This window comes from Periplaneta americana, chromosome 1 (genome assembly GCF_040183065.1).
Source record: "Periplaneta americana isolate PAMFEO1 chromosome 1, P.americana_PAMFEO1_priV1, whole genome shotgun sequence".
NCBI lineage: Eukaryota > Metazoa > Arthropoda > Insecta > Blattodea > Blattidae > Periplaneta > Periplaneta americana.
Window position 1 is genome coordinate 45,452,639 of NC_091117.1, and position 144,179 is coordinate 45,596,817.

The window sequence follows — 144,179 nt, forward strand, 5'->3', positions numbered from 1 at the left end:
TCGAAAAGTACTGGGGATAATAAATTTGAATAAGGAACGAAAAAAAGTTTCCTTTCCATGCAGGATTCCAATCACGAAAATCTTAGTTACCAGTCTATTGTGCTCTGGAGTGAACAAGGCTCTGAAATCAGCTACAAGGGTCAATTCGTTTTTTTTGCCACTACTGTACACATACAGAATATTTTGATAGATGATTCAATATTGTAATGCGGAATCGCTCTATATAAACGGTCAAAGGAGAAAAGTCATTAATATAAGAAGGATAGGTCAACATAAATTTAAAAAGTCTAGAAATGAAAATTTAAACTACAGTGACATCAAAAATGGCAAAATTACAAGAAACGCTAATGCCTATAGTGCAATGTAATACTAAAAATCGCGAATTCGATCTTTTACTGTGAAAAATTTCCGCCATATCGCCCTTTGCGTAAAATTTTCGTTTTGTGGGATTTTTCTTTCCGCCTGAAAAGATTCTTCTAATGTCACTATAGGCCTACATACATTTTCAACAGATGACAATAGCAGCTCACTAGAAATTAAAAAATCAAAGGCAATAAATATGGTGTATTACGTTGAAGAACATAATATGTTTTTTGTACGTTGTTACTGGATAACACTATCTTTTCTTAAAACCAAACGACAGTTCAGGACGAAGTTTGGAATGCGACAATATGGAATAGGCCTACATAAACCCCAATTACACCCTGTGACAGTTGGAGTACGGTGCTTTATATCTGGTACAAGATTATCGATTACTTTTTTTTTTTTTTTTTTTGGGGCGGTACATTTGACAATAATGCAAATAAGAAAATATTTAAAGAGTTTGTAGAGAACTTCATGTGAACTAACGCAAGGATAATTTTCATATGATGGGATGAAACATCGGAAGAGTAGAAGAAAATAATATCTAGTTACTTCAACAAACGAAGAATCACGCCTTGCTGTGGCCACCATGTTCGCCCGATCTTACTAGACTTGATTTATTTCTTTTGAGGTTATCTTAAAGATAAAGTTTTCCATGACAGATCGCAATCTCTGGAACAGTTGGAGGATAAGACTTCTAAGGAAAATCAAGAACATTATTGGTATGGGTGTAGAAGAAATCTCGAAGCACCGCGTCGAAATGTGCCTAGCGGAGAACGGCGGTCACTTCCAGCAGCTGGTGTGACGTGCAACTACAACATAAACCAAGATACTAGTATTTCTCCTGTAAATTTCGATTCTTTGTCTTCAAATGTTTGTGAACTATAGGGAAGGTATTGCGTTCGGTTTTTTTTTTTAAGAATAAATTACTCATTACATAAAATTATGTTATAGAACGCAAAATTTTAAACCAATTTTTTTAATATAAAGTAAAAACATTAGAGTATGCCATTAGGAAAGTCCAGGATAACAGAGGGGGTTTGGAATTGAACGGGTTACATCAGCTGCTTGGCTATGCGGATGACGTGAATATGTTAGGAGGAAATCCACAAACGATTAGGGAAAACATGGGAATTTTACTGGAAGCAAGTAAAAAGATAGGTTTGGAAGTAAATCCCGAAAACACAAAGCATATGATTATATCTCGTGGTCCACACCTGTGGAGTAACGGTTAGCGCGTCTAGCAGCGAAACCAAGTGGCCCGGGTTCGATTCCCGGTCGGGACAAGTTACCTGGTTGAGGTTTTTTCCGGGGTTTTCCCTCAACCAAATATGAGCAAATGCTGGGTAACTTTCGGTGTTGGACCTTGGACTCACTTCATCGGCGTTATCACCTTCATCTCATTCAGACACTAAATAGCCTAAGATGTTGATAAAGCGTCGTAAAATAACCTACTAAAGTAAAAAAAAGTATGTCTCGTGACCAGAATATTGCACGTAATGGAAATATAAATTTGGAAATTTATCTTTTGAAGAGGTGGAGAAGTTCAAATATCTGAGAGCAACATTAACAAATATAAATTATACTTGGGAGGAAATTAAACGCAGAATAAATATGGGAAATGCCTGTTATTATTCGGTTGAGAAACTTTTATCATCCAGTCTGCTGTCGAAAAATCTGAAAGTTAGAATTTATAAAACAGTTATATTACCGGTTGTTCTTTATGGTTGTGAAACTTGGAGTCTCATTTTGAGAGAGGAACATAGGTTAAGGGTGTTTGAGAATAAGGTGCTTAGGAAAATATTTGGGGCTAAGAGGGGTGAAGTTACAGGAGAATGGAGAAAGTTACACAACACAGAACTGTATGTATTGTATTCTTCACCTGACATAATTAGGAACATTAAATCTAGACGTTTGAGATGGGCAGGGCATGTAGCACGTATGGGCGAATCCAGAAATGCACATAGAGTGTTAGTTGGGAGGCCGGAGGGAAAAAGACCTTTAGGGAGGCCGAGACATAAATAGGAAGATAATATTAGAATGGATTTGAGTGAGGTGAGATACGATGATAGAGAATGGATTAATTTTGCTCAGGATAGGGACCAATGGCGGGCTTATGTGAGGGCGGCAATGAACCTGCGGGTTCCTTAAAAGCCAGTAAGTAAGTAATAAAGTAAAAACACAAGGAAAATCAGAAAGTAATATGATTTTGCAATTCGAGACGTCATAAAGAGATTATGCCGAAACGGGCGGTAGATACGATAATTCAATTCAATTTATTGAGGCCTTAAACATACAGTGATAGACTTCGTCACAAATACTGAAGGAAAGAAAAAACATCCATTTGAAAAGATACATACAAGTTGTATCTATATATATATGTGTCCATAAATGTGGGGGCGTATTCCTGACAGCAAACCATAACAAAATGTTCATATGAACATGGGTCGGCAAACCCTTCGTTAGAGAGTTATGGGTTTATTGGTAATGGTACATGTGATACATTTCACAACAAACATTCACAAAAATTGTTCAAAGTGACCTCTTCCTGCTTTGCTGCATGCCCTGAGCCTGCGTTCCATGCGTTGCCTTACTTTGTGCAAATGTCCTGGAGTGTTACGAATTTGATCAAATTTGCTACCGTATTCCCATCTGCTGGGCCATAAATGTAGTGCTTATCCGTCATCTCTCTCACTGAATACATCTTGTGATGTGATGAATGTTACTGTGAATAACACAAAACAGAACAAAAGGCAATCAGACAAAACAAATGCCATGACCAACTGTAATGAAGAAAGTGAGGAAAAATGCAAGTTTGAGGTGAATTACATACTCAGGGGTCACTACAGGAAATTCCTTTCATAACTCCCTAACGAAGGGTTTGCGGACCCATGTTCATATGAACTTTTTGTTATGTTTTGGTGTTATGAATACGCCCCCACATTTATGGACAAATATACAGAGTGTTTCCGAGGTGGTGTAACAAACTTTCAGGGATGATGGCGAAGGGCACTTGTATCAATTTGAAATAAGGAACCCTTTTCCGGAAATGACCGAGTCGAAAGTTACAAGCAAAAATAGTTCTGTAGAAATGAAATAATTTTATTCCTCTGTACACATTATTTGTGTGAATTTATCCCTACATCTTACACATACTGTATTCATCTGACGTTGTTTACTTACAGTATTCCATTCAATGCGCTGTCTAAGGGATAGGGACAGGAAACTACACTAAAGCAATGCAGATAGCACAATGTGTAACGGACATGGTCGGTCCTAACATACACGTCTGTAGACAGCAGTGTATGTGTACAAGTTGCAGTGTCCAGTCGATCAGTCCTAGTGAAATGGAGGAGTAGCCTACACGAGAGCGGACAAAGCAGACCTGATTTTCGAATACGGATGAGCCAATGGGAACAGTACACAAGCTCAAAGATTGTATCGGTCACAAGTACCCACGTAGGAGACATCCGGCCCATATCATTTTTCCACGACTGTTCCAAATGTTAAGGGAAGAAGGGCACGTAGTACCAAATTACAATTCCATTTCCACACAACTATTTTTTCTTATAAATTTCGACTCAGTCATTTCCGGACCATGGTTCTTTATCTCAAATTGATAAATGTGCCCTTCGCCATCATCCCTGAAAGTTTGTAACACCACTTCCGAAACACTCTGTGTAACTGAAAACAGTAAATTTTAATTAGAATGAAAACACAAATCATTTTGAAACTCTAAATATTAAGGAAACTCTTCACTCTTAATGCACTATTTATAACTAAATGTAAATAACTTTATTTATTAAAAAACAATTTCATATGAATTTATGTTGAGAAAATCATTTACGGAGTAGAAAGGATTAATTAAAAGCCAATTATAAAATTTAGTTTTCAAACTATTGGTTGGTAACTTATAATATTGACTGGGAAGCTTATTATATAATTTCATCCCCATGACAGAAAAATTTGTACTAGTTTTATGTAATCTACAGTATGGAATATTAATTTGTTCACTATTTCTAATTTCATGATCATGTATATTGGCTACTAAAGAATACTTGTCAATATTATGTCGAGTGTATAGGACTAGTCGTATATAGTTTTGTGTTACCTGAATTACGTAATTCTTATACTTAGAATCTGTCTTTGGACGTGACAGCGTGATTATCAGGTTGTGTGACATTCGATAGTAATTATTCATTCGCTTTCATACTTCAAAAACAGCATATCGTTTCCTTGCGAAAGGTTGTTATTAAATGATACTTCAAAGTAGTACACAGAATAATTTCTGAACAAGGTAACCTAAGTATAGTTTGAAATATGTAGGTTGCAGATAAAACTTGTTTTTACGTAATGGTCCCGTTAATGCTTTTGTTAGAAAAGTATCATACGAGTCACTGTAAGTAATGTTCTAACAATAACATACATGGAATGGAATGGCATTTTTGGAGGCGGTACTACGAGCCAGCACTGCAATCTTTCACGATCTGTCGTGGCCAACTCTCAAGCTAGGCGCATTCCCAAACCCATACCAGCTGATCAGGGGCGGATGCAAGGGGGGGGGATTAAGGGGATATATCCCCTCCCGAAATTTTGAGAAACATACGAAACAAGAAACAAAAATAATATTAATTTTAATTCGTGAATGTACATAGGAATTAGAGAGTTTTCCACGTAAATTCTCTTTGCTAAAGTGTTAAATTCCAAGAACTGCAGGGAGACAAACACAACCTTCTTACTTCAAGACAGAGAGTTATGAAGAGTATTTGAGGCTTTTAATTTTCCTTCCCTTCTTAGACTATTCCATTAATCAGCTCAAGGACAGGTTTTTAAATCATAAGTGAATCCTAAAGTCCATACAAACTTTGCTGCCTAAAAACATAGTGCGAGCATCAGATGAAGATTTAGAAACTGCTGTTGAGGCTGTCAGTGGCCCAATGATGTTGATGCATCACCAGAGTCTTTCTTCAATGAATTTAAGATGTGGAGAAGAAATTTCCTTGATCAGAAAAATCTTCACCTAATAACTACTGATTTTATACCATCTTAGAACAGGTGCAATGAAATTGCTTTTCCCTGCACTCACAAGGCGCTGAAACTTTTATGCACATTGCCTGAAACTACAGCAACACCACAACGGTCGTTCTCAACATTGCGGTATTTGAAGACTTACTTGAGGAGCACGATGGGAGCAGACAGAATAAATGGACTGGCCTTGATGTATATATATATATATATATATATGTATATATATATATAAATGTAGAAGTAAAAGCTCATGAAGTACCGGATGAAATGTCTAAGAAGACTCGTCGCCTTCTTCTGTAAATGTCATTCTTTTTATATTGCAGTCATTGTAAATGTTAAAATTAAAAAATTATGGTTTATTTAACAACGCTCGCAATTACCGTGGTTATATCAGTGTCGCCGGTGTGCCGCAATTTTTTTCCCTCGGGACTTCTTTTACATGCCAGTAAATCGACTGATATGAGGCCTGTCGCATTTAAACACACTTAAATGCCATCGAGCTGGGTTGGGGTAGAACCCGCAACTTCGAACATAGAAGGCTGTACAGACTACGCTACTCAGGCCAACTTCTAAATGTTTGTGACTCGGAAACAGATTGTGAATATATAAACTTATTTCTTATTACTCCATTTTTACTATCTCCTCAAATCCCTCCCCGAAAAAAATTCTGCGTCCGCCCCTGCAGCTGACTACCCTAATGTTCGCTGCGTATCCAAGTATCGAGCAGGCAACTCCCCTCGCGTTTAGGCCATTCTTCTCAGTGCGTCGCCAGCCGGGGAATGCTATGGAATGATGACGTTATGGAGAAATGGTGACGAATTGATGTGGTTGTTTAATATAGGGAAAAGAGAGCGCCCCGACAAAATCACCTTCGATCTTGTCCGGCACAAGTATCGCTATAGATTTCAATGAAAAATTCCAGGTCTGAGTTTCAACTACTCTGTTATTTAGTGTCGATGGAATTGGTGACAGAGAGATGGTATTTCCCTAGATAAGGTCACAAATGGCCATAGATTACCTGGCATTCACGTTACAGTTAGGGAAAAACAACAAGATAAACAGTCCAATCGGGAATTGAACTCACACCCTAGCACAATGATGTCAACTGATGCCTTAGGAGCAAGCGCGCGCTTTGGAGCCTAGGAGAGCCTGAGCGCTTTACAGCGGAAAGGAAAGAGACAGACGAAAGAGGTAGTATATGCCGCTTGGTCGAGCTATATACAGGGATTGCCAGCACTGATTCAATGGATAAAGGGAAGAGAACTTATTAAAACTGTAGCCTATCCATGTTAATTTTTAGATTTGTCTGAGAAGTATAAGTGTATTATAAGAATGTAAGTTTTAATTTTAACTTCATTTTTCACAAGTTTGCTTTTTTATTCAAACGGAATATTCTCTCAACTCTTTTACAGAAAAGTTAAATTTTCAGATGTTTGTTTAGTAGCCTTACAGGTACTGAAACAATGTTTTGTAAATCTAATACATCGTAAATACGTATTACTGAAGATAATGTACCGGTATTAAAATGTTTGAAAATATTCACATGGAAAATGTTTGTAAGGAAATGAATTAACAAAGCAATCAATACTGTTACATCACAAACAAAACATATGTGCCTATGTGTTGGTACAACATCAGGTCTATAGCTGCAGCAGATTTCCAGATAATTTAATATTCTGATAACAGAAAGTTGCGTACCAATATCACCTAAAAGCATAATACGATAAGAGTTTTATTAAGTAACATTAGTTACAGTTAAAACATATACCTAGACAACTTTGCTTTGTACTATAATATTGTTTTAATTACTTTTATAAGGCAAAAGATACCATCAACATCAATTTAAACTTATCATGTCATACTCAGTGTCTTTCTTTGGGATAACATTTTCTTTATGAATGGTGTGTTTAATTCACTTAGTACAGTATAGTTGTAGGTATTATGGAATTTGTGTGAATATTCCTTCTTTATTCTTTGTTATGTTATTAACGTTTAAAACACAACTGCAATATTAGGCTAAGAAATAGGTGTTAGTACTTTTGTTTTACAGACAATATAGAAAATAACAAACAGAAAGAAGCCATATAAAAATAACGACATAAAATTTCACGTTCCGTTTGAAGTTTGTGCACCACTGTTTTCTTAATCCAACAGGCTGCTTATTTCTCGTTCCACACTTAGCGCTTAATGCCCGCGCACGACTTCAAGGTCAGAAAAATGCGCTTGCTTTGACATCACTGTCCTAGCACAATCCGAATCAGGTACTGCATTCTGAGCTACACCGCCCAGTAACTATTTAGGAGTTCTGAAAAAAATCACCTTCGCACGGACATTTGTACAGAAAAACAGACAGCTTTCCGAAACTGTTCTTTTTCGATATATAGAGCTGGAAACAGCCATTTACATGACATGACAATCTTAAGAAAAAAGTAGATGTATAATCAAAAACTTCGACTGTAAAAACGATGTAAAAAGAAAATTACATTAAATTATCAGCTTTGTTTAACAGCATTACTGAATGAGGAGAATTCAAATAATTGAAAGTAATTGCGATATTGGTCCCGCGCCGTGGCGTTATGGTATGAGGCGTCTTGCCTAGGACTCGCGTTACGGAATGCACGCTGGTTTGAGTCCTCATGGGGGAATAAATTCTCTCATGAAATTTCGGCCATGTATAGAACCGGTGTACTTGGGGAGCTACGATAGGTAGCGAAATCCGATTGCGAAAGCAAGCTATAACGGCTGGGGAGGATCATTGTGCTAACAACACGATACTTCCATTCTGGTTGGATGTTCGTCCACCTCTGCTTCGGCATTTGAACGTGTGACCAGCAGCTGGCTGGTCAGTCTGGGCCCTTCATGGGCTGTGACGCCACGGATTATTATTAATTGCTATATTGTAACAGATTACACCAGCGGTGGCAAAAATGTAATCGTGCGCCGAGCCACTGTATAACCTGCAACGTGCATAGCACCTATGGAGGGAGGCGGACACCCGAAGGGGAAGTGAAGCAACTGCCTGACTAATTAACGGATTTTCATTTTCCTTATGTCAAGCACTTAAATATAATTTTATACAATACAAGGCTACAAAGTAATGTTTAGTACGTGTAACGAAGAAAGAAATGAACAATAAATGAACAATATCACGACCTAAAATTAACTGTCTTCAGAATGTCTCTGCGACAAAGTTTCAAAATCAGGAATTATGTCACTTACTGCCGGTCGTAGTTGATCACGAAGGTATTCTGTCAGTCGTGATCTAAATGTGGTTTTTACTATTTTAATTGTTCAAAATAATTTTTTCACAACGTAAGTTGTAGCGAACATGGGTTCAACAGAGCAAGCGAAAGAACGATATTTATTTTTTGGCAAAGATTTGAAAGTTCAAAATTTGTCAAGTCCTTACATCTAGCTTTCATTTGACATCACATAGTAAATCAGTGACTTCAAATTGAAGATCTAACAGCATTATTCGTACATCTGCTGAAAAAGGGTCGACGTACAGAGATGATGATGATGATGATGATGATGATGATAATGATAACAACAACAATAACACTTAACCTTTTAATATTTCATCAGTAACATGTAGTATAATGCCGTTTTATGTCATGCAACCGTTTTCCTCGTAATACTTGCGAGCAAATCTTACATTTAATATTCTCATCATATTGACAGCAAAAAAATGCGTCCTCCCGTCCTACTTGGAACTTTCGTACATGGTTTCGAGAGAGACATATGCCACTCGCAGGTCAGAGACAAATACAAATGGAACGGAGTTTGACTCCAGTGAGTGAGAGGGTGGGGGTTGGCGGAGGTTAGAAGCAAGCGAAATGCACAGCTATCACTGCAAGCCACAATGTCTCGCGAGTCACGTTCTCGCAACGGCTGGATTATAGATCACATCAATCCATTGAAGTAAATATTCTCTATCTCGCTTGCGGTGTCTGAGTGAGCAGTTCTTCAGCCTGTCACGCTGGCGGTCAGCTTCGTAAAATAACTAGCTAAAAAAAATTTACGCTAATTTTGTTGTTATTCAGTATCTAAAAGTCAATTTATTCGAAAATTGTCCACCGAAAATATAATAATTTTTGTAAAAATCATTAGATTGAAATCAACAAAAGTAAAGAAAGATTTTGTCCTGAGTGGAACTTGGTAAATTTCTCGTGATTTTTATTAAATTATGTTGAGTAACTTGACAAATGATGTGATACGTCTCCCAACAAAAGAACATATTTTCTGGATAGCAATTAATTATTTTGTGTAATGTAATTATTTATACTGTTTTACCACATCCCGGAGAATATAATTGTCACTAAATCCTCTTAGCTTCAGTTAGGACTACAAAAATGATAGGCTGCTCTTTCCGAAAGGATTAGGTGCCACTAGTCTTAACCACCCATTGCTGTAGTCCGGGTCAGCTTACTTCACATCCTAAAGGCGAAACCTGACCATTTTTCCCCATTAATACATATATTAATGGATTGTGGTGAATTTCTACTTTGCAGGTTGAATTTTCTTTTGCCAACTTCGTTTCGAATTTCGATACTGACAAATACTACAAATGGTAGTGATTTTGTAACTAGTATGTTGGCAGCTGAGACAAATATCGACAATAATCGTCGGTACTGGAGTTTCATGAAATTGAAATTGTACTAGATTTCTGAGCCTGTTACTGAAAGCTAGTGAAATTTGAACATGCAAATAATTAATTAATATCAGTATTGATATTAATACATAATACTTACTTACTTACTGGCTCTTAAGGAACCCGAAAGTTCATTGCCGCCCTCACATAAGCTCGCCATTGGTCCCTATCCTGAGCAAGATTAATCCAGTCGCTATCATCATATCTCACCTCCCTCAAATACACTTTAATATTATCTTTCCATCTATGTCTCGACCTCCCTCAAGGTCTTCTTCCCTCCGGCCTCTAAACTAACACTCTATATGCATTTCTGGATTCGCCCATACGTGCTACATGCCCTGCCCATCTCAAACGTCTGGATTTAATGTTCCTAATTGTCAGGTGAAGAATACAATGCGTGCAGTTCTGTGTTGTGTAACTTTCTCCATTCTCTTGTAACTTCATCCCTCTTAGCCCCAAATATTTTCCTATGCACCTTATTCTCAAACACCCTTAACCTATGTTCTCCTCTCAAAGTGAGAGTCCAAGATTCACAACGTAAAGAACAACCGGTAATATAACTGCTTTATAAATTCAAACATTCAGATTTTTTGACAACAGACTGGATGATAAAATTAATATGTAGTTATTTTATGTGTTGCGTTGTGGTTATAATTCAAGACTATAGTCAGGGAAGTTTTCGGAGTTAGTACTAATAATTACATGTGTTCAAACAAAATACATTTTTAGGTTAGGTCTCGTGAGTCAGTTGTTTAGTCAAACCAAACCAATGAATTTCGTATTGCCAGACAAAATACTTGACATGTTGATGCCATTCTCATATAGGTTGCCTACGAAAATATGTTACAAATTATTGAATTATTTAGAATAATCTTCCAACAAAGTACGGTAAGTAAATAAGTCATTTAGTAGGAAGGATTGTGTGATATCTGGTAACAGTTGGCAACACTGACAAGACGGCAATATTTGCTGGTGAGGAACTTTTCTTATGTGACCCTCACTATGTAAAACATATCACTTCTTTCCTCTCTAATCGTTGGCTTTAGCTTTTGAACCGAGCGACAGTAACGTGTCTGCGTTTTGTACTATCACCTACAGAGGTGATTGTACAAGAGGTTTCCAAGAACTCTGTTTTCATGGTTCTTTATGCCTAACACGAAAACCGCTGCACGACATCCGTCAAGGCCCATCTTTATCTGATAAGTGAAGGTCAGAAGATACGACTAGACATATAATTATGGAGGCGTGGAATGGAGAAACAAGTTACTGAAGGATTTTTTCTGTTCCATTCAAGTACTTCCAAGAACTCCTGTAAAAGCCCAAAAAGCAGCATCAGCCTTTTTGATGCTGTCTACAATGTGAATTTTCCGTTTCAGATGAGCATCTAGAATTACTTCCAATCGCTTAACTCAGCGTTCCTCAAACTATGATCCGCGGACCACCTGTGGTCCCCGAGGTCTGCTCTTGTGGTCCTTCAAAAAGTACAGAAGAAAAAAATAAAATTCGAACGAATTGCGTATCACACTATAGCTGAAAATCTCAGAGTTAAGAAATGACACATGGCAACCACCTTTCACTTTTTCTCCCAGTACTGACATTTTATGAAATTTATTACCCAATCGACTTCCCACTCTACTCTCAGCAACAAAAGAGGTATTTAAAGCACTATGAACGTGGTGTTTCTCGCCATTTTTTTCCTGCACATCAGCTGCTGACATGTGGCTAAGTACATTGGCATATCTTCGAAATGTATTCTAAAAAATAAACGAACTAAATCTCTCTGTACAAGGTAATTCTTTGACTATTCTCAATGCCCATGAGAAAATAGTGTTCCAGAGGAAACTTGGTTTGTGGGTCAGTTCCGTAAAACAGAGGATTTGTTCACTATTTCCAACCCTAGAGTCTTTTTGGTTGAAAATTATTTCATTTTTGGAAAAGAATTATGCATTGACTTATGTTCGCATCTCGAAACTCTAAGGTCATAATTTGAAACTTATCTTCCAAGTAAATATGACGAATTTTCATGGGTTCGTGACCCTTTCCATTGCGATATTGAAAATAACAAACTTTCATTGAGTGAAAGAGAACAGTTAATTGAACTGTCGAATGACACCGGACTTAAAACGAAATTCCAAGCTGAATGTAAGGTTAATTTCTGGACCTTATAACAAGTGAAAAGAGAATATAGTGAACTGTACAATTTATTTATTTATTTATGTATGTATTTATTTATTTATTTATTTATTCTGGTGTAGATAAGGCCATCAGACGTTCTCTTCCACAACACCAGGAATACAAATACAATAATATAGAAAAACAGTGAAAAAAACACTATATACAAAATAAAGCTACACAAAAAATAAAGAGATGGAACAAAAAAAAACACTATAAACAAAGTAAAGCCACACAATAGTAATATGCGTTACAAGAGCGGTATGTTGACGTTTTCATGTTCGAGGAAAAGATTGAAAAAGCGAAATGTAGTTGAGCTTTTTTAATTTCCGAGAACATGAAAACAAACATACCGCTCGTGTATCGTACATTATTTTGTGCGAAGATCGTTTATTACATACCTGAAAGAGGAATTTCTAATTAGTTGCAATGAAATCTCCATCTTGGTTTCTGTTCAATGACGGCAACTTTGGAAAACAAATATATCTATCTTCAACATTGTTCCTATAAAATGTTTTCTGTGTTTACTATACTGCAGCAGGCCGTGATATACGTCTGTCTTTTTTTCCCCCCAGTCTATGATAAGTCTGGAATCTTGTTGATTTTTTCACGGCTTCCTTAATGTTACTTGCATTACAAATGCAGTAACTTTTGTGGTGTTGTAGAGTTTAGTTAATTTTTGCAAATATTTAAAAACAATAATTAACAGTGCAATTTAGGTGAAATTGCAGTGGTAAGTTTCCAATTTATAATTATTACTATATTGAACGTCTTTAAAAATAATATGTTAAAAGCCTAAAGCAGTAAAATGAATATGACGCTTAAGCGGTAAGAATAGGAAAATTGTTATGTGTGTTACGTTGGGAATACTAAATGTGGTATTTCACACTTACCCCGTATTGGTTTTGTGCGGAAAGCAAGCAAATACGCACGATCTCGCACAAAAAATACACAGGTTGCAGTCACACGAACTTTAAATGAGTGATTAAGTATCATAATTAATTGTATCCTAACTAATTAACTAACATAAACAAGAAACTTGCAATTATAATCTAGATTAAAAAAGAAAAAGAAAAAAAAACCACAAATCAATACTTCTAGCAATACCTCAAAACATTAACTAAGACAAAATTTTCCAATTTAATTTTGAATTGTGATAAAGTCCGGCAGTCCCTGACGTCTTTGAATTGTGATAAAGTCCGGCAGTCCTTGACGTCATTAGGTAACGAATTCCAGAGGCGAGGTATTTCTACAGTATAGGAAGTTGAGTATAAAGACGTTCTATGATGAGGGATAGAAAGAAGTGCTTGATGTCGGTTTCGAAGAGTTGTAAGAAATTGAAAGCGCGATAACAGATAATTCGGAGTAGAAGTATGCATGATTCTAAACAGAAGAGACAGTGAATGTATTGTTATTCGTTCCTTCAGACGCACCCATGAAAATAACTGGAGGGAAGGTGTTATATGGTCAAATTTACGAGCATTGCAGATGAATCGTATGCACACATTATGAACACGTTGTAGTCTCTCAGCTAAGAGTGAACTTACATTAGTTAGCAAGGAATCGCAATAATCAAAATGGGGCATTACAAGCGTCTGAATAAGATTCTTTTTTTGACTAAGTGGTAGAAATGCTTTCATATGGTACAATGGTGCTTTACAGATTGTAATTCAGTTTGATTTTACGTATCTGTGTGAGAAAGGGTTTTAATCATTAACTCTAATAAAAACTAAGTACCGAAATCGACTCGATGTATGTGACGATCTCCGATTTAAGCTTACCAGCATACATCCAAATATAGAACAACTGTGCAAGAATCGGCAGGCTCATCCATCTCATTAATGTGAGTACCAACATTTATTTATTTTGTTTAGTGAATAAGTTAAGGATTATCCAATCTCTAATAGCCTTGATTTATTAAAAAGGAAAATGAATTTTTTCTATTAACATTAATTTAATTAGTTAATACTAATATAAAATTAAATGAATTGAATTAATTTTAATTAATTAATTTTGTTTTAAAATATAAATATACTGGTATTAAAATATAGGCCTACTACAAAAATGGTAAATTTGCTTTCGAAGGGAACAAGAGTAAGGTGGTCCGCGGAACTGTTCTGACTGAAAAAAGTGCTCCCCACTTCAAAAAAGTTTGAGAAACTCTGGCTTTACTGATTTGTTTAATAATAGCCCTTACTAATGAGAGAAACTCGAGGTGTATTTCTAAGTTTTCTTTTCTTCGTAACAAGACTATTTCAGTTTCACTCTAGCATATGCTTAATCGTTTTCTTACACAAGATGTTCGAAGTTTGCCCAAGGTTACATTCCGTAGCTAAAACAGCGCGCTGACTTGACGCGTAAGAATTAATAAGTCGATGCATCCTGAATACATTAACCAAACTTAAAATAGGATTGAGTTTTTATAAAAAATTCGTCAAAAAATCAATTTTCTGTCTTTTATACAAAAATATCCCTTATGCACTTAGGAAGTTGATAGTGGTAGGTTTCTTGCCTCTACGTCTTCTTTGAGGTCCAGGAGAAATTTTCATACAGGCCTGCTCCATAAATCAGTATTTTATCTCTTTTCACAAATTTTCCTTTCTCTCGAGAACTAACTGTTTTATTTAATAAAGATTATTATTTTCATTTGTCCTGCAGAATATATCTATTATGGTAACAATTAATATTAGAGTAGAAAAATTCGCTCCGTCGCCGGGAATCGAACCCGGGTGGTTGGTTCTACGTATCAAGCTCTCTCACCATCGAGCTACGCCAAGTCCAATCCACAGCACCGGATCGAACTCCCCTCCTCCAGTGTTTTTCCCTTTGTGGCCTGACTCCAAGTTGGGCACGTATGTTGACATTTTATTAAGTCAACTGCCATTAAACAAGGAGCGCACTCAGTTGAGTGACTTGGTGGCCGGGGTTCCACAGTAATGTGCACAGTAATCTGTACAGAAATATGCACTGTTGCTAGAGGAACTTACAAAAGATTATTATTTTTATTGGTCTTACAGAATATATCTCTTATGGTAACAATTCTGTAGTGCTCGGGAAAAGTGACACAAGTCAGTTTCCACAAAACTTTTTTGATAATTTATTGACAACTTACGGGACATCTGTTCCCTTGGAAAGAAATACATAGGTATTCCTCCCATTACAATAATTCATACAGAAAAAAATCAAATCGACATAAACCAGTTTAAGTTGTCAATAAATTATCAAAAATGGTTTGTGTAAACTGACTTATGTCACTTTTCCCAAGCACTGCAGAATTAATATTAGAGGAAGTTTTCTCCTCTAATATTAATAATTTTTTTATGTTCAAAATGTTCAATACGCATGCAGTTTTAAAGAAATTGAATTAAAATATTGGTACGTGTCCATGTATATATTATCTGAGATCAAACGATGAGAAATGTTAAATATGCTGATAATTAAGAGCTACAAATGATTATATACATATATAAATAAATAAGTTATGAATAAAATAATTGTCTGACTTTTTTAATTTATTGTGCGTAAACTACTCTAGATATCATGAACTTTTCAACGTTAAAAATTGCCCGTAAATAATTTTTTTCATACGGATCCTGATTTACGGGCAATAGTTTAACATTGAGGAATCCATTATATCTAGGCTAGTTTACGCATAATAAATTAAAAGAGAACCATATTTTGTATTTACTTAATGATTCCCAGACGTAATGTCCATACGATAGATTGTCCATAAAATTTAGTTCACACCAGAAATATCCCTGTTGAAATGTCTGTAATCATAATGTTTATTTGTTACAATGTCTGTTATGAAATCTGTAGAATAATACATACAACATTTTATGCTATATGAATCCTATAGTTACGCTTTGTTGTGAATGTTCTTTTTGGGAATATGTTTCAATATGTAATTTTGTTAAAAGTTTTAAATTGAGTGTAGGATGGCAGAACAGCCAGAAGTTATGCTGTCGCAAAAGGCTAAATCCCTTCTTTCTTATTTGGTTTTTTAGCACCACTATGGCTTCAATAAGGATAGAACTAAAATTTAATGAATATGCATCCAGCTCAGGATTTGTAATGCTTGACCACCAACATTAACCTCGACCATGTTGAAATCATAAGACATGATAAGAACAAACGTTTGCATGGCCCTGATAGAGCCGGAATACGACTTAAACGCATATTAAATCGTGTTAAAATATACAATAACAAGAACTGAAGTCAACGAATCTCCTTAATTGCTATTAGCTATAAATAATACAGGGACATCATTTTATTTTTACTTCAATTTTTATTGTACCTGAGTTTTTAATGTACTTCACTCCCACCCCTTCAATTGTCTTCCACACAGATCCAAGACCGCATATACAGTCATAGTAGCCACAGTACGTTCCAAAAATATGTTCGCATTTTCCAGTGACGAAAGAGCTTTCAATATTGAATCATTTTCGCACAGGTACTGTCGTCCATTTGCCTACGTCGTATCCCGGTTTCCCCAACCAGCTTTTATTCGCCAGCTAGTGGCTGGGCTGTCTTAGCTCTTTTCTGAGAACATTAATTTCTGTTAGGAATTGGACGTCTACGTAATATTATACAACTGTTTAAAATAACTTAAATAAAAGGGCCTCGTTAAGTAATTAACTGTCACGTGAGTTCCCTCCTTTCTACGACCCTACGACATAACCACTTGGACGGATAGTAGATAGCATGTCTGAGTAATTTTATCTTTTCGGGCAGAAGTGAAGATTGAATTTACAGTACGTAAGAGACTCTTTTATAGAGTAGGTACAGAATATTATTTCAACATGAGTTACTAGTACGAAGAACTGGTAATTGGAATTAAGTACAATATGCTATAGTGCGATAATATGCACATTAGAACTGAAGCCTGTATCGAAATGTGTTTAATATCCATATTATGATTATTTTTCAATTTAACTTCATTCTCTATATTGTACGCTAATGTGTTGTAGACAGTGTAATATACACTGCATAATGAATACGTCCACATGGACAGCTCAGTTCGTGAGTAAAAACACTCATTGTTAATACTGTACTGTATTTTGATTAAACAAAAACCTAATGAAAATGATTAAACTCAAAAGCGCAATATTTCCTAGTTTACATAAATGGATGAACTACTTTTCTTCCCTCCTATACCTAGTAAAGTGATTTGTTTGTATATTACGTCAGTATCATCGAACTCCAGTCGTGGAAGGGGATAGCAAACGGCGTTGATCCAGAGGTATAGGCAAGTTAATATTAAAAATGTTAGTAAAAATAAAATGATGTCCCTGTATTATTTTCCATTTTATTAATTTTTGTATCCATGACATTTTGGTGCTAAAATTATTTGCATTTTTGGACCTTTTAGAATTCTAAATTTCCAGTCTCTAATGGCTTTTGTGCAGTCACTGAGCACGGCCGCTCCTTCGCAGTGTAACAGCTCACCGGAAAGATACGTCGGAATGACGTAGGCCAGGTATAGATAGAGGATAGTACACGCAGCTATCTGGTGTAGTGTCTATTATCAGTAGCTATTTAACTTTGCATATATACGGCTTACATAATGGAGGAATCTAAAAGGCTTATTTTTTCACAGCAGCTGGAGTCAATACTTATCTGCCACAAAAGTTTGAAAAAAAGAGGAAAACATGATATAATGCGTCATTATTAGTCCACACATACAGATACGATGGTTTTGTTGGTGAAGATCGAAGTAAAAAGTTTCAGGAGTTCAAAGTTGCATTATTACATGAGGTAGGGTACGTTAGAATGTATTAATCTTCAACAATTTAAATATCTCTCTTCAGGGAAAAGGCCAGATCATTGTTGATATGTTGAATAAATTACGAGGTTTCAGTCATAAACTTACCCTTTTCGTAAGTCAGTTTCGGGAAGGTAATATGGCTCACTTTCCAACGATAGAAACTCCTCGTGATGAAGCCATGTTAAACGATTATGTACAAATACTAATTGAAATTCAAAATGAATTTAATTCTAGGTTCCAAGATCTTATCCCAATTGGAAAGAATTTTAAATTTAACATAATAAATTCAACACCAGGTGAAACAGTTTCGTAAGATTTACAGCTTGAATTTACTGATCTTCAATGTGGCCTAAGAGCTAAAGACCGTTTGAATAATACTACTAGTCTGGTTGAGTTTTAAAAGACTAAACCTCAGCAATAATATCCAAGACTTCACAAGCTGGCTGTAAAAATGATTGCTATTTTTGGCTCAACATTCATATTTGTGAGCAACTGTTTTCTATTATCAACTTTAATAAAGGCAGACATCGAACATCTGTAACTGATGTTTCATTACGATCAGTACTGTTTCTTTCAGCTGCCAACAGCGAAAAACCGCGTTTTGATGTACTGATAAATAAGAATATAACAAAATAATATTTTATATTTAAGTAGCTATAGAGTTTCTTTTATTTCTGTAAAATAAATATTTCTTTATTAATTAATAATAGTCCAAGATAGTTTTGTAAACACTGAACGGGAATTCATTTCATGAACACTCGCACTAGTATTTTTGTATACATTTTGTACGAGATCATCCCTTCTTCCAGTCCACCCTTATACAGAGCGCGCCAATATCTGTATCCCGCTCTCGAGCTGTGAACCGACTCGGAGAGCGCAAACCTTGTTCAAGCCTCTATGTTGTCATCTAATAAAATTGTAATTTTATATTAAAGGAGCTGATTTCTTGTTAGCACTTTCCAAACGGTGTCCGTACAGTTCATTAAAAATATGGCCGGTTGAACGAAGCCCGTGTACCTTACGTGCCGGCAATTGTGATCTATTGTAATAAAACAGAACTTAACCGACACGTACTTCGTTCATGTCTCACATTTAGTTCGCCTTCTTTCCACAACAGTGTGTTCTCACCAGTCGGTATTAAACGTAACACTAGTTTCCGCCTCTAGGTGGTCTAAGGTGTCATGCATCATAGAAACAACAGAAATAGCGTGTTCTTTTTATCACTTAGAATTTTTGCGGCAACTTTACTTACTAATTGCAATAGATTGTGACCAAGAAAGTCAGTTTAAAAATTTATTAAACAAACTTTAGCATTCCTCGTATCAAAACAGTGTTCTTTCTGTGCGATACATTGTTTCATTCTACGCAAAACAATGTTTTCTTGCAATCAGTATCTATTAATATACTGTATTCTTTCGTAAAATTTATCGCGAAATTTAAGCAATTTATACTGGTGGGATTGATTTAAAAGATATTATGATATTCGAACGTACTTTCATATAATCATTTTATGAATTATAAAAAGGAAGTTATTGCAATAATTTAAAAATAATTCGGTTTCGAGATTTTTGCGGAAAAATACGCTTTCAACAACACGGATACTCAAGCAAATGTTTTATGCTTTCTAGCTGTGGGCAGCATTTTTCTCGTAAATATATTTTGTTCTTATTCATTACGCCAGTCAGTTTATTCGGAAATAATACAGTGTACCTACCATATTAATGTTAATATGAAATTAATCCTTCTTCATGTGTGTCATTTTTAAATTGGAGTAATAAATGTAGAAAATATTGTAATGTGAGCGCATTTGTTTTGCTTATACAGGTAAAAAAATTAGATCACTTGAAAATGTTCTATTTTTTTTTACTACTTATAAAATATTTATCTAGTGCAATGAAATTACTACATAATTATATACACTACGTTGTAAAACGTACATTTTAATAATTTATTTATGTATTAATTTATTGTTTCCTCAACACGATTGATTAGTAATTAACAAATCTGCCTTATATTCCGGATGTCCGGGGTTCGATGCAAGGGATCGGTTATCCTTATCTGGGTTTTTCGTGGTTTTTCATGTCTTTCTAGGCAAGTACTGGGATAGTACTTATCTATTACAAGAATCCACAAATCACATCCCTCTCAAACTTAAAATCCTTCACTATATAATTTTGTAGGTCTATGCCATGTTCTCATCCACATTTTCCAATGTTACACACACGCTTAAAGGACAAAACTAAAATTATTTCAATCATATACTGGGTGTTCATTTCAAAGTGAGTCATGACGTCACTGTTGTGAATCAACGATTTGAAGCGAGTTTCAGCTTTTATGTCAGAGAAGTTTTCTATTAATCAAGGCGTTCAATCTGAACTTGGGAACGTGTACGGTATAACTTGAACGTCGTAGCAACAGATGGCGGTCTGTACTGTCTGTCTCTTTCGAACTGCGTTTTGTGCGGCCAAGTCATACGCAGGGTATTTGTTATCATCGGTTGCGTAGAGCAACATTCCACAATACAAATCCATGTTGACCGTCGAAGTTAATGTCAACAAATACGTAAGAAATCGTCTTAACCCTTTCCCCATATCCCGACAGTAAGAAAAAAAAATCATCTCAGTACATGTTTCCAAACAGTTCACATTCCTGCCACTACCGGCGTAACCGTACATAGGCTATCAGTAAGAACTCTTCAGAATGAACGCCGTACTTGCTGTGCAACTTCTCTAACACATAGGTAATACACCTCTGCGGAAGTGTAGGAAGATTGAATTCTCTAGGCTCATCGACTAGCCATATGACGGCATACAGCGAGCCATGACACACTTTGAACTGAACACCCAGTATTATTATAATATAGTGATCTCTTAAATTGACTGAGAACATTGGGAATTAGATCATTCGCTTTCCCAATGAAATGTTTCATATAAAACAATTTTTATCCCGAAACGAGCAAATTTGTATTAATATTTTTTGTTTGAAATATCTTAAAGAATAACCTCCGGAAATTAATGATATTACTTATGTTTTACTTTGTATATTCAGCCATTTAATGCAATAATTTATTGTTATAAATAAATTAACATTTTTAATTACTTTTGCCACCAACGTCACACGTTTCAAGAATTTGATGTTGCATCCTTTTTCCGACCTGGTGATAGGTGGAGATGGACGAAATATAAAGTTGCCCCAAGGAATAATTAAAATAGTGAAGGGGTTTAAATATTTGGGGTCGGTTTTGCATGAAACTGGAAATTGTAAAGCGGATATAGATTATAGGATAATGCAGGGTAGAGGAGCAATAAAGATGTTGAATGGAGTGCTATGGAGCAGGACAATAACAATGCAAACAAAAAAGAGAATTCTTGAGGTTATAGTGGAAAGTATATTGACATATGGGGCTGAAGGTTGGAGTCTATCGGAAGGCCAAAAAAGTAAGATACAGGCTGTTGAAATGGACGGCATAAGGAGAGGTGCTAGAATATCCAGGCTGGAAAAGAGAAGAAACGAGGATGTTAGAAGGATAATGAACATGGAAGAATCGGTGATTGCAAGAATTGAGAGTAGACAACTTCAGTGGTATGGTCATGTAAGGAGGATGGATGAAGGGAGATGGCCAACCGTGCTACTTCAGTGGTCTCCAGCTGGTAGAAAGAAACGAGGAAGGCCTAGAAATTCATGGAGGGCTGGAATATTGAGAATGATGAATGATAAGGGACTAAATGAGCAGGATTGGAATGACAGACGCAGATGGAAAATGGGAATAAAGGGTAACCACTGAAAAGTGGAGAGGCCCTAAAAAGTAAGTAATCCTTTTTCCGAGTATGGTATTATACAGCAATTTGTTGAATATTTCTCCTGAAGGAACATTTACGACAGTCACTGATTGATAATGCATCCTATTTTAGATAGTTGCGTTCAAATCGCCGACTAAAAATTTTGCAACCTTTTATTTATGCAAAATAAGTTTCTCGCCTACAATTGCCATCAAAACAAAATAAATATCCTTGAAATTGAAAATGATACCACTGGGCATCGAAATTTAGTTCAGATTTCAGAAAAATTAAGGGCTTCTTTAACAAGATCGAGGCATTATTTTGATACAAAACTCGTCTAAGTTCCACGAAAAAAGGTTTAGTTTCAACATTACATCAGCTCCATATTTCAATCAGTTTGAGAAAACCGATACCAGTAATAGAAGAAGAAGGGGAATTTGTCTGTCTGTATGTGCTGTGACAATGGTTGAACTGCCGGGGCAGAGAACACAGCATAAATTCGCTTGTTTGATGCTCACTTACACATTCACATCTGACACTGATATATTTCGCTGAATGGCTGAATTCGAAAGTACAGTACTGTGCGAAAACTCGCTGAATTCCCAGAAAAGAGAAACAGACGTATTTCTCATATTAATTATTTCATTACTTTAGCCTCGGTACTGAAACTTTTCTTTATTGTTATGTTAAACGTTGTTATGAATATGTCTCTAAATACAAAATAAATGTATGTTCATATGACGTCATTTGTTTTATTTTGTAAATCATCTCTCGATCCTCTCAGCTCTTTACACGACTCCCCAGCGGGTCGCGACCTCCAGTTTGGAAACCACAACTGCAAAATAATATTTCGCTATTGTCATTTTCAATATTAGTCAAGTTATTGTATAGATAAACCATATTATAACACACAACAATACATATACATATAATAATATTGCAGTTAAAATAGGAACTGAATGTCCTTTTATTTGCATCATTAATATGAACAATGAAAACATGTGTGTTTGTTTTTAATTTACAGATAATTGGCTAGAAGGTGCTAAGTTGTAGCGCAGACTTGGCCAATTTCGTGATATTAAAGTTTTGGTGCAAAAATAAGGTTCAGATTTTTAAAAAAGTAGTATTTTTAATGTATGTACATTTTTAGGTTACAGCAAGTTACATGTCAGCATTTTTACCTCAAAAAAATTATAGAATATTTACAAACAAGCAATACAAATAAATAAAAAAATGGGTACTCTAGAATGGTTGGTATAATTTCGTGATACTGTAAGGGTATTTTCGTGTTAGTCCTTAAATTAAAAATATTTACCCATATTAAGTAAAATTTTAAATTCCTTAGTCAGATTCATATCTACAACCCAAACAGTTGACGTTCTTTCGGTATTTTAAAAGGCCTTGACACATTTCATGAAACCGCTGATCACAATTGACTCATCTTTCACCATGTTTGGCTTCCTCGAAATTTCCTCAGAAAGATCCGCTCAAATCGTTAGGTTTATCATTAAGGTTTTCTTTAAGCACAGACCTTCTTTGTTAGGCTCCTGAAGATGATGCTGTTACGTTGTCTACGTCTTGTAGAGGTTGAAAATGTCATTCTCACTGACTGCTACTTTGATCCCTTCTGGTGGTTCTTGTCGAACTTGCCAAGAAAAGACGAGCTTTCTCTGCGAAGTTTTTATTTTTTTAAGGGGAGAGGATGGTATTGTTTAAAACTTTTTTCCTATTTGGTGTAAAATATTAATTTTTTTGTATGTAGAGCGTTGCTTACGAGATTATACAAGCTGGCGCATAGCACGATCGAGAGTAGGTCTCTGAGAGTCATGACAATTTCTGCCGCTAGGTTCGCCTCGCTGCACTAAGAAATAATGAATAGTTCCATTACTAAGCATTGTGTATCGTGAAAATAATTTGATTAATTGTGAATTATTGATCGAGTACGAAAATTATAAATATGCCAAGCATATTACAGTCCTATTTGAGATTTATTGATGACTTGTTAAATATCAGTATGCAGATTTTGAGCGTCATTTAATGGAATTTACAATTTTGATTCCCGAAAGTCTAACTTTGTTGAATTAAAATTTTGCTTCTAAACTACATTGTTCATATGGTTCATTTACTTTGGCAAGTTGATTGTTTTCAGTTCCGTGTTTTTCCTTCAGATTTCGTTCCCTCTAATTTGTTATAATTGCTGAAAGTGAACTACCAGTTTCTGCTACTTTCAGACATTATTATTATTATTATTATTATTATTATTATTATTATTATTATCATCATCATCATCATCATCATCAAAATCAAATTAATATAGTTCTTAGCTTGTCTTGCCTTACGGCAATTAATAGCGTAATTCCAGGAAAAGAGTATGATTTACCATTATCATTTATAGTGGCGAAATATTCCACGACAATGGTTAATTATTATTACTGCTGAATATTGACACATATACGATTTGCATTATTTAGGATACAACATACGCAGCAATGCGATTTTAATGTTGAGAATGCAGAGTTTAGTGTAACATACTCCCCTCATCCTTCAAGCCAAATCAAATATTATTACGACATTACGAGTAATAAAAAATAAATAAATAAATAATAATTACTAAAATTATTCGTTGTCATAAAGTACAATTATCACTGCATGGTGTACCGAAAATTTTACTTTATGTTTTCATTAAATTGACATGTCATGAGTGACGACAGAAAACAGCTCAGGGGAGCGAGATTCAGACATTGCTAAAAATGAAATGGGGATTAGGGATAGCAGATGCGCATGTGCCTATGATCGGCAAGTTCTAAAAAAATATTGTCCCTGAGATTCCTGAGATATTTGTTTATGTTTTGGGAAATGGCCAAATTCGAAAACCATTTCTAATCACATATATTGCAATCTAACTTCCTAATTAATTTAATTCTAACTCCTGATTTAAAAACTGTTTACACACACTAAAGGTCCCGCGCCGTGGCGTCGTGGTCTGAGGCATCCTGCCTAGGACTCGCGTTACGGAATGCGTACTGGTTCGAGTCCTCATGGGTGAAGAAATTTTCTCATGAAATTTCGGCCAGTGCCAACCCAGCCTCGTGATGCACTTGGGGAGCTACGATAGGTAGTGAAATCCGGTTGCGAATGCCAGCTATAACGGCTGGGAGGATCATCGTGCTAACCACACGATACCACCATTCTGGTTGGATGATCGTCCACCTCTGCTTCGTCATGTGGGCGTGAGGCCAGCAGCCGCCTGGTCGGTCTAGGCCCTCCACGGACTGTAGCGCCACGGATTATTATTATTATTATTACACACACTAAAATATCATAGCATTTGCTATTACTACCCACTACTGGATTAATCTTGCACAGGATAGGGACCGATGGTGGCGGGCTTATGTGAGGGCGGCAATGAACCTGCGGGTTCCTTAAAAGCCATTTGTATGTATCAGGTTAATCAGCAGGCCTATTAGATATTTATTTCACCGCTGCAAGTTGTGTAAGAAAAATCGCACATTTGTACTAATCATGTATTGTGACTGCTGTTTGCTTTAGTAAAAATCATAACACTTCAACGTCAATATATATTTTTAAAAAGAAAGGGATAAGTTAGGCCTACTTACAAATGATTAAATCATGGAGTCAGGGAAATGGAAGATAATACAGTATCTTAATTCATTGGAATAATACTTACTTACTTACTTACAAATGGCTTTTAAGGAACCCGAAGGTTCATTGCCGCCCTCACATAAGCCCGCCAGCGGTCCCTATCCTGTGCAAGATTAATCCAGTCTCTATCATCATACCCCACCTCCCTCAAATCCATTTTAATATTATCCTCCCATCTACGTCTCGGCCTCCCTAAAGGTCTTTTTCCCTCCGGTCTCCCAACTAACACTCTATATACATTTCTGGATTCGCCCATACGTGCTACATGCCCTGCCCATCTCAAACGTCTGGATTTCAAGTTCCTAATTATGTCAGGTGAAGAATACAATGCGTGCAGTTCTGTGTTGTGTAACTTTCTCCATTCTCCTGTAACTTCATCTACCTCATTCAGTTTTTCCTTCAAGTAACCTCTCTTTTTATTCCTAAGTGTACGACTTGCTTCCCGTCTTTCATTGAAATAATTATCTCTATTCTCCTCAACTGGATCCTGTAAGAATTTCAATTTTGCCTGTTTCCTTCTTTCTACTACCATGCAACAATCTTCATCAAACCACGGTTTCTTTTTCTTAGTTTCATAATAACCTATGCTCTGCTCAGCTGCAATTTTGATACTATCTCTGATATTTTCCCACACGCTATTAACATCTAATTCTTTCTCAACTTCGTCGGAACTTTCTAAAGTGGCAAACCTATTCGAAATTTCGACCTGATAATTTTGCTTAGCTTCCTCGTCCTTTAATTTCAAAATATTGAATTTAGTAATATTAACTTGTTGCTCTACTCGCTTGGCTACTGATAATCTTTCTCTTAATTCTCCAATCACCAAATAATGGTCAGAATTACAGTCTGCACCTCTGAAAGTTCGAATATCTACTATACTAGTATGTCTCCGTTTTTCATTGGAATAATATTAATAATAATAATAATAATAATAATAATAATAATAATAATAATAATAATAATAAATGAATATTTGAAAAGGGTAGACAACAGTGTTTATGTAAAATATATTAATTTTTTTTTTCATTATTTCCGAAAAGGTACGGTGTATGAATTGAACAACAGAAAGGTAGTACCTTAGTTTATAATATGTAATATCTTTTAATATCAAGACTGACAGCCTTTTATTGTAATATAATTGAGTCGTAGAAGTTTGGAAATTACGCCTATTGTCCATAAATATTGTACGAAGCATTTAATAAGCAATGGTGAGTCCTTTAAATGCCCCAAATGTCAATGTCATTTAAGTGTTCTGCTATGAATATTTAGTCTAGAACAGCGCTCCGAGCGGCGGAATTGGTATTACGAGGGAACCACTTCAGACTCGTATTTCAAGCGCTATGCGCCAGCTTGTATATTCTCGTAAGCAACGATGTAGAGAGCTCATAGCTGTGGCAACTTAACCAAAAAAAGAATATTTTGAAAAAAAAAATTATTTGAGGGCCCAAATTTGAAATATATATATATATATATATATATATATATATATATATATTGTATATACCCAATGCAGGATTGTACTAAAACCGATATATCTAAACCGTTTTTAAAGATAGATTCAAACCGTTTTTTGCAATGTATTTGCAAACGCATGTTCTACAAACTGCCTGTAACAGAATTTTGATATTCGTCCCTACGTTTGTAAAATAAACAATTAAAATTTAATAACAACTTTCTGATTTCCTTTCTTGCAAACAAATGGACGTATTTTTTAAATTAAATCAATTAACAAAATTCTGTTACAGAGAAAAGTTTCCTATTAGTCTAAAGAATGTGTGTTCTAAATTTCATTCATGTAACTTTAATAGTTCAGAAATTATATCCATTTTTATCTGGCAATGTAGCAAAAAAATGAAGTTCCTAAAAACCGATAAAAGCGGGCGTGTGATTTAGAAATCCATAGCGCAGGAAGTTTAAAAATGGCGACTCAACATCCGATAAGGGCACAAATAAACACAAAATGTTATGCAATGCATTCCACACATATCAAAGGGTGTTGTAAAGAAAATTTTTTTTTTTTTTTTGAAAATTTAATTTACAGGAAACAACAATAAAAGTGGGCGAGTGATTTAAAAATCCATAACGCAGGAAGTTTAAAAATGGCGACTCAACATCCGATAAGGGCACAAATACCCACCAAATGTTATGATATGCATTCCACACATATCACAGAGTATTTTAAATATTTTTTTTTTTGGAAATTTACTCTTTTTTCACCAAAAAATACCATTCTTTTCATATTTGATTATCTGCATCTGCAACATTCTCGAGATGCACAATGTATCAGGGATACTATAAACAGACACACAAATGTTTTACATTGCATGCATTTCTTATTTCTTCCACTATAGAGTGTTGTTTCAGCATAGGAAAAATTAAAGAGAAAAATGGCCTCGTGGAATGAGATAAACGCTAACAAAATAACCTCCCAAGATAAGGCTATGTTACATAATCAGTGCATTTCTAGGCATATATATTTTACCAAGAAGTATACAATGTTAGTACTTACCATTGAAAACAATTTGGTTACAAAACACAGCAAAGAAACTCTCCTTTTAACAAAGGAAATCGCATGATGTATTCACTCACAAATTCAAATCTATAGATCTCTCAACTCTTCAAGCAATTCCCAATCCGCTCACGACACTGCAAGATCGCAGAGAACAAAATCTATGTTATAGTACATCTTCTACCCTTTATACCATACCATCAATGTTAGATTTGTCGCTGGTACAATTTTCTGGTGAATTTAAGAACAAATATCACGAAATTAGCCATGTTTGCCTGACATTTTATTGCACACAGGCTTTTGGTTCGTTCCGTATTCTACTTGAGAAATCAGAGCGCATTATAGGAGAAATTCGTGTTTATTGTGGCATCAGAAAGTTGAGTTATGCGTCAAAGTGAGCAAATTTGATTTTTACACTTAATGAACATGAAACGTTTGTCGAGCATGAAACTTCTTTCTACAATGTTTAAATGAATAATGAACACTATTCCAAATTCTTGTATGTATCGTAAATATTTTCTTTTTACAACCCCTCAAGAGGTTTAAAATCTCCACATTTTGGGAATCCTGCCGGTACAGGCGGGTATTGCTGAGGATCTCCTACTTGTAGAATGAAAGCCATGCCCACCACATGATGGTCCAGGTAATGGCAGTGGAATAGCCAGAATCCTGAAACACAAACAAGTTGATTCGTGGACTGTTGAGTGTTACAGTAGTGCTGAGATGTATCCTTCTTTTGTTAAAAAAGATTAAGAACTTTAGAATTTTTATCAACAGTAATCTCATTAGAGGTTTTGATTTATCTAGAGAAAATCAAAACTCGAGTGGGATTTAATTGACTATTACACAATTAGAAGAAAGTATATAAAGATTAGAAGTAACGATTTGCTCCAATACAATAAAATATTAATTGACTTACGAAAATACAAAACTGTCTTCAAATTTGTACCATCTTAACATTATACATATTACGCTAGTAGATGGCAGTAGTGTTTTATGATAATGTTTTCTTGTTATCAATTATTCAGTTGTGCCAACTATGGAATCTTCATTGAACTCTGTGGACGGTTACTGGTCAAGAAGGCTTGTTGATTCAGTTTCATTTTTATTAAAGCATTTGCATTCCTCTTCATTTATCCCGATCCCAGTAATCAACGTCACTTGACAGATGATTTTCTATAAATTTTAGTATTAAACAATCTCTGATACGTGACTATTCATGATATCATATAGCAAAAGCTATGACATAACCTAAATATTATGAAAAAGTGTTAGAAAAGTTTTAATTAGGGATGATGAAATAAACAAGAAACGTTTTAGTTAACGGTGATGAAATAAAAAATAAACATGAATAATTTTAAAAGAAACAATTATTGAAAGTACAATTTTCAAATTTGAATGTTTTAGTGATTGGTGGTTCAGTTGATGTTATATTGGACGTGTGCGTAAAAGAAGTGAACTCGTTGATGTACATGGTGTATCCCTCAATTTATTCAGGATTTCCGAATGGTTTCTTCATTTATTTGTAAATAGGGTTTCAGGGAAGATGCATAGCTATGACCAGTGATCTTTATTAATTCTTGTTCTTGAATGCCAATGCGAGTCATATTTGAAAGTGCTGTGCATCGACTGGAGTGGTTTGTAATTTTCTGTTTTTTGACGTCCAGACCAGTGCAGTTTGAAATGTTGGCAAACAAAGAAACAAATGCTAGGGTAGTGATAAAAATAAACAAATGCTAGGGACGCGATAAAATTAGACAAATGCTAGGGACGCGATAAAATTGTGCGATAACCATCCATGATTGGTTGAAAGACGTCCTTTCGTACCGTTTTATTGGTCGAAAGTAGTGTGACGTAGTAAAAGTGTAATAGTCAGAAATAAATATCATGCAGCCATTATTCTGAACGCAGTAACCGAGATTCGAAATATATAGGGTAAAGGTTGGTAATACTGTGATACCAGTTTTCTGCAGCATCTTCTCCACAAACATTCCCTCAATACGTTGAGGCAAAAAAAAAACCGATCTTCCTCTCGCTTAGTAAAATTGTAATAAATTCTCAGAAATAACTATCACAATATTATTCATATCACAATATTACCAACTTTACCCTACAGAAAGTACATCTACTAAAACGGATAGCTTTTTTTTTACAAACACTGTTAATCTGAACACAAGAAAAGTATAATTAAACAACACACGGTTACAAAGTAAATAAAATTTTACACAGACAGTATTTTTCTTATGAGGAAAAAGAAGAAATTAAAAACCGAAAAATAATTACAGAAGAAAAATTCTGTCCACAACGAGTGTTACCTTTGACATAATAAAATAAAATTTGGACATCTGAGAACGGTTGAGTAAATTAAATTATTATCTTCAGCCAGTGTTCCTATTCATAGGAATAATTTGAAATATGGACAAGTTTTGGATATTTTGGTAGTTCTTTTTGAGAATTTATTGCAATTGTACTGAGCGAGAGAAGAACCAGTTTTGTACAGCAACTTCTCCACAAACATTCCCTTAATACGTTGGCGCAAAAACGCAAAAAAACCGATCTCCCTTTCACTCAGTAAAATTGAGGACCGTTTTTGCAAAACTTGCTAACTGAAAGAAACTAAATTTTACAGGAGAGACAAAAAACTGAATGAAGACTTAATAGGTTATAGGAGCAACCATTACACTTTGAAACACTATAATGAAGAGAAATAATTCAACTTTACTATGGTAATTTTAACATCATGTAGAGGACTGCTTTATGTTAACGAATCCACCAAAATCTCAATTTTGCAAATTTTCAGTTAGCAAGTTTTGCAAAAACGGTCCTCAATTGTAATAAATTCTCAAATTAACTTTCACAATATTACTCATATCACAATATTACCAACTTTTACCCTACAGATCATACATCTACTCAAACGATAGCTTCTTTTACGAACAGTATTAATCTGAACAAAGGAAAAGTATAACTAAACAACACGCTGTTATAAAATAAATAACATTTTTCACAGAGAGCATTTTTCTTATGAAGAAAAGGAAGAAATTAAACACCGACAAATAATTACAGAATGAAAACTCTGTCCACAACCAGTGTTATTTTTGACATAGTAAAATAAAATTTCAACATCTGAGCACGGTTGAGTAAATTAAATTATTTTTTTTGAGTCATTGTTTCTGTTCATAGGAAAAAAATTGAAATATCGACAAATGTTTGAAAAAACATAAATTTCCCAGCCACGTTATTTTTAATACAGGAAGAGAGAAATTAAGTTCCAGCACTAGTTTACACAATCTAAAACATTCTATACATTTACTACTATACTTAACAGAAGAAAGGACAAATGAATTCTCAGTACGTATTTTATAAAAAAGAGACTTGTTTTACAAACTGTTGATCATATTTTATGAATTATATATCAGTACATGGTTACAAAAACTAAAATGCTTTTTATAGCACTTAATTTTAATAGACGTAAAATAAAATATCAACTTAAAACAATTTCAAAACGAACTTTGTCATAACCCATGATAACTTTAACAAAACAAAGAGAAAATAAATATGTAAAAATGGGAGCAAAACAAAATCCATTTCACATGCACCGATAACCTTACAAGCAAACATTCTGATGGGGAAGATAAAAAAGTTAATTTTTTTTCTTCCACCATGTTAATAATGTCAAAATATGGGTTCGGGCGCGGGCTCGATTCCCGCTTGAGCTGATTACCCAGTTGGGTTTTCTTCCGAGGTTTTCCCGAGTTTAAGGCAAATGTCAGGTAATCTTTGGCGAATCCTCGGCCTCATCTTGCCAAATATCATCTCGCTATCACCAATCTCATCGACGCTAAATAATCTCGTAGTTGATATAGCGTCGTAAAAAATAAAACTCCTTTATCCAAACACCATCGAATTATTTGTTTATTTTCCAGTGTTTGACATATTTTAGATTTAACCTCTATATTTTAGGCATATCTTATTATCCGTCAGTATTCTTAGAAATGCATAATTACTCCCTTATGATAATAGTTACACTGAATTTCAGAGCTGATGCCGAGAACTGACACATTCATTTCTTAAGTTCAGTGTGTTGTCAGATTTTGAGGTATAAAAGGTGCTTGTCTTTCATTCTTACTTGGATTATGAACTAACGTACAGAGTGTCCCAAAAGTCTCGCACCTTAGGCTGGATTGCAATATTCGTTCAATACAATGGCCACGAATGTCAAAACACATTGTACGCGTTCACCCATGTCTCGCAGAACGCGGATCACAAACTCTGATCAAAATTCATGGGATTGAGAAGAAATTTTATCACTCTGATGCTGTTTGTTTCTAATTTTCACACTGTATATTTTGCTTTTACGTAGCCCAACACATCAAAATGCATTGGGTTCAATTCCGGGGATCGGGGAACCAATTCCAAATGTGGACTTCTGCCATTGAATTGAAGGAAGTTCGCATTCACCCATTGACGTACTGCCTATGGTGCGGGATTTTTGGGTCATTCTGTACCTAGAACCGAATATTTCATTGACGGAAGAGCTATAGGTCTGTCAAAGTTTCTGCCAAAGATTCGAATATCCATTTCTTAATTTTTGAGAATTCATGAGAATTCGGATGTAATCTCTAATTATATTTTACTTTACCTGGATTATCAGCCAATATTCTTAGAACTGCATATCCGCTTGATGGAACAGCTATAGTGTCTTTCAAAGCTGGTGCTGAGGATTCCTGAAGTTTATTGGATTTCAGGAGAATGGCAATGTTGTCAGCGTTCATTTCTGTGTCCTCCAAGTAGCCCATCGCCATCACATTGAAGGCGTATCCGTGCAGATGAAAAGGATGGTTCATGCCCGCTCTAGAAGCTGAAACAAAATATTGAGTCCATCATAACTTCAAACTCTGTTTTTCTAAGTTATGCTAGGTGAGATGGAGCTTATTTTTACCTAGACACCAGAGGAGTGTTTCCCAAATTTCGACACTTCGCGTACCACTATATCCCCGATACCATCTCTGATAGTCTACGAAATGTAATATTTTCAAACACGTTTGAAGAGCTGTTTTGAAGAGATAATGTTATAGAAGTATTATGAAATTCAAGAATTCGTAGCCTCTAAACATATTAATTGTATAGGAAGTACTTATATTTGCAAAATATTGATTTCGATATGACAGCGTAAGGAAGAAATTTGTCTTCAATTATTGAGGATCAGAAGTCGTAAACCCTATTTGTTAATTATTCGTGACTTTGAGCGCGATGATATTACTCGTATTACAAGGCTTTGAATCTGACAGCGTAAGTGAGGAAGAATTTGTTATATTATTAGTGAGGGTCAGTAGATGTAAACCCTATTTGTTATGTATTGCGACTTTGACCGCGATGATATTATTACAAGGCTTTGAATCTGACAGCGTAAGTGAGGAAGAATTTTTTATATTATTAGTGAGGGTCAGTAGATGTAAACCCTATTTGTTATGTATTACGACTTTGAGCGCGATGATATTATTACAAGGCTTTGAATCTGATAGCGTAAGTGAGGAAGAATTTTTTATATTATTAGTGAGGGTCAGTAGATGTAAACCCTATTTGTTATGTATTACGACTTTGAGCGCGATGATATTATTACAAGGCTTTGAATCTGACAGCGTAAGTGAGGAAGAATTTTTTATATTATTAGTGAGGGTCAGTAGATGTAAACCCTATTTGTTATGTATTACGACTTTGAGCGCGATGATATTATTACAAGGCTTTGAATCTGACAGCGTAAGTGAGGAAGAATTTTTTATATTATTATTGAGGGTCAGTAGATGTAAACCCTATTTGTTAAGTATTACGACTTTGAGCGCGATGATATTATTACAAGGCTTTGAATCTGACAGCGTAAGTGAGGAAGAATTTTTTATATTATTATTGAGGGTCAGTAGATCTAAACCCTATTTGTTATGTATTACGACTTTGAGCGCGATGATATTATTACAAGGCTTTGAATCTGACAGCGTAAGTAAGGAAGATTTTTTTTATTAAGGCTTTGAATCTGATAGCGTAGGTAAGGAAGAAATTTGTTTATTATTATTGAGGGTCAGTAGATGTAAACCCTGTTTGTTATGTATTACGACTTTGAGTGCGATGATATTACGAGTATTACAAGGCTTTGAATCTGGCAGCGTAAGTAAGGAAGATTTTTTTTATTAAGGCTTTGAATCTGATAGCGTAAGTAAGGAAGAAATTTGTTTATTATTATTGAGGGTCAGTAGATGTAAACCCTGTTTGTTATGTATTATGACTTTGAGCGCTATGATATTACGAGTATTACAAGGCTTTGAATCTGGCAGCGTAAGTAAGGAAGATTTTTTTTATTAAGGCTTTGAATCTGATAGCGTAAGTAAGAAAGAAATTTGTTTATTATTATTGAGGGTCAGTAGATGTAAACCCTGTTTGTTATGTATTACGACTTTGAGCGCTATGATATTATTACAAGGCTTTGAATCTGACAGCGTAAGTAAGGAAGATTTTTTTTTATTAATAAGGCTTTGTATCTGATAGCGTAAGGAAGGAAGACATTTTTTTATTATTATTATTGAGGGTCAGTAGCCTAATTATAAACCCTGTTTGTTATGTATTGCGACTTTGAGTGCGATGATAGTTATTATTACAAGGCTTTGAATCTGATAGAGTAAGTAAGGAAGAAATTATTTCTTGTAATCATAGAGGATCAGTAGTTGTAAACCCTATTTGTTATAATTCGTGACTTTGAGCGCGACGATATTATTACAAGACTTTGAATCTGACAGCGTAAGGAACAATTTTTTTTATTGAGGACCAGTAGATGTAAACCCTATTTGTTAATGTATTCATGATTTTGAGCGCGAGGACATTATTACAAGACTTTAAATCTAACACCGTAAGTAAGGAAAATTTTTTTTTCATTATTGAGGACCAGTAGTTGTAAACCCTATTTGTTAATGTATTCGTGACTTTGAGCGTGAGGATATTAATACAAGGCTTTGAATCTGACAGCGTAAGTAAGGAAGAAATTATTATTATTATTATTATTATTGTTATTATTATTTTTTTTAATTATTGAGGATCAGTTGTTGTAAACACTATTTTTATGTATTCGTGAATTTGAGCGAGAGAATATTATTACAAGGCTTTGAATCTGACAGCGTATGTAAGAAAGATTTATTTTTAATTATTGAGGATCATTAGTTGTAAACCCTATTTGTTATGTATTCGTGACTTTGAGCGCAAGGATATTATTACAAGACTTTGTATCTGAACTAAAATAAATATCATTTTCGACGACTAGTAAATTTAAATTTGTAACTCTTTTGGAAAGCATTTAAAGTCAATAGAAAAATATGAAAACTGACTAAACTGTTATTTTTGTTTATACTAATGCTTAGCATTTAGCGATATCCCCATTAGCTTCCCTGCAATCCAATATTTTTTCTATTAATATCGTGCATGACTATTGCTGTGTCTCTGTTGAGATTGTCCAAACCCATTATTTGTACTTTATTTGAATTAAAAGAATATAGTCGGCCTAGATGGCGCATTATGTAGAGTGCTGGCCTTCTGTATCCGAGGTTGCGGCATTTAAGTGTGCTCAAATGTCACAGGCTCGTGTCAGTGGATTCACTTGTTTATAAAATAACTCCTGCAGAACAAGATTTCGGCACACCGGGAACTTTGATATAACCACGAAAGTTTCGAGCGTCGTTGAATTAACAATATAAAAAACGAATACAATTTGTTGTGTTGTAAATTCCTATCCTGTGATGGAGAGAATATTATAATCATCATCATCTTCATGGAAAAGTTCTGATCCGATGAAGTCATCTGTCCATTTTATACGTAGGCGTCCTACGTCCCGGTGTTCAGAAGTTCTATAGTCTTTAATTTGTGTTGTTATTCTATTTGGGTTCATCATTTGTATATGTGCGTACCAGTTTTGTTTTCTTTCTATTATTTTTTCTCCCATGTTAAATATTTCGAGTTCTTCTCTAATTGCTTCCCTACGTTTTTCATCTCTTACTGTATATCCGGCTCTTCTTAAAAATTTCATTTCGGCTGTTTCTATTTTTCGCTTTCCACTTCTATTAGTTTCTATTCTTCGTTTTCCACTTCCTTTCAAGGCCCAATTCTCACACCCATACACCGGAACAGCCATCACATTGTAAAGCCCAATCGCAAACTCGTGGCACCAACCTGCGCGAGCTTCATTCTGAGACTTCGGATTGAGGGGTTCTGTATGTGCGACCGTTTCCAAGCGACTACTTACTCGTAATTATACGATCCTACTGTTTAAACACCCATCCAGCGAAACTCTTGGGCGAGTCCATGTAAGTGGATACCAATATTCGTCCTTCGGGCGGGTCTCACAAATTTGCGATCGGGCTCTATCTTTTCTGGTTTTGTTTTCTAATATTCGTTAAATCGTTTCACACATTTGTAGAAATTTATATGGGGTAGTTTGTTTTGTAGATGTCCATACAACCTTAAATTATGGATATTATCCTTCAATAAATAGGCTGGCGGACTTATGTTTTGATATTAAAGAAAAGAAAATTAATTTTTAAAATTGTTATTCAATTAATTTTAGAAATAATATTGTGACTCAAAGTTAAATTAACAATATACAGTTACATGTATCATTGCTGTGTCATTATGCATGCTACACTTTTAAGTATAAAATTAATTAATATACTTACAAATTAGTAATAAACAATTCCGTACAAATAAAAACTACGTCTTTATAGTCACTAGCTATGGGGGAATTAGCTTGGAAATTGACCATTACATAAAAATGCAAACACCTCTCCTCGTTTTCCCCCTATTCTTATATTTTCCTTCTTGTGCTTGTATTACCCTTGTTGTCCGATTTTTTTTTTCATTTATTCTCATTGTATTCCCCTTGCTTTCTCCTTCTTGTCCCTATCTATCTCTTGTTCTCATTTTATTGTCATTTTAATCCTTGTCTTTTCCCTTGTTCTCCTTGGATTCATATTGTTTAGATGTGGAACTACGTCTTTCTCCTAACTACACATGGACTAACTTGGGAATTAAATTCATCCACTCACATTGTTCTCCTTCTTTTCCCATTCTTTTACTTCTATTCCTTTTCCCTCTTTTATTCCCTTGTTCTCCTTGTATTCACATTTCTCTCTGCTTGCAGATCTATTCCCTTGTTCTTCTTGTCTTCCCTTTCTTCTCCCTGTATTCCCGCTTTTTCCCTTGTCTTTTCTTTCTTCTTCGTATATTCCCCTTCTTCACCTTGTATTTCCTTGATCTACATTTATTTCTATTTTCCTCCTAGTATTCCGCTTATGTAAACGCTCCCAGACGTAGTTCTATGTAAAGCTATGCACCCGTCCAATTTACTCTTTGTGACTTCAGATAATTCGTAGGCTACAGGTGATAATATTTATTACTAGGGGTCGGGAGGTAATAATAATAATAATAATAATAATAATAATAATAATAATAATAATAATAATAATAATAATAATCCGTGGCATCACAACCTTTGAAGAGCCCAGACCGACCAGCCGGCTGCTGGCCTCACGTTCACATGCCGAAGCAGAGGTGGACGATCATCGAACCAAATTGGAGGTATCGTGTGGTTAGCACGATGATCCCCCAGCCGTTATAGCTGGCTTTCGCAAATTACCTAAAAATCATAGAAAATTAACCTTTGAAAATGACGTATTTCTGAAAATATTATATTAAATTTAAAAAATACCACGATATTAATAATAATAATAATAATAATAATAATAATAATAATAATAATAATAATGGTATAGGTAAAGGTATCCCCGTAAATGCCATGAAGGCGCTTGGGGGGCATGGAGGTAGAGCCCCATGCTTTCCATGACCTCGGCACTAGAATGAGGCGGTGTGGTCGGCACGACACTCTGACCGCCTTTTACCGCCGGGAAAGACCCTGTACTCAATTTTATAGAAGGCTGAGTGACCTTGGGGCCGTTCTGAAAGTTTGGCAATAATAATAATAATAATAATAATAATCCGTGGCATCACAGCCTTTGAAGAGCCCAGACCGACCAGCCGGCTGCTGGCCTCACGTTCACATGCCAAAGCAGCGGTGGACGATCATCGAACCAAATTGGAGGTATCGTGTGGTTAGCACGATGATCCCCCAGCCGTTATAGCTGGCTTTCGCAAACTACCTAAAAATCATAGAAAATTAACCTTTGAAAATGACACATTTCTGAAAATATTATATTAAATTTAAAAAAAATACCACGCTTTAATAATAATAATAATAATAATAATAATAATAATAATAATAATAATAATAATCCGTGCATCACAGCCCTTGAAGGGCCCAGACCGACCAGCCAGCTGCTTGCCTCACGTTCATATGCCAAAGCAGAGGTGGACGATCATCGAACCAGATTGGAGGTATCGTGTAGTTAGCACGATGATCCCCCAGCCGTCATAGCTGCCTTTCGCAAATTACTTAAAAATCATAGAAAATTAACCTTTGAAAAGACGTATTTCTGAAAATATTATATTCAATTTAAAAAATACCACCATTGTAATAATAATAATAATAATAATAACAATAATAATAATAATAGGTATAATAATAATAATAATCCGTGGCAACACAGCCTTTGAAGAGCCCAGACCGACCAGCCGGCTGCTGGCCTCACGTTCACATGCCAAAGCAGAGGTGGACGATCATCGAACCAAATTGGAGGTATCGTGTGGTTAGCACAATGATCCCCCAGCCGTTATAGCTGGCATTCGCAAATTACCTAAAAATCATAGAAAATTTACCTTTGAAAATGACGTATTTCTGAAAATATTATATTAAAATTAAAAAATAGCACGATTTTAATAATAATAATAATAATAATAATAATAATAATAATAATAAAGGTATAGGTAAAGGTATCCCCGTAACATGCCGTGAAGGAACTTGGGGGCATGGAGGTAGAGCCCCATGCTTTCCATGAACTCGGCACTAGAATGAGGTGGTGTGGTCGGCACCACACTCTGACCGCCTTTTACCCCCTGGAAAGACCCGGTTCTCAATTTCATAGAAGGCTGAGTGAACCTTGGGGCCGTTCTGAAAGTTTGGCAATAATAATAATAATAATAATAATAATAATAATAATAATAATAATAATAATAATAATAATAATAATAATAATCCGTGGCATCACAGCCTTTGAAGAGCCCAGACCGACCAGCCGGCTGCTGGCCTCACGTTCACATGCCAAAGCAGAGGTGGACGATCATCGAACCAAATTGGAGGTATCGTGTGGTTAGAACGATGATCCCCCAGCCGTTATAGTTGGCTTTCGCAAATTACCTAAAAATCATAGAAAATTAACCTTTGAAAATGACGCATTTCTGAAAATATTATATCAAATTAAAAAAAAAAAATACCACGATTAATAATAATAATAATAATAATAATAATAATAATAATAATAATAATAATCCGTGCATCACAGCCCTTGAAAGGCCCAGACCGACCACCCGGCTGCTTGCCTCACGTTCACATGCCGAAGCAGAGGTGGACGATCATCGAACCAGATTGGAGGTATCGTGTGGTTACCACGATGATCCCCCAGCCGTTATAGCTGGCTTTCGTAAATTACCTAAAAATCACAGAAAATTAACCTTTGAAAGTGACATATTTCTGAAAATATTATATTAAACTAAAAAAAAAAAATACCACGACTTTAATAATAATAATAATAATAATAATAATAATAATGTTGATGATGATGATGATGATGATGATGATGATGAACGTCTTCGAAATCACACCAATGTACATTTAAATAGTAAGAAGAACGGGAATTCCCAGACATACTCCTTTATTCACCTTTGCAGCATAGGGCTAGAGTCATTCCTAGGTCCTCTGGTTTGACGGATCGCAGGTTGCTTTATTTTATTTCTTTTCCTGGTTGTTTAACGAAGCTGTAAATGTTATGTTTTATTTAACGACGCTCGTAACTGCAGAGGTTATATCAGCGTCGCCGGATGTGCCGGAATTTTGTCCCGCAGGAGTTCTTTTACATGCCATTGAATCTACTGTTATGAGCCTGTCGCATTTGAGCACACTTAAATGCCATCGACCTGGCCCGGGATGGAACCAGAAACCTTGGGTATAGAAGGCCAGCGCCCTCGCCAACCAGGTCGACTACGAAGCTATATCAATTACGAGGTTGTTTAGCGTCGATGAGATTGGTGATAGCGAGATGAGGCTGAGGATTCGCCATACATTACCTGACACTTGCCTTATAGTTGGGGAAAACCTGGGAAAAAAACCCAACCAGGTAATCAACCTAAGGCGGAATCGGACCCGCGCCCGAGCGCAACTCCAGATCGACAAACATGCTCCTTTACCAAGCTACGCCGGTGGCTCACAGGTTGCTTTACTTTTTGCATTTTTACGTGTTCACGTGTGAGATCAATATGTCGACTGCGGGCACTGCGACTGCAGTCTTTGTTGTGTTGCGTTGAATTGGAGGAAGTACGTAACACCATTGATCAGGAGTCAAGGTTAAAGCAAGCATAAGCTAAATTCCAGTATGACGCAGATGAATTGCGTATGCAATCTGCAGTAGGTACTCGAACATAGACTACGACTGGACCGAAAAAAAAGTCCGTCCAAGAGCAGAAAATGAAAAAAATGCATGAAAAAGTAAAATATTTTCTAAAAAAATAAGATCAGTAGATGATATAAGACCGAACAACGCAAAGTAAAAGTAGGTTACATTTGTTTCGTGTTGCATCCTGTATTTTCTGTAATGTCTCAGAAAAAATGATATTTCATTAACTTCCGATCCATATTTACAACACTACAAACAGTGACTGGAGCACAAATTCCAAGCCAAAATGGTAAAGCATCTTGAATGACACGGTTTTACTTACATCCGTCGATGAGTATGAACTGCACCACATCGCCAAGAGGAACTTTAATGATATGTGAGCAGGTGCAGAGAGTCGTGTTGCAATAGGGTCTGCCGTCGACTCCTGTTGGACATATTTGACCTGGAGGTATGTCATCTAGCTGGGTTAAGAGTGGCGAAGACGTGTCTTCATTCGTGATGTTATTCAACGTGTATATCAGATCTAAGTCGTCAGGATCTGAAAAATGTTAGTAATGTTGATATGTGTGAAATTTCAATATTACATCCTAGCTTATCTGAACTAATTTTCTGTCTTGGTATTTTCATTGGATGGGATGATGTAAAGAAGCATTCATGTATATTTCCGAGAGACATTTATATCGTTTTTCGAAAACTTCAGGGAATGTGTTGGGCTACAGAGGTCTTCTACAGAGATTAAATCTTTAAAAAATCTAAATACGTCTTCATTTGTTTACATTATTTCAGTTGATTTTAAGGTACCCTATAATTTATTTAAAAATATTAATACAAATAGGACAATAAAATATTACATTCACTGCGCAGTACATGACATTATTATCCATGGATGTTTCCGTTATCACAATCTATATATGAGAGGTCTAGAAACAGAAGGTACCAAATGAAATTTTTCACAACTTGAATTGAAATTGTTTCGTAAATGTGGACGAAAACACTACTGAATGATACAGCTATGAGTTTCTTTCTTACTCACTTGCGTGCAGTATTCATTGTGTAAAAAGTGATCCGATTACAAAATGTACCACATGCATTGAAAATCTCTCTTAATGTAAAAACAAAATGTAACATTTTCATTTGCATTATGCAAGGTTTACACGTTAAAAATCTGAACGGGTTCTTCCTAAGTTGACTTTATCGTGTCCATCTTTTGTTTAGTAGGTTGCTGAGCTAGCTAGTAATTGTGTTCATCCTTCAAAATGTGAAACGAATGCTGTTATGGCGGAGGACTCTACTTCGTTAGACAATGTCTGACGGGAGAAATAAACATTGCCGACAGACAAAGAGAGAAGTATATTTGCTATTCAACCAATGGCAGAGGTCTCATTCCACGCTTGGGCGGGTGTAGAACGCTTCAGATCGCCCAACTTCAAGTCAAGCGTGGAATGAGATATCTCCTATTGGTTGATTAGCAATTATACTTCTCTCCTCCTTTGCCGGCAGTGTTTACTTCTCCTGTCAGACATTATGGAACGAAGTATATGCGTTCCAGACCTTGATATGTGTCAGGTGTAATTTTTTTCTTAGTTCAAGCAATATTCCAAGTTATTTTGACTGCTTGTCCTATGTAGTAGAGAGACAAATTATTCGGAGTTTTTGTTGTTCTTTGTGCAATGTTCTGTACAGCAAAATCGAATAAATTATAGTTGCAAAGTATGCAATTTCAATGTTTTGGCATCAAAACATACCAAATGCAAAAATAAATTTAAAGTTTGAATATTTGTGTAAACAATTTATTTTAAAAATAACTGCACTTAATTTACGAGTGTATCATTCAAATCTATTAACATGGAACAGAAAGAAAATTAAAAACATTTAAACACGAAGTCTTAGAACGTTTTTGCATTTTCCCAAAAATCACAACTTTGTACGTGGTACGTCCTGTTTCTAGAGCACTTATATAGTTCTCACAATTAATTGGACGGCATTTTCTTTCGATTCGTTCAAAGACCACATTTTTTCTACAATGCCTTCACGCGTCATCTCAGTCGTATAAGATATGTTATTTTATATAATTTTAGCGACAACTGTGTGTGTTCGTTATGTTCAAAAAGGTGTGAACGATACCATAGCCTTCGATGTGAGAAAAGGAAGAAGACTTTGACACAATATAGCAAAGACTAAATAACTAAATACCCATTGGGTGCTCTTTCTCTTTATTATTATTCATCCATTGATAGTACAGGGACATCATTTTATTTTTACTAACATTTTTAATGTTAATTTGCCTATACCTCTGGATCAATGTCGTTTCCTATCCCCTTCCCCGACTGGAGTTCGATGATACTGGCGTAATATACAAACAAATCACTTTACTAGGTATAGGAGACATGGGAAGTAGTTCATCCATTTACGTAAACTAGGAAATATTACGCTTTTGAGTTTGATCATTTTCATTAGGTTTTTGTTTAATCAAAATACAGTACAGTATTAACAATGAGTGTTTTTACTCACGAACTGAGCTGTCCATGTGGACGTATTCATTATGCAGTGTATATTATAAGTCTATATCATATTAACGTACAATATAGAGAATGAAGTTAAATTGAAAAATAACCATAATATGGATATTTAAACATATTTTTGAAAATGGTGGCCGTTCATTTCGATACAGGCTTCAGTTCTAATGTGCATATTATCGCACTATAGACTATTGTACCTAATCCCAATTACCAGTTTCGTTCTTCGTACTAGTAACTCATGTTGAAATAATTCTGTACCTACTCTATAAAAGAGTACCTTACGTACTGTAAATTCAATCTTCACTTCTGCCCGATCCGAAAAGATAAAATTACTCAGACACACTATCTACTCTCCGTCCAAGTGGTTATGTCGCAGGATCGTAGGAAGGGAGGAAATCACGTGACAGTTAATTACTTAACGGGGCCTGTTATTTAAGTTATTTTAAACAGTTGTATAATATTACGTAGACGTCCAATTCCTAACAGAAATTAATGTTTTCAGAAAAGAGGTAAGACAGCCCAGCAACTAGCCTTTACAGAGGAGCGAACAGAAGCGGGGAGGAAACCGAGATGCGACGTAGGCAAACGGACGACAGTACCTGTGCGAAAATATGTTTCAATATTGAAAGCTCTTTCGTCACTGTAAAACGCGAACATATTTCTGGAACGTACTATACTCACTAACTTAGTACTGTTCGTGTTTACTATGACCGTAAGGCGACTTTGACTGTATACGCTTGATTCTGTGTAAAGAACGGTTGGAAGTTGACTAGTAGAGAGGGTGGGAGTGAATTACATTCAAAAACTCTGGTACAATAAAAATTGAAGTAAAAATAAAATGGTGTCCCTGTATTTATTGAAACCGTAGACAAACTAACTCAATGCTATTATTATTACAGACAATATTAGGATTTACAATGCCTTCTATATATATCCAAATGACTTTTGTTACCTAACCGAAGTATTTGTAAGACGCAAGTCTGTATCGATTTCGACCGGGAATTTTAATGAACGCTTCTGTACTCCCATTCAACATATACACGTCCTTCTATAACTTTTGCTACATAGTAAAACTTTATTTTTAATTTACTCCCATGGTTCTGCAAAAAAAAATTGCTTGGTATCAAACTACGCAATTTATAAAGCTGATTTAGGTATATACAGTAAAAATTATAGGTAGTCGCTTCAATAAGTTAGCTCTCGAGCTCACTTTTGACTCACGGCTTGTTGACTAGTTATTCCCTGGACGGCGGATTGGATGAGGGGGAACTAGGCCTCCCCTGTCTCCCGACGTCTCTCTAAATTACTTATTTTTGTGGGAGTGAATTAAAGAAATCACCTACCAAGAATAAGTGAAGATACGAAATATTATAGAATGAGAGCACCCTGTGGGTCCTCCGAGTAACGTAGGACGTAATAAACAGGTCACAGTGTTGTTTGGCATAGAATGGTGAACAATTGAGTACTTGTGAAAAATGTGTGGAAATGAGTGTTCCCAATAGGCTATCTCACGAACTGAGATACTGCACTAAAAATGTTCTGTTTCCTTTGATTGTAGATTATTAATGAAAGCTAGGAAAAGTTGTAGTAAGAGTTAATTATCTTCAAAAGTCCCATACAAAGATACGTTACACGAGCTAGATTCACATTTCAAAATTCAAAGTTGGCCCCTTTTATTCCTACTTTCAGTTTGTCCCGGAAAATGGAAATACCACCAAATGATTCTTTATATAGGTTTTGGTACCGAATTTTTTTCTCGAAAACCTAGTGCCATGTAGTTTCGGAGTGCTTTGAAGCATTCTGTATACATTCAACACATCTTGTCGTGAGCTTACCGAACCTAACATGTTACATTATGTACACAACTCGTCCGCTTATGAAGCCATATGTCAGCTATATACGTAAAAAATGGTAAACATAATAGGCCTGGACCGTTGTACTTTGTTTCAGAGATCATAAAAATTGAAATATGGAAAAAAATTAATTAACTAAATGAATTAATTCATTTTAAAGTTGCCTTTCAATTGGGGAAAATAATATTATTTTGAAATTGCAAATTAGGACTGCAATAAAGAGAATAAGGGACATGTACCAGGACAAAGATCAGGATAATGGCTACGATAAGAATCTTGAACAAGGACTACGACTACGACAACGACCGCGATAAGGAAATGACAAAGGCAAGAACTACGATAAGGACTACAAAAGAACGACAAGAACTGGGATAAGAATCACAATAAGGACCACGACCACAACAACTTCCAAAATTAAAGCTATGGAAAATACGCATAAAGATAAGAACCATGACAAATATCACGACAAGGACCTCGATAAGGACCACGACAAGGACCAAGATAGGGAATACGACAAGAAAACAACACAACCACTACTACAAGCACCACGACAAGTTCCATCTCAAGGACCGCGACAAAGACATCGACAAGGATCACGACAGGGATCATGGTGCCTGTCGTGGCCCATGTCGTGATCTTTATCGTGATCCTTGTGGTTTATGTCGCGGTCCTTAAAGTGATCCTTGTCGCTGTTATAGTTCGTCCTTGTCATTGACATTGTCATGATCCTTATCATGGTTCTCATTATCTTTTTTATGGCCGCTATTACGATCTTTGTTTTCTCTGTCATGGTCCTTATTGTAGCCCTTGTCTTTATCACGGTCCTAATGTTGGTCTTCATCCTTGTTGTAATCGTTGTCGAAGTGTTTGTTGTATTTCATATCGTAGTTCATATTGTGAGATTTTTTAGTTGTATGTTGTGGTCCATATCTTGGTTCTTATCATGATCCTTTCGTGGTCCGTGTCGTGATCTTTATGGGGTTCCATTTTGTCTTTGCCATGGTCTTACATTTGTTATTCAAAATAATATTGTTTTCCCCATCTGTCAAGTGACTTCTATGTTACATGACACCTTCCACATTTTCATGAGAGGTAAAAGATAACAGAGCATGCATATAAACCGAGACATGTGTTACAAATAGATGATTTATGGCATTTTACACTGATGTGTATAATGTGGGCCTCAACTTACAGCTCTGGCCAGAGGGGAACATCACAGGGAAGTTGGGAGTGGGGATGTAGTGAACTGATAAGAGGTGGTGACAGGTTAAAGGACTGAACATTGAGCTATCTCAGGACTTAATATACTGTCGGCCTTTCTAATAAAAACTCTGTATACAGACGTTTAACTGTCTTATACTTATACAATGTGTAGCTCGTTTATAAGTCGTGTGTAAATTCCTTACTAATAATCACTACATACGTCGTGTATAACAGTATAACTGTTACACAGCTACGTCATAGTTTCGTCATTACTTCGTTACGAAAGATAATAGAATATCTGAGGTTCTCTATTGCATCCGGTAGAGCGCTCTAGTGTGGCGTGTTAAGTATCGATAGTACAACTGGCTCTAATCGATTACCATACTATATTTTGGTCAAAGAGTACAAGCTACAGTAATATTATTCTAATTATTCTGTGCTCTTTGGTTTGTTCCTCTTTGGTTACTAAGCAACCATCATCATAAAATGACAGTCGATACGAACAGCTGTTAGAGGGGCGGCCATTTTTTCTCTATATACAACGCTTAAACTAGGGGTTTCGTTTATATGTATGTATGTATGTATGTATGTATTTATTCACACTGCAATGGGTATATACCCGGTGGCAGTGGTAACTAATTACACTCAATGATGACAATAATAAACTTATTAATTAAAAATACAATTAATAATACTAATAATTAATACTAATACTAATTATAATAATAATAATAATAATAATAATAATAATAATAATAACAACAGGGCATATACTAAATTAAATGAAACGATCACTTAAAAAAACATTTGAAATATAACTACTCCCATTGTATAGTTACAGGCTGTTTTTACGTCCATCGCTTCTGCATGGTTTATTAGTAAAGTTGTCTCAACTCTGCATAAGTCTAGTATAAAAACTATACACTGTTTATTAGTAAGACTGTGTAGGTATAGTGATTCGTTAAAGATTATTTTTAAACTTATACTCTAGACGTTATCAGTTCGGAAGCTGGCGAATAGGGGCGTGGTTTCAAGTAGCTTTGGGGTGAGTAACAGATGATGTATTGCTTTTGCATTCTTCACAGACCCGATGAGGTGAGTCCCGTACAATAATTTGGCGTAGGATTGAGACAAGAATGGGAATTGAGTAAAAATATGCATGCCCGACCAGATATTTTCCTGCATGGCTACATCTATACTCACGGTCGAATCGATTAAACGATCCTGAGTAGAATAGATCTTTCTTCTTCGGAAATACGTAATCAGATAGGATTGTAATGTTCACATCCGGTTCAGGCTTCAAAATATTTTCGTCAATGGGTTCTGCAGCCTCCAGTTGTGACACACATACTCCATGTTCGCCGTGGCTACACGTCGCATTCTGAGGGTTCATAATCTGCAAATAAATTAATTCATAATATATATTACCTAGTGTATCGATTTGTTTCTGATTGTCGGGATTATTTTTTATCTGCGATATTCCATTGTAACTCTCAAAATAAAGTGCATGTGAATTTAAAAATACTTATCTATGTCTATAATGTCTTGGTAACGCATTTTAAGCGTAAGTAGTTCTAATTTTATATTCTAAACGCGCTATAAGCGATTAAACAGTGCCTGTGATTGTATGAATAATGCCAGTTTACTGAAGTTTGCTACAAAAACAGTGCTTAGGTTCATGACGGCTGTATTTGAATTTCCTTGATATTTTAACTGCTACCCATTAGACTTATTTCTCGTTTCAGTTCAAGCCTGAGTCCACACAAAGCTTGAAGCTACTTCCATACCAACTGAAGACTTGAGACGCATCTAGACAGTCACGCCAAGCTTCAGTCGTTCGTTAGCTCTGTAGTTCCGCCAGCATGAGTTATTTCAAATTAATTTAAGGGAAGAGGATGGTATTTTTTGGTGAAAAATGAGTAAATGTTCGAAAAATAAGATTTTTTCCTTAAAATACTCTGTGATATGTGTGGAATATATTGTGTGATATTTTGTGGGTATTTGTGCCCTTATCGGATGTTGAAACGCCATTTTTAAACTTCCTGCGCTCTGGATTTTTAAATCAAATCTCCCTTTGTTTGTTGTGTCCGGAACTTCATTTTTTTTTCAAAACCAAATTTTTCTTTAAAATACTCTGTGATGTGTGTGGAATACGTACATTGTATAACATTTTGTGGATATCTGTGCTCTTATTGCATGTTGAGACGCCATTTTTAAAGTTTCTGCGCTCTGGATTATTAAATCACACTCCCTTTGATTGCTGTTTCTGGAACTTTATTTTTTTGCTACATTGCCAGACAAAAATCGATATAATTTTTGAAGTATTAAATATATATGTATGAAATTTGGAATACACATTCTCTAGACTACTAGGAGACTTTTCTCTGTAACAGAATTTTCCTAATTGATTTCATTTTAAAAATAAGTCTGTCTGTTTGCAAGAAAGAAAATAAAAAAAAATGTTATCAAAATATAATTGTTTATTTTACAAATGTAGGAACTAATATCAAAATTCTGTTATAGACAGTTTGTAGAGAATGCTTTTACAAATAAATTGTAACAAAGTGTTTGAATTTATCTTTAAAAATTGCTTAGATATATCGAGTTTAGTAAAATCCTGCACTGGGTACATTTTTGTTTTCAAATCTGGCTCCCAAATTTTTTTTCAAAATATTTATATTTGGTTGAGTTGCTATAGCCATGAGCTCCCTACATACAAAAAATTAATATTTTACACCAAATAGGAAAAAACTTTTAAAAAATACCATCCTCTCCCCTTAAATAGGTTTCGCTCTTTCCTTCAAAAAGAATGGATTAAGGTAAGAGGATGGTATTTTTGATGAAAAATGACTAAGTTTAAAAAAAAAAAAGTATTCTTTAAAATACTCTGTGATATGTGTGGATCGCCATTTTTACACTTCCTGCATTATTGATTTTTAAATCACTCGCCCACTTTTTTTGTTGTTTCCGGTAAATTAAATTGAAAAAAAAGTCTTTAAAATACCCTTTGAGATGTGTGGAATGCATTGCATAACATTTTGTGGGTATTTGTTCCCTTATCGGATGTCGAGATGTCATTTTTAAACTTCCTGCGCTATGGATTTTTAAATCACACTCCCGCTTTTATCGGTTTCCAGTAACTTCATTTTTTTTGCCACATTGCGAGATAAAAATGAATATAATTTCTTAACTATTAAAGATACATGCATGAAATTTAGAACACACATTCTTCAGATCATTAGGAAACTTTTCTCTGTAACAGAATTTTGTTAATTGATTTCATTTCAAATATACGTCCGTTAGTTTGCAAGAAAGGAAATCAGAAAATTGTTACTAAATTTTAATTGTTTATTTTACAAACGTAGGGACTAATATCAAAATTTTGTTACAGGCAGTTTGTAGAACATACTTTTGCAAATACATTGCAAAACTTTTTGAATCTATCTTTCAAAACTATTTACATATATCGGTTTTAGTACAATCCTCCATTGGGTATATTTTTTTCAAATTTGGGCCCCCAAATAATTTTTTTCAAAATATTTTTAATAGGTTCAGTTGCAACAGCTATGAACTCTCTACATACAAAAATTAATAATTTACACCAAATAGGAAAAAAGTTTTAAAAAAATACCATCCTCTCCCCTTAAGGCGACTGGGTAGTCTAAGTGTGTTTCTGTTATGTATGAGTGAAGAAATTTCGCTATTACTCTTCAAATTTCCAATCTATCAATTTACAATTTTTACAGGATACACAAAATATTTGAAGGTATATTTTGAGTTTTAGGCTATCTGAGCCATTTATACCCGAACTCACACTTTCAGAAATCGAAATTGGCATAGAAAATCTGAAAAAGTACAAATCTCCAGATATCGATCAAATTCCAGCACAATTAATACAAGAGGGTGGAAGCGCATTATCTAGCGAAATTTATAAGTTTGTGCATGCTATTTGGAAAAAGGAAATTGTACCAGAACAATGGAAGGAGTCCATAATTGAAGGAGGACAAGACTAACTTTAGTAACTTTCGAGGAATATCACTTTCGTTGACGTCGTACAAAATTTTTGCAATATTCTTTTGAGAAGATTAACTCCATATGTAGATGAAATTATTGGGGATCATCAATGCGGTTTTAGGCGTAATAGATCGACTATTGATTAGATGATTTGTATTCCACAGATATTAGAGAAAAAATGAGAGTATACGGGTACAGTACATCAGTTATTCATAGATTTAAAAAAGGCACATGACTCAGTTAAGAGAGAAGTTTTATATAATATTCTCATTGACTTTGGTAGCCTATTCCTAAGAAACAACTTCGGTTAATTAAAATGTGCCTCAGTGAAACGTACAGCAGAGTCCACATAGGCTACTTTTTGTCTGTTGCTTTTCCAATTCACTGCGGGTTAAACAAGGAGATGTACTATCTCCTTTACCTTTAACTTTTGCTCTAGAATACGCCATTAGGAAAGTTCAGGATAACACAGATGAATTAGTATTGAACGGGTTGCGACAGCTTTTTGTCTATTTGGATGGCGTTAATATGTACGGAGAAAATTCACCAACTATCAGGGAACACACGGAAATTTTACTTGAGCAAGTAAAGCGATAGATATGGAAGTAAATTCTGTAAAGGCAAAGTATATGATTATGTCTCGTGACCAGAATATTGTACGAAATAGAATATAAAAATTGCAGATTTATCCTTCAGGGAGGTGGAAAAATTAAATTATCTTGGAGCAACAGTAACAAATATAAATGACACTCGGGAGGAAATTAAACGCAAAAGAAATAAGGGAAATGCCTGCTACTATTCGACTGAGAAGCTTTTGTCATCTAGTCTGCTGTCAAAAAACTGAAAGTTAGAATTTATGAAGCGGTTATATTACCGGTTGTTCTGTATGATTATGAAATTTGGACTCTCACTTTGAGAGAGGAACATAGGTTAAGGGTGTTTGAGAATAAGGTTCTTAGGAAAATATTTGGGCTAAGAGAGATGAATTTACAGGAGAATGGAGAAAGTTACACAACGTAGAACTGCACTCATTTTTTTCTTCACCTGACACAATTAGGAACATTAAATCCAGAAGTATGAGATGGGCAGGGCATGTAGCGCGTATGGACGAATCCAGAAATGCATATAGAGTATTAGTTGGGAGACCGGAGGGAAAAGACGTTTGGAGAGGCCGAGACGTAGGTGAGAGGACAATATCAAAATGGATTTGAGAGAGATAGGATATGATGATAGAGACTGGATTAATATTGCACAGGATAGGGACCGATGGCGAGCTTATGTGAGGGCGGCAATGAACCTCCGGGTTCCTTAAAAGCCATTTGTAAGTAAGTAAACTACCACCACCGTCGCCGCCAACGCCTCCACCACCACCACCACCACCACCACCACCACCACCACCACCACCACCACCACCACCACAATGTACACAAAATATTAGCAAGTAACCTATATTTTGGTTTCTAGGTTTTCTTTCTACATCATACACTTTATTTTATAAAAATGTTTAAACCTGAAATATATTAATTAAATTTAAGTTGTAAACATAGGGTATTTTAGAAATATTTTTCTCAGAAACCCTTAGCACTATAAGGTTCATAAAAATTCAAGCATATTCCCAATGCAACTGAATGTACTCGTATCTCCTATAATTTCCGTCACTTTATGAACATTCGTTCAATAGAAAAAAATATTTTTCATCCTGAAAATATATTTTAAAACATTTGATATTTTTTCATACTTTCTTGGCTGGAAAGTCCATAACAATTTTGATAACTATGTGAAATGAGCACGTTTACTCACTTTCATATAAAAGAGGACTATTCAAAATTTTAGCCTCTTAGCCCCAGTAATTGCTGAGAAAAATGTTCCAAAATAACCAGTGTTTAGCTTAGATTTAATTAATATTTTTTTCCGGTTTAATATATATATATATATATTTTTTTTTTTAATATTTTGTTTATAAAATTCAGAATATGAGGTAGATGGATAACCTAAAGAACCGAAAATATTGTGTGTATGCTGTAAAAATAGAAAATTTAAAAGCAATAGCACACTTTTATTAGCTTATTTCACTTATACAGAAGAGCCATATGTTCAGAATGCCCAGTACCGTTAAAGAAAAAGAAACCATGGTGCAAATCATGTTTGCAATGGAAACACATTTTTTCCCCATATTGATTTGTGACAAGAGCTCAGATGTAATCCTCCAATCATCAGATTTACTCAAAATTAGTATATACCGCTCAAAGAACGACCAAAATAGAAAGATATAATGCAACAATGACGTGAAATGTTACATGAAGATCATTTTAGTACCCTACCTTGCTGATACATTCGAACACTTAAACATTTCGAATAGCAGTTTGCAAGGCCTAGATGTTAACATAATAACATCCAGGAGAAAAATCAAATGATTTATAAAGAAACTTGATTTCTGGTCTACATCACTTGGGTCACGTTTCACACATAATCACTCATTAGAACCCCACTCTTTAGTCCTGGACACTTTGTATATTAAGTTCTGACGTTCAACATCTACTTGGAGGATTTGGTGAAGAACTGTTTCCAGAACATGGGAGGGGTCAAAGTAGGTGAAAGAAGAATAAAGTGCATAAGATTGCTGATGATATGGCGGTGTTTGTAGAAGAGGAGACGATACTAAGTGATATACTATTGGAGCTAAATGACACTTGTGAACAGTATGGGATGAAGATAAATGCAAACAAGGCGAAGACTATGGTTGTCGGAAGAAAAATAAAGAAAGTAAATTTCGAATTGCAAATTAGGCAGTAGAGCAAGTAGACAAGTTCAAATACTTGGGATGTACTATAAGCAGTAACATGAGCTGCAGCCAGGAAGTCAAAAGCAATGTCAAAGGAAGCTTTTAATAAAAAAAAAAAGGAGCATCTGCGGACCTCTGAAAAAAGAACTAAGGAAGAGACAAGTGATGTGCTTTGTGTGGGGTGTGACATTTTACGGGGCAGAAACATGGACATTACGACGAAGCGAATCGAATAGAATCATTTTAAATGTGAATATGGAGAAGAATGGAGCGTGTGAAATGGACAGACGAAATAAGAAATGAAGCTGTGTTGGAAAGATTGGGTGAAGAAAGAAAGATGCTGAAACTTATCAGAAAGGAAAAAAGGAATTGGTTGGGTCACTGGCTGAGAATAAACTGCTTACTGAAGGATACACTGGAAGGAATGGTGAACGGGAGACGAGTTCGGGGTATAAAAAGATATTAGATGATAGACGATATTAAGATATATGGATCATATGTAGAGACTAAGATCAAGGCAGAAAATAGGAAAGACTGTAGAAAGCTGGGTTTGCAGTGAAAGACTTGTCCTTGGGCATAATACTTTATATATTTATGTATGTATGTATGTAGATTTTTTTTTCTTACCTTGACATCTGGCGATAGTTTCTCATCCTCATCCTTGAACTCATGTTCGCGGGGTTCAGTATCCTCCGCTCCTTGGTACTGCAGCACAGCCCTTTGTTGAGCAGTCTCGTCAGGGGCACACTTGCCCATGCCCTTAACTCGTATCCAGTATGAGTTCACCTCATTTGTAGCATTCAGGACGAAGTCATATCGTTCACCTACGGATTAATTCAGTTTTTAAAATGTATAATAAGTAATACATTACTTAATGTTAGGGAACTCATGTTGAAACCAATGGCGGCTCTCGTTAAGGGACATATGGGCACAAATCCCCCTTTCAATTTCATTTCTCCACTAAACGTCGAGGTAGGCTGTATTGGAAACTCAACAGCAAATTTTATGCGTTAATACGTTCTTCGCTTATGCAATTGCTATTAAGATAATCGTCAGCATTGATAATCAACATCTCTTCTCTTCAGATACCCTGAATCTTCTCTGTGCTAGGACTCTTTAGAGTAGGCACATTATATGAATTGTGATCCCGCCTTTTCGCCACACTTTTTTCGTCATAGGTATGTTTTGTCACACTTTACATTTTCGTCACAGTATGTATATATAAATTCATAACGGCCATATTTTGTCACTTATTAGTTTTGTACTTAAACAATAGTTGTTCATTCATTATTGGCTAATTTCCATTGACAGACAAAGATTCTTCATTTATTGTTTGGTTAAGACTGTTCATTATTATTGTTTGGTTATTTCCATAGATAGACAAAGGTTGTTCATTTATTGTTTGATTATTTTAATAGACAAAATTTGTTCATTTATTGTTGACTTATTTTTATAGATAGACAAGATTTTTCATTACTGTTTGGATATGTGCATAGATAGACAAAGGCTGTTGATTTATTGTTTAGTTATTTTCGTATTAGACAAAGGTTGTTTATTTATTGTTTGGTTATTTTCGTATTAGAAAAAGTTTGTTTATTTATTGTTTGGTTATTTTCGTATTAGACAAAGGTTGTTTATTTATTGTTTGGTTATTTTCGTGTTAGACAAAGGTTGTTTATTTATTGTTTGGTTATTTTCGTATTAGACAAAGGTTGTTTATTTATTGTTTGGTTATTTTCGTATTAGACAAAGGTTGTTTATTTATTGTTTGGTTATTTTCGTATTAGACAAATGTTGTTTATGTATTGTTTTGTTATTTTCGTATTAGACAAAGGTTGTTTATTTATTGTTTAGTTATTTTCGTATTAGACAAAGGTTGTTTATTTATTGTTTGGTTATTTTCGTATTAGACAAAGGTTGTTTATTTATTGTTTGGTTATTTTCGTATTAGACAAAGGTTGTTTATGTATTGTTTGGTTATTTTCGTATTAGACAAATGTTGTTTATGTATTCTTTTGTTATTTTCGTATTAGACAAAGGTTGTTTATTTATTGTTTGGTTATTTTCGTATTAGACAAAGGTTGTTTATTTATTGTTTGGTTATTTTCGTATTAGACAAAGGTTGTTTATTTATTGTTTGGTTATTTTCGTATTAGACAAAGGTTGTTTATTTATTGTTTGGTTATTTTCATAGATAGACGAAAATTGTACATTTATTGTTTGATTTCCATAGACAGACAAATGATAATTTATTGTTAGCTTATTTCTATAGATAGACAAAATTCTTCATTTATTGTTTGGTTATTTTCCTAGCTAGGCAACGGTTCTTCATTTATTGTTTCGTTACTTTCATAGATAGTCAAAGTTTGTTAATTTATTGTTTCGTTATTTTCATAGACAAAGGTTGTTCATTAATTGTTTGGTTATTTTCATAGATAGAAAAAGGTTGTTTATTTATTTCTTGATTATTTTCATTGATAAAAAAAAGATTGTTCATTTATGTTTTGTTTATTGTCATAGATAGACAAAGGTTCCTCATTTGTTGTATGGTTATTTTCACATATAGACAAATGTTGTCCATTTATTGTTTGGTTATTTACATAGATAGACCAAGGTTGTTCATTTATTGTTTGGTTACTTTCATGGATAGACAAATGTTGTTCATTTATTGTTTTGTTAATTTCATATTTAGACAAAGATTGTTAATTTCTTGTTTAGTTATTTTCATAGATATTATCGCCGACTCATTCCCGTTCCATCGTGAAACTGTTATGTCAGACAACATGCTTTCCTCAAAGTCTAAACTGGGAAAGGAAAAATTAACCCATGAAGTTACACGTTTAAGCAGTTGGTGTTGTATGGTATGACCAGTGGGACTTTGCAACTCTGCAATAACAGTACTGCATCTGAAGACAGAAGTTGCATTATCAAGGGTTCCAGAGAGTACACAGGTCATGCACCAGACTAGGTTAGGATCCATATTGACGAATGCGTTCAGTCGATGAAGCAGGCAGCTGAAACTTCGATGGAGCCTGCTTCAGCCTTTGTGTAGCGCCATGCACAGCATATTAACAGTGAAAACAATTTCAAGCTGATTTTAATATACAACTACTTGAAGCTGCAAAAGCTGGAAACAATGGAAAAAAAAAACAGTACATGGTGCAGAGTGAGTGAAGCTGCATATTTACACCAGGACATGAAAACATTGGACTGTGGGCAATCACCACTGCGTAAAAAGAAGAAACACATTGCTGTCGATTCATGGAAAGGTACCAAGAATACAAAGACGAGAATAATATTCTCACATTCTTGATAACCATGGATACGGTTTGGCTGGGAACTTCTCGTAAAGTTCGGTGATATATTCTGATGCACAACAGTTGTGGTATATACAAATTTACTGATTTCCATGTTATGTTTCACTGCAAATTCTTTGAAATCCCGTGAAACGAGACTATGACGGAATGCGTTTTGTCACAAGAAAGTGTGACGAAATATACTTTGTGATAAAACATGGCATTTTTACAAAACCTACCGTGGTCAAAACATACTGGTGACGAATTTTATCTCACTAGAGGTTTTGATTTATCTAGAGAAAATCAAGCTCGAGTGGGATTTAATTGACTATTACACTATTAGAAGAAAGTATATAAATATTAGAAGTAACAAAGCCACCGGCGTGGCTCAGTCGGTTAATGCGCTTGCCTGCCGGTCTGAAGTTGCGCTCGGGCGCGGGTTCGATCCCCGCTTGGGCTGATTACCTGGTTGGGTTTTTTCCGAGGTTTTCCCCAACCGAAAGGCGAATGCCAAGTATTCTATGGCGAATCCTCGGCCTCATTTCGCCAAATACCATCTCACGATCACCAATCTCATCGACGCTAAATAACCTCGTAGTTGATACAGGGACGTTAAATAACCAACTAAAAAAAATAAGTAACAAAGTACTCCAATACAATAAAACATTAATTGACTTACGAAAATACAACTGTCTTCAAGTGGATTATTGTACCATTATGCTAGATGGCAGTTATGCCAACTATGGAATTTTCATTGAACTCTGTGGACGGTTACTAGTCAAGAAGGCTGTGTTGATTCAGTTTCGTTTTTTTAAAACGTTGCATTCCACTTCAATCATCCGTATCCCAGTAATCAACGTCACTTGACAGATGATTTTCAATAAATCTTGGTATTAAATAATCTCTGATACGTGACTATCCATAATATCATATAGCAGAAGCTATAACATAACCTAAATAATATACTGTAAATATGTGTTGGAAACGTTTTAATTATGGATGATGAAATAAACAAGAAACGTTTTAATTAACGATGATGAAATAAAAAATAAACATGAATAATTTTAAAAGAAACAATTATTGAAAGTACAATTTTCAAATTTGAGTGTTTTAGTGGTTGGTGGTTCAGTTGATGTTATATTGGACGTGTGCGTAAAAGAAGTGAAACTCGTTGATGTACATGGTGTATCCCTCAACTTATTCAGGATTTCTGAATGGTGCTTTTCATTTATTGTAAATTGGGTTTCAGGGAAGATGCATAGCTATGACCAGTGATGTTTATTAATTCTTGTTATTGAATGATAATACGAGTCATATTTGAAACTACTGTGCATCGACTGGAGTGGTTTGTATTTTTCTGTTTTTTTTTTTTTTTTTGACGTCTAGACCAGTGCAGTTTAAAATGTTGGCAAAGAAAGAAACAAATGCTAGGGTAGTGATAAAAATAAACAAATGCTAGGGAAGCGAAAAAATTAAACAAATGCTAGGGACGCGATAAAATTGTGCGATAAGCAGCCATGATTGGTTGAAAGACGTCCTCTCGTACCGTTTTATTGGTGAAAAGTAGTGTGACGTAGTAAAAGTGTAATAGTCATTACAAAAGGACCAAACCCTGTATGAATTGAGAGTAAACATGGCAGTTGGTATAGCAACCACAGTGTTCTATTGTTTGCTATCCATTGTTTTTACGCCCATCCCCATTTGCGCTATATAGTATGTCCCAAAGTCATGTTGAGGTTACAGAGGATTATATATTTTTTTTATTGAATTGAGGTAGAAATGTGATATTGGTGCCAGCTGAGAGTAAAGCTCATAAAGTTTTTCGTCTGTAAGTTTGAAATACTGAAAGAAACGAAAGACGATAACAATCCAAAGAATGCAATAATTTTCATTGCTACAGTTGATTATGCGATACGGATGTCCAAAGAAACGTGAAATGTGTTTTGTGGCTGGCAAAATTTGAATCTGTGACTATTGTTGAACGTGAATTTCGTCGGGAGAATGCTGGGTTTGCAATGAAAGACCTGCCCTTGGGCAGAGTAGTATAAATGAATAAATACATTTAATGGAAATCAAAATTCTGGATCTGGCAATTATTCTGAAACAATGTGAAAAAAAAATTAGGGTTTAAAGAGACCGACGCGAATCATTTCAAAATTGATATAAACCTTGCCGTTTATAAGATAGAGCAAGAATAATTGATGTAAATGCGTGCATATCATTACTTACCTGAGTGTAAGTGCAACGCCTGCACTTCAACCGGCTTGACGGCATTGCCGTCGGTATCGATTATGGTGAGGTTGTGGCCGTCGATGCTCAACAAGGCGGGACAGTGAATGCAGATGGCGCCGATCACTCGAAATCTGTACCTCTTCCCTGGATGCACGCGGAAAACGGAGTACGGAGTAGTGATGTTGCCCTCAACGGGATCCTTAAACAAATATTTTACACATAAAAGTGAAATGGTAATAGCTAACGCAGAAGAAAACTTACAGCGAATCATTTTTAAACTACGGGTTGTCCGTATGAGTATGGATAAAATAAAACACCGTAAAACATTTACTACTGAACTTTATTTGTGGCAACTTTCTGTATACAATACTGAAAGATAGCAGATTCCTCAGAGCTCAACATGACCCCCATTGCGCACCCCGCACAACTCATAACGGTGATGCAATTCAGCCCATGTCAGTTGTAACATAAGAGGGGTGATTTGTTGATTTTTATTCTCAGATGATCAACGTTCCTTGGTGTCTGTGGATAGACAATGTCTTTAACAAAACCCCACACGAAGAAGTCAGAAGAGGTTAGATCTGGGGAGTGTGGGGACCAAGCCAAGAGATAGCTGCTTCTCGTACTGGGTTTCGCCTGCGAGCTCCTGCGTGTTATTTTAACACAGGACTTGTTTCTACAAATGTTCGATACCATAACATTATGGAATCGTATTTAGGTACATTACGCACACCATACTCACGTCAAAATTCCCTTTGAACTCTTTTAACACTCTCAAATCTACCATACCAAAGAACACAATGTGCCCGCTGTTGATTTGTAGTAGCCATCTTAATTATCTACTGTACGATTTTCATTTGTCCTTTGAGATTATGCATTGTAGATTGTCATAATTCCCATCTTTTAATTATAATATAACCAACAAGAAATTTTTCCTATTATCATAATAGCTTTATAATAATAAATTAATATTATCCATACCCAAACGGATTAGACTGTAGCTACATAACATACAGGATGAAGTATAAGTAATGCAATTTCATTTTTTTATTTGATATATTTCAAACAAAAGATTTGAATAAAATTTTTGCTGCTTTTTCAAGAAATAAATTATTTTGTGTGAAAAATTTAATAGCTTGTTTTGGGAGAGCCATTGATTTAATTCTCAATATTAACAGTCAAGTCCACACCTGTGGAGTAACGGTCAGCGCGTCTGGCTGCGAAACCAGGTGGCCCGGGTTCGATTCCCGATCGGGGCAAGTTACCTGGTTGAGGTTTTTTCCGGGATTTTCCCTCAACCCAATATGAGCAAATGCTGGGTAAAATTTAAGAGATTTGAGAGATTAGTGTATTATGATAATAAATAATTGAAAGGATTTTAGTTTTGTTCTTTAAATGTTCAGAAATTTGATCCGAACTAATGTAACATTTTAAAATTTCTTTTCAGAATGAAATTACTAACATTATTTACGGTTAACTCTGTATATGGCGTACAATGAAACAAAGTAAGCTTATGTTTAAGCACTCATGCCGAAATCCGGTCATCGAAAATCAAGAGAAGCCCTCAAGATTTACGGCTAAATATAGTAGTTGTGTGGACATACTGTGTAACGGCCTCTACCGTTGATCAAGAAGAACACTCCATAAGTATAAGTAACCGGAACTACCAGTCCGGGGAAGTGATCGATGGCAGGCCTGTGGGACCAATCGCTGATCATGATCACATGAGCGGGCAGGTCATAATCGTAGAGCTGGGCGTTCGGTTCATGATCCCGGGCCCGCCTCACAACCAGACTCCCTTGCAGCCCGTCGGACTTCTGAATACCTGAACATATCACATTTGAAGAGACAGGCCTATAAACCACTAATATTTGCAATTAAAGAAAATAGTGTCGGAATAAAGGTTCAAACACAAAGATAATCGACCGAGGTGTCTCAGTGATAAAGCACTGCACTTGTATTCGGAAGAAGATCCCGGGTTCAAATCCCGATGTCTCGCGAATCTGACCTAGGTTTTAAGTGGTTTTGTCTAGTGTCGTGCATTTTAGGAGGGATATCCGGTAGAAGTTTGCCGAGAGTGACAAGAACCGAAGTCTGCTTTGAAGAAGAAACGGATCTGTACAGCTAGCTCAAACTTGCCCCGTCCAGTTCGCTGGCCTCTCCTGCCCTCCACTCCCATCCTTCAATGCTTTTTGCTGCGTAAGGATTTTAGAACACATTTTTCGTCTGAATTTTTATTTAGATGTAAACACAGATAATTTTTGTTAATTAAATATGATTAAACATCCATAGAAATATTAAGTGTAAATAGATAAATCATATTCTTTTAAAAAATACATGACAGTGGTTACTACACCAATTACCAATAAAAGTGGCTATAATTACATTCTTCACATAAAATTCAAATAAATAACAATTGCTCGACAACAATAGATGGTGTGTGACTACATGGATGATGGAAGTTTAGCGTCGTGCATTACTGTGCAATGTCCTATTCAAGTTTCAGATTATGGCAAAGTTCGATGTTCGCCGATGTTCGCTTTACAGGAGGAAGCCTGTGATGTTTGTTTCATCTTGTTAAAAAATATTTTTTCATCCATTCCCACCCCTTCATGTTTTAACCACTTAAGGCATTTAGCACAGATATTGCGATTACTTTTTCATATAAAATAAGACGAAGTTTGTGATGTCTTGTAAGCCTTTCACATATTGGGTTTTTGCCGAGGTTTTCTCTAACTGTAAGGAATGTCTTGTAATCTATGGCGAATACCGTGTATATTTCGAAGTTATTTAGATATGCTGCAGTTTATTATTTATTCTCCTAAGATTGTGGAGAAAACACATTTCATGTAGAAGAGGAGCTCGAGAGATTTCTTGTGTAAAAATTAATTTATAACCAGGCACTTGTAATCTTTGAAGCTTTACTTCAGATATAGCATACTCCTTGTAATGTCAAGATATGGATTATGTAATTCGTGACATTTTATTAGGGGAGAGTCGGGTAGTATCAGACGTCGGGTAATATTGGACAGTGAGTTTCTTTCATCTACCACACGATGATAGTACCTGATTGACATGGTTACGTTTCTGTGATGTCGCATAGAGAAACGTAACCATGTCATTCAGGTACTACCATATGGTGGTAGATGAAAGAAACGCACTGTCCGATACTACCCGACTCTCCCCTAACCGTATATCATAGAAGATATATGTTACAATTCTAGTTGTACAGGGACATCATTTTATTTTTACTAACATTTCTAATGTTAACCTGGCTATACCTTTGAATTAATTTTTGAGAACCGGAAACACTGTTTGTTGCCCCCTCCCACGTCCGGAGTTTGATGATACTGGCGTAAAATACAAACAAATCACTTTACTAGACATAGGAGGGAAGAAAAGTCATTCATCCATTTACGTAAACTAGGAAATATCACGATTTTGAGTTTGATAATTTTCATTAGGTTTTCTAATCAAAATACAGTACTGTATTAATAATAATTGTTTTTACTCACGAACTGTGCTATCCATTCCGACGTATTCATTATGCAGTATATATTATACTGTTACAGCACATTAGCGTACAATATAGAGAATGAAGTTAAATTGAAAAATAGTCATAATATGGATATTTAAAAAACATTTTTGAAAATTGTGGCCGTTCATTTCGATACAGGCTTCCGTTCTTTTGTGCATATTATCGCACTATAGACTATTGTACCTAATTCCAATTACCAGTTTCGTCCTTCGTGCTAGTAACTCATGTTGAAATAATTCTGTTTCTACTTTATAAAAGAGTACCTTACGTACCGTAAATTCAACCTTCACTTCTGCCCGAACCGGAAAGATAAAATTACTCAGACATGCTATCTACTGTCCGTCCAAGTGGTTTTATCGCAGGGTCATAGAAAGAGGGGAAATCACGTGACAGTTAATTACTTCACGAGGCCCTTTTATTTAAGTAATTTTTAACAGTTTACAGAGGTTACAAATTTAAGAGGCATGATGGGGCCGATAAGCTAATTACTATAAATGACAATTTATTACATGTGCCGTCTATGCTAATCCTTATTTAACAAATATATTGGTTATACAATATTTTGTTACATAATATATTTATTTGAACGTTTTTGGCTCTATGGAGCCATCATCAGAAACAAGTAAGCCCATATGTATGGTGTGAGTACACCTAAAAAACGAGTCCCTATGACATACTTTGGTAAAGTTTCTAACCAACTTAATAACCTTTTCAAAAAACATGGCATTGAACTAGCGTTCCGAACAAGTAATAAACTCAATAATATTTTACCCAATAAAATTAACGTAATCGACAAGCATCAGAACAGGAGGATATATATGCTACATTGCAAAAATTGCCCTCACAAATACATAGGACAAACTCGTAGGAATTTTAAAACCAGATTTAATGAACATGAAATACAAGAGGAGAAAATCTAAATTCGCGACCCACCTTATTGAGAATGGCCACGAATTAACCAATATCAATGAAACATTACGTGTAATCCTCCCTTTAAATAATTGCGCGTATATCACTGCAGCAGAAGATTTTCATATAGCCCGGGCATTAAAATTAGGTATTCCTCTTTTAAATGAGCACATTCCAAATTTATATAATCCGTTATTCAATCTGAACGCACACAGTACACGTGATAGGTTTTCAACCTACCACTATTCTCCCCCCCCCCCTTCCTCCATTAGCTGTGACATAGTTTACGTAATTTTTGTACACGGAGCGCATCGACCAGTTGCTTTCTGCCACCACTGAACTCAAGAACACATCCTCACTCATCATAGTAAGTTACAGTTCATACAGTTTTCAATCTAAGACACAGTCATTTACGTTCTCTTATTAATTTTGTATAAATTTGCCCTCTTAACAATTAATAGTTCAAACTTTTAACTAATAAACAACTGTTCCGTGCGCTTACGTACAGTTTCCCTGAAAAGGAATGAGACGATTGAATATTCCTAAGTCTCAGATGTAAAACACTGCGCATGATCAGAGACCAGAGCACTGATACACAAGATAACGAATATTGAGTTATTAGATTCAAGCTATTTGGTTTGTTACTAGCATCGTTCCGGAATTCACTTCAAAAACTGCAAAAAATATGATAATATTACATAAATAAGAGATAAATATATACGTAAATCGTGTAGTTAAATCGACAATGGACCTTCATGACTAGATCGACACTCCGCACAGAAAGTAAAGCTTTCGTGTCGTTGCAATAGCTCAGACGCTAAGATCTCTGCCTATTGTGTAGAAGAGAGCGAGTTCGATTCTTAGTCTATATCTACGATTTTTTTTCTAAATAACGTTGAAATAGAGTTGTACAAAGTCATCAGATTAAGTGTTAATGATCACAGAAATTACAAAATTACAAGTTATAATATTATAAACGTTAATCTAATCAATGCATTTATACACACATACAATGTAAATGCATATATATATATATATTAAAAACTAACAAAATGAAATTAGAAATATATTCCTAAGCCACACAGACAAACGATTACAAAGGTTTAGAGTCCGTAGGCCATGTCATCTGTTGAGTAATTATTACAATATTTTATTAGTAGTTTTCCCATATGTGTAATAAATGCACTCGCACAAAACAATCTTTGTTAAAAGTGTGGCTTTGGATTATTTCATTCTCATCCCTTCAGTTGATTTTAACTATTTTATCTACGTGTTTAATTTAATGTGCATTCAATTTAATTCATGTTATGATTGATTGTGTAAGCACTGTTGCAGTTATTGATTAATTACATATATTAATACTAACTATTAAATGCATGTGTTAAGTAACTAATTGCAGTATCTTTTGCAAAATCTTGAATGTTTAAGTTGTCAATAATATTTCTGTACTATATACTATAAGACGTTAAAAGAATTTGCAATAGATTTGGGATCCTCTACTTTATAATCACTAATTTTAATGAAAAAAATATTTTCTTTCTTAGGATATCTACAAGTTTAACTTTAATAATATTCCGAATAGCTTTAATTGCATTATCTGGATTTTGTGCTTTTCTATTCAAATGTGTTCTATTTCCCTCTTTCATAAATTTTGATAAATTACACTGTACTTCTTGTAGTATTTAAGAATATGAAGATAGTTACATTGCAGCTCATTATATATAGATTCTTCTTTTTAATACATGAGATTTGTAAGTCCCTGCATTATCTACATGATTTTACTTTTGAATTTTTTCACAACATTGAGTGGAGAACATCCACTGAAGTGATTATGAAATTAAGTGAAAAATACAATACATTTACTCTTAATATCAGTAGTACCAGTAACATATACGTTTTTCCAAGATTCATTTTGTAGACATAAATGTAAATAATCACTAGATACAGCATTTACGACCCTTTTTTAGTTTTTAAATTAATATTTTGAAATTGTTCAGTAACATTGGAAACAGGATTTGTTTATCATGTTCATACAAGCCATTGATTATAGGTGCTGCCGAATAGGAATTCAGTCTAATTCAGTGTACAAAACTTTTATCAATTGCTGTGCTAATTCAGCTTGTATGCTGGTGGAGAAATTAGTCTACGACTAAGATTTCCAGTTTCAAGGACTGAATTTAATTTACTTTTGCGAAAAAGTTCCGAGAGATAATATATGTCTATGTCACTACAGATCACAAATTCCATATGAGATTTCTAAAGCCTTTTCTTTACAAATTCAATGTTGGCTATAAATATTAAGAAATATTAATGATTGTAGTTAGAAGTCTGATTTACATTATAAAAAGGAAGAAGTTACATTCCTCGGCAAGATTCGAACTTTTCGATGTCTGGTTTTGTCGTCCAATACATAAGCACGGACCTATTCAATGCTTATGTTAATAACCTACAATTTAGCTGTAGCAATGTGGTGTCATAACTTGGGGTTTGTTTACTTAATGTAATTAGATTTAATTTGATTAGCTTCGCAACAATTGGACTTCCTGTTATATCCTGTTATTTAAATATTTAAGTTAGAGTTGATTTATTAACTCTTACTGTGCAAGATGACCCTTATTTCAATAATTCTATATCATGTTAAATAGTCATTGTCTGCACTAAAGTATTATCATCATCCCTCATTTCTCATCTTAATGGCGAACCGACGTGACATGAGACAGCGAGTTATAGCTCTAGTTGACGGCTGGATATGGGGCTAGATCTGCTGGCTGTTTGGTCGGTGTTTCTGGAAGTACAGCCGAGAGGTGGGTTCATCGTTACCAAATTCAGGGGAGGTCGAAAATCGACCTATTCCTGGGCGTCCCCGGATTTCTTCATTGGAAGAGGATGCTCTCTTATTCTAGGAAGTTCGACAGGATCCCTTTCGGACTGCTAACGAAATAAGAGCAGCATCTAACTTTCCCGGTTCTTCACAGACTGTGATCAGCAGATTGAGGAACCGCGGTATTAGGAGCCGGAGGGCTGCGCAAATGGAAATATTGGGGGAAGCACAAGCTGTCGACCGTCTTGCCTTCGTTACCAATCGAGTGGATTTCGATTGGAGAAATGTAATTTTCTCCGACGAAACAACCATCTCGAGTGATTACGAAAGTCCTGTCCGTGTCTATCGTGAGGATGGTCTCCGACATGATCAGCGCTATGTGCACCGGCGTGAAAGATCGGGGCGCTTTAGCATATTGTCACAGTCTAGTATATACAGTCCCGAAGCTCAATACGTAGTAAATATGCAAACAGTAGATTGTTGCTCACCACTAGGATCGCTAATATCGCCTCATTACAGGCAATGCAAAATAGTACTGTCACAGTCTATTGTTTCTAGCACCCTTAAAACTCAAGCTTCGTGACTCTATATAGTAGACTGTGATATCGTGTTGGGGTGGATGTCTTACGATGTACCTGGCGTTATAGAACGCATCGATGGCCGGTTTAATACGGGAATTTATGAGCACATTCTGGAAAATATATTCCTTCCTTCCGCCCCTAGAACGTTTTCCCGAAGGAACATTGCTGTTCCAACAGGATAACCATCCCGTGCACTATGCCGCAAGCATTCAAAGATGGTTTCAAAGTAGACCCGAGATCGAAATCATTAATTAGCTTCCGAAGTCACCTGATTTGAATGTCATCAAAAATTTATGGGCGGAATTCAAAAAGAGAAGGATAGCCACCTATGCCCACCGACGCCCTCGAAATCGAGACGAATTGTGGGATCAAGTTGTTGAAACCTGGGAAGATCTCGCCGGGGATTAGAATTTATTCCACAATCTCGTGACATCCATGCCGGACCGACTTAGAGCTGTAATAGAAGCTGATGGTATATGGACAAGATTTTAAGTTGACAGGTCTCTTTTTGTTTCTTGTGATTTTTGTTTGAGGAAAAATACTCTTAACTTTCAAGTAAGATTTATTTTTTTGACGAGGTTCAGCCCACTTGTAAGCCCCAGAAATTGGGCATAAATTATTCATATTTTTCGACAAATTAGATAGTCTAGGAACTCTGAAGAAATTAAGTACACCTCAATAAAAAAAAGTTTCACCTGGGATCGAACACGAGACGTTTCGGTTAAGCAGAGGAACCGACACGCTACTATATGAGCTACCGAGACAAGACAGTGACAACAGCAGTCTAGAATGTAGATCCCATAGCAGGCATTTGCCATTCGGTACAGAGAAGCAATGATAACTTGTGATCCAGCTATGTTGTGAAATCGTGGCCTTAAATGGCATTCTTCTTCGCGATTCTGATTTTGGTCCTTGTCCTTGTTGTGGTCCTCGTAACAATTCTTGCTGTATTTCTCATGTTATGTATCGTTACGTCGATATCGAGTGAACCGCGCTGTAGAACTTTAACTTCCGACGACCAAGAGTCGTCTCATTCCTTTTAAGGGTTACTGTACATATAAAATCTCTACACGAGATGTTCTCTATTAGATTCATGTGAATTATTAAGATCTTGGCATTAATAGCATTGAGATATGTATATACTTTGTTCTGGAAACGAGCATCATTGAAATTTTTGAGTATAGATATTACATTTGATACTTTCTTCCCCACAGCTGTCGCCCCAGCTCCCACCAAATATGGTAAGCTACATAACCATCAAACTGGACGACTATTAATTCTGATCTTAACAATTTTAAAGTATTTTAGTTAATTTTATCATCAGCAATTGTAACATCTTATCACGGCCCATAGAGCCGCCTTATATTGTAATTTCTGCCTTACAATTATTGATTTTAAACAGAAACATGTCTTTTAATTTTTAACATTAATTGAGTTTACTTGTACGGCAACATATAGTGTACTCACACGATACATATGGGCTTACTTGTGTCTGATGATGGCTCCATAGAGCCGAAAACGTTCAAATAAATATATTATGTAACAAAATATTGTATAACCAATATATTTGTTAAATAAGGATAAGCATAGACGGCACATGTAATAAATTGTCATTTATAGTTTACAGAGGGGCGAGCAGAAGCGGGTGAGGATACCGGGATGCGACGTAGGCAAACGGACGATAGAATTTGTGCGAAAATATGATTTAATATTGAAAGCTCTTTCGTCACTGGAAAACGCGAATGTATTTCTAGAACGTACTATATTCACTAGCTCAGTACTATTTACTTTGACTGCATACATGGCCTTGGTTCTGTATTAGAGTACGGTTGAAAGTTTACTAGTAGAGGGTGTGGCAGTGAAGTACATTCCAAAACTCGGGTACAATTAAAATTGAAGTAAAAATAAAACGATGTTCCTGTACTTAGGCCTAACAGTATATTTTTTTGGTCGCTTGATTAATTTAGGAATCTCACCGTCGTGGGAGTGCCAGTAAAAGGTTCCAGGCTGGTTAGCATAGAACTGATATCTGAAGGTGGTTCCTTCGTCTATGTGGCATTGGGTAATCATTGGCACTCCATCGTAGAAAGGTGTTCCCCTCTGAAATATCCCGTGCCAGTGAATGGTCGTAGATTGAGAGGGCATTTTGTTTTTAACGTCCACCACAATCTTGTCTCCGTAACACACCTGTAGCAAACACGTTCTATATTGATAAAATTGTCTAGTTATTATCTAAAGTTAAGGTCTCAGAAAATTAGTACATTATGCAACGAGAATATAATGAAGGTAATTAACAAGTGAGTATGGATATTTATGAAACGAGCGCAAGCGAGTTTCATAATTTTCATACGAGCTTCTTAATTACCATTATAGGCGAGTTTCATACGGCGTTTTATGCTCGACCATATTTCTAACTTGATATTATTAATTTTTTAGCAATGTCCCGTATGTTGAGAGATGTGCGCAGACGCGAAAGGATTGATTTTTTCCGAGGAACAGATGTCCACATTGACCTTGCTAGGCCATAAGAACCTACAGAGATAACATTGAAATTAAATTAGACATTGAAAAAACGAGATGACAAATTGAATTTATTTGAATATTATGTACAATTAACGCTAATTATTATAGTAACAGAACATAACCTTCTGCGACAGTTTTGGATTTCCAGCCTCCGTGACTTTTCGCTAATTCTCTTTCGATTGCATATCCGAGAATAATCGATACTTGCGGTTTTATAACGGTAGAAAGCTGAACAGTTGTAACCTGAGTCGTCATTGGCTGAAAGACCTGACCTTTAATGAGTATGTGTACTTTAATGACATGCATTAAAGGTCTGCTACCAGGTGTATAATTACTACATTTCGGCATGGTCGAGCATAAAAATAATTATACAAAGGAACACATATTATTATTTGACACTACTTTGAGTACATGAAGAAGAGGAATACAAAGAGAACAATTGGAATAGAGGAGAACGAGAAAATTAGAGAACAAGAGAAAGGCAACAAGAAGAAATGGAATACAAACAGCAAAACGGGAATAAAATGAGAACGAAAGGAATACATGATAACAAGAGAAGAGAAGGGAGGAGAGAGGGAGTACAAAGGACAATGACAATAAAAGGGGGAGGAAGGGAATACATGAGAAGAGATAGACAAAGAGAATAAGGGAATGCAAGCAGAACGAAGAGAACAAGCGAAAGTGAAGGAAAACATTGACGAAAAGAAGAAAACAATGGGAAAACAAGGAGAACAAGTGGAAAACAAGGAGAACAAGTGGAAAACAAGGAGAACAAGAGAAATACAACAAGAATGAGGAGAATACTAATTGCAAAATGGGAATAAAAGAGAAAGGGAGTGCAAAGGATAATGAGAATAAAAGGGAGACGAGAGGGATATATCAGAGGACAAAGAGAATACAAACAGAAGGAGAACAAGCGAAAGTGAAGGAAAACATTGAGGAAAACAAAGAAAACAAGGGGAAGACGAGGAGAACGAGGGAACAATAAGGAGAACAAATGCAATAAAAGAAGAACAAGGGGAATATAACACGAATCAGGGGAATACAAGGAGAACAGGAGGATGAAACGTAAATAAGGGGAATACATGGAGAATATACTTATTTATTTACAAATGGCTTTCAAGGAACCCGCAGGTTCATTGCCGCCCTCGCAAAAGCCCGCCATCGGTCCCTATCCTGTGCAAGATTAATCCAGTCTCTATCATCATGTCCCACCTCCCTCAAATCCATTTTAATATTATCCTCCCATCTACGTCACCGCTTCCCCAATGGTATTTTTCCCTCCGGCCTCCCAACTAACACTCTATATGCATTTCTGAATTCGTCCATACGTGCTTTTTATTTTTTTATTTTATTGGGTTATTTTACGACGCTGTATCAACATCTCAGGTCATTTGGCATCTGAATGATATGAAGGTGATAATGCCGGTGAAATGAGTCCGGGGTCCAACACCGAAAGTTACCCAGCATTTGCTCGTATTGGGTTGAGGGAAAACCCCGGAAAAAACCTCAACCAGGTAACTTGCACCGACCGGGATTCGAATCCGGGCCACCTGGTTTCGCGGCCAGATGCGCTGACCGTTACTCCACAGGTGTGGACCCATACGTGCTACATGCCCTGCCCATCACATGGAGAATATGGGAAAAAGAATTAAAAGAAGGGGAAAAACAAAGAGAACAAAGGCGGGACAAGGAGAAGAATGGAAATAAATAAAACAGCAAAGAGAAAATAAGGAGAATGAGAGGTAGACAAAAGGAACAGCGGAATAGAATGAGAAAAAGGGAAGGACAAGGACGGGAATAGGAATCCAAGGAAAAAAGGGGATTTAAAAAATAAAATGTGGCTTATCAGAAAAAGAAGGGGATTTTTAGAGAACAAGTGTAACGTCCAAGTCCCAGATCACCGCTATACCTCGTGAGAGAAAGACGCAAGGCTAAATCAGTACGTCCATACAGCATTCACTAAAATTAAATTTTGTTGATTTCATTTCCCTTCATGAGTCGTGGTCATTTTTATACGTTACCTGTATGGAGGGTCCCGGTAGCATTCTGTTTACTGTTAGAATGCCCCTCTTATACCCATCTGCTGCTACACATTGAGGGTTGTAGCACTGCGATATGTTTCGCGTGCAATTCTGGCAGGCCCTGCGAAAAGACAGTGTTTACGTTACAGTTAATCCAACATATCGCTCGTCTTCACACACTTGAATGTGGACGCTTGCATAAGACAAGGAAAAACTCTCGGGTTTCATAACTTTGTAACACTATCGCGGTTCACGAGAGAGTAATGTGTTATAAAATAGAGGAAAGTAGGATTTTATTTATGAGTAGAAAATTTATCGCCTGAAACGTACGAGAGTAAAAACTTCCCGGGAGAATAAAACAGAGAAACAGAATCTGTAAATTGTAAGTAATAAAAATGTCAAATATCATTTCGGTGTTTGAGTAACAGCAAAAAAGAAAAAAAAAAAAAAAAACCAGAAGTTTACCTCCCATTTATGTCAACTATTGGGTATTGAGACGTATGAATGGTAAGATATCAACGTGAAGAACAAGCCGACAAAAATATTCCTTTTTCATTTCTTCGAAAAACGCTTTATTTGTGTAATAACAGATTTCGAAATTGATGTCCCAGTAGGAGACATACAGGTTAACTCATAGCGGAGTATTGAGTGGAAGTGGGGGAACAGACTTCGGCTTGTTTACTTTTCCATCTATTGGATCGATCCTTTGCGCTGTCCGTCTAGGTCTGGTTGAAGATTTCGTACTTACTAGCCAAGAAGCTGGGTGAACTGGGGGAACGTGAAGTCATTGTGATGTCGGAAACGAAATTCAAATGGAACAAATTTTTTAAGCTATGTTATTAACTTTATTCCACGCAAAATAAAACGTTACAAGAAGAAACGAAATGCGTTACAATTGCTGGCAGAAAAATACAGCCTTAACTATGGATAAAAAATTTATATCATGATTTCAAAGTATCTCTATCGGTAATAAAATACTAACATTTAAATTTAAATTAAAAATAAAAAAAAATATGTAAAATGCGCTATTTAAATTACGACAATATTTTTTACTCCTTTACGTATTTTGTCTTATGATTTGGTGATAGGCTATTTTATTTTAATTAATTTTATTCTCAGTTTACTCTTTTTATTATCAACTTAACTTAGAATACTTCTGACTAATATTATATTACTAGCCTTACCCGTGCGCTCCGCTGCACCCGTTAGAAATAAATATAAAGTAATTATATAATTAAAATAGGACATTTGATCCAGGGAACATTCGTATTTGATATAAGGATAAATCGTTTATTATGTTACTTAATTTAAATTGAATTAAAAAATTAAAATGCGATCATTTTGATCCAGAGACCACTCATTTGGTCATAAAAATTAGTTTAGGAAATAAAGGAAACGAATATACAGAATAGCCTATCAAGTTTTCTGTGCATAAGAATCTATTTTAATCTTACCTGTCCTCGATTCACTCAGAAGTTGCTGTGATAACATTATAGCATTATGTCCATCTAGAGAAACTACACTTTCCAATGGTGAATTAATAATTATACAAATCGGTTAATTTAGCTTCCGATATTACTTCATACAGAAACATTATCTGTAGGTTATCTTTCATAGCTTTCGATTGTTGCTGTCCAAGGCCCTTATAGACGAAGTCATTTGTTTTTTAATTCATTACACGGCCTTAGATGGCAGTTATTTTAATTTTAAAACTCATTTATCTCATTAAATATCAGTCCTATCAAAATCTTTCAAGGAATAAAACTTATCGCAACTTACTTTTAAAGAAACTTTTGTTATGTAACATTTTTCACAAAAATCAATAATAAGCGAGATATTTCGATTTATTTAATTCAGGCCCTCTTATAACCCCCCTTTTAAATAATGTATTTTGAGTGCCATATAGCCTAAAGTCTAAGTTACAACGAACTTAATTTATATTCCAATTTTCATCGAAATCCGTTCAGCCATTATCGCGTGAAAAGGTAACAAACATACAGACAGACAGACAGACATACAAACAAAAATTAAAAAAAAGCTATGTTCGGTTTCAGGGTGGTTAATTATATATGTTAGGAGCAATTATTTTTGGAAAATCGAAAATTACCAGAAAAATTTCGGCTACAGATTTATTATTAGTATAGATTAGTGAATGATGTTTGTGCACTAAATATAGCATTTTTTTTGGCAGTGCGTAAAATGAAAACGGTGCCTAAAGGGATGTTCTTTTTTCTATTAAAAACTTTCTTTGCCATTGCTATTCTCCTTTTGACTTCTTGGCAGGAGTTCGTGTTACTGCTATAGTGCACCCTAAGTATTTGAAGCTGTCCACGTGCCCTACTGACTCATTTAGAATTCGCAAGTTTACCTTCTTTACTTTTTTCCCTATGACCATGGTCTCCATTCCATACAACTCACAGCTGTCATTTAGCTCTAGTAGCATATCCCTTAGTATCATCTCCTCTTCTGCTAACAACGCCGTATCATCAGCAAGTCTTATACACTTTATTATTCTTCCTCCTACTATCACTCTTCCCATGTTCTTAAATTCTGTCCACATCTGTGGAGTAACGGTCAGCGCGTGTGACCGCGAAACCAGGTGGCCCGGGTTCGAATCCCGGTCGGGGCAAGTTATCTGGTTGAGGTTTTTTCCGGGGTTTTCCCTCAACCCAATACGAGCAAATGCTGGGTAACTTTCGGTGTTGGACCCCGGACTCATTTCACCGGTATTATCACCTTCATATCGTTCAGACGCTAAATAACCTAGATGTTGATACAGCGTCGTAAAATAACCCAAAAAATGAAAAAGAAATTCACTAAATCCTGCAAGTAGACGTTGAAAAGGGTAGGTGATAAAGGGCATCCTTGTCGTACTCCTCTTCCTATTTCACTTTCTTCTGACAGTTCTCCTATCCTCTGACTTTGACTCGTTTCTTCCCCTCTTTCCAATTCACACCAATTATACTGTACTCGTATACTCGTAAAAATAAACCTTACATTCTTCATGATGACTGTGTCATGATTTCCTTCAAAATTGATTGTTTATTTTAGAATAGCCAGAAGTTAGTAGAATACAAATGACGGCTACTCATGTGCTAGGTTAGGTGGGCAGGTAGGTAGAAAGTGGGCGTGGCAAGTGACGTCATAGTTGCGTTGGCAAGTGACGCCACAAGTGGGCGTTGCTTAATGTGTGATGTCATAAAGGGGCGTGACAAATGTATGACGTCATAAAGTGCAAGGTTAAAGTGTGACGTCATAAGATGTGTACTAATGTGTGACGTCATAAAGTTGGTGTGAATTTGAAATGCATAGGTGCAATCATATAATTGAAGTTGAAAGGGGGGTGACGTAATAACACGTTCATGTAAGTTTAAAATGATAATTTAATTGATAAATAGTAATGGGGAATGGGAAGTGGAGTTTTGAGAAATGTAAATGTTATGTTTTATTTAACGACGCTCGCAACTGCAGAGGTTATATCAGCGTCGCCGATGTGCCGGAATTTTGTCCCGCAGGAGTTCTTTTACATGCCAGTAAATCTACTGACATGAGCCTGTCGCATTTAAGCACACTTAAATGCCATCGACTTGGCCCGGGATCGAACCCGCAACCTTGGGCATAGAAGGCCAGCGCTATACCAACTTGCCAACCAGGTCGACGTGGGGTTTTGAGGGTTGGAAATTCGCAAGTGCATATATGTTAATTGAAATTTGAATGAGGGAATTATTGATGGCGTAAATGGTTGTACTTTAAGCCAATTGCTGAGTAATTGATAAAAAAAATTAATCTAGCACACTTGTAAATTAAACACATACATTATTGTTATTATTATTATTATTATTATTATTATTCCTTATTTAATCCATATTGAAGTAGCATTTAGTGGATTGATTAGTGGATTTACTTTAAGCCATACAGTATTACCAACATTAAATTCATAAGAATACGACAGTTTTATTATTATTATTATTATTATTATTATTATTATTATTATTATTATTATTATTATTACGAGTGATGACGTAATTGTTGAGTCGTGAATTATTATTGGTGGTACTTCAATCCATGTGCTAAATATTTAATAAAAAAATTAAACTTTGGAAACTTGTTAATTAAACACATACATTATTATTCTTTGTATTATTATTATTATTATTATTATTATTATTATTATTATTATTATGGGTCTTCGATGCTGATTACGAAGCATTTGGGGCACCGGGACCTGGAACTCGTCCGAGAATGGGACCTGGCTCTAACATGGCTGATACAGGAAGACCCATGTGTCATCTTCAGATTCACTGTCACCCAAGCCACCTTCCAGCACACATATTGCTTACTTACAGTGATAATGTGTTGTAATTCTCAAGGGAGAATTGGTAGTGACAGAGGCGAGGAAGAGAGTCCTTAGTGCATTCTCTGGTGCAAGATATGTCACCTTCATTTGCAAATTCGTAAGTTTCTCCGACATTATCGGGTTGAAAACCTGAAAAAAGGATTTTTGATATCTAGATTGTTTATAGTTTTAAATATATACTAAGAACAGTGACAAAGTAGGTTGTCTATCAGTTATTTCTTGCGCGTAGGTATCTGTGAGATACTTGCAGCAGTGAGATGATATATTACAAGTACTATCAACCCATTGCGTGGAAACTTTTCTATCACAAGACTAGAAATCAAACATTCATAGCGCTGTGAATCATTCACTCCACATTTCCGATCACGAGTACATTAATAATGTTCGCCATATCACCTTCTACAATTCCGTGCATTTATTCAACGTAATCCTTTTACATCCTGTATATATTAAATTTATTTATGTATGCAGGTTATATAATTCGCATACTTATCTACATTTCAAGACCTTAATTTGTTATTCTCGTTTACAATGTCGCGTGTTTTTTAATATCGCTTATTGTTAGTTTCCAGTTTTTGTCTGTTTTCCTCGTGACTGATAAAATAGTTAAGTTGAGATCACATTTTAATAAAGAGACAACGCTTCCATCTCATCGACCGCTGTAGGAATGAACGGTTATGAGAACCATATAATTTTTTTTGCTAAATTATTATTCATGTGTGCACTTTATTACTCAGTATTAGTTGTTTCATTAGTATTGTAATAAATAAAATAAATCACATCACAAATAACTTATTCCCATTTTTTAAGATTCTTATATTATAGGATGGTCGCTGCACACGTATATACAGGATGATTCACGAGGATTTACCGCCACTTACGGAGCTTATTTCTAAAGACATTTTGAGCAAAAAATGTCATATAAGCAAACGTTATATTCTCAATATTTACATAGTTACGTTTAGTTATTGGAACGCATTGCTGTGAACAACGCGTGATCATGGCCAGCGAGCAGCCAGCACATAGCGCGAGCACGTGACATTGTCGTGTCGCAGCTGTTTCACTGACGTTCGTGTTCATTGACCAATGTGTGAGTTTGTTGCCTTCGGTTGCAAATATTGTGAGCTTCGTTCCAACAAACTCTTCATGTGTCAGTTCATGTACGAATCATGGATTATCTTACGTACATGCGCTGGTTGGGTCTCTGCTAAGGGATTGAAACAGAACTGGATGATGTTGGAACGCTTTTTCGGATCATCGTGTACTAAATCCAGAGATGTTTATAACTGTGATCATCTTTTCCTGGGAACGGGCTGCAGAATTATTATCGTTTCGCAGCTAATTCAAATTGCAGAAAATAGAATTTCGATAAATTTCTTTAAAAAGATAACAGATATGGAAGGTACGAATTCCGCTAATTCGATGTCGTGTCATCTAAAACAAAATACTAATATGCGTTACAAGAGCTGTATGTTGAAGTTTTCATGTTCGAGGAAAAGTTTGAAAAAGCGAAACGTAGTTGAGCTTTTTTCATTTACGAGAATTGAAAGAAAACTTACCGCTCGTGTATCGTACATTATTTTGTGCGAAGATCGTTTATTTCATACCTGAAAGTGGAATTTCTAATTAGTTGCAATGAAATCTCCATCTTGGTTTCTGTTCAATGACGGCAAATTTGCAAAACAAAAATATCTATCTTCAACATTGTTGCTTTAAAATGTTTTCTGTGTTTACTATACTCCAGCAGGCCGTGATATACGTCTGTCTTTTTTTCCCCCCAGTCTATAAATGCGAACTTAAAACAAACGGTTAAGGTTGTGTAATGATTTATTTTTCACTTTAATATTTTAACAATATTATTTATATAACATATTGCAGTAATGACATCGGCATCTGGAATCTTGTTGATTTTTTCGCGGCTTCCTTAATGTTACTTGCATCACGAATGCAGAAACTTTAGTGGAGTAGTAGAGTTTACTTAATTTTTGCAAATATTTAAAAGCAATAATTAACAGTGAAATTAAGGTGAAATTGCAGTGGTAAGTTTCCAATTTATAATTATTACTATTTTGAACGTCTCTAAAAATAATATGTTAAAAGCCTAAAGCAGTAAAATCAATATGACACTTAAGCTGTAAGAAGAGGGAAATTGTTGTGTGTGTTAGGTTGCGAATACTGAATGTGGAATTTTAGACTTTTCGCGGATTGGCTTTGTGCGGAAACCAAGCAAATACGCACGGTCTCGCACAAAATAGTTTTTCTTTTATTATTCATTTTTGTAGGCTACTTTAGTTAATATAGTTTTAATCAAAGTTGCATGTTGAAAATATAATTAACTATTTCAGTACCCAAATACTTTTCATTCTCTTCCTTTTTGGCGAAAATTTGAATTAAATCTCTAGTTTTATTATTCGTCTGCACTATCACTTTCCATCTTAACCTCATTGATGTGAACAGTCGATCTTGTCTTTCTTCAGTATCCAGGAGACTTTGGTGAGCGTATGCGTAGGATGGATGAAGGATCTCGTCTATTATTATTATTATTATTATTATTATTATTATTATTATTATTACTATTATTATTATTATTATTATTATTATTATTATTATTATTATTATTATTATTATTATTATTATTATTATTTGTTAGTAGTTGCGGGCTAGAATATTGCGAAGCACATTCCAGTGACCTTCAATCGCACTGTGAATTTCTATTCCTTCAGTTTATTAGATGTTATAACACAGTTACCATGACTTATGAAATGACCCTCGTATTTATGTCATACTCTTCCGTCACTTTCTTTACTGATATCTGATTATTTTCCACAGCCTTCAAAGCATTTCCCAAGTATAGGTTTTTTGTACTTCGACTCCCAGGCTTACTTTTATAATATCGAAGCATTGTAATTTAGGAAGATTTTTCTATTAACTCCTTTATTCAGTGTAACTTGAACTGAAACTGACATGTCAACTTAATTGGGAACTCAATTTTAAGCATGCCGGCTGGCAATAATTACCCACAACAGTAAGTTATGGATGGCTTATGTGTAGGGGGCGGATGTTGATGACATAAAAACTACTTAAAATGATCATTAAAATGCCCTTAAACTAATGGAAAAATGACATAAAATTAAAAGAAAATGACATTTAATATTATTCACTGTCCTCGCACGACACCTTCTTAAAACTTATTCCCCGTGTTTCAACAAGTGCCCTGCAAATCTCGAAGAGAGGAGGAAACTTCCTGGAATTTGGCTAAGATAAAGAAAAATAACATGCAACAAAATGAAGGTTTTAAGGGAAAACTATAGATTTTAATGAGAGTTTACAATGTGTTTCAATCAGGGGTGGTCCATGTCAGTGCCTTCATTCTCCGTCTCCTCCTCCTTCTGCGCTTCCCTTTTGCTACCAGATCTTCCAGATGAGGGAGTGTGAATGACAAAACAAATTGTAGACACAGCGTGCATTCTTGCAAACTTTGTGTTAAAAATTCTGTCTACTACAGTAGACATCCCTTCCGAATCATGTTGAGGACACAACTTCTATCCAGGACATGGCGACAGTTTCTCCCCTTCCAAACATAAATTCTAAATACACCCTCGTATCGACAAAAGAACAGTAGTGGTCAAAGACCTCACTTAAACTAACCTGCTGTCAAGCATTTTATATTACTTTCGTTGTGTGAAGTGAAGCCTTCAGTGGGATGAGGGATGGACTTTAGAGTCTGTTCCAAACTATAAAATTCAAACTTCACTCTTATTCACTTATTTACTAGGTAATTACTACTCACCTATTAGGTTAGAAAATGGGAATAAATTTGAATAAGGGATAAAAAAAACTTTCCTTTCCGGGCAGAATTCGAACCACGAAAGTCTTAGTTACCAGTCTATCGTGCTCTGGAGTGAACAAGGCTCTGAAATCAGCTACAAGAGTCGGTCCGATTTTTTTGCCACTACTGTACATTTTTGTGAGCCTCTTCGGAACCCACCGAAGCGTCCTCGAGATTCAGCAGCAGGTCGACACTCGTAGGTAATCTCTGCACTAATGGATTTGCTTTAGAATATTGTTAGACACATACATGTTTCACATAAATCTTGTTTACAAATAAAATAAATGATTACTCTCTGCCGACAGTTTTATTGTTCACAGATGTGGTTATTTGAAGCATTGATTTTGCTTCCTTTTAGATTTCGGTGAAATTTACTGATCTATACGCCAAAATCACAAAAGCTTTTGCAATAATTACGCTGTCTATAATCTTGTTTACAGATAGAAGAAATATTTACTGAATGTCGACAGTTTTATTGTTCAGAGATATCGTTAATTGAAACTTTGTCTCTGCGACCTTAGGATTTCGGTGAAATTGAAAAATACGTACGCCAAACAAAGAATAAACATTATTTACAATATTACTATGTCCATCATCTTGTCTACACATAGATTTAACGTTTACTCACTGCGGACATTTTTATTGTTCACAAATGTGGTTAATTGAAACTTGACTTTACGTCCTTCAGGATTTCGGTGAAACTGAAAATATTTACGCAACACCACAAGAGTTTTTGCAATAATTAGTATGTCCGTAATCTTGTTTACAAATAAAAAAAATGTCGACCTGGTTGGCGAGTTGGTATATGGAATTCTTTGCCCAAGGTTGCGGGTTCGATCCCGGGCCAGGTCGATGGCATTTAAGTCTGCTTAAATGCGACAGGCGGGACAAAATTCCGGCACATCCGGCGACGCTCATATAACTTCTGCAGTTGCGAGCGTCGACCTGGTTGGCGAGTTGGTATAGCGCTGGCCTTCTATACCCAAGGATGCGGGTTCGATCCCGGGCCAGGTCGATGGCATTTAAGTGTGCTTAAATGCGACAGGCTGATGTCAGTAGATTTACTGGCATGTAAAAGAACTCCTGCGGGACAAAATTCCGGCACATCCGGCGACGCCGATATAACCTCTGCAGTTGCGAGCGTCGTTAAATAAAAAACATAACAAAACATAATAGTGTCGTTAAATAAAACATAACATAACACATAAAAATGTTTACTCGCTGTTGACTGATTTATTGTTCACATTTGTTGGTTAATTAAAGCTTTGATTCTGCATTTTTCAGAATTTCGATGAAACTGAATAATACTTACGCTGAACATACAAACGCTTTTTCAATAATTACTGTGGCCATAATCTTGTCTACATATAGAAGAAATATTTACTCACTGACGACAGTTTTAAAAGCTCGATTCACATTATACGGGACGTCAACGTCACGTCACGTACCAGCAGCGTTACATCAAAATATTGTACAACGCATTTTATATGGTAGCGTTCACATATAGGCCTACAGGCAACGTCACGGACCGTCAACGGCACGGACCGTCTGGGATTCTCGAGGAGAATGTTTTGACGTGACGGAACCTGTACGTGGACGGTTTGTTCTGCTAGACTCTAGCAGCACCGTTAAACATTAACATGTCGTAACTCCTATGAGAGACAATCAATTGCACTACTGGGTGTTCATTTCAAAGTGTTTCATGACGTCACTGTTGTGAGTCAGCGATTTGAAGCGAGTTTCAACTTTTATGTTAGAGAAGTTGCCTATTAATCAAGGCGTCCAATCTGAACTTGAGAACGTGTACGGTATAACTTGAACGTCGTCGCAACAGACGGCGGTCTGTACGGTCTCTGTACTACCATAACCTCTTTCGAACTGTGTTTTGCGCGGGAAGTCGTACGCACGGTATTTGTTATCATCGGTTGCGTATGGCAACATTCCATAACACAAATCAAATGCTCCGTGCCCATGTTGACCGTCGAAGTTAATGTCAACAAATACTATACGTAAGTAATCGTCTTAACCTTCTCCCCATATCCCGACAGTAAGAAAAAACTCACCTCAGTACGTGTTTCCAAACAGTTCACATTCCTGCCACTGCCGGCGTTACCGTACGTATCGGTAAGTACTCTTCAGAATGAACGCCGTACTTGCTAGGCAACTTTTCTAGCACATACGTAATACGCCTCTGCGGAAGTGTAGGAAGATTGAATTCTCTAGGCTGATCGGCTAGCCACATGACGACATACAGCGAGCCATGACACACTTTGAACTGAACACGCAGAATAATTTTTAGGATTCATATATAAATGTCTAACAAGGGAAGTATCACAGCCCACATGCCGAAACTAACCTCGAAACTTTGGTGACATAACCGATGTGCTACGAGGAGATCACGTGCAAAACATTAGCTGCCTGTTTCGAAGCTGGAATCTTTCTGTGGCCAGACGATAACGCGGTGCAGCTGGCTCACTGGCGAGGGGAGTGGAGTGCGTGTGTGAAATGGAGTAAACTCTCTCGCGTCCCATCTTCTCAATGAAGTATAAACAAGAGACAGAAGAGACTGGCAACGATTGAATATTTAAAACACAATTCTTTTCGGCACCATGCATAACGAATAAACTCTTCATTGTCACACATCTTGAGTATCATTAAAGGTATCTCGTGAACTTTCCTGTCGCCCGCTTTTCCTTATCGCAGTGTTTGATTCGCATTCCTTCCGTCGGTATTCCATACTTGCGAGACCTATAACCCTGTATCGTCCGCTTGTATTACTGACCTTGAAAAACGTACGTCTGTTCGCTGCTGATGGCCACCCACCGCTCCACTGGCTTGCACACAGGAAGGGCTGTCCATTCCAACTAGTAGCCAATAGTATCCACTTCCCTATTACTTACATGCAAAATTCCGGGGTTTATTTCGGGGCCTTGCAGTAGAAACAGGCAACTAATATTTTTCACGTGGCCTTCTCATAGTACATCGGTTATGTCACCAAAGTTTCGATGTAAATTTCGGCATGTGGGGTGTGATACTTCCCTTGTAAGGAAAGCACAGACAAAATTTGGAAAAATCTCTTTTGTACAGTGAGAAAAAAATTTACTAACATCGAAGTCACACGTTCAAAATAAGACATTGACACTCTCTAAATAGATAAGCGACAAACGTTTTTATTTTTCACGTTACATGAGGGGAGTCAAAGAGAGAGCCCTCCGTCACTCCCTATCCTGAGCAAGAATAATCCAGTCTCTACCATCATATCACAACTACCTCAAATCCATTTTAATATTATGCTCCCATCTACGTCTCTGCCTCCCCAAAGATATTTTTCCCTCATATATTCCAATTAACACTATTCGCATTTATGGATTCACCCATATGTGTTACAGTCCTGGAATCTCAATTGTCTGGATTTAATGTTCCTAACCGTAAGTGGTTCCTTCTTGGTATCATTTCTGAGGTTCAGACCTGTCTTCGGACAGTTGACTAAACAATATCAAATAAGTTAGGTGAAGAATACTATCGTGCAGTTCTGTGTTGTGTAACGTTTTCCATTCTTCTGTAACTTTTAGGCATTGAAATAATTATCACTATTCGCCTCAACTGATCCTGCAAGAATTTCAATTTAGCCTGTTTCCTTCTTTCTACTACCATAGAACAATCTTCATCAAGTCTGACTACGTTGCTTTTTTATGATCATATTTAAGTGAGAGATGGAATCAATTTACAAATATATACGCGGCACATTAAATATTTCTTAAAGTACACATTTGCATTACTTAATTACATTTTTAAGTTTGCCACGGTAGTGTATACTAATGCTTTATTTGATGCACATAGATTACTAATTTTATTGTCACTACATTGAAATTTTTGGTGAAACTTCGATATGCTTCCGAACCAAGCACGGTAAAACAAGATTACTTAAATTATTGAAAATAACCTAAAAATTGTAACACTGACCTTAATTACATAAAATTAACTAACTAATCATTATCAGTTCATTACAATATATATTGAATTACTTTAGATGATCTTTTGTATTATCCTTCGCCTGTATATTATGCCACTTACAAAAAATAAGGAAGTACGAAATAACCCCACAATTGATAATATTTTTCTTATTAATCCTACAACTGATTAGAAAAATTGTAAGATATTAGTATGTTGAAAACATTAATCCTGCCCAGAATTTTATTACAACAAAGCAACAATAAATACCAACATATCACAAACAAAAGAGTCATGTAGTTTTTCTGTGAAATAAAATAAGTATATCGCTTTGTAATTAAATATCAGCATTTTTTATTAATTTTATATGAAATATTCACTTACGACATCATATTACTCGCAGTATGGTGAAGGAATTATCCAAATCGGTCAAGTATCTTCTGAGATTACTTCATACAAACACACAACACTCTCTCTATTGATAAACATTTATATGCACATAATAGATTGCAATGATATCCACATAAAATAGTGTTAATAGAACATCTTCCGTATGTTGTGCAATGCCCCTTTTATATAAACGCAGGCTCATTTATATTCACTTCATTGTATTAGCCTGAGGTGGCACTGATATAAAACACATTGTTATTTTAAAACTCATTTATCTTGTTAAATATTGGTCCTGTCGAGTTGTTGTATAGAATTAAACTTGTCGGAAACATTTTGGAAGAAACGTTTGCAATGTAACATTTTTCTAAAAAATAAATAATAAGTAAGATATTTCGATTTATTGTCTTCACGCCCCCTTATATCCTCCATTTAAAAAAAAGTATTTTAAATTCCATATACCCTAAATTCTAAGAGAGGCCGGATTTAATGTATATACCTATTTTCATAGAAATCGGTTCAGTCATTATCGAGTGAAAAGATAACAAACATCCACATAGACAGAGAAACATTAAAAAAAAATCTTTGTAACTCAGCAGCACTCGAATTTGTGTAAGCGAAGCTGTCAATTCAATTCTGTGCTCCATCTCAGTGCTTTCTAATTAATTCATTTTTTCGTCACCTGATTGTGTCAGTTGCCAGCCGGAAGAGAATGTTGCTAGGAGAAATATGGCCCAGTGCACGCACGAACTCATTCTGAATTGGACGAAGACAACTCTTCTGCAACTGCGAACATTGCAAGATCGTACCTATTTATGAATATCCCAGTTTCCAAGATACCATTCACACGTAAGTTCATTTCAAAGTGTGTCATGACGTCACTGTTGTTGAGTCACCGATTTGAAGCGAGTTTCAGCTTATATGTCAGAGAAGTTGCCTATTATTCAAGGCGTTCAATCTGAACTTGAGAACGTGTACGGTATAACTTGAACGTCGTAGCAACAGATGGCGGTCTGTACGGTCTGTGTGCTACCATAATCTCTTTCGAACTGTGTTTTGCGCCGGAAAGTCGTACGCAGGATATTTGTTATTATCGGTTGCGTACGGCAACATTCCACAACACAAATCAAATCCTCCGTGTCCATGTTGACCGTCGAAGTTAATGTCAACAAATACGTAAGTAATCGTCTTAACCCCCTCCCCATATGCCGACAATACGTGTTTCCAAACAGTTCACATTCCTGCCACTACTGGAGTTACCGTACGTAACGCCGTACTTGCGAGCCAACTTCTCTGGCTCATAGATAATACGCCTCTGCGGAAATGTAGGAAGATTGAATTCTCTAGGCTCATCGGCTAGCCACATGACGGCATACAGCGAGCCATGACACACTTTGAACTGAACACCCAGTATGCACTTAGTAATTACTTTAGAGTATCTTGGTGTCAAAATTATCTAGATGAGTTAAGCACAAATGTTCAAGAACCAGTTTTAAGGTGTTCTGTATGTACTTACTATGACTGGAACCGGACACTGTCACAGCTAAACCATAACTTCTTTCAAGGCGCAACGTAAATTTAAGGAAATACCAGTGAGAAACGTTCCGTGATAAAGCAAGCTACAATTGTATGGAGATAAGGAGGCAATGGATAAGATAATGTCAAGTTAGCATAAGTACCGTCAAAATACAGTGTGAAGTAAAGCTACTTGGAGAAATTTATTGGAGTGATAAGTGGGATCAAAGGAGGTTAACATGTGTTTTATCAATTTATCAGTAGCTATTTTTAAGTAGTTAAGTACTTTTAATTAGCATTTTTGTCTGACTTCAAAGGTCACCCGACCGAACATCGCTATGCTTCTTCTTCATCTTCTTCTTCTTCTTCTCCTTCTTCTTCTTCTTCTTCTTCTTCTACCCTTCAAGTATTAGGCCATATGGCCTGTTACGATCTCACAGTTGAATTTTCAATCCAGCGCTTCTTTGGACGACAGAGAGATTTCTTCCCGTTTGGACGATAGTCGAGCATGACTTTTGGGATTCTATCTCTACCCATGCGATGCAGATGATTTATCTAGTTGTTCCCAAAAGTTTTACATGATTAATTACAGGTTCTAGTTGTAATTGAGAACCGTTTTTGCAAAACTTGCTAACTGAAAAAAAAAAACTAAATTTTACAGGAGAGACAAAACATTATAGTAAGCAAGTTTTGCTGCATCTGTCACTTATAGCAGAAAGCAAGTTTTGAAAAAACGATCACAGTTGCACACACTACAATGAAGACAAATAACCCAATTTTACTAAGACGCTATGAACATCATGTAGAGGCCTGCCATACGTTAAAGAATCCATAAAAAATCTCAATTTTGCAAATTTTGCAGTTAGCAAATTTTGCAAAAACGATCCTCAATTCTTCCATTACATCTTCATTGAGTTTGTGATCCCCTTTCGTATATGCCGCTGTATATTCCATAAATTTCATTTCATTGGCCGTTATTCTGCTATCGTCTATCTTCCTCAATGTCCATGCTTCACTGCCGTAACAAAGTACAGGCCTCTCCAAGGTCTTGTATAGGCGAATTCTAGTATGCCTTTGTACTAGGGAAGGTTTCATAATGTTGTTAATTATTCCTATTGCTTTGGTGTATTTAGAAATTTTCTTTGAATTGCCTACTTCATCGAAAAAAGATAATATGTATCCGAGATATGTAAAATAATTTACTCTCTCTAATATTTTTTAATCTAAACATATTTTGCCAGTCACAGGGTATTTTCCGCAGAAGGCCATAATTTTAGTTTTTCTTTATTGATTTTCATATCATATTTATTCCCAATTTTGTTAAAATTAAAATTTGAACGTTGTAATTCACCTTCTGAGGATGCCACTAGAACTAAATTGTCTGCAAAATGTAATGAATCTAGTTGTAAATGTCTATTGAGTTGTACAGGGATCTCATTTTATTTTTACTTTAATTTTTATCGTAGCTGAGTTTTTGAATGTACTTCACTCCCATCCCTTCTACTAATGAAGTTCAACCGTCCTCCACACAGATCCAAGACCGCATATACAGTCATAGTAGCCTTACGGTCATAGTAAACAGGACGTTCCAAAAATATGTTCGCGTTTTCCAGTGACGAAAGAGCTTTCAATATTGAATCATTTTCGCACAGCTACTGTCGTCCATTTGCCTACGTCGTATCCCGGTTTCCCCCACCAGCTTTTAATCGCCAGCTAGTGGCTGGGCTGTCTTAGAACATTAATTTCTGTTAGGAATTTGACGTCTGCGTAATATTATACAACTGTTTAGAATAACTGAAATAAAAGGGCCTCGTTAAGTAATTAACTGTCACGTGATTTCCTCCCTTTCTACGACCCTACGACATAACCACTTGGACGGACAGTAGATAGTATGTCTGAGTAATTTTATCTTTTCGGATCGGACAGAAGTGAAGATTGAATTTACAGTACGTAAGGTACTCTTTTATAGAGTAGGTACAGAATTATTTCAACATGAGTTACTAGTACGAAAAACGAAACTGGTAATTGGGATTAGGTAGAGTAGTCTTTAGTGTGTTAATATGCACATTAGAAATGAAGTCTGTATCGAAATGAACGGCCACCATTTTCAAAAATATGTTTAAATATCCATATTATGATTATTTTTCAATTTAGCTTCATTCCCTATATTGTACGCTAATGTGTTTTAGACAGTATAATATACACTGCATAATGAATACGTCCGCATATACAGCGCAGTTCGTGAGTAAAAACACTCATTGTTAATACTGTTCGGAATTTTGATTAAACAAAAACCTAATCAAAATGATCAAAATTAAAGCGCGATATTTCCTAGTTTACCTAAATGGATGAACTACTTTTCTTCCCTCCTATACCTAGTAAAGTGATTTGTTTGTATATTACGCCAGTATCATCGAACTCCAGTCGTGGAAGGGGGGGTAACAAACGGCGTTGATCAAACGGTATAACCAGGTTAATATTAAAAATGTTAGTAAAAATAAAATGATGTCTCTGTCTATCTATGTGCTGGTTTTTCTTACGGGAATAATAACCTATAAAAACACACTTTAAAATAATAAATTAGACGATAAAAAATTGATCATGTGGTTCATATTTTAGAATGTGGTTCCCATATTCTGAGCATAGGGATATTATTTGGACAGACAATTCAGAATAATAATTATTGATACGATTGATACCTACGTATTTCGATAAATAGTTTATCGACAGTATTTCATTACAGGTTATTGACATTAAGTACAGAAATATCGGGATATGAATTTAAACATTTTCAGTCTAAATTAGTAACTCAATCGTTAGCATAATTTTGTCATTGAATGTAAAGTCAACTGTTTCAAACGCGGTGTATTGTAATAACATTTCTAGGATATTGATATTAAGCTTACTTAAGGGCTCACGTCGCTATATGCATAGACAGTAAAGGTGGGAGGAACAAAAAGAGAGACCCAAGTTTAACCGACTTTTGAGCTTTGCTGTCAATTGAAGCAATCTCATCGATTACGGGGTATTGAGTACTGACATTAACAAAAGAAATTAGAATGGAAGTAAATTGAATCAGTGTAATATAGGCGACAAAAAAGGAAGACACGAATGTAATACATGAAGGGTTGAGGGCAAAAACACGGTATCCCACAAATATCAAGTTTTGAGAAAATTGCACTTTCATGGTCTGAAATCTGTGTTACAGGAGATGAACTGAAAATTTGCCAGACATTAAAACATAAACATTATAAGAAATCATAGCCTAAGTAGGCCTACTATTTTTCAGCATTTTGGAACGTTTTTCTAACCGGGAATTTTTTAATGAAACGTGAAGCGCTGCAGCGAGATCATTCTTTTATTACATTTGCTTCACCTTCGCTGCAGCAGCTGTGCAGCAAATCCAAACACCGCTTTACGAAATTACTGCACGATCCATCATGGCGGAATGCGTGTTTTGGTCTGTTTGCAACGTTTATTATTGTTAAAGCCTCACTTACTTACTTACTTACTTACTTACTTACTTACTTACTTACTTACTTACTTACTGGCTTTTAAGGAACCCGGAGGTTAATTGCCGCCCTCACATAAGCCCGCCATAGGTCCCTACCCTGAGCAAGATCAATCCAGTCTCTATCATCATATCCCACCTCCCTCAAATCCATTTTAATATTATCTTCCCATCTACGTCTCGGCCTCCCCAAAGGTCTTTTTCCCTCCGGCCTCCCAACTAACACGTTAAAAATCTCCTAGTAATAATAATTTCATGTCAGTATCATGAAAGTCTAAACCAGTGGCCGGCAGAAGCTGCAGTTATGACGTAAGACACCTATTTACCTAGTTCCTAGCTTCACACTTTTAGCATCCCACCACAACCGTGATACACGTTCACAGCATAACCATGTTCTAGCAATTCCACTCCATCAAACATCTCTCTACTCTGCTTCCTTCACAATACACACAGCTCGTTCGTGGAATTCCTTGTCACAGGAAATCAGGAGCAGTCGGAGTCTAAAATCTTTTAAGTACACTCTACGTAGAAATGTCTTTAATGAACAGAACTAGACTCTTGCGGAAGTTTCTAAATAGTCTTAAATGACCAAGTTGTTATTTTTTTTATTCTCCTCTCTCTTCTTTTTTTTTCTCTTTTCTTTTTTTTTATTATCTTCATATATTACTTAATCATTTGTGATTGTATGCCATTTAGTAGGACTTTGCTAATCAACATTTTATGTCTTGTCACCCATATGTATTCTCCAATTAGTACATTAACTGAATAATATATCTCAAGTAAATTAATCGTCCAATTTGTCTCGGGCATTTTAGATTTTATAAATTTTGTGTGTGTGTGTGTGTGTGTGTGTGTGTGTGTGTGTGTGTGTGTGTGTGTGTGTGTGTGTGTGTGTGTGGGTGGGTGGGTGGGTGGGTGGGTGGGTGTGGGTGTGTGTTTTTTCCCCTTATGTTATGTAACTGATTTTGATTATGTGTAATTTTCTACTTTATTTTATATATTATGTAACTGATCTTGTCTATTGTAATTTCCTACTATATTTTATGTAACTTCTAAGTTATTTTCTTTTCTGTTATTTTGTAATAAAATTTTGTATCTCTTGTATTTGTATTATTGAAACCTGGTTGAGTGGAAGAGAAGGCCTCATGGCCTTAACTCTGCCAGGCAAAATAAACCTACTACTACTACTACTACTAAGAGCCAGTCAGGCCTCAAGAGCTTGGAAGAGCGAGCAGTTGAGTCGTATTACTGTTAACACGTGCCAGCGCACTGGCGTCAGTGCAGCAATGATACGACAGTTGTTGGAGATAAATTGATGGAATCATATTCCTGTATTTTGCTAGGGAATAACTCCTCTGCGGTCATGATGGCAATATTCTTGACAAATTCCCCGTCATTAAAAGAACGCTTATTCTTTGCAATGGCTAGTGAAAGCCTATATTTTAAGCCTTAAGCTTACCATTGATTGACTAAGAGTATGTTCCCTAGCTTCACTTAACAATTTATCTTTCAATTGCTGCACTAGTACTTGCCGATCTTCTCCCCCATATTTGTCATAATCATTTGTGTGGCATACAGAATAATGGCGTTGTATATTGAACTTCTGTACATACTGAAACAGCTTGCCACAAATCAAACACTTCGCCTTTCCTCCATACTCCATAACACAGCTTGATCTCGACAAAGCATTTAGCTTGGGCACGGTAGTGACACAAAGTGATGGTGTGTTTCAAAAGTTGAAATATACTTTGCATATTACTCAGCAAGGTAGGGCCTAGATAGTTCAAACTGAATATTGTGTAGGAAAATGTCTGTTAAAAACACTTGAACAGTTTTCAAGTTTCCGAGTAGACAAAGTGCTGTAGGACTGCTTAAATTATTTATTTATATTTTTGTTTATTTATAGCAGTTTCGGATCCTCATTTATATAATACGAACAGTTTTGCAGCTGGCTGTATTATGAAATTCATATTATTATAAGTATATTAAGTTGGATTACAAACCAAAATATTTTGTTACATTGATTTATCAAGGTTGTACAGTTTTTTTTTCGTACAAATGTATTGTAATTGTGCTGTTCCCATACTATCTCAGAAGAATGGATCGCACTCTGTCAGTGCATAGGCGCCGTACCGCCACTGTTCAGTTGAAACTTCTCTCCACGCTGTGCTCAGTATGCAGAGTTTGCCGAGCAAAGAGCGTGGCGGCTCCGTGGTATGACGTCACAGAGCACGGAACGTGCCTGTCGCTGGCCTAAACTATTTGACATGTTCGTTTCTTTTAAGTTTGAATTTAATATTACTGCAATAATAGAAGCCAATATTAATTGTCCACCATTTGCAGTCTGCTGGCCGAATTGCGTTTTTTTCTACCCCCTTTCTGCTGCAGCAAAGTCAAGAAGCGCTTTACTGAAGCGTTAAAAAAAAAAAAAAAAACGAACGGTAACATTTTAAATTTCTTTTATGCGGAGTTATGTGGTGTACCATGTTTTCTTCCGACTTAAGCGAGAAAATTTTTTAGGAATGGCTTAGCATTCTTTGCTGTACACAATACAGTGTGTGTTTGTATACACAGGGTCAACCGTAAGTAATGTCATTGATTTCAAGGGGTTATTCTTTGAGTTATTTAAAACAAAAAAGTTTTATTTAGTTTTTCTCCTTTGTGCTTTTCATTCGAGAAAAAAATATTTTACGTGAAACATCTCATAGCGTATGTTGGAAAAGCTATAGAATTAATTCCCAATATGCTCAGTCTCTTTAAGATAGAGAGTGTATCATGAAAATAAGTGATTGAAACTGAAATTTAATCCAAACCAATGGATATTTTCGTTCCAAAAAGGAATTTTAAACCCTGCTGCGCTGTGACAACACTGTAAAGCTGCCTGGATATATGCAGCTCGCGTATGCAAGGAATGATTGGGACAACGAGACCAATTGCGACTTCAAAAATTAAAATGGGAGGTAAATACTTCTGGCTGGTTGAAGAAAATGCCCGACAAAAGGAGATTTTTTAAACTACTAATTACATTTTATAATGTAAAATGAGCTTTTCTTATTGGCTGTGTTCAACGAATATGTAATTAAAATTAAATCGAAGAGTTTGAAAATATTAGTAATTTATGATACAAGTTCGTGATGTGGGTAGTATTTTGACAGGAGTATAGGTTTGAGAAACGAGTCTTGCCGAGTTTCTCAAAAACACGAATATCAAAACACAACTTCTCGAGTGTGTACCATACAATGTTTTTTATTCAACAGCCTCTAAATATTACTTCACGCACACTTCGCTTCCTTCATGCACTGGTGTTATTACTTCACGCACATGCTCACTTCATGCACTGGTTTTATTACTTCACGCACAATTCGCTTACTTCACGCACTGGTGTTATTACTTCACGCACTGGTGTTATTACTTCACGCACATGCTCACTTCGCGCACTGGTATTGTTACTTCACGCACATGCTCACTTCACGCACGGATGTTATTACTTCACGCACTGATGTTATTACTTCACGCACACTTCGCTTACTTCACGCACTGGTGTTATTACTTCACGCACATGCTCACTTCACGCACTGCTGTTATTGCTTCGCGCACATGCTCACTTCACGCACTGGTGTTACTTCACGCATATGCTCACTTAACGCACTGGTGTTATTACTTCACGCACACTTCGCTTACTTCACGCACTGGTGTCATTACTTCACGCACTCGTGTTATTACTACACACACATGCTCACTTCATGCACTGGTGTTGTTACTTCACGCACATGCTCACTTCACTCACTGGTGTTATGACTTCACACACATGGTCACTTCACGCAGTGGTGTTGTTACTTCACGCAAACTTTGCTTACTTCACGCACTGGTGTTATTACTTCACGCACATGCTCACTTCACGCACTCGTGTTATTACTTCACGCACATCCTCACTTCACGCACTGGTGGTGTTCTTTCACGCACATGCTCACTTCGCGCACTGGTGTTATTACTTCACGAACATGCTCACTTCACGCACTGGTGTTATTACTTCACGCACACTTCGCTTACTTCATGCACTGGTGTTATTACTTCACGCACATTTTCACTTCACGCACTGGTGTTATTACTTCACGCACTCTTCGCTCACTTCATGCACTGGTGTTATTACTTCACGCACATTTTCACTTCACGCACTGGTGTTATTACTTCACGCACACTTCGCTTACTTCACGCACTGGTGTTATTACTTTACGCACTGGTGTTATTACTTCACGCACATTTTCACTTCACGCACTGGTGTTATTACTTCACGCACACTTCGCTTACTTCACGCACTGGTGTTATTACTTTACGCACTGGTGTTATTACTTCACGCACATTTTCACTTCACGCACTGGTGTTATTACTTCACGCACACTTCACTTACTTCATGCACTAGTGTTATTACTTCACGCACTGGTGTTATTACTTCACGCACATTTTCACTTCACGCACTGGTGTTATTACTTCACGCACACTTCGCTTACTTCATGCACTGGTGTTATTACTCACGTACATTTTCACTTCACGCACTGGTGTTATTACTTCACTCACACTTCGCTTACTTCACGCACTGGTGTTATTACTTCACGCACTGGTGTTATTACTTCACGCACATTTTCACTTCACGCACTGGTGTTATTACTTCACGCACACTTCGCTTACTTCATGCACTAGTGTTATTACTTCACGCACTGGTGTTGAAGAGGCTCACTTTACACAATGCAAACAATGCGCGAAATTGAGAGGGTCAGCGCAACAGTGGTCTAACCCTTCTCAATGCAAAAGATTAAATATCAAGCCTTTTATTGATTTTGACTTCAAGTATCTTCCTACGAAGTGGAATAGACCAATGCACCATTATATACCTTGTTAAGAAGCATGTATTTTTCTCCTAAAAATATCACATATATAATGTGTAAAACTTTAAAAAAAATTGAATTCGTGGCGCTACAGCCCGTGAAGGGTCTAGACCCACCAGCCTGCTGCTGGCCTCACGCCCACATGCCGAAGTAGAGGTGGACAATAATCCAACCAGAATGGAGGTATCGTGTGGTTAACACGATGATCCCCATAGCCGTTATAGCTGGCATTCGCAACCGGATTTCGCTACCTATCGTAGCTCCCCAAGTGCATCACGATGCTGAGTTGGCACCGGTCCCATACACTGGCCGAAATTTCATGAGAAAATTTCTTGCCCCATGAGAACTCGAACCAGCGCGCATTCCGTAACGCGAGTCCTAGGCAAGATGCCTTAGACTACGACGCCACGGCGCGGGACTTCATGAACTTTAACTTGCTTTTTCTACATTTAAAATGTAGCTTAGACCACTGTTGCGCTGACCCCCTCACTTGAACTTCACCCTCTATCGTAGAAAAAATATTATTGTTTGTACATCGGCATTGTAAACAGTCCTTATATTTAGGGAAAATCGTGCTTAATATGCCACACTATCGTACTAGTGCCGTAAAATATTACCTTGACAACTAAAACGTCATGAAATCTATTAAGAATGCATAACTTGTATCATAAAGTTAACATTATAAAACTACAGGGTCATCTTTTTTTTTTAGTTGCATTTTTATTGTACCTGCTTTTCTGAATGTACTTCACTCCCACCCCTTTCACTCATTTTCCTGCTCCCGTCAGCCACAGAAACTTACGGCCGCTGTTACATTCGAAGTCTGCTAGCAGTGAAGTAAACAGTCCAGAGTATGGAGTGTTTCAGAAAATGATTGCGTTTTCTATAGAAGGAAGAGCCTATATTATTGAAGCTTATTTCTAGGGGCAGGTATTTATGGAGATTAACTTTATCATTCGTGTTTTTTAATACTGGTATCGGCGGAGATTGTTGGAGATTGATTTGTACTCTTGGCAGGTATTAATGGAAATTTTGGAAAATACAATTATTTTGAAATTGGAGTATTAACTCAGTATGAATATTACTTTCCACATAATTAATATTAAAGGTTCGTTGGATTCTGGTAAAGGTGCGGTATGGCCAATAGACAATATTGCTTGGATTGAGACTGTATTTAACACACATGCATTAAACACGAAAAAAAAAAAAACTTGCAGCCCTCAAATTAACACTTTCAAATTATTAGTGAAATGTTGAATTCTCCGTCTTTTTTTGTTCACTAATGTAATCAGAACACCTGGAATACCATGCAATGTAGCCTATTTCGATATTATAACAAATTCAAAAGAAAAAATAGTCCGAAAAAAGAACTTAGAATATGAAATTCGCTATAATACGACACAATAATAATAATAATAATAATAATAATAATAATAATAATAATAATAATTCGCGAATGTGTTCATATTTCGCTTTTAGAACTCTATTTCGCGATTTGTCGTGATTATTTTATCCGCATATTATTAATCAGAGTCCCTTAATTCGTGAAGATTAGTAAAAATATATTGTATATCTATTATGTCGTGATTTTCGCGATCTCCATAAACACCTGGCCCTGATTATTTCGCACAGGTACGGTGTGTAGCATGACTGAATAACTTTATCTGTGTGGACTGAGAAGAAGTACAATTAGAGTTATCGAAAGTAGGGTAATATACTGAATAAAGTAGCCAATATATAATGAATACAACCGCCTGAAGAGTTGAGTTTGTGAAAAGAAACTGTTACTACTCTACTGTATTTTGATAAAATACCGTAAAAGTAATAAACAAACTGATAATCGTAATACCGCATTTCCCTGTAACATAAGTGGATGCACTACTTTACTCTCTTCCTATAGCTAGTAAAATGATTTGTTTACATATTGCACTAGTAACACCAAACTCCTGTAATGGAAGGCGGTAACAGTGTTTTCGAGTATAGACAGGCTAATGTTAAAAATGTTGGTAAAAATAAAGTGATGTCACTGTATTTTCCAGTGATATAATACTTAATATATCGCATTTATCATAGTAACCTCTTTTTTTTTCATAGACCATGATATCAAACTATACATCGTTACAAATTTAATGTTATTTCTTTATTAATATTCTTTTATAATGCTGTCGCTACAAAAAATATCGTACCTATGAAATTCATTTATAATATTATACAATTGAGGGGTTTGCCGGAAGAACGGCGGATAGACCTTTTTCGGGAAAACGGTTTAAAATGTAGAGAATAATTTGCTAATTATAGTAGCTAAATTTTGTTTTGATTGTACTGTTATACCTGCAGGACAGGGCTGTGTGCGTGCGTGCGTGCGCGATTTAGTCAGCCTACAACTAGTGCTACGCGTTACGCATACTGTACTGCAGCCGTGGCGAAAATCTGACTCGCGAGCACATTGTGGCTCGCAATGATAGCTATGCATTCCTCTTGCTTCCTACCTCTCCCAACCCCCACCCTTTCACTCACTGGAGTCAAATTTCGTTCCGTTTGTATTTGTCTCTGACCTGCGAGTGGCGTATCGTCGCAATGTCTCTCTCGTAACCATGTACCTCTACAAAAACGAAAGTTTCAAGGAGGATGGGCGGACGCATTTTTTTGCTGCCAATATGATGAGAATATGAAATGTATCATGTATTCACAAGTATTACGAGGAATACGATTGTATAACATAAAACGTCATTGTTAATACTGATTGTGTATTTTCTACTTAATTATGTTTATTATTATTTTTAAGTTCACATTTGTATACCGGTATGTATTTTTTCTGTATGTGATTTGATCCTGGTTGAGTGGAAGAAAAGGCCTGATGGCCTTAACTCTGCCAGGGAAAATAAAACTATTATTATTATTATTATTATCATTATTATTATCATTATTATTATTATCATTATTATTATCATTATTATTATTATTATACTACATGTTACTCATGAAATATTAAAAGGTTAAGTATTGGTATTATTATTATTATTATTATTATTATTATTATTATTATTATTATTATTATTATCTCTGTACGTCGATCTTTTTTTCAGCAGATGTACGAATAATGCGGTTAGATCTTCAATTTAAACTCACAGATTTACAATGTGATGTTAAATGAAAGCTAGATGTAAGGACTTGACAAATGTTGAACTTTTCAAATCTTTGCCCAAAAATAAATAATTGAAGCTTCGTTCTTTCGCTTACTCTGTTGAACCCATGTTCGCTACAACTTACGTTTGTGAAAAATTATTTTCAACAATGAAAATAGTAAAAACCAAATTTAGATCACGACTGATAGACAAATACCTTCGTGATCAACTACATCTGACATTCTTAAGTGACATAATTCCTGATTTTGAAACTCTGTTGCAGAAACATCCTGAAGACAGTTAATTTTAGGTTGTGATAATTTGTCCTATGTTTTCTTATTCATTTCTTTCTTCGTTACACGTACTAAACATTGGTTTGTAACCTTATACTGTATAAAATTATATTTAAGTGCTTAAAGTAAGGAAAATGAAAATCCGTTAATAAGTCAGACAGTTGCTTCACCTCCCCTTCGGGTGTCCGCCTCCCTCCATAGGTGCTATGCACGTTGCAGTTACACAGTGGCTCGGCGCACGATCACATTTTCGCCACGGCTGCTGTACTGTGTGTGTTTTCTCTTGGTAGAGACTAAGCAAATATGACGGGACGGAAGCGGCTGAGGATGAACAAGACGAACAGAAAGAAAGACACATCAAAAAGGCGTAAGATTAAGGGAGAACCGCACGTTTGTTGAAGTGGAAAATTTGTACCTGGTAAGAAAAATAACGTAATTGAAAGCTGTTGCCGTCAGAAGTGCTTCGAAACAGTAAGTACGTCTTGGCAGAGGGAGATTTTTCAATATTTCTATAACACCGAAGTCTGTTCAGCGTGTACCCTTGAATCCTCGAAAGGAAAGTCACGTGAGAGATTTGTTCCCATTTTTTGGACCAAGAAAGTCGAAAATAGTTTGAATGTCAAATTTAAGGAAGTCATTCATAGTTCAATTTAGTCAGTCGAGTTGTCTCCTTTGACTGCTTTTTATGTTAATTATTGTCCTTGCTTTAAGAGTAAACAAACTTATGAAACTCAGAGATTGACGGAAATATTTTATGTTCTATAAAGAGATTTGTTACAATATTCAGATTTTTGGGCCTATTGTTATCAGGATTATACAAAGTATAAATTTTATTTATTTATGTTCACACAAAATGGAGATTTTCTTTTTCTGTTATATTCAGAGATTTTGCTTTGCGTACTTAATGTCTACTTAGTATATCTGAAATAATATAAATTCCTTTAGAAGTAGATAATAAATGTCATAAAATGTATCTTTGTTTCAAGTCCGTGTGAAATTTAAATCTGAATTCTACATTAAATCCCCTAAGCAAATCATTATATGGATAAAGGGCGTATAGACCGAAGTTTTATATTGTACAAATATAAGGAAATTTAATAATATAAATTGTCTAAATGCTACAAAACATTTATACTCGCCAAGATTTTTAATTTAATGTATAATTTTATTCACACTCTGTGTAACATTTTATTCAGGTGCGATTTAAAATCTTAAATATCCTGTATCTCAATTCACCATATTGACGTATACGCCCTTTTTCCGGCAAACCCCTCAATTATTACATACATAAAAAGTATGTTCTACGTTCGTTTCATAACATTTACTCGTGTAATAAACTATAACATAAATTTGTTTCATAACATTACTCAATTTTGTTTCTTTACTTCAACGTGAAATTAGCATTTAGTTTTAACTGTTTTAAAAGTTTGTGTTTATAACGTGAAATATGCATCATTACTGACCACAATCTGTACAATATTCAATTGGAACGAGAGTGTAGAAATATTTCTTCATCTTAGCCATTGAGTTTTAAAGAAGAGTGTCTTTTTGCTATGTTCCCTTATAGAGTTTATTTTAAATTGTCCAAGATTTTGTTTAACTTGAAATAAGCAATGTGCATTCTCAGTTGTGTAACACAGTTCAGACACCTTGTGTCTGTATTTTTCCTTACAAGTTTAAATGCAATGTACTGGCATGATGGCATTAACCTTTAACAACTCAGGTGGAGTGGTTTGTTCAGAGCTACACAACTCACAGCTGGTTATAGGGCGCAGCGTTGCAAGATCTAATATTTAATGTATTTTGAAATACACGTTTTTCTGGAAAACGATTCAAAATATAGCAAAATTATATTTGACTTAGTTTTGACAAGCTGCTTTAATTATGATTTGCAAAATTATTTTGTACTTGAGAATGAAGCTACATTCCCTCTCGCACATGTCGAACATAGGATAATGTCACAAACTACACACTTCCTATTATCGAAGAACACAACTTATTAATTTTTATTTTTTATTATGTTTTGTGGCAGAAATATAACATTAAAGAACTTTAAGGGAATGAAATATTGAACAAAAGATTATATTATTAATATAATTAAAACATAATTATTTTAAATGAAGACATTTTTGCCCAAGGTGTCAATATAGGAACCTTTGAATGAGCAATATTGGTAATAAACGTACGTAGATATTTTACCAGTCTTTCATAATATTATTTCTTTGTACAATTTTTTTTTCTAGTATTAGAGATAAAAGGTACCTTCAAATAATATAAAAAATACTAATGAAAAATGCAGGGAAAAGTTTTGAAATTTTCTTCCGAAATGCAAAACAAAAAATAAATTAAGAATTTTCACTTATCCTTCCATAATTTTATTTTTCATCCAGTTCACTTTGTGTGTACGACCCACCATCAATTAATTATAAATTGACTTTGATTCGTCAATCCAAATAAGAGTTTTGAAAATCATAGCTTCCCAATGCTCAAAATTCTGAAAATATTATCTTTCTTAGTTCTTCCACAACATTATATGATAATATTTATTCCACCAGCTTATATCGGTCGTGATGGCCCTTCACATTTCTGTATACAGTGCCATCACTCCCTTGGGTACATGAATTTCTGCTTTCGCCTTTTTAAACATCCGGCTATTACATAAGTGACCCTGATTAATTTCTTTCACGTCATTCACCTCTGTTTCCCTTCCTTCTTTTTCTACTTACCCCTCCCTTCCCCAGTTATCTATCTATTCTTACTAATGTCTTTTAACTAAACAATCACATTTCAATTCCTTATTCATTTCTCCCAACATTGTTTACATTAAGTTGAACTTTTCCATAGTTGTCAACTTATTTATTCAATTGAATCACTAACGTTCGCTGACCACTTATTCCCATTAATCTAATCTGTATATTTTCAGACGTATTTTCCCACTTCCATTCCCACTTTCTTTATTATACACTCAGGGAAAAAAAAAAACCGGACACTTCTATATTTGCTTGTATTTTGTTGCCAATTATTTCAAAATGAAACAAAACCCATTTAAACAATATAATGTTTCATTTAGCACCTTATACGAGAGAAAAAAAAATCTCTGATGAGAAAATTTACAAAAAAAATTACAAAGGGCGTATAACTATGGCATCGTTTGGTCTAACTGTTTTTTTTTTCATTTTATGGTGCCTTAAAAATTAAAACTCTTTTTAGTAACGGGTATTACCCGCTCTGGCTTGAATAACTGCATCCATACGTCTTGGCATGCTCTCAATTTGGTTAGCAATGTCTTCTTGAGGAATAAGTTCCCATTCTTCGCCAAGTGCTCGCCTCAACTCTTGTAACGATTCGGGTCTCGGTTGTCTTTTCTTAACACGCCGTCCCAGCATACTCACACGTGTTCAATTGGGTTCATGTCTGAACTCCTTGCTGGCCATGGAAGAACATGGATTGCCACTTCTTGGAAATAATCTCCGACCGCATGGGCAATATGCGGCCGTGCATTATCATGCATTAAAACAAAATTATCGCCTACAAATTGGCCAAATGGCACAACGTGATCAGCCAAACATTCATTTATATACCTTTCAGCTGTTAGTCTTCCATTTTCAACAAAAACCAACTCTGTTCGAGCATCCGTACACACTCCTGCCCAAACCATCACTCCACCACCTCCATACGGCACATTTTCGGAAATGCAACACTGTGAAAATCGTTCTCCCCTCCTTCTTCAAACTCTTTCACGTCCATCAGGTGAGCACAGATTGAAACTGGACTCATCGGTGAACAGAACACAGCTCCACTGTCCATTTCTCCAATCCCTGTGATCATTTGCAAAACGCAGTCGTTCAACTCGATGCATCCTGAGAAGTCTGGGACCAGTTGCAGGTCTACTTAATATCAGTCCACTTGCTTTCAACCTCCTTCTAACTGTTTTGGCCGAAATTGGGCGTCCATGCATGTTAACAAATTGCTGGGCTACACTTGTAGTTGGCAGGTTGCGCTCCCGAAGAACTTTCAACACCATATACCTGTCTTCATTTGGATTTGTAGCTCTTGGACGACCCGAACCTGGTCTTCTGGTATATTCTAGGGTCTCTCTATGCCGTTTTATGGCATCATGGGTTGTGCTTCTAGCCATATTCATAACATTTGTAATGTAACGTACACTACGTCCATCATCGTAAAGGGCTACAGCTCGAGCCACATCTTCAGGTCGCATCTTGTTTTAAGACAAATGTTACAACCCCACTTAAACTCAGAAAATGTAAAAATAAAGAAATAACGAATGATAACGATAATGAAGCACAAAATGGTTGAGACAAAATTGTTATAGCTGAGACTCCGAAAGCAAAATTGGAATATTTGGTTGTAATGGCTTGTTTATAAAACAAAAAACAATCAACAATGTATACACGTCTCCATAACAACAGATGGCTACCATAATATTGTATGAGAAGATAATGTTTTGCAAAATACCAGCAAATATTAAAGTGTCCGGTTTTTTTGTCCCTGAGTGTATTTGTATCACTACTTGATTATCGTCACTCCCTGGTTATTACTTGCGTCTTATCCTTTCTCACTATTATTCCTTTGCCTTACAGTATTTTCTGCCACCATCACCATTTTCACTTTTTCACTTTCATAAGTATTGTCACTCATGTATACTATCTTCACTTTATAACTTTCCTATGTTTTGTCACTCATGCACCAACCTCTTAAGTTATAACTTTGTTGATCCTTTATTTCTTCCTACTTCCCACAACAAGATAATAGCATTGTTTTTTGCACCCATAACCCTGTCCTATTTTCCATTCTTCCACAACTTTTCCTTTAATAACAATTGTGTATTCAAACTCTGCATTCTTTTCCGTTTCTTGTCCTTTCTTTCTTCATTTTAGTTTTTTTAATTAACTCTTCCCTCTACAACATTATCCAGGGTTACACTTGCACCTACCTCTGTGGTTTGTGGATTTTCGAACATTCCCTATGCTTTCTTAGTAACCTACAAGAGAAAATTATTATTTCAACATTTAACATAATTTATGTATCCCGCTCTTAGCATATGTTTCAAAACTGCTAAATATGGTAAACAACATTAATATTGATATGAAACAGGTTATGGAAGTCATTGTAAGATACTACTATCTTGAAACATTAATCCTGTCCAGAATTTTGTAACTGCAAAGCAACAATAAATACCAACATAGGCCTATCACAAACAAAAGAATCATGCAGTTTTTTTTTTGTGAAATAAAATAAGTATATCCCTTTGTAATTAAATATCAGCATTTTTATTAATTTTGTATGAAATAATCACTTAAGACACCATACTACTTGCGGTATGGTGAAATAATTATCCAACTCGGTCAAGTATCTTCTGAGATTACTTCATACAAACACACAACAATCTCACTTTGCATATTAATATTCATAAATATACTTCGTGGAATTGCCACGAGAATCGCAAGGTTTACTGCGCACGCAGTATAGACTGTATGAGAAGGGGGCGTGCAATGGATTGAGTATGCTTCTGATGTAAACACTGAGCAGTATACTGCGGTTGCAATAAAACCTGTATCCTGCATTCAAGAAGTATAATGAATGATCTTTGAAGCAGGAAATGTCTAAACATGTAAATACACAATTATTTTATAGTGAGATACATTAACTCTTAAAATGTATTGTAAGATACTCGCATCATTCTTGAATATGTGCATTGCAGTGAAGAGTTACGTACATTTTGAGCGACTGCAAAGTAATCTCCTCCGATGGGCAATTAAACAGTTTTTATTTTGGGAAAATGTACATTCAACATCACACGATGTAATACATACATATTTGAATAACGAAAAGTCACTTCGTTTTAGTACACCAACTTCAGATATCTTGTCGTGACCTGATGGTACATCATTTATAATACGAAGGTTGTGAATAGGCATAATTTTTAGCAATAATGTTTCTCAACTCACATTTCACTTTTTCTGAAATTAGTGAATTGTAATTTTGGATAACGGTTTGTGATACTTTATCCACTACATTAAGGGCTTCTGAGAGTTTGGACACGATTTTAAAATTAGAATCAATGAAAAGAATATCTTCTAATATCTGTTCAGAAAGCAATGATTTTATAGCTGCAGCAGCGGAACTGTCTGTCCTATCCAATGCATCAATTACCTCCATTATTTTGCTGTAATGTTCTGCATTATAATTAACAGCATCCAACCACGTTCCCAAACGGGTCAAGACTGGCTGCGGGGGTAAGGATATTCCAGGGGCAATTATTTGGAACAGCAACACTCTCATTGTAGTATGTTTGATTGAATTCTTGTCTACACTGAACAAATGTTAAGCTTTGACTATTCCAACGACAGTAATGCAAAAACAAATGCTTACAAAGGTATACATTAGCTGTAGCTGCTCTATCTACTGGGTATTTGGACCGGTCACATCTCTTAACATGAACTGCTTATACTACGCGACCGGGCGGTCGCTCACCTCCTCTATACTACCTTACATCGGGAACCTGATTGCATTCTGCGTGCGGCAATTCAACGAAGTCTATTCATAAACATTTATATGCATATAATAGATTACAAGGATATCCATATAAAATAGTGTTAATAGATTATCTTCCTTTTGTTGTGCAATGCCGCCTTAAATAAACGCAGACTCAGTTATTTTCACTTGATTGTATTAGTCTGAGGTGGCACTGATATAAAACGCATTGTTATTTAAAACTCATTTATCTCTTTAAATATTAGTCCTATCGAGTTGTTGTATAGAATTAAACTTGTCGGAAACATTTTTGAAGAAAAGTTTGCCAGGGATGCAAAACTGTGCTACAATTATGGCATACGTCACAAGCCAAAACACATAACTCATCCCTTTCTTTCCCTCCTCGCGTTATTGGACATTGTGGGGAAGAGAAAATATGTATTCAGTGTGCTTGCGAAACGTCACAGATACGTCATTGGAGGCCGGAGGATTGTGGACGGGGAAACAAACTCTTTCCCCATGCTTGCACCCCACTCTTCCTCATTTCTGCATCTCTGATTTAAGCTCAGGATTCAAATTGCGACATATTATTTCCTCTATAATTAACCAGATAACGACAATCGACTACAACAATCAAATGACGATTAATGTTTGTAGCTGTGTTCCGATGACGGAAGTCAGTTTTCCACTTAAATCTGTAATATATTTTTAAAAACAAATTGTATTTTACATGTATAATATACAAGCAATATACTTGTACTTTCTTCCAAGAATATAACATGTTAAGCCACATAGGGGAGAGTCGGGTAGTATCGGACAGCGGGTAATATCGGACAGTGAGTTTCTTTCATCTACCACACGATGATAGTACCTGATTGACATGGTTACGTTTCTGTGATGTCGCATAGAGAAACATAACCATATCATTCAGGTGCTACCATATGGTGGTAGATGAAAGATACGCACTGTCCGATACTACCCGATGTCCGATACTACCCGACTCTCCCCTAATCTAAAACGTTACAAGTGCTTTTCACTTACATTATTGATGTAATCATCAGAAAAGTTTTCTTCATCGTTGCTGGGGTTATATTCTCTGCAAGAATCTTCAAATAACACATCGTTACCATTCAAATCTTCACTGCTTAATTTTAATCTTTCTTTTCTTTGTATTTTTGACGAACGAACACTACTTAGACGTTCCATTTTTCAAGCACTCATTTGAGGTTCACCAACTTCTGCACTCAAAATGTGGCTTATCAAATTATGCATTCCTCTGCTATACGTTGGAATAGAACTAAACTAATTAGACCACCTGGTGGAAAATTCAGTGTACTACCATGGGGTTACCATGTTTCAATTTTTCTCAAAATGAGAGTTACCATGTTTTTGACGACAACCCTTCATATATTTCAATTTTGCATGATGATTATACATTATACTTTACATATTATAAGGAATGTAGGTCGTCACAGCTTGAATGCTCAGCTGGTAGTGTAAAATATGGAGGAGTTATTATTATCGAATCAGGATAAAAAGAGAATTTTTGCAGACGATTTAGCTCTGGTGGCATCCTCAGAAGATGAGTTACAAAGTTCAGTTATTAATTAAAAAAAAATTGGAATTAAATATGACATGAAAATCAATAAAGAAAAAACTAAAATTATGACCTTCTGCGGACAATAACCTGTGCCTAGCAAAATATGTTTAGATTAAAAAATATTAGAAAAAATAAATTATTTTACATATCTCGGATACACATTATCTTTTTTTCGATGAAGTAGACATTTCACAGAAACATTCTAAAGATACCAAAACAATGGGAAAAATTAACAACATTATGAAATCTTCCCTAGTACAAAGGCATACTCGAATTCGCCTATACAAGACCTTGGCGAGGCCTATACTTTTTTACGGCATTAAGGCATGGACATTGAGGAAAAAAGACGAAAGCAGAATAACGGCTAATGAAATGAAATTTGAGATATACAGCTGGATATAAAAAATGGGATCACAAACTCAATGAAGATGTAGTGGAAGAGTTACAACTAGAACCTGTAATTAATCAAGTAAAACATTATTAGAACAACTGGATAAATCATCTGCAACACATGCGTAGAGTTAGAATCCCGAGCTTCACCTGAAAGATTAGATTTGCATAATATATACGTCACTGTATACGTTAACAGAAAACCACAATTCCAAGTCACACAGAGTTTGTGTGCACTCGATGTGCGTCTCTGGCGGTTCGTCAGCCCACGCGAGTTGTGTGCATATAAAAGGAAAAGTTGAAACGGTGTTGGGTGGAGTTCCGGGTAGCTCAGTTGGGAGAGCGCTGGTACGTTCAACCAGAGGTCCCGGGATCGATAACCGGCCCCGGAACAATTTTTCCATTGAAATTATTCAAATCTGCTTTACAGGGAGCTTCACCTGAAAGACTAGATTTGCATTATATATACGTCACTGTGTACGTTAACATAAAACCACAATTCCAAGTCACACAGAGTTTGTGTGCACTCGATGTGGGTCTCTGGCGGTTCGTCAGCCCACGTGAGTTGTGTGGATATAAAAGAAAAAGTTGAGACGGTGTCGGTTACAGTTCCCGGGTAGCTCAGTTCGGTACGTTCAACCAGAGGTCCCGGGATCGATACCCGGCCCCGGAACAATTTTTCCCTTGAAATTATTCAGAATCCCGAAAGTCATGCTGCACTATTGTCGAAACGGGAAGAGATCTCTCGGTCGTCCAAAGAAGCGCTGGATTGAAAATTTAACTTTAAGATCGTAAGAGGCCATATGGCCTAATACTTGAAGGGAAGAAGAAGAGGAAGAAGAAGAAGAAGAAGAAGAAGAAAGAGAGAACCCACAAATTAACATTGTGACCCTAATGCGGAAAACTTACAAACTTCAATGACATATAAATATATCGAATTTCTACAATTCTATTGTCCGTTCTCCGTTCACAATTTCCATTTCACTAGGTCCAAGCAGTTGTGTTCTTGAAGTCTCCTTTTCTTCCTTCGAAACTTCCAATATATCATCTGTCCTACTATGCCTGTGCCGATCCTGTACTCTCTTCTCTGGTGGTATCCATTCTAATATTTTCTTCATTGATTTGTCCAACCGTATAGTATGTCAATACGAGACTGTAGTTTATAGATTTCATCTATGGTGTACCTGTTTTCATATTTTATGCTCGACCATGCCGAAATGTAATAATTATACACCTGGTAGCAGCCCTTTAATGCACCTCATTAAAGTACACCTATTCATTAAAGTTCACTTGTTCAGCCAATCTTAAATCATCATTGTAGCATTATAAAAGCGCACGTATCATTTATTCTCGGATATGCAATCGAAAGACAACTAGCGAAACGTCACGGAGGCTGGAAATCCAATACTGTCGCAATAGGTTATGTTCTGTTACTATAATAATTAGCGTTAATTGTAAATAATATTCAAATAAATTCAATTTGTCGTCTCGTTTTTCAATGTCTAAATCAATTTCCAGGTAATATCAAGATTAGGGAAGACCAGTGTAAAGCGGCCTACCTGGGTAAAACGGCCATGTGTAAGCATACCTTTAGCAGCATTGCCATATTGCCGATTATGTAGTGCACTACGTCAGAACTGCTTCTGAAAGTGGTCTGTAAAGTCGTGGATGGCTGTCTTCACAATTTATGATTATTTCGATATGATAACTGTTTTTGGAGGTTCTTATCTAAGGTATATACTTATTATTTGATATAATTTCATACATAATATACATAACGTGAAATGTTTGTCTACTGCTCGATATAATAGAGGTTATAAAGTTCAACATGCATGTGTTCGAAACTACTTCAAGATGGCGGTGTTATGCTATAAGCTTGTTTGTTTAGATGCATGTGTTCGGTGTAAAACGGCCATGCACGGTGGCCGTTTTACACAGTGCTTGGCAGTTTTACACCGTGCTTGATGGTTTTACTCTGATATCTCTGACGTAATACATTGAAATACTAGAACTTTTACAAGTAATTGGGTTTCTTTTCCAGTATCAACTAGGCTATAAGTAGACGTATTAGGAACACTGATAGAAATTCTTGGAGCAGGGAAATATGAGGGAAGCCATTACAGCTGTTCAGGAAAATAAAATGAGAACTACAAAGGCAAGCAAAATGTATGATTTGTCTAGAACCAATCTGAGACGGCGAGTCGAAGAAAGGAATATAGAAGCCATGTGCTGAAAAACTAAAAGAGAAAGCTGAAGCAGCCAGGTTCAAGAAAATAGTTAGAAAAAGAAACATGCATCATAAAATAATTTTGGAAAAGAAGAATACTAAGAACAATGAAATTACAAGTAGCGAAGATAATTTAGACGATGAGGAAGATGCTGAATGCATATTTTGTCAAGAAAATATCCACTCCATTTCAGCTAGTGGTGAAGGATGGGCTCGCTGTATGTCGTGCATGAAATGGGCTCATGAAGAGTTTCCTGGACTCGATCCTGTAGCAGACGATGATTTCACCTGCGGTTTGTATCGCTAGAGTATTAAATTTAAATGTCCTAATTCATGTTATAATTGATACCATATTAATGCTTTCTTTTCAATTATATGATCTTAGTTAATTAGATTAACATGTTCCACTTTCACGATAATAAATAATATCGTGTAACTATATGTATTTTTCAACTAAATATGATTTCTATCATATTTTTTTTTGCATAATATACACTGGGCCGTTTTACACAGATGCCAGTGTAAAACGGCCATTATATTACACTTCTGAAAAATTTTAATTTCGACAATATATATATATATATATATATATATATATATATATTTTTTTTTTTCAAAATTTAAAAAATGACATATCACTGTCCTTGGATGATATACAACTCACACCTTTAAATTTAGACTCTTGAGCACACCGAAAGTTGTGTAAAGTAACACTTAATAGTAAGGTGGCCGTTTTACACAGGTTTCCCCTAATGTTCATGTTACTCTCTAGATTATATCAAGGTCAATGACATTCGTTCCTCGGAAAAACTCAGTACTTTCGCGTCTGCGCACATCTCACAATGTAGGTCAGTTCCGCTCCTCACTTAGATAACCATAACATGAATACTTGTGAATAATTTCAAGTTAGGAATATGGTCGAGCATAAAAAGTCGTATGAAACTTCCCTATAATGGCAATTACGACTCGCGTCTTAATTATTACCATTATAGGCTCGTTGCATAATGTACTATTCCCTTATTACTTCATTAGGAAATCTATCCATTCTTGTTTTTCTACATCTTCTTAAAGAAACAATTTCAGTAGCGAAGAATTTCTTTCTCAATCTCTGCTTTAATCCCCATACTATCGCCTCATATGTCATTACAGTCTGGGCCATGTTTGTTCATTTTTTTCTTTTTACACTCTTCCGTATTTTCTTCCCCACAAAATAGAGTTTATCTTGTTAAACTTCCGCCTGTATTAATTCTGTGTATGTATTCATCAACATTTCTGTGTTTATGGAATGTAAAACCTAGATATTTGTATTTTTCTTCTCCAAGTATTTCCCCATTTCCCAGTGGGAGACTGGCTATTTATTTATTGCCCATGACCAAATATTCTGATATTTATAATTAATTTTTAGTCTATGATAATATGCCTTTTTTCTTAAAAGTTAAAACGCCTAGTTTGAATTATAATTTACGAAGTGGACACGAAAGTTAAAGACATTCCTTCTTTTCACGTATGAAGTATGACAACTTATAAATAAGCGGAAAGTATTCCAGAATTTATCTTAAAATAATGAAATACAGCAGTATCTATATCTGATAATAAATTATTAGTTAATTTTAGAATTTTCCGATTATGTGCGATAGGTCAGCATACGTCATTTGGCCTGATATTCCAAGTAGCAGAGCGACTGGTTTCACTTGTCAGCTGTAATCACTCAACGAGCGTGTGAATTCCAGCGTTACGAATTTTTACGTCACACTTGAATATCATTGTTATTGCTTTGCAGTCCACAAATTTACATTTGGTTTCACAATATGTACTCTGAACACAATCTCTTCTACTGGGTGTTCAGTTCAAAATGTGTCATGGCTCGCTGTATGCCGTCATGTGGCTAGTCGATGAGCCTAGAGAATTCAATCTTCCTACACTTCCGCAGAGGTGTATAACCTATGAGGTAGAGAAGTTGCCTAGCAAGTACGGCGTTCATTCTGAAGAGTACGTACCGATACGTACGGTAACGCCGGTAGTGGCAGGAATGTGAACTGTTTGGAAATACGTACTGTCGGGATATGGGGAGAGGGTTAAGACGGTTACTTACGTATTTGTTGACATTAACTTCGACGGTCAACATGGACACGGAGCATTTGATTTGTGTTGTGGAATGTTACCGTACGCAACCGATAATAACAAATACCCTGCGTACGACTTGCCGGCGCAAAACACAGTTCGAAAGAGGTTATGGTAGCACACAGACCGTACAGTCCGCCATACGCCGTTCAAGTTATACCGTACACGTTCTCAAGTTCAGATTGAAGAACGCCTTAAATAATAGGCAACTTCTCTAACATATAAACTGAAACTCGCTTCAAATCGGTGACCCAACAACAGTGACGTCATGACACACTTTGAAATGAACACCCAGTATAACTATCCCTTTCTTACATAGCTAATTTTTCCTAACGTTTTAACAATGCAATTTATAGAGGTACTTAAGACTTCAAACTAATATACTTATGTGTTTCCTGTTTGATGTGGTCTTCATTATTTATGTACATTATATTTTAGAGATTATATATATACAATTTTTCTCTCGTCTCTCAAATTCATTTCCGAATTATTCATTCCTCGTAATACATTGTTATGGTTTTGCAACTATTTCCGCACTCTTCTCATCAGCATGTCATTTGTTGCAAATGTTTCCCTTCCTAAACGTTTTCTAGCATATCTAGTAGCACGGGATATGTCCGGGATATATGACGAAAGTGTAGAATTAATCAGCGAACCTTAGAAATGGCTTTTAAGCAACCCGGAGCTTTATTGCCGCCCTTACATAAGCCCGTCATCGGTCCCTATTCTGAGCAAGATTAATCCAGCCCCTACCAGCATATCCCACCTTCCTCAAATCCATTTTAATATTATCCTCCCACCTACATCTCGGCCTCCCCAAATATATTTTCCCTCCGGCCTTCCAACTAACACTCTATATGCATTTCTGGATGCGTGCTACATGTCCTGCCCATCTCAAACGTCTGGATTTAATGTTCCTAAATATGTTACATGAAGAACACAATGTGTGCAGTTCTGCGTTGTGTAACATTCTCCTTTCTCCTGTAACTTCAATTCTCCTAGCCTCAAATATTTTCCTAAGAACATTATTCTCAAACACCCTTAGCCTCCGTTCCTCTCTCAAAGTGAGAGTCCAAGTTTCACAACCATACAGAACAACTGGTAATATAATTGTTTTATAAATTCTAACTTTCAGGTTCTTTTTGAGAGTAGACTGGATAACAGTCACTCGTGTATCAATAATAATAATAATAATAATAATAATAATAATAATAATAATAATAATAATAATAATGTATAAATTATATTAATAATAGTAATAATAATAACATTAATAATAATGTATAAATTATATTAATAATAGTAATAATAATAATAATAATAATAATAATAATAATATTAAACCATATATAAATGTACACTTTCGTTTCTTTAGGTTACATACAACAACGCGATATTTTATCCAATTTATTAATAATGATTGGAAGAGCTAATTGAGCTAAGTGCGAAAATGTTGTTTTAAAGAAGTAAGAGAAAACAGTACCAAACATATTTTGGTGGGTGTTGCAACCGCCAGGAAACAAGTAGGCAAATAGACTCGACCTCGCTATTGACCTTGGCTTATAGCTTCAATATTCATGTATTCCTTTTATTTATTTATTTATTTATTTATTTATTTATTTATTTATTTATTTATTTATTTATTTATTTATTTATTTATTTATTTATTTATTTATTTATTTATTTATTTTGGCATTTAGCTCCATTAGTTTTCCCACTCCACATTATTGTAGAGTTCAAGTAGATGTATATATGTTTAAATCTTGCAAAAATATTCATTCTTATTTTAACAATATCACTTACAGTTTTATTTTAACTGACGAAATTCGATAGAGGAAAGTGCCCTAAACCGGACTTCTCCCCCTAAAGTGGTCCTCCGGTCTCCTGGGTCTGCATTCTCTTGAACCCTAGCAGAACTAAGTGTAAATAGTAGTTTAGGCTTCTACCAGTCTGTAGCGGAACACACACGTCGCCCTCTTCACGTGTTGCTTATCAGTCCGCAATTAGCCTACGTGTTTTGAGAGCGGAAAAAGTTTTTACATTGTACTACATTTTTCGTTATTTCTCCTAGATATTGCCAGTTAAGCCATTCGATCTATATATATATCCTTAAATGGTAAGGTTTAAGGTTACCGCTTGTCATCAAACCGTTTAATTGAGATGTTTGGTTAAAAATCTATTGAGTTAACAAAATGTTGGCTATAGTCGCGTAAATCGGACCTCCTTCAGTTGCCTAAACCGGACCCCTTATTTTTTCATGTTTAAAGTCTACCTGTATTTGTACACACTCATATTCTTTTGTAATTTTGTTCCAAATTTCAAGAGAATAATGGGGAAGGAAGGAACAATCTTTACAGCGTTCCATTCAGGGTGGATCCAAATGAACTTCTTCACTCAGTGGTTTCGACACTTCATCGAGTTTGCCAATCCTACAAAGGAAAAACCTGTGCTGTTGCTCTTGGATGGCCACTTTAGCCACACATAGAAAACTGATCTGATCAACTTGACAAAAACAAATCATGTTACAATTGTGTCGCTGCCACCTCACTCTTCACACAAACTACAACCTTTGGGCAAAACTTTCATGGTCCTCTCAAACTTCGCTACAGCAAGGAAATAAGGCAGTGGTTAAGGCACAATGAACGTGCTGTCAGTGCTTTTGATGCAATGGACCTGTTTGGCAGAGCCTACATTAGATGCCAAACAGCTCAAATAGCAACCAATGGGTTTAAAGCAACCCTTGAACAAGAAGCTGTTTTCAGATGCCGAATACATTGAAGAGGCAAACAAAAAACGAGATTTCTCTTTCCATGAATCTATGTTAAAGAAAGGAACAGCATAAAATCAGAGCTTTCCTGACAAGGGAGAAGAATGTGATGCGAAGGAACCACAAGTTTTTGTAGAGTTTGACCCAAATCAACCATCAACATCTTCGGCAGGTCAGGGTGTTCCTCTGTCATCAGCTACACTTGAGGATCCTCAGGGTTCCACATCTTCTAAGACAAGCCCGTTTGACATCACTCCCATTCCAAATTAAAAAAAGAGGTTCTCGAATAGGGGGGCGAAAGATCTGCAGTTCTACGATCATCACATCTACGTCTTATGAAGCCTAATTGGTGGAAGCTAAGAAAGCTAAAGAAGCAATGGAAGCTGAACAACAAGCACGGAATCGTGCTCAAGGCCGCAAAAGCAATCGCGGCCAGGGACGTGGTTCAGAAGTACAGCCTTCAAGAAAAGGGGAAGGGATCGTGAAAAAGCGTCTAAATTTTGTGAAAAATGTGAGAATCAAGCACTGAATATGAAAACAACGTGACCTCTGGAATATATGAATTGGATCTTTTCTCGGGAGTTTCCCCATCCAAAGATGATGCTTGGAATGTGTGTTTTGTCAAAGAAAATTTTCGGAGGATTCTAAAGGGGAACTTTGGGTCATGTTCGTTATGTGCTGGGTCTGAAAAGGACATGAACATCTGCGATTTTTGTCGCTAATTCTGTTTTATGTCTTGTGGATTTTTTAATACATCCTATATCTCGTTGTAAAAACTAAAACCTGTAATTGTTATATTATATTTGTACTTTGAAACTAGATAATGTTTCTCTTATTTAATACATTTTTCCAGATTTGTTTAGTGTTATTTTGATTATTTTTACAAGGGGTCCGATTTCGGCAACTATTTTTCAAATCGCCAAAGTGTAAGGTTATTGAAAATAATTTTTTTCATACCAATTTTTAATTATATTTTCTAAAAGTAAAATGTAAATGGTGTATAACATTATAAAGTAAATATTACATGCTTTTAAAACATAATTTTTTACTAGTTTATATTAAAAAAAAACAAAAACTAAATTGGGGTCCGGTTTTGGGCACTTTCCTCTATTAATCTCTTTTATGGGACTAATGAATATTCCTATCGTTTTATTATTTGAAGGAAAGAAATTGTTCTATTAACCACTTAATAATTTATTTTAACACTTCCTAACATTGTAGGCTACCTAAAAAGACAAAATATAATATAACAATATACACACACATACAAGTATTCTGATAAATTTCGGTGACATTTTATTTTTTTAATTTTAAACTAAAAATTAAAAATAAGTAACATTTCAAACTGCATTCTTCTTGTTCCTCTTAAGTAATATTAAGTAAATGCATCTTATGTTTCTTCTATAAATGTATGATTGTTTAATTAGATATTTTCTTCAATCGTAATAATTAGGACTTGTCAAGCGATTTTGCAGTTACGAAAATTATTTTATGTAATCCAGAAAATAAAACTAAAGGATTGTTTTAAAAAACTAATGTAGTAGAAATTATAATTATTTCTGAAGAAAATGAGCAACGAATGTGTACTTAGCGACTATATAATGTGTGAAGAACGAGATTTAGTAATTCCATGCTAAAACAAATGTTTGTATTAATATTATAACGGACATGAATTTGTTAATCATTTGGCCTGTGTATTAGAACAATTTCCTAAGTATGAGAAGATGGTTTTAAATGTTCTAACAAGAATGAAATTGGATTAGTGTAATGTTATTATGAATGTGGGCCATGTTTAGAAATTAACTGGTTTTGACAATTTGCAAAACAAGAGAACATCATGACATATGGTTGCTAAGTCAAAGCTTGAAGTTTCACAGAGAATGTGGAGAATTCTTTGGTTCTTTAGTGCCAAAATAATTACGCGAAAGGCTAAGACCTTTAAAAAGTGCTAGAAAGTGTAAAAGGTGCCAATTAAAATATATGTGTAAAATTAGTAATTAGTACATGTATAAATAATTTTGTAAAAGATATGATGATTTGGTGGCAAGTATTGTCTCATTTATTTTCATAAACTAGCCGTACCCGTGCACTCCACTGCACCCGTTAGAAATAAATATAAAGTAATTACATAATTAAAATAGGACATTTGATCCAGGGAACATTCGTGTTTGATAGAAGGATAAATCGTTCAATATGTTACTTAATTTAAATTGCATCCAAATAATTAAAATGCGATCATTTTGGTCCAGAGACACTCATTTGGTGCAATGACAATTCCTTTAACCTGTTTCTTAATTTTTATTACATGCAACCATAGTTTAATGAAGATTGACATCATTTAGATTTAATGTGTATATTTTATTTTACTTGTTATAGGTTTCCATTGAATTATGGTAATAACTTAATTTTAACCCTTGTTTTCTACGTATTCAGTAAATAGCGCTTGACCCACTATGGTTGTGAACCCTTCAAATAACTTAAATTATATTATATAATATTACATATTATTATATTATATTATATTATATTATATTATATTATATTATATTATATTATATCAGAAGTTACTGTAATAACATTATAGCATTATGTCCATCTAGAGAAACTACACTTTCCAATGGTGAAATAATAATTAATTATGCAAATCGGCTAATTTAGCTTCCGATATTACTTCATATAAACACAGAAACATTCTCTGTAGGCTATCTTTCATAGCTTTCGATTGTTGCTGTCCAAGGCCCCTTATAGACGAAGTCATTTGTTTTTTAATTCATTACACGGCCTTAGATGGCAGTTATTTTAATTTTAAAACTCATTTATCTCATTAAATATCGGTCCTATCAAAATGTTTCAAGGAATAAAACTTATCGAAAATGATTTTTAAAGAAACGTTTGTTATGTAATATTTTTCACAAAAATTAATAATAAGCGAGATATTTCGACTTATTTAATTCAGGCCCCCTATAACCCCCCTTTTAAATAATGTATTTTGAATGCCATATATCCTAAAATCTAAGTTACAACGAACTTAATTTATATTCCAATTTTCATCGAAATCCGTTCAGCCTTTATCGCGTGAAAAGGTAACAAACATACAGACAGACAGACAGACAGACATACAAACACAAATTTCAAAAAAGCGATTTTCGGTTTCAGGGTGGTTAATTATATGTGTTAGGACCAATTTTTTTTTTGGAAAATCGAAAATTACCAGAAAAATTTCGGCTACAGATTTATTATTAGTATAGATAATATTAGTAAACATCAATTTTCAGCGCATATTTCGACTCTTACTGCATATTTCAGGAATGTTCAGCGTCGGAATTTATATTTTTTAGCGAGGTGCAACAGTGACGTAAAATATCTTTCAAGCCTACGTCACTCTTACACTTCGTTTAAAGGCAGAATTGCCAGCGCTGAACATGCCTGTCATAGTTCAATGCATATTATGAGGTTTTATAATACATGAATTTCCGTTGTCTATTTGTAACACTTTTATTTGGTATTGAAATCTGTGTGAATTAAGATACACATAAAGAAACTTTTCACTTAAAAATAATTAATACCTCTCTTCTTACCATCTCTCTCGTCCTCTCCTCGTGACACCAAAATTGACACAAACACGGCTTCAATACGTACCTTCACTCAACTGGCAAAATGACGATATGATTATTAGTTAACCTTGCTTTTATAGCATGCATATATGAATTTTGGACAATGTGGCGATAATTACAGGTACTAAAATGTTCTTTAAACTTTATCTTATCAAAGAAATATAAACAAGTCGAGAATGTTAGGGGAGAGTCGGGTAGTAACGGGCATCGGGTAATATCGGACAGTGCGTTTCTTTCATCTACCACCATATGATAATACCTGAATGACATGGTTACGTTTCTCTATGCGACATCACAGAAACGTAACCATGTCAATCAGGTACTATAATCGTGTGGTAGATGAAAAAAAAAAAAAACTCACTGTCCGATATTACCCGATGTCCGATACTACCCGACTTTCCTCTATACGGCCATTCTAGTTGTCACGGATGTTATATTTTTAATATTTTCAAACTCTATATATTGAAAATGAAAAAACTTTCAACTTTTATTATTACAAACAATTTAGAAGATCAGTATCATATTAAAGGAAAATAGTTGTTTGAATAAAATAAATTATTATTGCAGAAAATAAAGAAAAGGTTCCATCACGGATGTTACAAGATTTGGGAACTCACTTTATACCTTATTAACATAAAGTTAAAAACAGTTCTCTGCCTCAAGCAAAAAGAGATTCATTCCCACAGTGTCCATGTGAAAGCTATGCAAATCACATGGCATCCAATTAGTTCACAAAAACATAATCGGCAAATATTTTATAGCTGTTTCTTCCATCTCACGGATATTACACATATTTTGTCACGATTGTTATAGATGAGTTAATGTCCTTTATTTTTTCAGTTTCAAAACAACTGTAACATTTGTAAGTCAAAATATTCATTTGAACTGTAAGATTGCTAATTATTATTAACACAATATATTTAAAATAATTGGCACAAAGAATAATATATAATACAGATTAAAACGTTCCGTGATCCTGGAGCTCTGGAATTAACAGTGCAGGCTCTCAAAATAAGTCTTCAACAATAGCTCCTTCAAAAACATACATTAACAGAGCTGATCTCTCTATGAATAAGTTCTGCAAACTTTAGGGAATCAAACGGTATTTCTCATATTAATTATTTATTTACTTTACCCTAGCTACTGGAACTTTCCTTATTGTTATGTTTTCTTTATGTAGTTACGAATATGTCTCTAAATACAAAATAAATGTATATTCATATGACGTCAATTGTTTTATTTTGCAAATCATCTCTTGGTCCTCTCAGCTCTTTACACGACTCCCCAGCGGGTCGTGACCTCCAGTTTGGAAACCACAAGTGCTAAATAATATTTTGCTATTGTAATTTTCAGTACTAGTCAAATAATTGTATAGATAAACCATATTATAATACACAATAATACATATACATATAATAATATTGCAGTTAAAATTGGAACTGAATGTCCTTTTATTTGCATCATAATTTTATGAACAATGAAAAAATGTACTTACTTGCTTACTGGCTTTTAAGGAACCCGGAGGTTCATTGCCGCCCTCACTTAAGCCCGCCATCGGTCCCTATCCTGAGCAAGATTAATCCATTCTCTATCATATCCCACCTCCCTAAAATCCATTTTAATATTATCCTCCCATCTACGTCTCGGCCTCCCTAAAGGTCTTTTTCCCTCCGGCCTCCCAACTAACACTCTATATGCATTTCTGGATTCGCCCATATGTGCTACATGCCCTGCCCATCTCAAACGTCTGGATTTAATGTTCCTAATTATGTCAGGTAAAGAATACAATGCGTGCAGTTCTGTGTTGTGTAACTTTCTCCATTCTCCTGTAACTTCATCCCTCTTAGCCCCAAATATCTTCCTAAGCACCTTATTCTCAAAAACCCTCAATCTCTGTTCCTCTCTCAAAGTGAGAGTCCAAGTTTCACAGCCATAAAGAACAACCGGTAATATAACTATTTTATAAATTCTAACTCTCAGATTTTTTGACAGCAGACTGGATGATAAAAGCTTCTCAACCAAATAATAACACGCATTTTCCATATTTATTCTGTGTTTAATTTCCTCTCGAGTATCATTTATATTTGTTACTGTTTCTTCCAGGTATTTGAATTCTTCCACCTCTTCAAAGGCTAAATTTCCAATTTTTATATTTCCATTTCGTACAATATTCTCGTCACGAGACATTATCATATACTTTGTCTTTTCGGGATTCACTTCCAAACCTATCTCTTTACTTGCGTGAAGTAGAATTTCCATGTTTTCCCTAATCGTTTGTGGATTTTCTCCTAACATATTCACGTCATCCGCATAGACAAGCAGCTGATGTAATCCGTTCAATTCCAAACCCTCTCTGTTATCCTGAACCTTTCTAATGGCATACTCTAGAACAAAGTTAAAAAGTGAAGGTGATAGTGCATCTCCTTGCCTTAGCCCACAGTGGATTGGAAACCCATCTGACAGAAACTGACCTATACGAACTCTGCTGTACGTTTTACTGAGACACATTTTAATTTATCGAACTAATCGAAAAAATGTGTGTGTTTATTTTTAATTTACAGATAGGCCTAATTGGCTAGAAGGTGGCTAAGTTGTAGGGCAGACTTGGCCAATTTCGTTATATTAAAGTTTTGGTGCAAAAATAAGGTTAAAAGAAATGGTATTTTTAATGTATGCACATTTTTAGGTTACAGGAAGTTACATGTCAGCATTTTTACCTAAAAAAAATGTATATAATATTTACAAACAAGCAATACAAGTAGTCTTAAACAAAGAAAAATGAGCATTCTAGAGTGGTTGGTATAATTTCGTGATACTACAAGGGTATTTTCGTGATAGTCCATAAATTAAAAAAAATTACCCACATTCAGTAAAATTTTAAATTCCTCAGTGAGATTCATACCTACAACGAAACAATTAATGTTCTTTCTGTATTTTAAAAGGTCTTGACACATTTCATGAAACCGTTGATCACAACTGACTCAGCTTTCATCATGTTTGGCTTCCTAGAAATTTCCTCAGGAAGATCCGCACAAATTATTAGGTTTATCACTCAGCTTTTCTTTAACCTCTTCCCTTACTATATATTTTACCAGTTTTGTGAAAAAAAGTATCATATTTTTTATTTTCGTAAAGAGGTCACTTAATATTGCTGAATCACTGTACATCATTAATTTTCTTACATACCTAAAAATCACTATGAAATAGACATACTGTACATTCATACCTGAATTATTATTCCGAGTTATCTCGTGCACCTTGATTCCAGCTCTGGTAGTTGTCACACTTTGATTTTCTCCTGAACTAATTACCAAGTTATGTTTTTTTATGGATTAATTTATGAGGTACAATACCAGTGCTGTTATCAAGGAGTTAAATGTTGCTTGTCGTGTGATAGACTCGAAAGCAGGGTATTACGCACAGTGGCACATTGCAATACGGGCAGTAGGTCTAGTATCTGCTCTCCTATATGAGAGCGTTTTGGGAATAATGGTGTAGCAGTCACTGAATATTTGTACCAGTACATCTGTTCTTCAGGTTTGTGAATAATGTTTCTGCAGTATCGCTATGCCCAAAAGTACAGGTATTTCAGTCTGTAGTAGGCCGCCACGAATTATTTTCAGCATTCTGTGAACACTTATTAGCATGCTGACTCGTCTCTTTGAATATAATGTTGATGAGTCATTATTAAAGTATAATTTTAAAAAATAAAAATTATCGTTATCAGAAACAATGTAAAAATTTCAGGGAATGGGGACCTCGGAGGTGCAGAAGAAATAGTGCCAGATGTCTTCTATTCAAACCACTGTCGAAAAGATGCGACATCAACTGATCTGAATTTGTTTGTTGGTCTATAATTTCGTCTTCTGGTACCGATGTTTCATTCCTAATCTTCTACAGGAATATATTCCTGATCAAAAGTTTCGGAATCACTAACTTGATCCTCTTTACACAAAACAGCACAAAAAACACTAAACACAAACAGAAACCACCAAAACTAACTAGCATCTACTCACTACTGTGTGTGAATGCTATATGAGCATAGAATTCCACTCACAAGGAAGAAGTACAAAAAACACCACCAGATATAGCAATATCACTAACTTCTGTAGCGATCTAGTGAGGAAAAGGTTAATGAGAGAATGGAAACGTATATATTCGGGATATAATCCTTAGCAGCGAAAATGGGACTCAAACGAGTTAACTCGGGTTGACACAAGTTAGCAACCCGAGTTAACTCGGGTTAATCAGGGAAGTGTTAAGCACAGACCTTCTTTGTTTGGCTCCTGAAGATGATGCTGTTTCGTTGTTTACCTCTTGTAGAGGTTGAAAATGTCATTCTCATTGACTGTTACTTTGGTCCCTTCTTGTGGTTCTTGTCGAACTTGCCAAGAAAAGACAGCTTTCTCTGCGCAGTTTTTATTTATTTAAGGGGAGAGGATGGTATTGTTTAAAACATTTCTCCTATTTGGTGTAAAATATTATTTTTTGTATGTAGTGAGCTCATAGCTGTGGCACCTTAACCAAAAAAAATTTGAAAAAAAATTATTTGAGGGCCCAAATTTGAAAAAAATATATATATACCCAATGCAGGATTGTACTAAAACCGATATATCTAAACCGTTTTTAAAGATAGATTCAAACCGTTTTTTGCAATGTATTTGCAAAAGCATGTTCTACAAACTGTCTGTAACAGAATTTTGATATTCGTCCGTACGTTTCTAAAATAAACAATTAAATGTTAATAACAACTATCTGATTTCCTTTCTTGCAAACAAACTGACGTATTTTTTAAATGAAATCAATTAACAAAATTCTGTTACGGAGAAAAGTTTCCTATTAGTCTAAAGAATGTGTGTTCTAAATTTCATGCATATATCTTTAATATTTCAGAAATTGTATCCATTTTTATCTGGCAATGTAGCAAAAAAATGAAGTTGCTGAAAACCGATAAAAGCGGGAGTGTGATTTAGAAATCCATAGCGCAGGAAGTATAAAAATGACGTGTCAACCTCCGATAAGGGCACAAATATAAACAAATTGTTACGCAATGAATTCCACACATATCAAAGGGTATATTAAAGAAATATTTTTTTTTTATTTAATTTACCGGATACAACAATAAAAGTGGGCGAGTGATTTAAAAATCCATAACGCAGGAAGTTTAAAAATGGGGACTCAACATCCAATAAGGGCACAAATACCCATATAATGTTATGCTATGCATTCCACACATATCACAGAGTATTTTCAATATATATTTTTTTTTTGGAAATTTACTCTTTTTTCACCAAAAAATACCATCCTCTCCCCTTAAGACACAATCAAATGTCAAATTCACATAATTTATATTGCATTTCTTTTCATATTTGATTATCTGCCATCTGCAACATTCTCGAGATGCACAATGTATCAGGGATACTATAAACACACACACACACACACACAAATGTTTTACATTGAATGTATTTCATATTTCTTCCACTAGAGAGTGTTGTTTCAGCCTAGGAAAAATTAAAGAGAAAAATGGCCTCGTGGAATGAGATAAACGCTAAGAAAATAACCTCCTAAGATAAGGCTATGTTACATAATCAGTGCATTTCTAGGCATATATATTTTTACCAAGAAATATACAATGTTAGTACTGACCATTGAAACAATTTGGTTACAAAACACAGCAAAGAAACTCTCCTTTTAACAAAGGAAATCGGATGATGTATTCACTCACAAATTCAAATCTATAGATCTCTCAACTCTTCAAGCAATTCCCAATCCGCTCACGTCACTGCAAGATCGCAGAGAACAAAATCTATGTTATAGTACATCTTCTAACCTTTATACTATACCATCAATGTTAGATTTGTCGCTGGTACAATTTCCTGGTGAATTTAAGAATAAATATCACGAAATTAGCCATGTTTGCCTGACATTTTATTGCACACCGGCCTTTGGTTTGTTCCGTATTCTACTTGAGAAATCAGAGCGCATTATAGGAGAAATTCGTGTTTATTGTGGCATCAGAAAGTTGAGTTATGCGTCAAAGTGAGCAAATTTGATTTTTACACTTAATGAACATGAAAAGTTCGTCGAGTATGAAACTTCTTTCTTCAATGTTTAAATGAATAATGAACACTATTCCAAGTTCTTGTATCGTAAATATTTTCTTTTTACAACCTCTCAAGAGGCTTAAAATCTCCACATTTTGGGAATCCTGCCGGTTCAGGCGGGTAGTCGTCAGGATCTCCTACTTGTAGAGTGAAAGCCATGCCCACCACATGATGGTCCAGGTAATGGCAGTGGAATAACCAGAATCCTGAAACACAAACAAGTTGATTCGTGGACTGTTGAGTGTTACAGTAGTGCTGATATGTATCCTCCTTTTGTTAAGAAAGATTAAGAACTTTAGAATTTTTGTCAGAAATAAATATCATGCCGCCATTATTCTGATTGCAGTAAACGAGACTCGAAATATATATGGTAAAGGTTGGTAATACTGTGATACGGGTAGTATTTTGATAGTTCTTTTTGAGAATTTATTACAATTTTACCGAGCGAGAGAAGAACCAGTTACGTGTAGCAACTTGTCCACAAACATTCCCTTAATACAGTGATGTCAAAGCAACCGCATTTTTCTGACCTTGACGTCGTGCGCGGGCAGCAAGCGCTAAGTATGGAAAGGGGAAGGGTTGTGTATATGAATAAGCAACCTGTTGGATTAAGAAAACAGTGGTGCACAAACTTCAAACGGAACGTGACATTTTATGTCGTTATTTTTATATGGCTTCTTTCTGTTAATATTATCTATATTGTCTGTAAAACAAAAGTACTAACACTGATTTCTTAATATTGCACTTGTGTTTTAAATCTTAATACGAGTAACATAATAGAGAGTTAGGAAGGAATATTCACTTAAATTCCATAGTAGTATAATATTATACTGTATTAAGTGGATGAAACACATCATTCATAAAGAAAGTGATATTCCAAAGAAAGAGATTGAGTATGACATGATAAGTTGGAATTTATATTTATAGTATCTTTAGCCTTACAAAAGTTATCAATAAACTAATTAAAGCAATATTACAGTACAAAGCAAAGTTACCTAGGTACTGTATCCGTTTTACGTGTAACTAATATTACATAACAAAACTCTTATCGCACTATGCTTTTAAGGTGATATTGGTGAGCAACTTCCTATCATCAGAATATTAAATAATTTTCTCGAAATCTGCTGAAGCTATAGAACTGACATTTTTACAACACATGGGCACGTATCTTTTGCTTATGATGTAAGTAGTTGAGTAGTTGCTTTGTTAATTCATTTCCTTACAAACAATTTCCGTGCGAATATTTTCAAAAATTTCAATACACTATCTTCAGTAATACGTATATACGGTATATTAGATTTACGAAAACATTCTGTAAGGCTACTAAATAAATAGACCTATACCTGAAAAATTTCACTTTTCTATACGAAAAGTTGAGAAAATATTTCTTTTGAATAAAAAAATCAAACTTGTGAAAAATGAGCATTAAAATTAAAACTTACATTCTTATAATGCAGTTATACTTCTCAGGCAAATCTAAAAATTAACATGGATAGAGTTTTAATAAGTTCTCTTTCCTTAATCTATTGAATCAGTGCTGGCCATCCCTGAATATATCTCGACTAAGCGGCATATACTACCTCTTTCGTCTGTCTCTTTCCTTTCCGCTGTAAAGCGCCCAGGCACTCCTGGGCTCTAAAGCGCGCGCTTGTTCCTGTGGGCATCAATTGACATGCCTGCCTTAATACTTTGACGCAAAAAATCGATCTTCCACTCGCTTAGTAAAATTGTAATAAATTCTCAAAAATAACTATCACGATATTATTCATATCACAATATTACCATATTACCAACCTTTACCCTACAGATCGTACATCTACAAAAACGGATAAATTCTTGTACAAACACTGTTAATCTGAACTCAGGAAAAGTGTAATTGAACAACATGCGGTTACAAAGTAAATAAAATTTTCCACAGACGGCATTTTTCTTATGAGGAAAAAGAAGAAATTAAAAACCGAAAAATAATTACACAATGAAAATTCTGTCCACAACGAGTGTTACTTTTGCCACAGTAAAATAAAATTTGAACATCTGAAAACGGTTGAGTAAATTAAATTATTTTCATCAGCCAGTGTTTCTATTCATAGGAATAAATTGAAATATGGACAAGTATTTGGATATTTGGTAGTTCTTTTAGAGAATGTATTACAATTTTACTGAGCGAGAGAAGAATCAGTTACGTGCAGCAACTTCTCCACAAACATTCCCTTAATACGCTGACTCAAAAAACCGATCTTCCTCTCACTCAGTAAAATTGTAATAAATTCTCAAATTAACTAACACAATATTACTCATATTACAATATTACCAACCTTCACCCTAAAGATCGTACATGTACTAAAACGGATAACTTCTTTTTTATAAACACTGTTTCTGAACACAGGAAAATTATAATATATTAAATAACATGCGGTTACAAAGTAAATAAAATTTTCCATAGGCAGTCTTTTTCTTATGAGGAAAACGAAGAAATTAAACATCGACAAATAATTGCAAAACGAAAACTCCGTCCACAACTACTGTTACTTTTGACACAGTAAAATAAAATCTGAACATCTGAGCACGGTTGAGGAAATTAAATAATTTTTTTTTCAGCCACTGTTTATATTCATAGGAAAAAAATTGAAATATCGTCAAGTATTTGAAAAAATATATATATAAATTTTCCAGCCACGTTGTTCTTAATACAGGAAGAGAGAAATTAAGTTCCAGCACTAGTTTGCACAATCTAAAACATTCTACACCAGGGATACAGAACTGGCGAGAGAGGGGTGGAAAATATGGGGAAAGCATTGGTTCCCAGTCCACAGTCCACCGGAGTTGAATGACGTATCTGTGGCCCGTACCCAATCACATAAAGCAGACACTGAATACAAATCCCCTCCTCTACCAAGTCAATGACGCGGGGATGGAAGGAAGGGGTGATTGACGTATCCGATGAGTGACGCAACACCACAAATGTCGCCCAGTTCTGCAAGCCTGTTCTACACATTTACTATTATACATAACAGAAGAGAGGATAAATTAATTCTCAATACCGATACGTATTTTATGAAAAGAGAATCTTGTTTTACAGAAACCGTTGATCATATTTGATGAATTATGCATCAATACATGGTTACAAAGACTAAAATGCTTTTCATACCTCTTAATTTTAATAGATGTAAAATAAAATATCAACTTAAAACAATTTCAAAACGAACTTTCTCATAACCACCGATAATTTTAACAAAACAAAGGGAAAATAAATATCTAAAAATGCGAGCAAAACAAAATCCATTTCACATCCACTGATAATTTTATAAGCAAACATTCTGATGGGGCAGATAAAAACGTTAAATTTTTTTTCTCCAACCATGTTAATAATGTCAAAATATGCGTTCGGGTACGAGTTCGATTCCTTCTTGGGCTGGTTACACAGTTGGAATTTTTCCGAGGTTTTCCCAAGGTTTAAGGCAAATGTCAGGTAATCTTTGGCGAATCCTCGTCCTCATCTTGTCAAATTTCTCGCTATCACCAATCCTATCGAAAATAAGTAACCTCGTAGTTGATACATCGTCGTTAAATAACCAAGTAAAAAGTAAATCTCCTTTACGCAACCACCATCGAATTTTTTCTTTAGTTTCCACTTACTTACTTACCCACTTACTTATGTCTTTTAAGAAACCCGGAGGTTCATTTCCGCTCTCACATAAGCCCGCCATAGGTCCATATCCTGATGGAAGAGTATGATGACGCAGAATATCTGCATGGAAATATCATATGTACTTCGGTACATTGAAATAATCCATATCCTGAACAAAATTAATCCAGTCCCTACCATCATATCCCACCTCCCTCAAATCCATTAATATTATCCTCCCATCTACGTCTCGGCCTCTCCTAAGGTCTTATTTCCTCCGGTCTCCAAACTAACACTCTATATGCATTTCTGGATTCGCCCATACGTGCTACATGCCATGCCCATCTCAAACGTATGGATTTAATGTTCCTAATAATGTCAGGTGAAGAATACAATGCGTCCAGTTCTGCGTTGTGTAACTTTTTCCATTCTCCTGTAACTTCATCCCTCTTAGCCCCAAATATTTTACTAAGAACCTTATTCTCAAACACCCTTAATCTATGTTCCTCCCTCAACGTGAGAGTCCAAGCTTCTCATCCATACAGAAGAACCGGTAATATAACTGTTTCATAAATTCTAACTTTCAGAATTTTTGACTGCAGACTAGATGACAAAAGCTTCCTAGCCGAATAATAACACGCATTTCCCATATTTATACTGCGTTTATTTTCCTCCCGAGTGTCATTTATATTTGTTACTGTTGCTCCAAGATATTTAAATTTTTCCAACTCTTCGAAGGACAAATCTCCAATTTTTATATTTCTATTTCGTACAATATTCTGGTCACGAGACATAATCATATACTTTGTCTTTTCGGAATTTACTTCCAAACCTATCGCTTTACCTGCTTGAAGTAGAATTTCCGTGTTTTCCCTAATCGTTTGTGGATTTTCTTCTAACATATTCACGTCATCCGCATAGACAAGAAGCTGATGTAACCCGTTCAATTCCAAACCCTCTCTGTTATCCTGAACTTTCCTAATACCTTATTCTAGAGCAAAGTTAAAAAGTAAAGGTGATAGTGCATCTCCTTGCTTTAGCCCGCAGTGAATTGGAAAAGCATCAGATAGAAACTGGCCTATACGGACTCAGCTGCAAGTTTCACTAAGACATATTTTAAGTAATCGAACTAGTTTCTTGGGAATAGCAGATTCAACAAGAATATTATATAAAACTTTTCTCTTAACCGAGTGATACGCCTTTTTGAAATTTATGAATAACTGGTGTAAAGTATCCTTATACTCCCATTTTTTCCTCCAATGTCTGTCGAATACAAAAAATGTGATCATTAGTCGATCTATTTCGCCTAAAACCACACTGATTTCCACCGTTTGACATATTTTAGACTCAACCCCTATATTACTCCCTTATGGGAATAGTTACACTGAATTTCAGAGCTAATGCCGAGAACTGACACATTCATTTCTTAAGTTCAGTGTGTTCTCAGATTTTGAGGTATAAAAGGTACTTGTCTTTCATTCTTACTTGGATCATGAACCAACGTACAGAGCACCCCTAAAGTCTCACACCATATGCTGGATTGCAATATTCGTTCAGTACGATGGCCACGAATGTCAAAACACACTGTACGCGTTCACTCATGTCTCGCAGGACGTGGATCACAAACTCTGATGAAAAATCATGGGAATGAGAAGAAATTTTATCACTCAGATGCTGTTTGTTCCTAATTTTCACACCGTATATTTTGCTTTTACGTAGCCCAACACACCAAAATACATTGGGTTCAATTCCGGGGATCGAGGAACCAATTCCAAGTGTTGACTTCTGCCAATGAATTGAAGGTAGTTCGCATTCACCCATTGACGTACTGCCTATGGTGCGGGATTTTTGGGTCATTCTGTACCTAGAACCGAATATTTCATTGATGGAAGAGATATAGCGTCTGGCAAAATTTCTGCCGAAGTTTCGAATATTCATTTCTTAATTTTCGAGAATTCATGACGATTCGGATGCAATCTCTATTTATATTTTACTTTACCTGGATTATCAGCCAATATTCTTAGAACTGCATATCCGCTTGATGGAACAGCTATAGTGTCTTTGAAAGTTGGTGCCGAAGATTCCTGAAGTTTATCGGATTTCAGGAGACTGGCAATGTTGTCAGCGTTCATTTCTGTGTCCTCCAAGTAGCCCATCGCCATCACATTGAAGGCGTATCCGTGCAGATGAAATGGGTGGTTCATGCCCGCTTTAGGAGCTGAAACAAAACATTGATTCAATAAAAAATTCAAACTCGATTTTTCTAAGTTAAGATAGATGAGATGGAGCTTATTTCGACTTAGATATTAGAGGAGTGTTTCACAAATTTCCACACACCGCGTACCACTAAATATATCTCTGATGTCCTCTCTCATAGTCTATCAATTCTAATATTTTCAAAAACGTTCGAAGAGTTGTTTTCAATAGGTAAAATTATAGAAGTATTTTGAAATTCAAGAATTCGTAGCTTCTAAACATAATAATTATAAGGTCCCTGAGCCAAATAACGCCATGTATAAGTTACCTTTAACGCCACCTTATTAATTTTTGTTACCGACACAAGTTTTCGGTAGTGCACTACTGTAGCCTACCTTCGCTTGCAATCTTGTGATGAAATGAGTTACTAGCTTTCCGCTGACATTTACGACTGACATTATATTCCATCATTTTCCTGTTGTGTGTTGATAGTGAATGGCTGTTCTTATATCAAGGTAAGAGGCAATATTTTATTTTGTGTGTTGAGCAAATAATAACTATGTTAAACTATATATTTTCATGATCCTTAAACATTCTTCTATGTATATTTGCTATCTATAAAATTTGAAAATGTTAGACAAACAGGCATGTCATGTTATCAAGTACTCAGTAGCGCTTTAACGCCATGTGGCGTAAAGGTCTACAGACAAAATTTTAGGTTATGTTAATACTAAGGCTGACAGTACAGCATCAGTGTGAAAACATCAGGAAAATCACTAAGCTTTCAACTTACAAATGTTCAGAATGTGCAGTGATGATATTGGTTCAATTGCTTATCGAACTCTTAATTTTTTTTTTTACATAACTTAATTTTTTTGTTTTACTTATTGGAAAACATTCATATTAAACTAAGGTAAATGCTTTTGTGTTTAATAACTTTCTACTGTGTCACATTGTCTCTTTTCTTTAAGTAAGTAGTCACTGGAAAACATATTTTCCTAATCCATCTGGTGTTTCAGTTTCAGAACAAGAATCTTTCATTAGTATTGAGTGATTTTGAATCTTTTATTAACAGAAACTCAAATTTAGTTGCTTAGTTCAATTTGTGTTGCTTAGGAAAAATAATGCATTAACAATTATAAGTGTATGGTTTACTAGAAAATAGGTGACGTTAATTGGAAAACCTGTTCCTAATAACGCCAGTTTACAAAGTTTTCCTATTTGAATTATAATTCTTGTTGGGTATATAATATATCCATTTTCATTATGCTATTTGGTAAAGATAAGATTACAGTTTCTATTTCGTAATTTTCGTGTTTGTACATAACTTATTTCCAGAGCAAAAGTGACTGAAGTGTTAAGGTGGCGTTATTTGGTACGTGTACCTTACAAGAAGTATTTTTAGAAAATATTAATTTCGTAAGTAAGAAAGAATTTTTTTTTCAATTATTAATGTTGAGTAATTGTAAACCCTATTTGTCATGCATCCGTGACATTCAGGGCGATGATATTATTACAAGGCTTTGAATGTGACAGCGCAAATAAGGAAGAAATTATTTGATATTAAAGGAAAGAAGATTAATTTTTAAAATTGCTATTCAATTAATTTTAGAAATAATATTGTCACTCAAAATTAAATCAACAATATACAGTTTCATGTATCATTGCTGTGTCATTATGCATGCTACACCTTTAAGTATAAAATTAATTAGTATACTCACAAATTAGTAATAAACTATTTCATACAAATAAAAACTACGTCTTTATACTCACTAACTATGGGGGAAGTATCTTGAAAATTGACCATTACATAAAATGCAAACACCTCTCCTCGTATCGCCCTTGTTCTCCTTTTCTTCCAGTTATTCTCATTGTATTCCCCTTGCGTTCTCTTTGTTGTCTCTGTCTATTTTTTGTTCTCATTGTATTGTCATTTTATTCCTTGTATTTCCCCTTGTTCTCCTTATCTTCATATTATTTAGATGTAAAACTATGTATTTTCCCTAACTACGCATGTGAGTAACTTAGGAATTAAATTCATCCACTCACATTGTTCTTGTTTTCCCATTCTTTTACTTCTATTCCTTTCCCCCCTTTTATTCCCTTCTAACCTAACCTAACCTAACCTAACCTTTTTAATATATTCGTAGATGACATACCAGAGATGGTCGATAAAATTGAATCTGAAGCTCCAAATTTAGACGGGATTTCCATGGCTGCACTCTTGTATGCAGATGATCAGATTTTCATATCTCGATCAATAAATGGACTGCAACAGTAACTTCACTGCTTGGAGAATTATTGTAGTCAATGGGGCATGACTGTTAATACAGACAAGACCAAGACAATTACTTTTAAAAATGGATCTGTATATAGCAGGGATGAGACATGGACATACGACGGGCACATATTGGAAAATGTGAAACATTTCATATATTTAGGGGTTACTTTATCAATGAACGGGAGCTGGACTAAGCATGTTGATATAACGAAACGCAACTGCGGGGTAAAGAGTGCGGAGGTATTGAAATTGATGACTAAAGTGCCAGATATTCCTGCAGCAACATTGGAGCTAGTATATGGATCTGTGGTTAGGTCATCTATGTTGTATGGGGCGGAAATTTGGGGTTGGGAAAATGCAGGAAAACTAAATAAGTTACAAACGGACTTCCTGAAACGAATACTTGGAATTGGCAGAAACACAGCTAACTGCGGGGTGCTAAAGGAGTTTGGGCTTCAAAACGAAGTAATTCATATGAAAATCAGGGTGATAAAATACTGGTTAAAAATTATATTTGGGGATCAGTCGCTTCTACGGTCGATTTGCTACAAAGTTCAACAAAGAGAGGGCTGGGAAAAGGGGTGGGTTTATAAACTGTAGAGAGGGCTGCATCATATAGGAATGGGATGAGTGTGGGAGAAAGGAGAGAATAACAGGAGGAATGTATGGCGTAATTTGAAGATGCGATTAATTGATATCAAGAGGCAAGAGATTGAGCTCCAATGTTCGGAAAAGTCCTCACTACATTTACAATCAGATCTCATGCTTAACTCTTGTAACAAAGACAGCAGAGCAGGTTTAGCGTGGCTAAGTTTGGGGTCATGGAAGGGTAATAAAATTGTCAACGAAGAAGGTGAGCGTCTTTGTCCGCTTTGCAAAGAAAAGTATTCCTATAAACATATTTTATTACTGTGTGCCGAATTGGAACATGTACGGAGAAAATATTTACCACCCTCGATGCTAAGTCAGAATAGGAGTTCGCTTGCATGTCTTGACCTCATGGGGAATAGAGAATGGGAACAAAAGATTGGCTTGTTCCTCTTGAAGGCGAGAAAGATTAGAACTGCAGCTGTTGAAGTTTGTGACGCGAACTGAGGAAGGGATAATAGTATCCACCCAACTGTACATTTTTATGTCTTTTAGGTTAGGATATATTAAATAATGTGTTTTATTGTGGCATTTCCATTTTAATATGTGTGTTCTTTTAGAGAGTAGTTGGATGTAATCATAGGTGGGGGGGAACCTACAAAGGAGGACTTGTTTTAGGTACAAAGCACGTACGGTCAGAAGACCCGTGCATTGGATTTTAGACAAAATTATGATAATATACAATTTGTATGTATAATATTACTCAATAAATCCATCTATCTATCTATCTATCTATCTATCTATCTATCTATCTATCTATCTATCTATCTATCTATCTATCTATCTATCTATCTATCTATCTATCTATCTTGTATTCTCTTGATCTACTTCTATTCACATTTTTCTCTGCTTGCAGACCTATTCCCTTGTTCTTCTTGTCTTCCCTTTCTTCTCCCTGTATTCCCGCATTTTGCCTGGTCTTTCCTTTCCTCTTTATGTATTCCCCTTGTTCTCCTTGTATTTTCTTGATCTACATTTATTTCCATTTTTCTCCTAGTATTCCCCTTGTGTGAACGCTCACAGACATAGTTCTGCAGGAAAGCTATGCACCCGTCGAATTTACTCTTTCTGACTTCAGATAATTCGTAGGCTACAGGTGATAATATTTATTACTAGGGGTCAGGAGGTAATAATAATAATAATAATAATAATAATCCATGACGCCATAGCCCTTCTAGGGCTCAGACCGACCAGCCGGCTGCTAGCTTCACATTCACATGCCGAAGCAGAGGTGAACGATCATCCAACTATATTGGAGGTATCGTGTGGTTAGCACGATGATCCCCCAAGCCGTTATAGCTGGCTTTCGTAACTGACATAAAAATCACATAAAAGTAACCTTTAAAATGACATATTTCTGAAAATATTACGTTAAAATAAAAAAATACCACGATTTTAATAATAATAATAATAATAATAATAATAATAATATTGAACGTCTTCGAAACCAGGCCAATGTACATTTATATAGTAGGAGGAACTGGAATTCCCAGACATACCCCTTATTCAGCATTACAGGAAATGGCTACAGTCATTTGTAGGGCCTCTGGTTTTGAAGGATCGCAGGTTATTTACTTAATTTTTTTACTTGGTTATTTAACGACGCTATTTTAACTATGAGTTTATTTAGCATCAATGGACTTGGTGATAGCGAAATGATATTTGGCGAGATGAGGCCGAGAATTCGCTATAGATTACCTGACATTTGCCTTATGGTTGGGGAAAACCTCGTAAAAAACCCAATCAGGTAATCAGCCCAAGCGGGAATCGAACCAGCGCCCGAGCGCAACTCCAGGTCCGCAGTCAAGCGCCTTTATCGAACTACGCCGGTGGCTCGCAGGTTGCTTTCCTTTTGGCATTTTTCCGTCTTCACTTGTGAGATCATTATGTCGACTGCGGGCACTGCGACTGCAGTATTTTGTTGTGTTGCGTTGAATTGGCGGAAGCACGTAACACACGTGATCAGGAGTCAAGTTTAATACAAGCATATCTAAATTCCTGTAGCTTATCAATCAATCTTCTTAATGTATCCAGCTGTTTGCTGACAACATAAAGTCCACTATATTCCACTGCAGTGTATTCAGTTGTTTTCACGAGAAATGAGGGGTATTTTGATCGGTGTTCATTATAGATGACTGTTGCTAGTAGCCAGAGTTGGGGTGTAGTCAATATATACTGCAGGGCTGTGTCTTCTGCAACTGGTACTGATGATTTTAATTTACTTCTTTTGTGGTTTATGGATGGATAGTATAGAAGAATGTGTTCCAGATCTTCATCATGATTATTACACCACAGACAAGTAGGATTATCAGAAATTTGGGCGTACTGGAATTGGTTCCTAAATCTGTGAATCGGTTCCTAGTTCGTCCCAGACATACACCCGAGTTGGTTCCAGGTTGATTTCATCTGTGTACTGCAATTAGTTCCCGCGTTAGACCAAGCCAGAAAACATTTCCGTCCCATTTTATACAGACTTAGGATGTCAACTACTGTCTATGGTAGTGGGTAGGTTAAAAATATTTTGTGCTTGGCGGACACGCAGCGTCGAGTAAATTCATAATTTTATTGAAAGTAGCAATATCACAAGTGTCGTGGTTATTTTCGACGTTGGATTTCATTATAATATCTGAATCAGAAAGTTTCACGAAACACTTGCATCTTCTTTTAACACAAGTATATCTTTCCACACCACCAGATAATGTTTTCTGAAAACCAAACTTGTGATCATTGACTACTAAGAGTTTTTTCTTCTTTTCACGACCATAGTAGTAAAATCCATCATTAAGTGAAATACACTGCCACTACTCTGCTAACCACTGAAACATATGATCGGTATTTATATTTTAACGTATATGGAGCCACAGGTCATGATCGATTACAGGTGGCGTTATAGGCAATCCCCGTTGTTGATATTTGAGCACTGTCACTAATCTGCTACATGATCGATTAACATTCCCATCCTACACAACTTTGGTACCTGCTCGCGTTGTTGATATTTGAACATGAGGAACCTACTCACGTTGTTGATATTTGAACATGGGGAACCTATTCTAGTTGTTGATATTTTGTTTGGGAACCTTCTGAAGAACAGCGAGAAATTTGAAATCGGTGTAAGTACAATTGAGTGACAATGTGACCTGTTCTGGCTCTTGTTAAAAATGTTTGAACATGTCTGGGCAAGTTTTTGTATATTTCCAGGACATTTGGTTTCTTTTGTACAGACTGTAAAATTTTTCCTTTGTCAGAAGAGAGCCAATTGTTGATCCATATTACTGTAGCTTATGATGCAGATGAATTGCGTACGCAATCTGCAGTAGGTTCTCGAACATAGACTACGATTGCACCGAAAAAAAAGTCCGTCCAAAAACAGAAAAGGAAAAAAAAAAATGCAACAAAAAGTGGAACATTATCTAAAAAATAATGACCAGTAGATAATATAAGACCGAAAAATGCAAAGTAAAAGTAGGTTATAGTGTTTCCTGTTGAAATGAAACGAGCTTATATTATATCCTGTATTTTCTGTGCTGTCTCAGAAAAAATGATATTTCATCAACTTCCGATCCATATTTATAACATTACAAACAGTGACTGGAGCACCAAAATTCCAAACCAAAATGATAACGCATCTTGAATGACACGGTTTTACTTACATCTGTCGATGAGTATGAACTGCACCACAGCTCCAAGAGGAACTTTAATGATATGTGAGCAGGTGCAGTGTGTCGTGTTGCAATAGGGTCTGCCGTCGACTCCTATTGGACATATTTGACCTGGAGGTATGTCATCTAGCTGGGTTAAGAGTGGCGAAGACGTGTCTTCATTCGTGATGTTATTCAGCGTGTATATCAGATCTAAGCTGTCAGGATCTGAAAAATGTTAGTAATCTTGATATGTGTGAAATTTCAATATTATATCTTAGCTTATCTGAACTAATCATTTTCTGCCTTGGTATTTTCATTGGATGGGATGATGTAAAGAAGCATTCATGCATATTCCCGAGAGACATTTATATCGTTTTTCGAGAACTTCAGGGAATGTGTTGGGCTACAGAGGTCTTCTACAGAGATTAAATCTTAAAAAATCTAAATAAAACTTCGCTTTCATTTATTAAATCGCCTGAAAAACTTTCTACCCTTTCAATTAAAAAGAATTCTCATACAAACATTGGTGTTGTGACTTTTGACTATTGCGACATTCTACTAACAGATTTAAATTCTAACTTAGCCCAAAGATTGCAGCGCGTTCATAATGCCTGCACACGTTTTATTTGCAACATCCGCAGGTTGTAATGTAAAATTAGGTATATTATTTATGTTTTATTATTATTGTGTGTAATTATATTGTGTATTCTTATTGTATTGTGTATAAAATTGTAGGCCTATTGTGTATTGCATAATTGTGTTGTGTATTGCTTATCATTTCTTTATTGTGTATTGTTTATATTGTGTATACCACTGCCACCGGGTGCATGCCCACTTGCAGTGTAAATAAATACATACATACAAATACGACCACATTACACCTTCCCTTGAAACGCTCCAATGGGTAAGATTACAGGACCGAAGATATATCCATTCACTAATTTTCTATATCGCATCATCAATACTTCTTCGCCTAATTATCTCTCGGTGCGTTTTAATTTCTTATCCTCTTATCACAGCCTGGGTACTCGATCTAAAAATGACCCTTTATTATCTATGCCTTGCCATAAAACAACTCACTGTTCTTCCTCTTTCACAGTATCAGCAATTCGTTTCTGGAACTCCCTACCCAGCTCCCTCAGGAACTGTCAAACGATATTGCAATTTAAGAATGAATTGTTTAAACACGTGACCAGTATTCATGTTTAATTCTCCTTTGTGTGTATATGTGTATATATGTAATTTTCCTTAGTGTTGTATAGTTATAATTTACATTTATATTTGTTATTCTTGTAATTTGTAACATTGGTTCACTTACCGCTTGCATATTCATTGAGTGTAACTTCTAGCTTTATATTATTTTGCAATTATTATTTAGTATGTTCGCATTATTTTACTCGACTTTTGTGCTTGTATAACTATATAAATTTTTATTAGTGTTCTTTAAATATTAGTCTGTAAAATTGTATCACCTTCTTTTGTTTCTGGCTAAGTGGAAGAGAAGGCCAGATGGCGTAACTTCGCCAGAATAAATAAATAGATATTATTATATATAGATATTATTTATATTATTTCAGTTGATTTTAAGATACTCCTATAATTTATTTGAAAACATTAATAAAAAAAGCACACTAAAATATTACGTTCACTGCACTTTACATGCTACATCTGGGTCCTCTTTATTATCCATGGATGTTTCCGTTGTCTCAATCGATATGTGAGAGGTCTAGAAACAGAACGTAAGAAATGAAATTTTTCACAATTTGAATTAAATGTTGTTTCGTAAATTTGTACAAAAACACTACCGAATGATGCAGTAATGATTTTCTTCTTCTTCTTTTTTTTTTAACCATTTGCATTCAGTATTGATTTTGTAACATGCATTGAAAATCTCTCGCAATGTAGAAACAAAACGTAACATTTTCATTTCCAATATGCAAGATTTACACTTTAAAAACCAGAACAGGTTTTTATTGAGTTGGATTTATCGTGTCAATCTTTTATTCAGTAGGTAGCTGAGCTAGCTAGTAATTCTGTCCATCCTTCAAAATGTGAAACGAATGCTGTTGTTGCGGAGGACTATACTTCGTTCCGTAATGTCTGACAGGAGAAGTACAGTAAACATTGCTGGCAGAGGAGGGGAGAAGTATAATTGCTATTCAACCAATAGCAGAGGTTTCATTCCATGCTTTTCTTGAAGTTGGGCTTCTCTTCAAGTCAAGTGTGGAATGAGATCTCTCCCATTGGTTGAATAGCAATTATACTTTCATCCTCCTCTGTCGGCAATGTTCACTTCATCTGTCAGACATTATTAAGTATAGGCATTCCAGACCACGACATGAGTCAGATGTAATTTTTTTTCTCAGTTCAAGTAATATTCCAAGTTAGTTTGACTGCTTGTCCTATGTACTGTTAATGCAAGTTATCTTGAACCTTCTGAGCGGGGACAGAGGGGCAGAGGGAAGGAAGCGCGTAACGCGGGTGGAGCCAACTGAGTTGTTTGCGCATGCTCTGCAGCATAATCTCTTGTCAAGAAACATAGAGCTATTTCCTTCACTGCGTACCAGTAGTGTTACCATGGAGCAGTAACCACAGGGTAGTAATTATGGTGAAATCACACCACCGCGGAGAAAAAGTAACGCTGTTATCCATAGCCGAGAAAGAGAAATTATCGCAAATATAATAAAATTAAGCGTTGCGAGGAGGAAAAATTAAACAAATATTTGCTGGAACCTCTTGCTAAGGAATATGAGAGAGCGGCTAAATACTCTGGCAAAAGTATTAGTTCCGTGAAGAGAATTAAGAATAATATTGAATTACAACCGAATGAACCTCACACTACTCGGGAAAGAATAGTTATATAATGTTTAGAAATTATTGCTATAATAATTATGTACAATAGTGTGTGTACTGTGAACGACATAATGAATTACTGTTGTTATTTTCTTATAGTTCTACTAAACATATTATTTCATTCCAGAATTAGGACTTGTGTAAAGTTAAAGTGGACGACTTCGATCAACACGTTATTCGGGATACAATCGAAGAATTCTATCGTGTTCAGAAAGTAGTACATAGTCTACGATTAAGAAGATAATTCCGAATGGATGATGCCATTGACGAAATAATTAATTTTGGAACAAGCGATGATGGCAGCAATGATAGGGATATGGATTGTGTATAATTGTAAATTAATGTAAATTCAAATAATAAGCCTGTAAAATATTGTTATAAGAATATGTACATATTAGCTGAAGGTGTAAGTCATGCAGGCCTATATAATGTATAGAAGTAGCTGTAGTAACTCCTCCATTGCCGGTCCCCAGCCCGGATGAGAGAGGAGTGTACACACGATTACATTTAAATACTTACTCATTACAGGTTAATTAAAGCTTGCTACGAAACTATGTTCTCCTCTCAAAACCGGAGTATCGAGAGAAGATGATGTCTGTATTGAACCAAGTTCTTTTACAGTAGAGAGCCGTAAGGTAAAAGAACCAACGTTTTCTGAAAAGAGTCACGTTACCCGAGGAAGGGGCATCCTTTCCGTGCCGTTACGTTGATGAGTACACGCCGTACCGAGCAGTTCCAAAGACAGACTTAGGGGATGTAAGGTTCAAGATAACTTGCAATGACAGTAATGTATTAGAGAGACAAATTATTAAGTGTTTTTGTTCTTTGTGAAATGTTGTATATAGCAAAATCGAATAAATTTGAGTTGCAAAGTATATAATTTCAATTAGTATTGTGGGATTTAATCGATTAATCTAATCGTTTAATCGATCAATTTATATTGTAAGATTAATCGATCAAAAATATTTAATCGAATAATCGAGTCGATTAAAATTAATCGGTTGTAGTTGATATTAATTATTATTTTGTTAATACAAACTCATACTAAAAAGTCCGACAATATATTTCTCTCTCGGAAATTGCTTACTTAAAAGCACAAGAGTACTGTTATTTTCTAACTGTGAACCAAGTAAAGTAGGAAAAATCTTCGCACGAACACTTCAGAAAGAGCTGGAGATATGAGGACAGTGACCTAGTCTACCTCTATTGAAAGTTGAAACACAATGAGAAACCCTTATCAAGTTTTCCAAGAAAACTTCCACCTTGTTGTCAGCTTATCTTCGTAGCATATGAAATACATACTTTTCTGGCATTCGTCCCCCTCATCCCTTTTGAAATAGCCATGTCTACACTGTGTACAAGTGGGAGTGTAACTACCTTCTCTTTCTAAAATCTGGTAATTTGATTACAATAGGAGCTAGTCTTCTGTTTCGACCATTGTATGGGTAGTTTTGCAGTTGCAGTTTCTGTACTGAGTTTGTGTATCAAGGTTGTGTGTTTAGTTTGATAAAGAAAAATAATCAGTTTTCTGTGGTTTGTGAAAAGTGTAAACTCCATTATGTCATATGAGAATTTGAAAGGTAAACTCGGTGAAACGTTTGGATTTAAGTTGAACGATCTTGGAGAAGTGCTTCACAGAAATAAAGTTTTTTCGTGTTTAGTTATGCAGGAAACATTGTTACTAAACGTAGAGCGGCACTTAATTCGGAGCATGTGAATGCACTCGCATGATTAAAATCATGGATGAAGCAGTATTAACTAGGTGAGTCTTCATACTTTTTGTTATTTATGTTTGTCTAAAAATTCCCGGAGAAATTGACACAATAAATTATAAGCCTCATAATAAATATGTTGAAATAGTTGTTTTGTAATATAACGATAAGATATATACAGATATACAACATTTAATACTTATGCTTATCACCGAACACAAGTTAAATTTAACAATAATTGTTTATTACAATGTATTAAAATATTTTTCAACTCGATCAAAACTCGATTTATCGATTCAATTCAAATAGTTAATCGATTAAATATTTTGATCGTTCAACAGCACTAATTTCAATATTTTGGCATCATAACGTACCAAGTGCAAAAATAAATTAAAAGTTTGAATATTTATGTAAACAAATTATTTTAAAAAATAACTGCATTTCATTCGTATCATTGAAATCTATTAACATGGAACAGAAAGCAAATTAAAAACATTTAAACACGAAGTCGTATAACGGTTTTGTATTTTACGAAAAAAACACGATTTTGTACGTGGTACGTTCTGTTTCTAGAGCACTCATATTATAATTCTCACAACTCACTGGACGGCATTTGCTTTCTGATTCGTTCAAAGACCACTTTCCTACAATACGTCTGTGCGTCACCTCAGTCGTCTAGGACATGATATTTTTTAAAGTTGTATTCAACCATTGATAGTGTTAAATATATTATAAATTTTATTGAAAGCCTAGACAAACTAGCTGAATGCTATTATGATTACAAACAATATTAGAATTTGCAATGCCTTCTATATATCAAAATGACTTTTGTTTCCTAACCGAAGTCTTTGTAAGACGAGAATAATTCTAGTCTATATCGACTTCGACTGAGAATATCAATGAAAGCTTCTGTACTCCAATTCAATATGTACACAGTCTTCTATAACTTTTGCTACGTAATTCATTTTTAATTTACTCCGATGGTTCTGCAAAAAATTTGCATGTTATCAAACTATGCAATTTAGAAAGCTGAAAGTTACAGCTAGTGGTTTCAATAAGTTGGCTCTCGAGCTCACTTTTGACTCATGACTTGACAACTTGCTGACTAGTTATTCCCTGGACGGCGCATTGGATGAGGGAGGGGGATCACCAAATAGGCCTCCCCTATCTCCTCACTTCTCTCCAAATGACTGCCTTTTGTGGGGGTGAATTAAAGAAATCACCTACCAGGTGCGTCCTACAATAAGGGAAGACACGAAATATTGTAGAATTAGAGCAGCCTGTGGGACTCTCAGCAATGCTGAATTCCTCCGAGTAACTCAGGACGTAATAAACAGATCACAGCTTTGTTTAGCACAGAATGGTGGAAATTTTGAGCACTTATGAAAAATGTGTGGAAATGAGTGTTTCCAACATCTCACGAACCGAGATAATGCACTTAAAATGTTCTTTTTTCCTTTAATTGTGGATTAATAATGAAAGTTAGAAAAAGTTGTAGTAAGAGTTAATTATCTTCAAAAGTCCCACACAAAGATGCGTTACACGAGCTAGATTCACATTTCAAAATTGAAACTTGACCCCGGTTACTCCTACTTCTGGTTTGTCCCGGGAAATGGAAGTACCACCAATCGATTCTTTATATAGGTTTTGGGACCAATTTTTTTTTCTAGAAAACCTAGTGTCATAGGGTCAGAGTGCTTTGAAGCATCCTGTATACATTCAGCACGTCTTGCCGTGAGCATAACGAACCTAACACGGTACATTATGTACACAACTCGTCCGCTGATGAAGCCATATGTCAGCTATATACGTAAAAAATAAAATGTTATACATAATAGACCGTTCTACTTTGTTTCAGATGTTATAAAAATTGAAATTTGGAAAAAATTAATTGACTAAATCAATTAATTCATTTTAAGGTTGCTTTCTAAATGGAGGGGAAATAATACTAGTTTGAAATTGCAAATTGGGACCGCAATAGAGAGAATAAGCGACATGCACCACGACAAAGATCACAATAAGGACCACGATAAGAATCTTGAACAAGGAATACGACTACGACAACGACCGCGATAAGGGCAATGACAAAGGCAATAAGGGCCAAGACAAAGACAAGAACTACGATAAGGACTACAAAAGAACGATAAGAACCGGGATAAGAATCACAATAAGGACCACGTCCACAACAGTTTACACGATAAACACCATGGAAAAGAAACACAAAGACAAGAACCATGACAAATATCACGATAAGGATCACGACAGGGCCCAAGATAGGGATTACCACAAGGAAACACAACAACCACTACTACAAGCACCACGACAAGTTCCACCACAATGACAACGACATGGATCACGACAGGGATCATGGTGCTTGTTGTGGCCCATGTCGTGCTCTTTATCGTGATCCTTGTGGTTCATGTCGCGATCCTTATCGTGGACCATGTCGCGGTTATTGTTTGTCCTTGTCGTTGACATTGTCATGATCCTTATCATGGTTCTCATTGTCTTTTTATGGTAGTTATTACGATCCTTATTGTGTCTGTCATGGTCCTTATTGTAGTCCTTGTCTTTGTCACGGTCGTAATCTTGGTTGTCATCCTTGTTGTGATCGTTGTCGAAGTGTTTGTTGTATTTCACATCGTAGTTCTTATTGTGAGATTTTTTAGGTGTGTGTTGTGGTCCATATCTTGGTTCTTATCATGATCCTTTTGTGGTCCGTATCGTGATCTTTATAGGGTTCCATTTTATCTTTGTTATGGTCTTACATTTGTCATTCAAAATAATATTGTTTTCTCCATCTGTCAAGTGTCAAGTGACTTTGGTGACATTTTACACTGATGTGTACAGTGTGGGCTTAAACTTACAGCCATGGCCGCAGGGGAACATCACAGGGGAAGTTGGGAGTGGGGATGTAGTGGAACTAATAAGAGGTGGTGACAGGCTAAAGGTCTCACCATTCAGCTACCGCGGGGGTCAATACAGGTATAGTGATTCGTTAAAGCTTTTTTTAAAGCTTATACTGTGGACGTTATCTGTTCGGAAATTGGCGAATAGGGGCTTGGTTTCAAGTAGCTTTGGAGTGAATAACAGTTGATGCATTCCTTTTGCTTTCATCACAGGGCCGGTGAGGTGAGTCCCATACAATACTTTGGTGTAGGATTGACACAAGAGTGGGAATTAAATAAAAAGATGCATGCCTGGCCATATATTTTCCTGCATGGCTACATCTATACTCACGGTCGAATCGATTAAACGATCCTGAGTAGAACAGATCTTTCTTCTTCGGAAATACGTAATCAGATACGATTGTAATGCTCACATCCGGTTCAGGCTTCAAAATATTTTCGTCAATGGGTTCTGCAGCCTCCAATTGTGACACACATACTCCATGTTCGCCGTGGCTACACGTTGCATTCTGAGGGTTCATAATCTGCAAATAAATTAATTAATAATATGTATATTACCTAGTGTATCGGTGTGTTTCTGATTGTCGGGACTATTTTTCATCTGTGGTATTCCATTATAACTCTCAAAACAAACTGCATGAGAATTTACAAATACTTATCTGATGTATATAAATTCTTGTTAACGCATTTTAAGCGTAAGTAGATCCAATTTTAAATTCTAACCACACTATGAGCGATTAAACAGCGCCTGTGATTGTATGAATAATTCCAGTTTACTGAAGTTGCTACAACAATAGTGATTAGGATCATCACGGCTGTATCGGAATTTTCTTGAAATTTTAACAGCTGCCCATTAGACTTATTTTTCGTTTCAGTTCAAGCCTCAGTTCACACCGAGCTTCAAGCCACTTTCATGCCAACCGAAGCCTTGAGACGCATGTAGACGGTCACGCCAAGCCTCACAACATGCTTCAATCATTCGTTAGCTTTGTAGTTCTGTCAGCATGAGTTATTTCAAATTAATTTTAATAGTTCTTGCTCTTTCCATAAAAAAGAATGGATTAAGGCGACTGGGTAGTCTAAGTGTATGGCTGTTGTGTATGAGTGAAGAAATTCTGCCGTTGCTCTTCAACTTTTGGATCTATCAATTTACAATTATTACAGGATACACAAAATATTTGCAGTTATATTTTGGTTTTTAGGTTATCTTTCTACATCGTACATTTGATGTTTTAATAATGTTTAAACCTGAAAAATATTAATTAAATTTAAGTTGTAAACAAAAGTATTTTAGGAACATTTTTCTCCGAAACCCTTTGTACTACGGATTCCTAAAAATTCAAGCATATTCCCGAAGTAATTGAATACATTTCACACCATTTCCATCACATTATCACATTTATTCAATAGAAAAAAATATTTACCATCCTGAAAATATATTTAAAAATTTCAAAAATTTTTCATACTTTTCTGGCTGGAAAGTCCCTAACAATTTTGAAAACTATGTGAAAGGGACATGTTTCTTCACTTTCATATTAAAGAGGACTATTCAAAATTTTAGCCTCTTAGCCCCAGTAGATGCAGAGAAATATGTTCCAAAATAACCATGTGTTTAACTTAGATTTAATTAATATTTTTTTCAGGTTTATTTATTTTTATAAAATCAAGACTATGAGGTAGATGGATAATCTAAAAACCCGAAATATACCTGCAAATATTGTGTGTATGCTGTAAAAATGGAAGATTGATAGAGTTCAAAGTTTAAAAGTAACAGCAACATTTTATTCACTTATTTCACTTATACACAACAGCCATATGCTCAGACTACCCAGTACCGTTAAGGAAAAAGAAACAATGGTGCAAATCATGTTTGCAAGGGAAACAAATTTTTTGCCATATTAATTTGTTACAAAAGCTCAGCTGTAATCCTCCAATCATCAGGTTTACTCAAAATTAGTACATGCCACTCAAAGAACGATCAAAACAGAATAAAATATAGTGCAACAATGATGTGAAATGTTACATGAACATCATTTTAGTCCCTTACTTTGCTGATATAATCGAACACTTAAACACTTTGAATAGCAATTTGCAAAGCCAAGATGTTAACATAGTAATATCCAGGGATATAATCAAAGGATTTATAAAGAAACTTGATTTCTGGTTTACACCACTCGACAAAAAAGGAATGTGAAGCATTTCACTCCATTGAAGAACTCGTTAAAAAGAATAGAAACAATTAATATAAATATGTACGAACCTACTGATGGAATATTTAAACTAGGCTTTTCCTCAGTGTGTAGATCAGTTGTGGATCGA

The 144,179-nt window shown here is 35.5% G+C and overlaps 2 protein-coding genes across 2 annotated transcripts in view; both read right to left on the reverse strand.

The window, feature by feature from the left end:
- Positions 1-27,435: 27,435 nt before the first annotated feature.
- On the reverse strand, positions 27,436-84,966 carry LOC138695025 (uncharacterized). The gene is made up of 12 exons (XM_069819340.1): positions 84,864-84,966; positions 84,030-84,133; positions 75,168-75,309; positions 70,824-70,944; positions 68,253-68,463; positions 60,032-60,252; positions 58,425-58,626; positions 53,527-53,723; positions 47,307-47,499; positions 40,851-41,066; positions 32,575-32,793; positions 27,436-28,601 (listed from the first exon to the last, which is right to left on the reverse strand). The coding sequence occupies exons 2-12, from the start codon at positions 84,100-84,102 to the stop codon at positions 28,456-28,458; spliced, it is 1,941 nt and encodes a 646-aa protein (XP_069675441.1). The 5' UTR covers positions 84,103-84,133; positions 84,864-84,966; the 3' UTR covers positions 27,436-28,455.
- Positions 84,967-118,449: 33,483 nt separating this feature from the next.
- LOC138695022 (uncharacterized) overlaps positions 118,450-144,179 on the reverse strand; it is an 86,506-nt gene continuing 60,776 nt past the window's right edge. Inside the window, exons 8-11 of the mRNA XM_069819325.1 lie at positions 142,192-142,384; positions 134,396-134,611; positions 127,620-127,838; positions 118,450-122,201 (exon numbers count right to left, since the gene is read on the reverse strand). Coding sequence (XP_069675426.1) covers positions 122,056-122,201; positions 127,620-127,838; positions 134,396-134,611; positions 142,192-142,384 — 774 coding nt within the window. The 3' untranslated portion in view covers positions 118,450-122,055. The remainder of the gene's footprint in view (positions 122,202-127,619; positions 127,839-134,395; positions 134,612-142,191; positions 142,385-144,179) is intronic.

Coding starts and splice junctions, on each gene's coding strand:
- LOC138695025 (XM_069819340.1), bottom strand. CDS start 84,102: ATGAGTTCGTGCGTGCACTGGGCCATATTTCTCCTAGCAACATTCTCT. Junction 68,464..70,823: donor TACCGGGACCCTCCATACAG/GTAACGTATAAA, acceptor TGTTTGCTACAG/GTGTGTTACGGAGACAAGAT. Junction 28,602..32,574: donor AATATTGGCTGATAATCCAG/GTAAAGTAAAAT, acceptor TTTGTGTTTCAG/GATTCTGGCTATTCCACTGC.